General features: G+C 34.9%; 9 protein-coding genes across 15 annotated transcripts; 4 read left to right on the top strand and 5 right to left on the bottom strand.

Annotated features, from left to right (window-relative positions):
• Window positions 1-946: 946 nt before the first annotated feature.
• On the top strand, window positions 947-5903 carry col10a1a (collagen, type X, alpha 1a). Its single transcript, XM_052580073.1, has 3 exons — window positions 947-1069; window positions 1360-1501; window positions 3541-5903. Exons 2-3 carry the CDS (start codon window positions 1375-1377, stop codon window positions 5379-5381), a joined length of 1968 nt encoding a protein of 655 aa, XP_052436033.1. The 5' UTR covers window positions 947-1069; window positions 1360-1374; the 3' UTR covers window positions 5382-5903.
• A 1009-nt stretch (window positions 5904-6912) lies between these two features.
• Window positions 6913-9643, bottom strand: marcksb (myristoylated alanine-rich protein kinase C substrate b). Its single transcript, XM_052580834.1, has 2 exons — window positions 9297-9643; window positions 6913-8482 (listed from the first exon to the last, which is right to left on the bottom strand). Exons 1-2 carry the CDS (start codon window positions 9381-9383, stop codon window positions 7874-7876), a joined length of 696 nt encoding a protein of 231 aa, XP_052436794.1. The 5' UTR covers window positions 9384-9643; the 3' UTR covers window positions 6913-7873.
• Window positions 9644-9711: 68 nt separating this feature from the next.
• On the top strand, window positions 9712-21509 carry fyna (FYN proto-oncogene, Src family tyrosine kinase a). Of its 2 annotated transcripts, none has more exons than XM_052580833.1 (13): window positions 9712-9798; window positions 13564-13649; window positions 14872-15128; window positions 15673-15769; window positions 16517-16615; window positions 16800-16903; window positions 17263-17412; window positions 17501-17665; window positions 17873-18052; window positions 18404-18480; window positions 18609-18762; window positions 19334-19465; window positions 20019-21509. In XM_052580833.1, the coding sequence occupies exons 3-13, from the start codon at window positions 14882-14884 to the stop codon at window positions 20225-20227; spliced, it is 1614 nt and encodes a 537-aa protein (XP_052436793.1). In that variant the 5' UTR covers window positions 9712-9798; window positions 13564-13649; window positions 14872-14881; the 3' UTR covers window positions 20228-21509. The 2 variants fall into 2 exon arrangements, with proteins under 2 accessions (XP_052436793.1, XP_052436792.1); XM_052580832.1 differs by lacking the exon at window positions 9712-9798 and adding an exon at window positions 12226-12408.
• Window positions 21510-22841: 1332 nt separating this feature from the next.
• On the top strand, window positions 22842-62205 carry si:ch211-266g18.10 (titin). Of its 2 annotated transcripts, XM_052580343.1 has the most exons (144): window positions 22842-23162; window positions 24255-24458; window positions 24559-24663; window positions 27484-27579; window positions 27675-27776; window positions 27937-28053; window positions 28199-28303; window positions 28506-28616; window positions 28802-28921; window positions 29024-29143; window positions 29241-29270; window positions 29364-29390; window positions 30488-32095; window positions 33000-33065; window positions 33191-33355; window positions 33575-33658; window positions 33938-33970; window positions 34147-34194; window positions 34276-34323; window positions 34524-34571; window positions 34682-34732; window positions 35477-35524; window positions 35789-35827; window positions 36049-36087; window positions 36159-36203; window positions 36284-36331; window positions 36504-36542; window positions 36835-36879; window positions 36993-37040; window positions 37125-37172; window positions 37417-37464; window positions 37538-37585; window positions 37665-37712; window positions 37935-37976; window positions 38054-38095; window positions 38236-38283; window positions 38397-38444; window positions 38629-38676; window positions 38813-38860; window positions 38966-39007; window positions 39254-39301; window positions 39392-39436; window positions 39564-39605; window positions 39690-39737; window positions 39858-39899; window positions 40017-40061; window positions 40239-40283; window positions 40373-40420; window positions 40551-40592; window positions 40674-40721; window positions 40848-40892; window positions 41046-41093; window positions 41182-41229; window positions 41306-41353; window positions 41506-41550; window positions 41640-41687; window positions 41772-41819; window positions 42025-42072; window positions 42196-42240; window positions 42333-42380; window positions 42457-42504; window positions 42605-42649; window positions 42739-42786; window positions 42871-42918; window positions 43124-43171; window positions 43283-43330; window positions 43459-43506; window positions 43767-43814; window positions 44193-44237; window positions 44317-44364; window positions 44503-44553; window positions 44638-44685; window positions 44819-44866; window positions 44963-45010; window positions 45105-45152; window positions 45238-45285; window positions 45391-45438; window positions 45527-45580; window positions 45670-45726; window positions 45826-45870; window positions 46187-46231; window positions 46317-46361; window positions 46475-46522; window positions 46620-46667; window positions 46787-46834; window positions 46911-46955; window positions 47065-47112; window positions 47211-47258; window positions 47982-48026; window positions 48136-48183; window positions 48277-48324; window positions 48985-49029; window positions 49140-49187; window positions 49281-49328; window positions 49437-49484; window positions 49595-49642; window positions 49730-49777; window positions 49901-49948; window positions 50069-50116; window positions 50329-50370; window positions 50490-50537; window positions 50795-50836; window positions 50957-51004; window positions 51261-51302; window positions 51422-51469; window positions 51741-51782; window positions 51907-51954; window positions 52206-52253; window positions 52373-52420; window positions 52678-52719; window positions 52840-52887; window positions 53146-53187; window positions 53308-53355; window positions 53623-53664; window positions 53785-53832; window positions 54098-54145; window positions 54266-54313; window positions 54585-54626; window positions 54747-54794; window positions 55023-55067; window positions 55180-55227; window positions 55303-55350; window positions 55454-55501; window positions 55587-55634; window positions 55794-55838; window positions 55923-55970; window positions 56069-56116; window positions 56200-56256; window positions 56375-56419; window positions 56508-56552; window positions 56688-56735; window positions 56893-56940; window positions 57018-57065; window positions 57155-57202; window positions 57301-57348; window positions 57448-57612; window positions 57711-57779; window positions 57904-57951; window positions 58324-58365; window positions 58629-58676; window positions 58786-58833; window positions 59337-59384; window positions 59587-59631; window positions 59851-62205. In XM_052580343.1, exons 1-144 carry the CDS (start codon window positions 23144-23146, stop codon window positions 59934-59936), a joined length of 9234 nt encoding a protein of 3077 aa, XP_052436303.1. In that variant the 5' UTR covers window positions 22842-23143; the 3' UTR covers window positions 59937-62205. The 2 variants fall into 2 exon arrangements, with proteins under 2 accessions (XP_052436303.1, XP_052436304.1); XM_052580344.1 differs by lacking the exon at window positions 30488-32095 and having other exon boundaries at window positions 22846-23162; window positions 27672-27776.
• Window positions 62206-67356: 5151 nt separating this feature from the next.
• Window positions 67357-68567, bottom strand: fabp7a (fatty acid binding protein 7, brain, a). Its single transcript, XM_052580346.1, has 4 exons — window positions 68399-68567; window positions 68046-68218; window positions 67746-67847; window positions 67357-67630 (listed from the first exon to the last, which is right to left on the bottom strand). The coding sequence occupies exons 1-4, from the start codon at window positions 68469-68471 to the stop codon at window positions 67580-67582; spliced, it is 399 nt and encodes a 132-aa protein (XP_052436306.1). The 5' UTR covers window positions 68472-68567; the 3' UTR covers window positions 67357-67579.
• Window positions 68568-74609: 6042 nt separating this feature from the next.
• On the bottom strand, window positions 74610-76920 carry LOC127975994 (gap junction alpha-1 protein). 2 transcript variants are annotated; one of them, XM_052580091.1, is made up of 2 exons: window positions 76604-76920; window positions 74610-75969 (listed from the first exon to the last, which is right to left on the bottom strand). In XM_052580091.1, the coding sequence occupies exon 2, from the start codon at window positions 75922-75924 to the stop codon at window positions 74860-74862; it is 1065 nt and encodes a 354-aa protein (XP_052436051.1). In that variant the 5' UTR covers window positions 75925-75969; window positions 76604-76920; the 3' UTR covers window positions 74610-74859. The 2 variants fall into 2 exon arrangements, with proteins under 2 accessions (XP_052436051.1, XP_052436050.1); XM_052580090.1 differs by having other exon boundaries at window positions 76632-76918.
• A 230-nt stretch (window positions 76921-77150) lies between these two features.
• Window positions 77151-84802, bottom strand: si:ch211-266g18.6 (synaptotagmin-like protein 1). Of its 2 annotated transcripts, XM_052580403.1 has the most exons (16): window positions 84472-84800; window positions 83628-83773; window positions 83296-83377; window positions 83107-83152; window positions 82957-82990; window positions 82157-82518; window positions 80890-81538; window positions 80568-80653; window positions 80297-80401; window positions 79715-79887; window positions 79510-79612; window positions 79257-79418; window positions 79050-79125; window positions 78829-78928; window positions 77747-77952; window positions 77151-77605 (listed from the first exon to the last, which is right to left on the bottom strand). In XM_052580403.1, the coding sequence occupies exons 1-16, from the start codon at window positions 84600-84602 to the stop codon at window positions 77466-77468; spliced, it is 2601 nt and encodes an 866-aa protein (XP_052436363.1). In that variant the 5' UTR covers window positions 84603-84800; the 3' UTR covers window positions 77151-77465. The 2 variants fall into 2 exon arrangements, with proteins under 2 accessions (XP_052436363.1, XP_052436362.1); XM_052580402.1 differs by having other exon boundaries at window positions 80890-82518; window positions 84472-84802.
• A 1613-nt stretch (window positions 84803-86415) lies between these two features.
• fam184aa (family with sequence similarity 184 member Aa) lies at window positions 86416-112783 on the top strand. 3 transcript variants are annotated; one of them, XM_052580398.1, is made up of 18 exons: window positions 86416-86971; window positions 91301-92155; window positions 92304-92439; window positions 92683-92864; window positions 94305-94490; window positions 95227-95349; window positions 95595-95756; window positions 96153-96274; window positions 96667-96817; window positions 99472-99684; window positions 102607-102760; window positions 103113-103240; window positions 104622-104806; window positions 106116-106262; window positions 107943-108060; window positions 108213-108317; window positions 109430-109629; window positions 112446-112783. In XM_052580398.1, the coding sequence occupies exons 1-18, from the start codon at window positions 86771-86773 to the stop codon at window positions 112525-112527; spliced, it is 3450 nt and encodes a 1149-aa protein (XP_052436358.1). In that variant the 5' UTR covers window positions 86416-86770; the 3' UTR covers window positions 112528-112783. The 3 variants fall into 3 exon arrangements, with proteins under 3 accessions (XP_052436358.1, XP_052436361.1, XP_052436359.1); XM_052580399.1 differs by lacking the exon at window positions 109430-109629 and having other exon boundaries at window positions 86417-86971; XM_052580401.1 differs by lacking the exons at window positions 109430-109629; window positions 112446-112783 and having other exon boundaries at window positions 108178-108317.
• A 648-nt stretch (window positions 112784-113431) lies between these two features.
• Window positions 113432-116773, bottom strand: LOC127976170 (cardiac phospholamban). Its single transcript, XM_052580404.1, has 2 exons — window positions 116612-116773; window positions 113432-114324 (listed from the first exon to the last, which is right to left on the bottom strand). The coding sequence occupies exon 2, from the start codon at window positions 114243-114245 to the stop codon at window positions 114087-114089; it is 159 nt and encodes a 52-aa protein (XP_052436364.1). The 5' UTR covers window positions 114246-114324; window positions 116612-116773; the 3' UTR covers window positions 113432-114086.
• Between the last annotated feature and the right edge of the window lie 1113 nt (window positions 116774-117886).

Raw genomic sequence — 117886 nt, forward strand, 5'->3', positions numbered from 1 at the left:
GACACACTCTCCGTACAGACACGCTGAACAAACAGAGTCAGAGTGGCCCCTGTATGTGCATTTCTCAAGGAAAAGAGTTAAATATGTTCTCTAATGGTCAGGCACATTTGGATCCATCATGTTTGTTGTTATGGACAGCAGGAGGTTTTCCGTTACCACACCAACCTGCCGGATCTGTCTGCTTTTGTATATGTTTTTCTGGGAGAAATTCAGATGCACCAGACAGTCCAAAAAAACGGAGGAATTTGTAAAGACAACCAGACAAGCCTGAAATTGGAAAAGTGATTTTCAATAGCAGCCCTGTGATGGCTTAAAAACATTTTGAAATCATTCTATTAAGAAATTAGCATTTATACACACTTTTTATATGTCTGAACAGAAATATGGTGTAGACAGTAACTCACATTATTCATTTTGCAACAGTATTTTTTGGGGTCAGTACTGTTTTGTGCAATTTATGATTTTTTTGGATTCTATCTATATCTATCGACAGACAGACAGACAGACAGACAGACAGATAGACAGATAGATAGATAGATAGATAGATAGATAGATAGATAGATAGATAGATAGATAGATAGATAGATAGATAGATAGATAGACCACACTGTACACTGTAAGAAAGTCAAACTATATTGTGAGTGAATTATTGTTTACATCATGTTTCTAAAGATACCAACATTAAATAGGGAAATCCACATCATACAGGCTATCCATACCCTAAAAATGACATTGTTCGACCCAAATTTAGGACTAAAGTGTATCTTTTGCAGCTTTGAGGGGAGCTTAACAAGATCTAATCATGGGTCTAAAGAAAAAAGAAAAAGCCATCCTGAAGTGACATGCCAACAGTGGGCAAATCTGCTTGGTAATTACAGCCTTGCGATGAGAGGGGAGGTACTAGTGTGGTAGGTGTTTTTTAATGATGCAAGGGCCAGATATGGTATAAAAACCCTCATCATTGTGCTAGGCAGCAGCAGATCCTGTCTGGCTCATACCACAAGGATATTCAGAAGTGGGAGCCACGGCTGTGTTGAACTTCTTATTTATTTGGAACCCAAGTATGCCGGTAGGTTTGCATTTTTTCTTCTTTTCCTTTGGCTTTAGGTTACTAGGCCCTGATATTGAATGACATCTATCAGCAGGTGCAGATGGGAGGGTGCTCTTATTACTACTTTTGAGTTATGGTTTCAACCAAGTTATTATGAATGGATTGGAAGATGAAATCATTGTTTATGGTTGTCAGCTGTTGTTTACTTTAAAAATGGCTGAACCAATTGTTCCATTATAATATTTCAGCTTTCACCACCAGCAGTTTTCATTACATCATCACATCTAACTCTTTCAATTTCATTGCAGATTTGACCTCTGAAAATGGAACTACAAGTAGCAAGCATTCTTCTTCTCCTGGTTGCCTTGACGGCTGCCCATGGTGAGAGATATGTTGTCAAGAAGGTGGTGAAGGCCCCTCAGTACCAGCCTTACTCAGTAAAAAGCCATGGTATGTATAAAATTTTAAAATGCTTTCCTTTGTTTCCTGCAGCGTGCTTTTGTCTGTGGTACTTGATCTAAATGAGGCAAAACAAATTTTAGGTAAAAAAAAAAAAAAATAGGTATGCACATAGCAAAGCTGCATGATTAGAATCCAGCACACTGATTGGTTGCTGATACACAGTGCTTCCTCCAATAGTGTGATGCAACTTGTGTAAGGTTTTGAATATTCAAATTTTTGATTTGTTGTAGGCTAAAACATGCCATATGTTTAAAGATGCACCATACTATGAAGTCTGCTCTGCTGTCTTTGATTTTATTATTGAATACATTTTTTTTTAAATAATTTTTTAGGTAGCAAAAATGCATTTTACATAAAACTGATTCTTTAGTTCTATTTAAAATTCATACATCATTGTCCTATAATATCTTTCACTGAAGTCCAGTCTGGAGTTTTGAACAATAAGCTGAAGGATGTTCTTTATGGAAAAACATTTTTTAATCTGTTTTCTTATATTGTGCATAACTGTATGGTTTGATGAAATCTGCAAAGCTCAAATATATTTATAGAAGTTATACTTAAATTGGAATTACTGTACAATAAAATACTGTACATATTGATATGATTTGTTTGAGTAGAAGCAATTCAGTGCTGTTTTAGATTCTGAAGTATATGCACATCAAAACCAACCAACCTTTGAAAGTTAGGTATATAAATTAGCTTCTTAGAGACATGTTGAAAAGTGATTTGTCTGGGTGTGTCACAGCAAAATCTAGACACATCTGTTTTGTTTCATAAAAGCTGTGCCTAAAATAATGACATTTGGTATGGTGCAGTTTACAAACCAATAGATTTGACCACATGAAAGCAATCATAAAACTGAAGCCACAGCCACATAAATATATATTTTTAAAACAAGGATTATATTCTGAAGTGGAACTACAAAATGCACAAAAAAGAACAGATAAAGTCATGTAAAACAGACAACTGATTGTTATGAATATATGTAGTATGAATACAAAATATATAAAATACATTTAATGCTGAAGTACCTCTGATTTTACCTCTTGATTGCACTATATTTTCACTGTTTTTTTTATTTTATTTTAAAATCATTTTCTAACTGTTTTTAAGTCCATTTTAAAGTAAACGTTTTAATCATTTTAAAAGTTTTAAAATTGCTTGTTTTAATTTTGTTATTATTTTTCTTCATGATTATTTTACTTTCTTTTATGATAAGCACTTTGCATTACCATTGTGTACGAAATGTGCTAGATAAATAAACTTGCCTTGCCTTGCCTTGATTTTAAGTTAAATTTACAATACAATATTTAAGAAAGAGTTATATCCCTTGAGCCTTTTGATAAATATTCTGGAATGCCTTTGTCAAGTCAAGTTTATCAACATTACAGCATGCAATTGCAGGAAGTGAAATGTTTCTGAAATTAAATTAAATAGAATCTCAGATATAAGATTTAAGGTTAAAATATAACATTTGAAACAAGTACTTTATTCACAAAAATGAAAAATAAATATATATATATATATATATATATATATATATAAGAAATGTAAATAATTTAACATACAAACATATTTATAAATGTATATGTATAGATTTGTCATGCATCAATACACAAGGTTTGAAATGTAAAATGTCTTATTTCTGATGTATGAACACTGTTTTTTCTTGAGTAAAAAAAAAGACTTAAAAGATCTGTAGAGCATACTTACATACTGAAGCTCAACTTGATACGGACTTCCTGTTTCTGTATCTGTGAACCATTCTTTAGTCAAACAATCACTAACAAGGCACTATATGTTTATAGGACCACTTTAAGTGAAACATTTCTAAAATCTTTCCAGATCTGTAGAAACACTGTATATTATAATGTTTATACTGGTATATTGTACTAATAGTGTATTGTCAACATCAAATTACAAGAACTCAATTCCAAAGTGGCAATTCCATCTATAACTGATTATTGCCACTGATGTACAGAATGACTATGAATATTGCCACTGATATGCTTTTTGTTTTATTACAGTGGTATCCGTAGCAGGAGAACCAGGCACCCCTGGTGAGCCAGGCCCACCTGGACCTCCTGGCCCCCCTGGAGAACGAGGAGAAGATGGTGAAGGACTGCCAGGGCCACAGGGACCCCCTGGACCACCTGGTCCTGCTGGTTACTCAGCACCTGGAAAACCTGGTACTCCAGGTGGACCTGGCAAACCTGGAGCCACAGGTGCACCTGGACTTAAAGGAGATACTGGTGCACCTGGTCATCAAGGCCCCAGAGGAATGCCTGGTCCTGTTGGTAGCCCTGGACCAGCAGGCATTTCTGCAACAGGCAAACCTGGACCAGCAGGTCTGCCAGGAGGAGTGGGACCACAGGGTGCGCCAGGTGTTAAAGGACATCCAGGTATTCCTGGTGCACCAGGACCAAAAGGAGAAAGGGGTATTGGGGTTCAGGGGCCCCCAGGTGAGAGAGGTCCAGAAGGACCAATGGGCGCTACCGGAAAGCCTGGTGAGCCTGGTGTTGGAAGACCTGGCAAGTCTGGGCTTCCTGGCGAACCAGGAAAATCAGGTTCACCTGGCCGTGATGGGGAAACTGGACCCATGGGTGCACCTGGTCCAAAAGGTCAAACAGGTGCTCCCGGAATTGGAATTCCAGGTAAACCAGGTGAGAATGGTGCTCCAGGTATGCCTGGCCCTGCTGGCCCCAAAGGTCCACAAGGTGCAACTGGTGCTCCTGGTGCTCCAGGTGTTTCAGGTTATGGCAAACCAGGTGAACCTGGTGCAAAAGGTGAGAGGGGAGTAGCTGGTAGCCCAGGTACAACAGGTCAGAAAGGTGAACCAGGTGCTAAAGGGCACACTGGATATACAGGTGCCACTGGTCCTATGGGTCCAGCTGGTCCTCAAGGGGCAAGAGGTTTCCCAGGTGAGAGGGGAGCAACAGGTGATAAGGGTGACCAAGGTCCAATGGGACCTCCAGGGCTGAAGGGGCACACAGGAGAACAGGGACCCCAAGGCATTGAAGGCAAGCAGGGTTATCCAGGGGCCACAGGCCAGCCTGGTCCAAGGGGAGCTACTGGTGCTCCTGGCAACAAAGGAGATTCTGGCCAAACAGGTGCTCCTGGTGCCCCAGGAACACCTGGACCTGTTGGACCAAAGGGTCATACAGGATATCCTGGAGCAGCAGGTGAAAAGGGTGAGGCCGGTACTCCTGGAGCAAGAGGCCCCGTTGGCCCAGCAGGTCCTTCAGGTCCACCTGGCCTTAAAGGTCACCCAGGTATTCCTGGAGCACCTGGCCCAGCTGGTTTGGCGGCCAAGGGAATTCCTGGACCACAGGGTCCACCTGGACTTCCTGGATCTGATGGACCTGCTGGTCTTCCAGGTCCTGTTGGACCTCCTGGCCCTCCTGGACCTCCTGGTGAGGTCATGTTTGAGAAGGCCCAAAGTGAAACTTCATACCAAGTTCTTGTCAAAAGTCCTGTGTCTGCATTCACTGTTGCAACTGTGACACCTTATCCTCCATCTGGCACCCCAATTAAGTTTGATCAGATTGTGTATAATGCAGAGCAGCACTATGATCCCGAGACAGGTCTGTTCACCTGCCAGATTCCAGGAATTTATTACTTCTCCTATAGCATGCATGTGAACGGTGCTAATGCTTTAGTGGGACTTTATAAAAATGCTGATCCAGTCATGTTCACCTATGATGAGTACAACAAGGGATTTGTGGACCAGATGTCTGGTAGTTCTGTCCTTCAGCTCAATGAGCAGGACACTGTTTATATCCAGATCCCTGATGATGAGGCTAATGGTGTTTTTGCCGCTGATAATGTCCATTGCTCTTTCTCTGGGTTCCTGATTGCCTCTACGTGATAAGGTGATCAACCCCATCACTTCTAAAACATCACTATTTCTCAAACAAAATATCATGTTCTGCAAACCTTCATGCATAACAGACTGTGCTGTTGTTCTGAGAAATACAATCATCTCAACTTGAAAATTCCAAGCAGTGGTGCCAATAAGAAGGAAGTAATTTATGTAACATGTTATCAGGGGTAGAAAGCCAGTTAAAACCTTAACAATTTCATGTTTTTATTTGTGGATTGAGCATGTGAAGTTGTGTCCTAATAATTTCATGTCTTTTCCTCATTTTTATTTTTATGTTTTGTCTTTTTGTTTTCTTGTTGCTGATCACAGTGACAAATTAAAATCTGTTTCTTATTTTACTGTTATTGTTGTCCTTATATCCTTACTGATGCTCTTCCTGACATCCTTGTATTTGACTTGAATATTGTGAGATGGTGAAAATTATGAAAAACAAACTCACAATGTTTTCCTGAATGATTAATTTTGCTCTGTAAACCATAATGACTAAAATAAAATATTTCTAAAAGAGTTTTTGTCTGTGTTTGTGTTTTAGTATGCTGAATAATTTCATGAGTCATTTATTGTGATTTTAGACACATGGGTAACTACAAAAGTGGAATACGATGCAACATAATTAAAACAGCACACACATCTAAAGGATATATTCCTATTTTATGTTGGTAGTTACAAAAAAAGGATAATGATAATAAATTCTGTAGTTTCAAGAGGGGTGTCTTTAAAAACAGGAGAGGAAAGTAAAGAGTATGCTTTGATGACTGTTAAGTTCACCCAACCAAAAGATGTTGGTTAAGTGGAAAGACAAGTCCAATAGAAGACAGTGGGTGGAGGCAATCAGAAACTGGGAGCCACAAGCCACAGGCAGGCACTGCATTTGGAGGGTTTGAGGGATGTGGTTGAATAAAAAAAAGACAAGAGCACCTGGAGGGTAAAGTCGTTACCATCTGTTAGAACAGAGGTGGGAGCCACGTTTAACTGGCATATATATAAGATGAATATCCAGCATCTAAACTAGGAACAGGAATATTGGGTGAAAACACACCCATCCTGTGGTTCCTAGATTAGTGGTGGGGTTCATCTTGGAGTGCAGAAAATACACGGTTCTAAATTATCTTTAGCTTCTGTGGTTGGCTAAAAACATCCGAGTAGTGTCTGTTAACATTCATTTTATACTTAGAAAGCATCTGGCTTTTCTTGGGATTTAGAAGAAGGGTATTTACCAGGATAAATACACAAAAAAAGTTTTTCATCCCTCAAGGTCTTTGTGTTTTGAGAAAGAGGTGAGGCAAGGCCTACAAACCCTCATATAATCACATAATTAAAAATTGTACTGCTGTTGTTCAATATATGTTGGTACTATAGGTTTGATGTTAGAGATGGACATGGAATAAAGATCTCAACCAAAATAACATTTCACTCTATTCTCCTGTAAATTATCAAATTTTCTCAATCACATACATTTAAGGCAAATGCATTTATATTGAAAAAAGAATATTTCAAAATAAAAACTCAAAACTCATTGTCTGTCTAAATCCTTTATTTTTGTTTTGAGTGCCCCTACAACGAAGGGGTAAAAGAAGCATTGTGAATGATTTGCACGCAGTTACATTCCATTTAAAAATCAAGTAGAGATGGTGCTGAAGTATTTACAAGAAAAAAAAATAATAATAACCTACTTGACGATTGCACCAGCAATTTTTCAAACATTGGTGGAACTCTGCTGGAATAAAAACCACTTGGGACTGCATTACACATGACAGGTCAAATGTTTTGATGTTAAACATTCTAGAACATCATTCTCATTGAGACAGGAGTATTTCCAGAAAGGGGGGGGGACATAAACTGATACCATTTATATTATGAAAGAAAACATGACAAAGCCATTTTCAACATTGTAAAATCCAGCAATGACAAAAGCCAATACTAATACATAATGCTGCGCATTGCACAATGCAGCTGCTGAGGTTTTGAGCACCTATTTTAGTGAATTGTGTAATTACAGTAAAATCAAATGAGAACTGAACAATAACTTCTGTAAATTGATCAATGGTGTTGTTTCTGATAGCTCCTTTTTCCACACGCTTGATTTACCCAATTGTACGGCACCAGTACCTTCAACTAACATTTCAACTCAATGTCCTTACGACACTAACATAGTTCAACTACAAAAGAAAATGAAAAAAAACAACAAATTGAAACAAGCAATGCTCTATTAATCTCAATCATCCGCGCACACACACCCACACAACTTGCACAACTGCTACAAAAATCATGAGAAACGTGGGAAAATTTGCCTTTCACTTCCATTCATTCCATCCAACTTCCTTCCTTCAAAATGCCATATACAATGTAGTGGATGGAACGGGAATGGATGAAAGTATGGGAGAAAACAGAAGGTTTGAAATGTCATTGGTTTTTGTACAAATTTTCCATGTTTGTGCTCCTTGGACTTCATCTAAAACTGGCATTTCACCTCCATCTTACTCTGTGGCAGCGGCTGGGGCATCTGAGCTCTCTGCGGCCGCTGGCTCCTGAGGAGCAGCCTCTGCTTGCTTCTCCTCAGCTGGCTTCTCTTCGGCTACTTCACTGGATGGTTTTTCCTCTTTGTTTTCAGCTGGTTCCTCGGCTTTCGGTTCCTCAGCTGGAGCCTCTGCCTTGTTCTCTTCGCTGGAGGCCTCAGGCTTGGCCTCCACAGATTCAGGTTCATCATCCTTCTTCTGCTCACCATTCTCCACAGCTGCTGCTGCCGCCTCTCCACCTTCAGCATCCTTTTTGGCACTCTTCTTAAAGGAGAAGCCGCTAAGTTTGAACGGTTTCTTAAAGGAGAAACGCTTTTTGGTTTTGGCAGGCTCACTGCTAGCTGAAGCAGAACCGTTTTCTTCTGTTTTGGCCGTGTCTTCACCATTCGCAACGGCGGAACTCTCCGCTTCGCCCTCAGGAGCGGCCTTCTCTGCGCCTCCTTCCTCAGCCTTTGCTTCCTCTGCTTTTACCTCCCCATCGGCAGAGTGCTTTCCATTGGCCTGCACATCATCCGTGGCTGCTTCTGCACTTGGAGAGGCATTCCCATTGGTTTTAGCATGGCCATTCTCCTGTGGGAATTAAAAAAAAAATGCTTAGAATGAGTTGTGTTTTTGCGCTGTGAAAATAAATAAACCCCCAAATGTTTGCATTCTTTTCACTTTTTTACAATCTACAAAATTCTGTATGAAAACACTATCTGGAGTCTATAGGTTCGCCACGTGGGTGAAGTCTCAAGCACTTTGTCTGGCTGATGCTGTTGCCATTTAAGTGAAAGCGTTGCAAGATGGACGAGTTGATCCACCAGCGCTGATCATACCGTGGAGATCATCGTTTGGAGTGCACAGATAGTCTTGCAAGGCCACTTCTCATATTAAACCCATTTCTCATATTAAATCCATGGATTGCGACTCACAGCTTATTTGTGCTTCCATTTTATAACAAGATGTGATAAAGGCGTGGTGATTTTACTGAAATGGCTTTGCACGACGGAAAATCTTGATAAAGCTACGACGATGTTTCTATTTCACTCGTTTTTAAACATGGGAATGAAATCACCGAATTTTAACGAACACGTAATTCTATAATTTTAAAAGAAAAAATAACTTGCCGTTAAAACGCACTGGTTAACGTTACATTGGGGTCCGTTCTAATCAACGTGCAAATGATTTTTTATTTATTTAAACTAAATCTTAGAAATGTATGCTCATCATTTAATTTTATACAATAATAACATCGATATTTCATACAACGTGCTGATTTTCAGTGGAAATTGGAGAGTCCCTTTGTTGATAGGCTCATTGTTCATTTGAACCGACTTGGTTTTTGGTACTGCACACCCCCTCAAAACATCACACGCCTGTATAAAGATATTAAAGTTATTACCTGCCCGTTTGATTTATTCGCAGCCTCGGCTGGTTTTTCAGCAACAGTCTCGTCTTTTGCTCCGTTTTTGGAGATTTGCGCTCCCATGCTTTCACACGCAACAAAGAATCGCAGATCAAATGAATGAACAAAGAGCGCGAGCTTCTCCCTCAGACGCGTCGCGTGCTCGCTCTCAAGAGCGTCTGTTTTCAAATAAAACCGCGGAAAAAAAGATAACGAGAGGTAAAGCTGTGATCAACTGATCGGAAAAAAACACTAATAATAGCTCTCTCGCAAATAAAATATATTATTTTGGGATACGAGATGGAGATAATGAAATTGTTCTCTTTTGATAATGAGATGCTGGATACAACGCCCAAATACCCCTGACGTCACAGAAGAGCTGCGTGAGCCAATCAGAGGCCTGCGTGAAACCGGGGGAGGGGCTACACTCACGCACTGGGGGAGGAAGGGCGCGCAACCAGCAACTGGTGATTCAGAACCAATGAATCCAGTCACAAAGGTTTTGATTTTCTTTTTATTGCTGTTTTTAATCTTTAAATACTTTGCTGTTGTCTTAAATCTGTCTCTAACAACATTTATTTTGATTTCTTCAAAATACGAAGGGAGAAAGCGAAAAGCATAGATTTAAATGGCTGAGTATGCATTATATGCTACCACGTTGTCTAAATACACAGACACTACATAGACCAACCATAGACTGTGAGGCCCACACATAGATTTGTGAGCATTTCATTTCCAACGTTCCATCCGTGGATTACAATTTTCCAAAATAAACATCCAGTAGCACATTGCATGCTTGATGAATTCGTTCTGAGGAATCCTGGTGACCTAGATTCAGTCACAGTTTATTGTCAGCCTAAATGGGGCTGTCTTGAATCACTGAAATAGTCTAAAGTGCGCTTCAGACCTCCATACTAACCTCTATGCTACTAACTCACGTCACCATGGCAACTGCTCAACATCACAGCAGATTGCTCATAAACAATAATAATATTGTAAATCTGCAGTGGTGTAATATCTGTTTACGTCTGAATGAGTGAATGAACTGCATGAGTAATCCAGGAAATATAAGGGAAGATTTATATTGCATACTAAGCTGATGGATGTTTTGTTAAACAGAGAAGACTTAAAACGTTAAAGCAAATCACTACACCAACCCAGTTTGTGCTGTCCAGACATTTATCTTTAAAAACATAAATGTAATATAAAATTAAATTAACAAGACATAAATGAATAGTATAACTTTAGATAATTTTAGGGACATTGGTTACAAAAATGCATCGCCATATCTTAAATAGGATTTAATGAGTGAAGACTCACAAAACATTTAAAAAAAAATCAGCTATAGCGTGAAGTGACTCATCAAAATCTTGATAAGTATAAATAGTAAAATATCACAAAATCTGTTGGCCGACGCTGCAGTAACAGATGTTGATTTAGAGCGAGTCCACTGGCAGAGTTTCATTTTCTAAGATTAAAACTAATAACAACTAAAATGGTTGAAAGTCACCCAAACCTTGATCTGCTTTTGCTGATTACTGATTTTGAATACATCTGTAACATAGCATGTCATATACACGCTTAGCCATTTTTTGGCAGTATAACATTGATATGTAACATGGAATTACAATTGGTTTTTGGCATGTACCAGTGGACCCTTTTCATATTTCAGAGGTTCTCAAAAGCGAAAGTAATCATAGTTGGGTAAAATTCTGGTGAACGGAAACTACATATTTTGCATTTGTGTTTGGCCCAGTAGCAAAACAAAAACATTTCTATGGCTTTCTAAAAAAAAAGGGGAGGGGGGGGGGGGGGCATCTAGAGATTTATCATAATAATTATTCGAAAATGTATACATATAAAATATACAAAAAAAAAATAAACATATATATTTCTTTTAAAACCTTGATGATGAGCTGTGCAAATGCATCATCAGTCTATGAAAAGGCCCCATAGTGATATATAATTATACAGAAGACAAGACTGGGGCTAGTTGTCATTTTTAGTAGGCACAATCGCATTCCCAAAAAATCCCTGTTCTTCTAAACCTGTATGATATTCTTTGTCCACACCACAGACTGTAAAAAAAGAGGAGATGCTAGGGATAATTTTAGGAGAATTTTCACAAACCGAGGCTGTCATTCTGTCTAACATCTTCTTTTGTTTTCCACAGAAGAAAGAATGTCATACATGTTTCAAACAACAAGAGGCTGGGTAAATATTCATGAATCACAGAATTTAAACTTATGGCCAAACAATTCTTTTAAGTGATTTGAAGATTTCCAACATTAGCCTACTAAAAAGAGAGTATTTTAAGCTTTCGGCTATTTTCAGCTAATAATAATAATAATGATGAAACAGCAAAAAAGTAAAATGTCAAACCAAGGTCAAACCATTGAAAATATTATAATTAATAAACAAGAATGTGATGACTTGCCCCAACCTGACATTTATGAAAAGTACCCTCCTCCTGAGAACACCATACAACCTTTCAGTTAAAAGATTTGCATGAGGGTGCATTTACTTTGATGATATCGAGGGTTACTTTTGGCAGGCTAAACTGAAAAGTTTCACACCCTAAACGTTTTGTAATTTAACGAAATTCTCAGGAGTGTCTAGAAAAGAAGGTGTGCCTCACACGTGCGTGGATTATATATATCTATAAAAAGTATATTTCTCAACTCAGACTGGACACCAAATGATTGGTGTCACAGGTTGTTGACGATAACAGAGAGATTTTGATGAGCATGACCAGCCAGTCCTTGTTTTCCTATAATAACCTCAGCTGAGCCCACGCTGCATGCATAGTAGAAGCAAGAAAGGACCATCGAGGAGGCAAATGTGCGCACGCACGCACGCAGGCGTCTTCTACGACATCCGATTGGCTGAGCGTCCTGTCAATCACACTCTCGGTCCCCAGAGAATCCGCCTCAGCAACGCCATCATCTGTTACACTCGGCGACAGGAGCAGCCTGAGCCGTCAGGGCCAATGTTGTTATTTTCATAATTCACCGAGATTTTATCAATAGAAAAAGCTGTCTGCAAATGACCTATTTTCGATTCTCTCTTTGCGGTGAAATACAAAACACTTCAGGCGACCCCTCTCTTGGTAAGCTTTTTTTTTTGATGGTCTGGCGTTTTTGATACACTTGGTGCAGACGATTCGTATCCAATGGATATTTTGGTTAATGGAAATGATTGGGGATGGAGGTTTTATAATCCTAGAGCGGGTGGACTGATCATAATGCTTTCGTTTTATCAGCCGCATGATATTTAGGGACATTTAACATCGAGAACGAGTGTATTTTGTGTAGGTAATATGGTGTGATGCTTTTGCTGCTAAGCGCTCGTCTCTGGCAGAAGGATTGATGCGCAGCAGAAAAAGCCTTATGTACACAATTGAATGGAAGAATAAGGCCTCTGTCACTTGACAGTACTCTTCTTATAATAGAATGAAATCATACAATACCCGTTATCAGCGTTTACAATCACAAGTATTTGTGGGACTTAACCGATTTTTTATTTTTATTTTAGTACAATTTGTACAGTCTACTATTGATTTTCTAGTTGTTTTATGTCTGTTCGAATGTATAGGCAGTGGACCTAAGGCACAAAACCTTTTCTCCTCTTATTGCTTTCTTTATGTATGCAGAATGATAAATACAGGGTTAGCACTGTCATGGAAAACCTGGAAAAATCTGGGAAATATTAAATAGTCTGGGAAAGTAATAAAGCCTCAAAACTCATGGAAATGTTCCTATGTTTTGAGTCTCAGAATGTCAAATCCTCCATTTATCAGCATTAAAATCTTTTTGAGACTTATAAAATTATATATATCTCTTAATTTAAGGGACTGGTTCCTGAAATTCCCCCAGCAATCTCTGTAAATATATTTACACAGTAATCATGAACAAAAAGTGAAAAATGACAGTTATTACTGACTTAATTAACATGTCTCCTATACATTTTTTTGTCAGGATGAGTATAAAATTATATCACTTTTAAATTTTTAACAATATAGGTAAATCTGTATTCCTTAGAATATATATTCTATAATGTCTGTGGTTGAGACACTTTTCTTGTACAACAAAAGCTTTTTCTTCTGAATTCTTTGTTTTCTACAGAATAATTATAGTATGTTAAAGAATGTTTAACTTATACAGACATCAGACTTTAAGTATTCTTCAGCACAGTGTGTAATACTTCCCCAGAAGTTGTTTGCCAATAAAAAAAAATGTCCTTGGCTTTTGTTTTGCCCACACAGGCAAAGGAGCAAATCGTATGTTTTCACATCATCTTTAATTGAATGGAATGCGAATACTCCACTGTGGTAGCCCAGTGCTTGCCTTGGTATGTTTATTGAAAATATGTTTTCATCTGCTGTCTGCATGTGTTACATTTCAAGTCCTGTCTAAACATGCCACTTCTATTAATGTTTGTTAATATTAAAATAATGTTCTACAGAATAGAATACTTGCTTCGGTTGGATAATAACCACATCAAAGGAATAGTTCAACTAAAAAGGAAAATTTGCTGAAAATGTACTCATCACATCACTTGCTCACCAATGGATTGAGTGAATGGGTGCCATTAGAATGAGAGTCCAAACAGATGATAAAAACATCACAATAATCCACAAGTAATCCACATCAATTTATGTTTTGTGAAGTGAAAAGCTGCATGTTTAATAAATCCATCATAAAAATGTTTTTAACCTTAAAACCGCTGCTTTCGGCTAAGATACAGTACTATAAGAGTCCACTATCCATAATATTGCTTTCCCCAGTGAAAAAGTCATCTTGTCTGAATCAGGAGAGAAGTATGCATAGATCATTCACCGTTTCTAAGAACAAACAGTCCAAAACAGTTCTAAACTAATTTGTCTGTGGATTTTGATGTGAGAAGACAAGAGTATACTTTTTTATTTAATGTTTTAATGGTTTAAAGTTAATGTTTGAAGTTGATGTTTTTATTTTTTAGTAACACAGCTTTTCACTTTAGAAGATATTTTTTAATAGACTGGAGTGTTGTGGATTACGTGTGGATTATAGTGATGTATTTATCAGTTGTTTGGACTGTCGTTCTGATGGCACCCATTCACTGCAGAGGATCCATTGTTGAGCAACTGATGTAATGCACATTTCTCCAAATCTGTTCTGATGAAGACACAAACTCAACTACATCTTGAATCGCCTGAGGGTGAATACGTTTTCAGCAAATTTTCATTTTTGGGCGAACTATTTCTTTAACTAACTCAATTATCCAAATCATGCTCTTTGCAAATAAGACGAAATGAATCACATATTCAGTGACACATCCATTTGTTTTCACTGTATTTACAGACTGTTTGATTAAAACCAAAGGTCTTTCTAAATCACTTGTTTGAATTAATTATTGATTTATGTCCATTACAAGTTATCACTTGGGGGTATTTACTTCCAGTCAGTTGTTCAGAATATGAATCTGAATCTCCTCGTTAGTATCTCTGATTTGATTACATTTAAAATTAGAAATAAATAAATTTCAAGTCATTTTGAATGAATGTTCATTTATGCCTTTCTTCACCACAAAGAATATAGATAATGGGCTGTGTGCAATGCAAGGATAAAGAGGCAACCAAACTCACAGACGACAGAGAAACTAGTGTCTCACAGCATGCAGGATATCGATATGGGTCTGATCCGACACCTCAGCACTACCCCAGCTTTGGAGTCACCACTATACCCAACTACAACAACTTCCATGCACCTGTCAGTCAAGGAGTGACTGTGTTTGGTGGAGTGAACTCTTCTTCACACTCCGGAACACTACGATCCCGGGGTGGAACAGGTAGAACAAAATTTAATGAGCAATTTGCTGTTCTAGAACAGAACAGAAAGTGAAATATCTTGAAACTGTCCTGGATGTTGAAGTCAGTGTGACATAAAAATCACCTTTATTAACTTTCATAGTGCTCATTCCTGTTTTTACTGAGTCCGTCGGATCGGTCTTCATGATTACAGAAGAAAAAAAAGTTTGTCTTTAGGTCTTCGGAAGAAAAAAAACCTTTCCTTTTTGGCTGACATCACCAAGACCCCCTTTTTTTAGCCCCCCCCCCCCCCTTTTGTGATTTAATAAAATCTGATTCATAAAATCAAGTCATGGCCTAATTTTTTTCTCATTGAATATCCTGTTTTATTAGAAAATATTTATACAATTAAAATTAGTTGTGAATACCGTTTAATGTTTAACTGTTTGAAATAATCTTTATAAAAATATCCCAACAATTTCCACTTTGGATCACATTGTACTGTACATTGTGGAGACTTTGTAATATTTCTATAAAACGGCATTGTTTTAGTAAGCTGATGTTATCTGCCATTGTATTTTGCAGGAGTAACACTCTTTGTAGCACTTTATGATTATGAAGCAAGGTCAGAGGATGACCTCAGCTTCAGGAAAGGGGAAAAGTTCCAGATTCTAAATAGCACGTAAGTTCACAGAACATATTTTAAGAGACAGTCAAAAACAATGTTTCCAGTGTAATCCAATCCAAATGTATTCTTTCTGAATATTTTTTGTAATTCATTTTTCAGTAGGATGCTGTCTGAAATATTAACTAACGCTTCTGATGTACTCTGCTGTTCTAAAGTTTGGGGTCAGTAAGATCTGTAATGTTTTCAAAGGATGCGTCTTTTGCTCATCAAGGCTGCATTTTTTTGATCAATAATACAGTAAAAACGGTAATATTGTGCTTTTTTCAAAGTAATTTCAAGTAACTTTCTTCCACTTTAATATATTTTTAAATGTAATTAATTCTTGTGATGTCAAAGCCATAAAAAAGTCTTGAGCGTTCACATTATTCTTACGAAATTATTTGAATATAGTAATATTGTGTTCAAGATACATTTAATACTATTAGCATTATTTTCAACATGTTTTTCACCATTGTGCTGCGTAATATTTTTGTGGTAACCGTAATATATTTTTCTAGGATTCTTTGATGAACAGAAAGTACAAAAGAACAACATTTATATGAAATATACATCTTTTATAACATACATTTAATACATCATTGCTGAATGAAAATAATGTAATTTATTTAAGAAAAAAATCTTTCTGACCCCAAGTATTTATCTGTACTTTGCCTTTTAAATTCGATTTTATATTTGCTTTATGGTAAAGTCAGTTTCCTCCTCATGTTTATTTGTTCTCTTGCTCCTGTTGCTGTATATCAGGGAAGGAGACTGGTGGGAGGCGCGCTCTCTCACTACAGGTGGAACAGGATACATACCCAGTAATTATGTGGCTCCAGTAGACTCCATACAGGCAGAAGAGTAAGTTCGGTTTTAGTTCTAAAATAGACAAAAGTTAAAAATAAATAGAAAGACTATCCAAAAGAACAATGTCTGTTATTTGTGTTACTCCCAGTAGTATTTTCATTGGGACAAGGGCAATAACATAACTTTGTCATGTGGTCATACTGTTAAACCAAACCAAACACTGTGTATCCCTCTGTAGTTGGTATTTTGGAAAACTTGGCCGTAAAGATGCAGAACGGCAACTCTTGTCAAATGGAAATCCCAGAGGCACTTTCCTTATAAGAGAGAGTGAGACCACAAAAGGTAATTTGCAGTTAAGCTACCATTGGCAAGTGAAATATTTTATTGTGTTCAAAATAAGACTCTTATTTTCACCAGGGCTGCATTTATTTGATCAAAAATACAGTAACACTGTACATTTATACTGTGAAATATTACTAGAGTTCTAAATAACTATTTTTATGTTAATATATTTAAAAATGTCACTTGTTTTAATTATGGCAAAATTCCATTTTTAATCTGCTATTCAGTGTCACATAATACTTTCAAAATAAATGTTTTTACTATCACTTTTAATCAATTTAATGCATCCTTGCTGGGCTAAAGTACTAATTTCTTTTAAAAAAAAAAATCTAATTTTCAGTTCTCTCATGTTTTTCTAGGAGCATATTCATTGTCCATACAGGACTGGGATGAAACTAAAGGCGACCACGTGAAGCACTACAAGATCCGCAAATTGGACAATGGAGGATATTACATCACCACTAGAGCTCAGTTCGAAACTCTGCAGCAGCTTGTGCACCATTATTCTGGTAAATCTGCACTGAATGCAAAATGCAAAAATTAATCCGTCTTAAATGATTAACTAACAGTATAATCTGTTAACATATCTGCATTCAGCCCGGGCTGCAGGGCTTTGTTGCCGTTTAATAGTCCCATGTCATAAAGGCATGCCCCGCCTTGCTGACCTGTCTGTCAAAACCAAAGATGTATGGGAGATCCCACGGGAGTCACTTCAGCTCATCAAACGATTGGGGAATGGACAGTTCGGAGAGGTCTGGATGGGTAAGAGATTAGCTTTACCACATGCCCAATAAAAGAGTTTGATATGCATACGTTTCTTATAATTCCAGGGGTATAAATCTACGCCTGTCAGTGAAGCAGAGAACATTTCCTCTCATCAAAAGAAAGCCAGCTGTCTCGGAAGGATTTATGTGTGATTCCTTTCAAGGGCTGTGTGACTCACTATGAAATCTCGTCTCTGAATGGCAGGCACATGGAATGGCAATACTAAAGTGGCAGTGAAGACCTTGAAACCGGGCACAATGTCCCCAGAGTCGTTCCTGGAGGAGGCTCAGATAATGAAGAAACTGAGGCATGACAAGCTAGTGCAGCTTTATGCGGTCGTCTCTGAAGAACCCATCTACATTGTGACAGAATATATGAGCAAAGGTAGGAACAGATTTTGCAAACAGAAGTGCTAAGTAAATGCAGCTCTTTTGAACTTTCTTTTCATCAATGAATCCTGACAAATGTATCACGGTTTCCACAAAAATATTAAGCGGCACAACTGTTTTCAAAACCGATTATAAGAAATGTGTCTTGAGCACCAAATCAGCATATTAAAATGATTTCTAAAGAATCATGTGACACTGAAGGCTGAGGTTATGACGCTGGACATTCCAAATTTAAAAATGACATTTCAAAATGTATTTAAAAAGAAAACTTAAATTGGAAATTTACTTGTTGTACATCCAAATTAATCACACAGGTTTGTTCACATGTATACTGATCGTCTTTCAGGAAGCCTGCTGGATTTCTTGAAGGATGGTGAAGGACGTGGGCTAAAATTGCCAAATTTAGTGGACATGGCCGCTCAGGTTAGTAAAATGTTTTGGTTCCCATAATAGATTAAGGTATCTGGTTCAGTAAGCACATATTTGACCATAGGGTTATTTAAATATTCATTATAAACATTTAAATCATTGCTCCCGCACTTGTCTTCTAGGTTGCTGCAGGCATGGCTTACATTGAAAGGATGAACTACATCCACAGAGATCTCCGGTCTGCCAATATACTTGTTGGGGACAGCTTAGTGTGCAAGATTGCAGATTTTGGACTGGCAAGACTAATAGAGGACAATGAATACACAGCACGACAAGGTGAGATTTAATTTTTCAAATTTTCCAATTCAGGAAAAAAAGTACTGTTGGAGTTAAAAGATCAGAATTAGTAAAAAAAAACAATAATATGTTGGTTTTAAGTCATGTGTTTCTCAAATTTCTGTGCATTTCTTTCTGTATCTGAATCTTTTGCTTCATTGTTTATTATTAAAATGTATTATAAGAATAACAGTCTAGCGTAGTTTTACAGAAAATATTAATGTTACCATATGGCAACTGCTAAACATTTGGAATGCAAAAATTGATTTGTTCACTGGGCATTTCCTCGTTTTAATATTGGCACCACGTGTATAACTATGTTTAAATTATTTATTTATTCTAAGTGTTTATAGTAAAATATTGAGTTGAATATGAAAACATTACAATATGGCAGCCTCTCAAATGGGGATGACGTTGCTATACAGATCATATAACTGTGCTGTGTTTTATTTACTTATGTTTGTGTTCCTCATGCACATATTTAAATCTGTAATTTCCCTAGGAACGTTGCCCAATTCAAAAGTAGGCCACATTTCGAGATCAGATCCATAAATCCAGTGTTCTGTTGTAGGTGCCAAGTTCCCAATCAAGTGGACGGCTCCAGAGGCAGCACTCTATGGAAGGTTTACCATCAAGTCAGACGTGTGGTCATTTGGAATACTTCTCACAGAGCTGGTCACCAAAGGACGCGTGCCCTATCCAGGTGAGATCTGATGGTGGAAGGTACATTTTTAGGCTGTTAAAATGACTACAATTTAATTCACAATTTTTCAAAGACAGTTTGCTATTTGAGGCTAGATTAAATCTTAAAGGTATAATTTACTCAAAAATCTGAATTCTGTCATTGTTTACTAACCCACATGTCATTCCAGGCCCGTATGAACACAAAAATGTCTCTGTTTTTTGTCCTTACAGTGAAAGTCAGTGGGGTCCAGTGTTGTTACGGACTCCATAGACTTACATTGTATGGTCAAAAGCTGAAAGCATTCAAATATCTCCTTTAGTGTTCAGCAGCAGAAAGATTGTTGTTGTTTAAACTGTTTTTGTCCGTACAATGTAAGTCTATGGGGTCCAAAACAACACTCAATCCCATTGACTTTTCCTTTTCACTTTTTGGGTGAACTATCCCTTTAAGAGCTTGAATAAATGAATGAAGCACAACTCGGCATCATACAGGAATTTAAGGGCCCCACAGCTTTAAAAAAAATAAAATAAAATTCCAGTTAAAGAGCACATGCTTTGCATTTGTCCCTCAGGCATGAACAACCGAGAAGTCTTGGAGCAAGTTGAGCGTGGTTACAGGATGCCCTGCCCCCAGGACTGTCCCAGCTCCCTGCACGAGCTCATGCTCCAATGCTGGAAGAGGGACCCCGAGGAGCGGCCCACCTTTGAGTACCTACAGGCCTTCCTGGAGGATTACTTCACTGCCACTGAACCACAATACCAACCCGGAGACAACCTCTAAACATGGAGCTCCTGCAGAGTACAGAGTATGCCACAACAGACTGCCCTTCAAAAGACTGATCGAAAGAGCGTTTGATAAGGAAAAGCTTCCAAGTTTTGTGCCATCTCGACCCAATGTCTGACACAATTCATCTTCCATTGAAAAAAGGACATGCCATCGCATTAAATCTGTCAGTAAAGCCAAAAATAGTGTTCTGGGGAGACACATCTGTCACGATTAATGATAAGAATGGCTTGTTTGTATGTAGTGTAAATAGTGTGTTTAGTTTTCCCTCGTATTCGGCTTGTTTTATTACTTTTTATAATGCTGTTTTGCGTTCGTATCCAGGCCGAGAATCTCGTCGCTGTGAGGAAAGCATGATAAACAGGGGCGGCATCAACCGTTTTAAGATTGACAATGATTCTGGAAATCATTCCTAGACACTTCCAATAGGATGTTGACCAGCCTCTTTTAAATATTAAAGGAATTGTGTCAATTGTATATTAAATTAACTGTACGTGTCAAAACACTCCCTTTTAGCCGAGACATACAGCAGTGCATATAGGTAGCATTTCTGACACATTATTGGGACTTTCACAGAAGGTAATGATGTCTGCACTGGTTTAGTGATTTTTCTGGGCCTAATTATTTTGCACCCGCTTTTAGCAAGCGCTCAATGTCTTTCTTTTGTATTCTGCTTCTTAGAATGAGTGCATTTTCTATTTAGTCACTTTGGATTAACGATAGAGCAATGTATGTATCAGAATAGTACGAGACCAAGTGGGCATTACGCTTGACCATACTTGCATCTTTCCTGCAAATAAGATAAAATGACTGCTAACATCCTTACTGTTGTGAGAGAAAATAAAACGAGTCCATTAAATGTATCTCACAATATCATGCATTATAAAATAACATGACTAAATGCATAGAGAAATATTATGAAATGGTAGAATTTCACTCAAGGTAACTCATAGCTGGTCTGCCTTGTCTTCTGCCCTCCATTCATTATTGGGTCATTCTTTACTTTTTATGAGCCATATTTCAGGAGCAGTTACTCACCTACTCTTCACACATATAATGTTGATTTCAGTCAATATTTTGGGGTTCAGTTGAAAATCTGCTTTTATCTGGGCCTATAATTTAAATTATGTGCAGCCATTTGTATTAAAATCCAACCTCATGTTTTTCACATTTATTTTTGTACCATCTATATTTGGATTAATTCATAAATATTGTGTTTATTTAATTGCTTTGTTTCACTTATGCACAAACATTTTTAGAATAAAGTGTCATTCAAAATAATTTCTTTCAACCTTTTTTGATCTATCATCAAATTACAATTGAGTGTCTTTTGTGTTTAGATCATTTAGCAGATTTAACATTTCTGTCAAAATTGAATACTACATTAACATTTAACGTTTGCATACGTGGTCTTAAATTCATTTTTATACATTAATACACATTTTCGATTTTAAATGATCAAAAGATAAAATTCTGAAAAAGAAAAAGTACTTGGAAACTTTCTGGCTGTAAAACATAAGTGGTCATTTTGATTGAATTTTTCAGTGCAGAGACCATTAAAAAGTTTGGGGTTGTTAAGATTTAGATTTAATGTTTTTGAAATTACAGTTTAAAGAAACTGCTTTCTATTTTAATATATTTTAAAATGTAATTTATTCCTGTGATGGCAGCCATTCCTCCAGTCTTCAGGGTCACATAATCCTTCAGAAATCATTCTAATATGCTCAAGGAAGATTTTCTTATTATGAGAAATGTTGAAAACATTTTAGTGGAAACTGATAGTTTTCATTCTTTGAGGAATAGAAAGTTCAATTTGACAGCATTAATTAATTTGCATTATATTAAAAAAATAATAATAATTTTCTTTTACATATATGGACATTTATATATTTTAAATTAATTCAATATTTAAATATTAAATAATATTGTATTTTTATATTAATATATGATTATTAAATATAAATATTAAATATTTCAACTATTTAATATATTCATTTCTTAAAATTTTTAACGTTTAGCAGTACCGTTCTGTAATTCCCTCTATGTCCAGCGGAGGGCCACTGCATTCCGGCCAAAACATGTTGTTCCGTTCCACACAGATATCCACATCTCACGTCTCTTCTCAGCTAGTTTGTTCTCTAGTTAAAAATAGTAGCCATGCTTCTATATTTCAGATCTGTTCTACGAAATCACCAGTGAAACCACAGGCAGTGAGATTTGAAAAAGAGTGCTAGTTAGAAGAATGATTAACTTTAAATAGAATGTAATAGATCCTAATAGTAATGATTCATTTAATCCAAATCATGATTTATTTTGAAAACACGATTACTGTAGCAATCCAATATTACATAATATGATGCAATATCACTGATTGTACATGCATTAAATTAATGACATTAACTGAAACGCCAAAAACCAAAGACATTAGAGTCTGTGAAAATGCAACTGTCTCCTTTTCTTTTGCTTCCAGTAGATCACACCCACTACCACCTAAAAAGGCAAGAGAGAGTGCAGCTGCTAAATGCTATACTGTCTAAGAATAAACCCGGATTGCAGTGGATAAGGTTACCTTGAAGCACCCCAGCACTTTTCCCGTCCCACACCCATGTGAGGCACCAATAACATGGGCTAAATTACCAGCACCTATTTGTTGCGTCCCCTGCCAGAGCCTGAACTCCCCTGTTTACGGCCATGACCTAACATCCCATTCTCCCCCAGCCATGATCCCAAATCCGGCACTTTGAAAACCCTCAACCCGCTTTTCTCACGAGACTGTGGGGTTTCACCCGTGGATTGGATGGGGATGACAAAGAGGAACATCTTTTCCTGAGTGGGATTTAAGATCAACTGGGTGAAACCGTCCAAATAAGATTACACAAGCAAAATCAAAGGACATTCGGCTGAAGTACCACCATGGCTCAGGCAACCAAAGGTACTGCAGGTTTTGTACTCGTGATTGACAGACAAAAAAAGTGTAAAAGTAGATGTCATGATATTTTATAATAATAGAATATTTGAAAAATAAAAGCTTGAATCACAATAAATGCTGTTGTGGTACCATATAATAAAGCTCAGTTGATCTATGTAGCCTATGTCACAAACAGATTTGAATCTGCTGAAACAAATGACATGTTTGTGCATGTTTTTGAGATTAATACAGAGAAGTCCATTATTAACTTAAAATAATTCATAACCTCAGAAGTGTATTATTATTATTATTATTTTTTATCAATGCAATGAAATTTCTCTTCATCAAACTATCCTGAAAAAAATATGTGTCACAGTTTCTACAAAAAATTTTTTTAATATTGATGTTATTGATTAAATGTTATTTGAGCACCAAATCAGCATATATGATGACAATGGGCTGATATATGATTTCTGAAGGATCATCATGTTACACTGAGTAGTAATGGCTGCTCAAATACCAACTTGGCCATTACAGGAATAAACATTTTAAAATATATAAAATTATAAAACAGTTATTTAACATTGTAACAATATATCACAATATTACTGTTTTATTGTAATTTTAATTTTACATTTGCAGCCTTGGTGAGCATAAGTAACTTCTTCCAAAAACATTCTAAAATACCGACCCCAATTGTGTAACTTGTCACATTTTGGTGAATCCAGCAAACGTGCTCAATATTTGCAATATTAAGACTTTGTTAATAATTAGCTTCTTTGTTTAGTTCATGAGGTCATTCAACTCAAGCAGCAGGGAGAAAATAACACAAGATGGAGAAGCAGTTTATTCTTGCAAGCGTGAAGTCAGTCATGCATCTTGCTTTTAATGCAAGAGAACAGCTGCAACCAATATCATGTTGTTATGGTGCTGTATTTATATAGAAATAAAGAACAATGTAGAAATATGGAAAGTAATTAGAATATATTAACACAAGTAATAAAAAAGAGCACAGTACTTTAGCTAACAACCTTTGAGTAACATTTTCCTCTTTTTTGACATGTAGAAGCAAGGTTTGCTAAACTGGTATATGTGTAAATTAATCCATATTTCCAGGTCCCGCAGTGAAGCCCATTTCTCCCACCGGTGTAGATGCCCCGGCTAGGGTAGCGCACCCAGACTCACTTACAGTCCGGAGCCATGGAATTTTACAAATCATGAATCGCCCGGCACAATGGGTGGTCATCATCACACTTCTGATCTCTTGGTCAATAGCGGGTGTTGTCATGTTTGACTTTGTCAGTGACGATCAGATTGCAAGTAAGTTTTAAAAAGGCCTTATTAATTTTCACAGTTCCTGTTTTATTTACTCTTGTCCTGTTGTTGGATTTTTTGGGTTCACTCTGAATTGTTTTTATAGGCATCCAAGATTTCGGCTCTGATCCAGTGCTAGCAGTGAACAAAGCCACTGAAGTCATTGAAAACAGGATAAATCACATGAATGATATGTTTAATGATGCTCAAGGTGCGCTTTCTCAACACACAATTAGTTTATTTTAGTAGCTGAAAGTAATAAATAGCTTTAAAATATCACTATGCTTTTCTGTGCAATTACAATTAGCTACTAAATATTTCAGTTTTCAAAAAAGGTGGCAAAATGTATCATAGCTATACAAGTAGTCTAAACGACTAATGTGCTATATTTCAACTGTTCTGAAGTTATTCAGTAGTTTTGTGTGAAAAAACACCATCGTTATTCAAATAAATCTTAATATCCCGTGAGCTGTCTGGGACCGGATCATTGAATCTGTGAGTTGGACTCGAGAACTGGATCAATCCGGGTTCACGCACAAAGACCGTATCAACTGATTCACAAAAAGATTCAACTCATAATGATTCATTCACAGGAGTGTGCCTGTGAGCTAAATCTAAATTATTTTGATCTCTTCCTCACACAAAACTATCACTTGGCTTGGAATATAGCACAGGAGTATTATTGACCACTTTTTGATATAATGCTCTTTGTGTTTTTTGAAAACCAGTTTAATTATAATTTAATATACTTGTGTTTTGCGGAAGAAAGGTGAGTAAATTAAAGGGTTACTCCACCCAAATATGACCCTCATGTCGTTACAAACCCTTCTTTAGGACACAAACTGATGTTATAATATACAAAAACATTGTTTTCATTCGAATCAAAGCACAAATAAACATAGAAAACGCTCAGGTTACTGATGTAACCTCTGTTCCCTGAGACACTAAGATAAAAACTCCTGTTTTACTCTTTACTGAAGCCTGCATAAACCAATGGCAATTTAGCCTGCCAGAAAGGGCGGAGCCGATCCTTATATAAGTCAGCTCAGAGCACCATTCATCAGATCATTTGACTGGAGTGACAGTCATCAATTTGCATGCAGTTTATGGTGCGGCAAGTGACGCAAAGCTTGTTCCCTTATCTCAGGAAGCCAAAATTACATCAGTAACCAGAGCATTCCCATTCTCTCCCGTTGCGTGAGATGCTAAGGGGAACGTATACAATCATGTCGCAATTTGAGCAGATACAGGACATCCTGCTCTACGAACCCAGTCCTTGGAGCACTAATAAGGAACTCTGAGGAGGCCATCCCTCTTGTGGAATGGATCAGATCCCCAGTGAGCTACGTATTCCACTTATTTGAAGGTTCCTGCTTTACTTATCACGCTAAAATAATTGGAATTCTGGGAGCTGACATGCAATTAGAGACTCATTATGTACAATAACTTATGAACATGATAAAAAAAATGTATTAGTCTTTTTAGCACTAATACCTGCCACGCTATGAGCAGATGCCGCGGTATGAGCAGATACAGGACATCCTGCTCTGTGAACCCAGTACTAATAAGGACCCCTGAGAAGGCCATCCGTCTTGTGGAATGGACTTAGCACATACCTATGGGGCACTGCAAGTTTTCTGAGGTGTAAGCCAAGGCTATCGTATCAATGATCCAGTGAGAAAGTATCTGTTTTGTGGCCGGCAGTCATTTATGGCAGTCTCCAAAGCAAAGAAAAAGCTGTTCTTACTGTCTAAACAGGCTAGAGTGCTCTGGGTATACTCTCAGAGCCCTAACTGGACAGAGCATGTTCGGACCCAACTCACCACCTGTAATGGGGAGCACCAATAGGAAGATTACCTGAGCTCTGAATGGATTTGAGAGAACGGAACATAATTCTTGGTTTTAGAATACTCTACAGTCATTTAGCCCAAACTCAAGACGGGAGGTGGTGAAAGCTCTTGCAAGTCACCCACTTGCTTAACTGATGCCAAGGCAAGGAGGAGGGCTATTTTAAGCGATAAGGGCCGCATATCGGCCTTCTCATGGCCTGGAGGACTATAGACAAGTCCCAAGATGGTACAGTCTGAGGGCAAGGAGGTTCCAGCCTCAATGCACCCATCAAGAACTCAGTGATCAGGTTGTTTCTGCCGATTGATTGGCAAGTTTCGAAAGAATAGTTTGCAACATTTGCAGCAATGCATGCTGAAATTTGATATTTAGGAAATTCACTCTCTGGCTTGCTCTTCATGAGCCAGATGGCTGCAGGGAATCCTTGCTGTTTGGGCGTCTTCGATGGCAGCGAGCAGAGATGGAGCTTCTTCTTAGCTTCTTCTTGGCTTCTTCCAGAGTCAGCGAAGAGATTGTCCTCATCACTAAAGGATAATGATTTGATAAATGGCACTCTGAGCCAACTAATATAAGGGTCAGCTCCGCCATTTCTGGTGGGCTAAAGCACCATTGGTTTATGCAGCTACACAAATGTGAACAAATCAGGCTTTAATACAGAGTAAAACAGGAGTTTTCCCCTTAGCACGTCATGCAACGGGAGAGACCATTCGAGAGGGAAGGTATCAATGTGGTGCGGCTGAGACAGAACAGATTATGCTGTTTGCATTTAGTGGATACTCTCCAAAATGGCGCTTCGGTGACACGGTTGAGATGAATCGTTGAATAAAGTTGTTATTTTTTCTTTGCATACAAAAAGTATTTCTTGTAACGTTGTAAAATTACGGTTGAAACCCTGATGCTACGTTTCTTGACGTTGATCGTGTTACTTACATTGCTGTCTATGGGAGGGTCAGAAATGAATAAGAATGAATAAAAAATATCTTAATTTGTGTTCCAAAGAAAAACTGAGGTCTTATGACATGAGGGTGAGTAATCAATTACAATATTTTCATCTTGGGGTGGAGTAACCCTTTAAGACAGGATTCAAATTTTTGACTAAACCAGTCCTTTGAGAAGTAGCCTATTACATTTTGTTGACATACATAACTTGTTGCAAATCTCTCTTCTTTTATTTGGAATACAGAGTACATCACTGAAATAATATTAAATCCAGTGGAAGCTATGAGTTCAGCTGCTGACTCATCTGTGTATTATCTGTCAGGATTTTTTAGTGCCGATGGTATGTACACATGTTCATTAATGGCATTTTAAAATAATTTATAAAACACTATTTAGTTTTGACTTGCATTATATTGTTGTTTTTCCTTCCAGTAGATTTAGGAATCACTGAAACAGTGAAATATGGGGGCACTGTATTGGATGAGGCTACAGAATGGATCAGATCGCCAGTGAGCTATGTATTCCATTTATTTGAAGGTACCTGCTTTACTAATCATGCTAAAATAATTGGTCGATGTTGTTCTGGGAGCTGACATGCAATTAGAGACTCATTATGTACAATAACTTATGAACATGGTAAAAAGAAAGAATTAGTCTTATTAGCACTAATACCTGTTTAATGCTTTCTGTGCTTCAGACATACTGGATATAGTGGTTGCTCCAGTGGATATGGTCAGTGAAGCTCTTGTGCAAATTTTAAGTGGGATCAAGACTGTTATACAGTATATTTCCACAATGTTTGGAGGCATTGAAGGTACTGCAAAGCACCAACATTGTATATATACACTCACATAATCTATTTAATCTATATGGGTGCATGCATCTTGACAACGATTCCCAAAATAAACACTGATCCTGTATAATTGTCTGCTTTTTGGACTTATTTTAACACTTAACAGAGCACACAGGCATCACTGAAACAGTGAAACTTGGTGGCACTGTATTGGATGAGGTTACTGACCGGATTAGATTCCCAGTGGCCTACTTATTCCACTTATTTGAAGGTACCTACATTACAGAAATAATTGGCTGTTGTTGTTTTGCAGGCTGACAAGTAATCAAAAACTAATGTGCTCTAACTCAAGAAAATATTTCAATCACCATATGAAATTCCAGTGTATAAAGAAAGAAGTCATTTGGGCATTTCAGTAAAACAGGATTTAAGCTGCTCACTGTTTTGTGTTTAATGCTTTACATGCTGCATAGATATCCTGGATGTAGCAATCATTTATCCAGCAGACATTGTCAGTGAAGCAGCTCAGCAAATGTTAAGTGGGATCAAGACCCTTTCTTCATCCATATTCGGGAACCTTGAAGGTATTTATTTCTTGCATCATTTTAGACATTCAGTGGTATAATTCACACAGAGTTACTGCATTTTATTTGAATAAATGCAGCATTAGTCAGCATAAAATACATTTTAAAAATTTGCACTTCACCCAAACATTTGAAGGGTAGTGTATATATATAAGTCACATATATGCACCTTGTCAATATTTCAGCTTGGTTTCCCAAAATAAGCACTGATCCTGCAGAGCTGACTGAAATAGTTGTAGAGGAGGCCACAGAAGTGAAGACCACCGTTTCTAATTACCTATCCAGTCTGTTTGCAGTGGATGAAGGTATTGTTCATTTATCAGCTCCAAACATTGTGTTTCTTTTGTATTCAATGTTTGATTAGTAAAAGAGTATTGAATTGTGTTATTTTATTTAATCTTTCCCAGGTTGTATTCCTGACATTAGCTTTGATCCCATGAAAGTTGTCACAGACACAGTTGAGGAGTTTGCTGACAGGAGGGATATGTTCTTGGCTTATCTCTCAAACATGCTCATGGAAGACAAAGGTATTCATCCTATCAAGTACAGTACTATATCATAAATGTATACTTGTGTATTAAAATACAGTTATTTTTTAACTATCTGTGTCATTCTCTGTTTCAGATGACACACCGCAAGTGATAAGACGAAAAGGTTTGTGTCAATATCCCTTCATTCACTACTCAATACCTCTGTTAAGAAATAATAAAATATATTAGTCTATCAATATTCCTAAATCTTCTCCAGGAGAATTTCTGCCCCCTATGGAAAAAGGTTAGTAAATGCACACACTTTAATATACATAAACGCTCTATATTAACACAAAACTAACTAGTACTCAAACCTCAAGCATATATCGTACAAGATCTTAAATTTACTAAAATTATAGTTTTTTGCTTTGTTTTTATCTCATAAATATGGTTATTTATGCACAGTTACGTTGTGTCTTACCCTGTTTCAGTCCATTTGATAATTAGGACATTTAGAAAACAGTGGTAGAGGTTATGTAATATGGTGCATGAAAAGGACCTGCATGACTGCATAATGGATGACTGTCATTTTTTTGTCTGTACTATAGTGTTCATTTTAATGTCCTGCACTCTCCATCTCACACAGTACTGTACTGCCCATATTTCTTCACATTATGTAAAAATGTGTGCATTTAATTTCTCTAGAATGGTTTCATAAAAGGTGCATGACATATTTACCAAATACAAAAATAAAAAGTTTATGTCAAATGCATTTCTTGCTGTTTGTTTTTCCTGTCCCCTTATTGCGATGTAGTGCGATGGCTAACCTTCTCTGATACATTTGTCAGTTGATATTCTTCACAAAAATACAGCATGTAGGCATTCTTACCACAGTTATGGCACATGTTACAAAAATATTGTGAATGTCACAATATTAATGCCCTGAGATTTTAAGCTGAGGTTGTGGGAAGAAATAAAGGGTTTAATTTCAGATCGTTGCACTCCTGATGCATAAAGTGTTTATAGCAAATCTTCAAACAGCTCATACAGTAGAGAATTGTGCTAGCATGATCATTCCTGAACTGATAAAATGGATACACTGAATGCAGTGCAAATCACTTTGGATAAAAGTGCACTAATGTATACAAAAGGTCTCAACATCTCAGAGGCACAAAATACAACTTTGGGTTTTGATGAAACTGCTAAAAATGGTTCAACTGAAGTTCAACTGTCAGGGCATAACATGTGCATACTGTTAAGGTCATCAGTGTGATTTAATCATGTGTTTCCAATCTGATCAAACTCTCATGTCTCACAAATAAACTGGTAAATGTGTTTTTATTTGTAAAATTAGCTCAGTTCTGTCATAAAGCTGAAATGAAAAATGACTTCATGAAACAGTTGCAGAAATACTAGGCAAAACACAGGACCCTGCCTATGCTGCCTACATTGCTGCGAGATCCACAGACAGTACTAAACAGGAAATAAAAGAGGTAGAAGCTGCTAAAGATACAACTGAAAGAGCTCAAGATATTGTGGACGCTCCAAAGGAGGAAAGGAGAGTTGAAACGGCTTGGGACCGCTCTGATGTCACAGTTGAAGACGATGAGGTTACCTACGATGTCACGGAGGAGGATAAAACTGCTGGAACAGTTGAAGATATTGCAGATGTCACACAGGAGGAACTTTCTGATACGGCAGAAGTGATAGCTGAGGAAGAAGCAACTGAAAAGGTTGAGGATATCTCAGATTTCGCAGAGGACACATCAACTGAAATGACTGAATCTGATGAATCTGATGCTTCAGATATGAAAGACACTGACGATACCTCAGATGTTGTTACAGAGGAAGAAGAAGTTACTGAAACATCTGATATTCCAGAAGTAACAGATGACGAAATAGAAACAGAAAAATGTGAAGATATCTCTGATTTTAAAGAGGACAAATCAGCTGAAATGACCTCTGATGTGACGGAAGACATTGATGCGGTTACAGAGGAGGAAATAGTTATTAAAACAGCTGAAGATATTCTAGATGTTACAGAGGAGGACACATATGACATTCCAGAAGTCATAGATGAGGAATTAGCCACTGAAAAGGCTAATGATATCTTTGACTCTGTAGAGGATGAGTTAACTATGATGACCTCTGATGTGACAGAAGACACTGATTACACCTCGGATGTTGTTACAGAGGGAGAAGTTGATAAACCAGTTGAAGATATTGCAGATGTTACAGAGGATGAACCATCTGATATGCCAGAAGTCATTGGCAATGATGATACCTCAGATCAAGATACCTCTGCCGTTATAGAGGAGAAAGAGTCAACTAAAACAATTAAAGAAGCAACAATTGAAACAGCAGAAGGTACTTCCTATGTTACAACCAAAACTGAATTAGATAATACAGATGAAAATGAATTTCAGAAATATCCCAGTGTTACAGAGGAGGAGGAAAAACCTGAAAAAGTTAAAGATACTTCTGATTTGATAAGTAAGGAAGAAGAACCTGAGACAGATGAAGATGCCAGCACTGAAGAAACAGCCGAAGAGTCGATAGAAAAAGAACAGCCACGTGAATTGGCTGAAGATACTGTGACCATCTCTGTAAAGGAAAAGACTGAAGTAACAGAACTCGATGATCTTGAAGTGCTGGGTAAGGATGACATGAAAGTGGAAGGCAAGGAGGAGAAGGAAGATGTGGTGAATGCTGAAAAGGTCACAAAGAACCTGGGGAACGATCGAGATGAAGATGAGGTTGAGGTTTTAAAAGAGGAGACTAAAGATCAAACTATCTTTGGAACCACCGCTGGTGAAGATGGCCATGATGATGAAGAGGAGCTTGTCCTTTCTCCTGTCCAGCAGGACCTAACAAACAGAGATGATGAAAATAACAATAACAATGACAGGAAGAAAGATGCCATAAAAAGAGGCCTGAGCGGGAGAAAACCAGCAAAGAGTCACTCCACTGAAACAGATGACCAAGAAGCTCACAAGCATCTTCATGAAGGTATAGAAACATTTTGTATCTTTAACAAATAGGGAAAAGTGTTAGTTCAGTTGACAGATGGCAACCGACATGTCAATAGATGATCTTAATAACAAATTATAATTCACTTACCATGGGAAAATTGATCACTAAATTAAAATTAATTATTTATTATTTTGTTCGTTTAAATTAACATGATGCATCTGAATTGTCAGTTACTCCATATTAACTTTTTTATAGAACATAGTTGTAAGCTGTATATCAATAGGTAGAATATATATCTATACATCACTGTGATTTTGCATCAGTTTTGAAGAACACTGTTATCACTCTTCTCTTACAATTTGGACTTGGATGAAGAACAAATTGATGGATGAAGATGAAGTTTCATTCACTGTTGCTTCTACTTCACCTCTGCTTCTGGAAAGAAAGATGCTTAAAAGAGGAGAAAGAACACAGCTGGAGGATTCTCTAAAGGACTCTGCTGCTGTACATGTTTCTATAAACAGTATAAAACTAGAGAGAACTATTTGCTGTTATTGATCAATTACACATTGCGCACTGTAAGAAATATTAGCATCTTTTGTTCAGTATGTTTTCTTAGCAAAAGTCCACAAAAATTGTGTTTGTTTTTATGTAATGTTAAATATATAGGGTGTTTTTTTCTTTTTCTTTTTTTTTTTTGTGTGTGTGTGTAATTTAGAATTTAGAGAATTAATTAATTTATCCATTATCCATTATTTAGTTTAGTCTGCCATCTAACACAATGACATGGCTGAAAACCACTTTGCTGCTTTACAATTACTATTAATGTTAAATTAACACACTTATAATGCACTAATTCATGCTCTAATTTTCATTGTACATTAATCATGTGGATGTTAAAACAATGTTACTTTCATTTAACATTTACTCATGATTTCAGTTCTTGAACAAGTGAAAGAAGCCAAAGAGAAAAAAGCTAGAGAGGAGATATACAAAATCATTCAAGGTGAATGGTTTCTGTTTTCTTCAGTGCTTGCACACTGTAAAATACTGTGCTTGTGCAGAATGAAAACTGCAGTTTAGGATCAAAATGATAGAACTGTTGCTCATTATCTTTTCTTGTTCTTCCAGATCTGAGGGAGAAGAAGGCTGATGGTGAAGAGGAGGAGATGACACTACAGCAAATAAACATAACAGTAGAAAAAGTCAAGAAAAGAAAAGAACATGAGAAAAACGAGATAGAAAAGGCTAAAAGAAAACAAAAATCCAAAGAGGACAAGACTGAAGAACCAACAAGTAAGACTGATAAAACATACTGAACTTATCTGCTTAATGTAGGATATGTAATTTCTCTTTTTGCAAAAAGCTCAACATCCACATTTAGACTGTAGTTTGCTGTGTTGCTCCCGATGAAGGTTGAAGGTTACGTTCAAGACCTACAGTTGCTTATAGATGACATGTAAAACCCCCCAAAAAGATAATATATGTGTACTATGTATATGAAATGTGTTCTAGAAAAGGACACCAAGAAAAAACCTGACAAAAAGGTCATGGTGACTAAAGTGGATGAGGAACCTCCTCTAAAAAAGAAGAAATCTGGTACATGACGCACTAATGCCAAAAATAGATAAATAAAGCTATGCTTGCTTATTGCACTGTCTGAGGGTTAGTGTGCAGTGTACTATATATTGCAGCTTTAGTCCATTATAATGTTTGTTTTGATATTTTATTTTCTTGTAGAAAAAATATTACTACAGGAGTTTTTTATATGGACTCCCACATTATCAGTATGCATGTTTTACAAAAAAAAAAAAAAAAAAAAATCAAAACAAAATGTAAAACCACAAATTTCTAATGTATACAATTTTGTATGTGCAGGACCTGAGAAAAAGGTTAAACCAACTAAGAAAGGTATTCAACACATTCTGTTCACGGACAATATATTTCAATGTTGTTGTGTTTTTTTTTTTTGGAAATAAAAAAATCCCACAAAGTCCATGAGCAATCATAAATCTAATATGGCACGGTAGCCAAAACTGTGAAAACAAAATTATGTATTCCAAATATTTTTTTTTACTGTATCATAGATGTTGAGATGGCCAAGGACAAAATTAAAGCAGCACATGTAAAGAAAGGTATGTATCTTGAGTGATGAGTGATGTTCTGTTCAGTAAACTCTCGATTAACAGGAAATAAATCTAATGCTTATTTTTCAGAAGCTGAAGTGGCCAAAAAAGAGACCAAATCAGCACCATCTAAGAAAGGTATTGTTTTAAGAGATCTTGCTTTACTTAGCACTTATAATAAAGCAAATTCATAATTAAAGCACATTATGTGTACACTACCTGTTTAAAGTTTGGGGCCTGTTAGACTATTAATTAAATAAATGAATACATTAAATGGATCTGTACATTTAACTGTATAGACTTTTATATTGTCTTAATTTTTCTCCACTCATTTGCAGAGCCTGAAGTAACAAAAGAAAAGACCAAACCAGCTCGTACAAAGAAAGGTATCACAATGCATATTTAAAGTCCCATTTTAGATGCTTTCTTTCATTTAGAAATAAATCACATCCTGCAAAGAAAGTTAGTTTCATGTCTGAAGTATTCACATTTTTAGAAAAAGCTGAAGTTATCAAAGAAAAGGCAAAACCAGCTCCAAAAGAAAAAGGTATGCTTGTGCAAAGTTGCGTTTGTATCAGAGATAACATATTTTGTCTTTTAGTTGCTGAGGTTGTCAAGGGAAAAGCTAAGCCTGTAAAGAAATGTACTTTGTATTGTACACTGTAAAAAATGACCGTGAATTTAACAGTAAAAGACAAGTAAAAAACAAAAAAACAAACCAACAGTAAAAACCTGTTAAATGGTTAACGGTAAATTACCCTACTTTATATGGTGAAAAACAGTATTGGAAATTTCTTATAATTACTGTCATTGGAAGTGAAAAAGGACATATATTTTACAGTGAATAACATTTCTGCGTTACATTTCAAATTAGAATTTTTTTTTTTTAAATAACTACTTATTAGTTTTTATATGAGGGTTGTGTTTTACACCTAATGTTGTTAAATGAAAGTTTATGGCATTGTTTCAGCTTCATGTGTGTCACCATGATGGTGTTTAGTGTTTGTTTGAATGAAACATTCTTTATATGTTACTATTTAAAAGCTGCTTGGGCGTTGGTTTATCATGAGACTTTCTCATCACCACCTGCATTTGGTGGTTATTAGTGTATTACAAAGGTACAAAACAGATTTCTGTATCTCAATAGGCTGGTATACGAAAATTATATCAGTTAATGAAATTACAGTTTTTACAGTTGTTGTTTTACAGTTTTACAGTGTATGTATAACTATTTATGAAGCTTTGCATAAGTTAACAGATTATATGAACGGTTTGTTTCAAATGTTTACAGAACCTCAGGTTATTAAAGAAAAGGTCCAGCCTGCACCTTCAAAGAAAGGTACAAAGCTTGCATTTTGGCTGAAATATGTGTTCTTTAAGTGTTAGAGATCCCTTTCTCAATAACTTTGGGGTTGATGATCACACAGTAACTTTCCTCACCTTAGGCATGCTTATTCAGTTTTAAAATCCATATATGGGCTAAGTGGATGATGCAAACCAAACAACATATTCAACTAGTAATTTTGTTTGTTTGTTTGCTTGTTTTTGTAATACAACTGAAGATTCATTTAAATGTTTTACATCTTCTTGTTTCATATTACAGCTAAAGCTCCCAAGGAAAAAGCTAAACCTGTGAAGAAAGGTACGTTTGTTTTTTCCTGTTTCTCCTTAAGTATTTTCTAAGCAGTTTTATTGTATGATGTGATGTAATGTATGGCATGCATTGCTGCAATCTGAAGCTGCCAAAACAAAACTGTTAAAGCAAACGGAGTTACTATATTTAAAATTTTAATGCCTGATCTTTGAAAAAGGTTTACTAAATATGAATTGAAAGTACATCCATTTTTTTCATTATTGCAAAAGCTGAAGCCAAGGATAAACCACCAGCACCTTTAAAAAAAGGTAATTGTGTGCTGTTTACATTAATTTTGAGGTAATCTTTGCTTATGTATGGTAATTATATTTACTTCTAGAAGCGGAAGCTGTCAAAAAAGCAAAACTTGTTGCTGTAAAGAAGGGTAAGACAATCAGTGCCATTTTAAACAAAATGCAGTCTTTTACTATGTGTCATAAACTGCTGATGTTGATGAAATTACAGAGACTGAGGTTCCCAAAGAGAAAGCCAAACCAGATTCCTCAAAGAAAGGTAAAAAGAGAAGGCAAAACCAGCTCTTTTAAGACTCCAAAGCCTACAAAATTGTAGCAGTTTAATTTTTATGCATTTAATTTTTGCTTCTATTTTATGGTATGGTACTATCTAGTTTAGCTAACATTGAATTTTGAAGAAACCAATAACATAACATATTGATGCATTTTAGCAGCTGAAGAGAAAGAAAAACCTGTCCCTGTGAAGAAAGGTATGATTCCTGCTTATATTAATAATATATATTTGTTTCATTGTATAATGTGTTGTTTGAAATTGTTTATACAGCTTTGCTCTTACATACAGTACATAGATTCAAATGGAAATACCATGTCTTTTGTGATGACTTGTTACTGTTTATGTAAAAAAAAAAATAATAATAATAATAAAGTTGAAGACAAAGAAAAACCAGCACCACAAAAGAAAGGTGCTTGAATTTTAAATACAGACAAACTGTTGTCTACTAAATTAAAATCTAAACATATAAAAACGTTCCATGCTTTTAGCCGAAGCCCCCAAAGAGAAAGATAAAGCTGTTCCAGTAAAGAAAGGTATCACTGTTTTCACAAATTTACTGGCCAATATCCACTCAGTCAGTTAAAGAATATTAGGAAAAATTGAAATCAGCAAGTTGAAATGCTTTTCTCTTTTCTTATTTATTCAGAGGCTAAAGCTCCCAGGGACAAAATTAAACCGGCCCTTTTGAAGAAAGGTAGGATGCACTTAAAGTAACAGAAATTCATTTAAAAGCAATTTTTATGCATGACATTAACTGAACCTGCTGACTCATTTTCAGAGCCTGATGTTTCTAAGGAGAAAGAAACACCACCAACTGCCAAGAAAGGTAATATGGAAATATGTGGCCTTGATCAATTTTTTTGTCAGTTTTATATATTATTTATTGAATATGTACCTATCTTCTATCTTTTTCAGAAGGGAAGCCAACAACTGCTTCCCTTGCCACTCTTAATCCTACTTTTCCTTAAATTATAGAGCCTGCAGCTGCAAAAGAGAAAGTCAAACAAAGATTTTAACTAGTCGTTATTCATAACTTCACTTTCTAATGCATGCAATTATGATCATTTCAGATACTGAAACTGCTAAGGAGAATGTGAAATCAGCCCAAGTTAAGAAAGGTACAGAATGATTTTATTGGACATATTTTTGCAATGTTAAAGATGCTAACTGCTTACATCCACTAATGTACAGAGCCTGAGGTTTCCAATGAAAAAGCCAAGCCAGAACCTTCAAAGAAAGGTAAAATGATTGCAGTTGTTTTAATATTTCAACATGCATATCTTAAAATGGTTATTACAAATCCTTGAATCTTGCACAGAGGCTGAAGCATTTGAAGAGAAGGCAAAACCAGCACCAGCTAAAAAAGGTATAGTTAGCTCATGCTTTGAATTTGAGAGGGTTGTGGTAAAATATCCTGATAGTTTAATTCATTTCATGAGATTGATTTTCTGAAATATAATCCTGTAAATGCAGGATAATAAGGTGCAGGTTTGTTCGATTAGAAAACTTTCTGAATAATTTACATTACTTAAGTATGTACATTAGATCTACAAAAATATTTTAAAAAGCAGTTTGGCTTGATTTTTAGTGCCTGAAACTATAAAAGAGAAGGAGAAACCTCCAAAGAAAGGTAATAATTTTAAAATGTGAAAAGATGCAACAGGTAAATTAAAAAAAAGGTTGATGTTAAACTTTGTTTTCTTTTAGAAGCTGTAAAAGAAAAACCCAAACCTGCTTCTGTAAAGAAAGGTATTTATAACAAGTGCTTATTTCTGGCCAGTAACAAGTTAAAACTTAACCTGTTTATATCAAGACAAAGTTTGTTTTATTTGAATATGAGCACATGAAACACCCCACTGAATATTTTGCTGATTTTCCATTTTTCACAGAACCTGAAGTTCCAAAAGAAAAAGAAAAACCAAAACCTACCAAAAAAGGTTAACTGTCTAGATAGTTTACCAAGTTTTTGAAGTGGTTCGGTGTTTTGAGCATTGTTTTTTTGTTGTTGTTGTTTGTAAAAATATATTCTGTATAATATGATATATTTCAGAGGCAGAAGTTGCCAAGGACAAACCTAAACCTGCTGCTGTGAAGAAAGGTATGGATAAGTCTGTGATTACAGTGTAATTGCTATACAACATTAAAAAGTAAAAGGAAATGTTAAACTGAACATGGAAATCTATGAGAATTACTTTAATAATTATTGAAATAATAATAATTCAATGTTAATATATTAAAAACAATTAGACATTCAAGCAATTCATAATCTGAATGTTTTGCAGAACCTGTTGCAGTTGAAAAAGCAAAACCTAAACCTGCACCAAAGAAAGGTATACAATTACTGTTTGTATGGCAAAATTACATTACATTTTTAGTTTTTCTGAGCATAGTTTCAGAGACTGAAGCTGCTATAAAGGCGTGTCTTTGCTGAACTATTTTAAAACTCAAATATCATTCTGTTTGTAGAACCTGAAGTTCCCAAAGAGAAAGCTAAACCAGAACCTGCAAAGAAAGGTATGACATATGCAGTAAATATTTTTAAAAATTACTACCAGGCAAGACTAATATATGTCGTATTCCAAGCTTTCTTTTATGTTTCATAAGTTCATTGTTTTGCAGAACCTGAGATAACCAAAGAAAAACCCAAGGCACCAAAGAAAGGTATGTAACATTATTTGTGACAGCAATAATATTATATCAATATTTTTCAATATTATATTGAAGAATATTATATCAATATCAGGTTTTAAGATATTGATAGGGTTTTGCTTGCTTTGTTTTCATCATCACAAAATAAGAGGCTGAAGTCATCAAGCAGAAATCACATATTCTACAAACACATAAAAAAAATATGTTAAAGGAAATAATTTATAGTATCAAAATATTTACCCATCATTGACATTTCAGAGGCTAAAGTTGTCAAGGAGGAAGCTAAACCAGCTCCTTTAAAGAAAGGTATTGTTGTTAAGCTAAATTAACATTTCCCCCAAACAATTAAAGAACATGTATGCTATTTTATCTGTTTACTCTTTATTATCATTTCAGAGACTGAAGTCATCAAAGATGTTAAACCAGCCCATGAGAAGAAAGGTTTGAGTTACATTTATTAACAACTATTTGTAAATATTAATAAAAAAAGTTTTTAAGGATGTTTAAACATAATGCTAAAGAAAACCTTTTACAATCTCTAAATATTTTCACATCATTGGCATTTCAGAGGTCATCAAGGAGAAAGTTAAACCAGCTCCTATAAAGAAAGGTATGGCTGTTAATGAAATCATCATGTATGCTGTTGTTCTCTACTGTAATGAATTTTTGTTGTTGTATTAAAACCACTTTACAGAGCCTGAAGTTGCTAAAGAAAAGACCCCTGAACCAAAACCCAAAAAAGGTTAGTGCCTGAACCCTTAAAAACATTTACTGAATATTTTCATCAGCAGTCAGTTTAATTGTTCTATAAAGATACTTTATCTTACCATTTCAAGTTGCTTGACATCTTCATCTGTTTTAGAGCCTGGAGTTATCAAAGAGAAACCAGCACCTCCAAAGAAAGGTAATAAGATATAGTACATGCTTAATCAATGCTTACAGCAATGAATACTAGATTAGACTGAATCTCAAACAGATATCAAACTGACGTTTTCCAACTTATCCTTGTAACTGCTTATAGCTGAGGTTCCGAAGGAAAAAGCAAAACAAGTCCCAGAAAAGAAAGGTATATATATCCATTTAGCCTTTAATATAAAATGCCTTTAATTTATTATGTATTAATTCATTATGTATCGATTCATTTATGTATCAATATCAAGACATGGTATTTCCATTTGAATCTGTGTACTGTATGTAAGAGCAAGGCTGTATAAAGGCTGTTCTTTACTGCTGTGCTTTCCAGCACCTGAAATAATCAAAGAAAAACCAAAGCCAGCTCCAAAGAAAGGTATCCAAGTTGTCCAAATGTCAAAAACTTTTGCCTGGCCAGTTTTAAGACAATGCTAATGCTATATATTTATATAAACTCCATTTTAGAAGCTGAAGTCATCAAAGAGAAAGTAAAGCCAGCCCCTGAGAAGAAAGGTTTGAGTTTTGACTTTTTATATTTTAATTATCCATTTCATGAATGCTTCCGTTTCTCAGATTGACATTTTACCCAAGCTAATCACGTTTCAAATTGCCTATTTACAATCACTCTATTACATTATTTTAGAGGCTGAAGTCATTAAGGAGAAAGTAGCTCCTGTAAAGAAAGGTATGAAAGTGAATTAAATAATCACATACTTTAGATTTCAGCTGTATGATGATCATTCATGTTCATGCTATTGTCTCATAGAGCCTGAAGTTGCAAAAGAAAAGGCAAGACCAAAACTCACAGAGAAAGGTGTTATTATGCTATATTTACTTTTTAAACTATAAAATTTGCAGTTTTGAAAAAATGCCTCATATGCATATTTTCATAAGGTTTTTCTAGAAGCTATTACCAATTAACCTTGTGATGTCTTTTCAGTTGAGGTTCCAAAGGAGAAGGAAATACCAGTCCCTGAAAAGAAAGGTGCATATCTAGTTTACCTGTTGATTCAAATCCCTTTTACTAATTATGTAATACAGCACCTTATTGATTGAGATCTGTACATCTGCAAATTCTAAAGTTAAACACTCTTTTTTCTTTCTTTGTTTTTTTTTTGTTTTGTTTTGTTTTTTGCAGCAGAACCTGAAATAACCAAAGAAAAACCCAAACCTGTGCCAAAGAAGGGTAGATAAACAGTTTTTTCACACTGGCCTTTTGTAAGATAATGCTAATCATAAGCTTTTTTTACATTATTCTTTTTTTTTTTTTTTAGAGGCTGAAGTCATCAAAGAGAAAGTTAAACCAGCTCCTGAGAAGAAAGGTTTGATTTGCATATTAAGAATTAAATGACCATTTTCTGTAACAACATGTATGATTAAACAGTATGATCATTTTAGAGCCTGAAGGGATTAAGGAAAAGGTTAAACCAGCTCTTGAGAAAAAAGGTGAGTTCATTTTGATATTTTATCTCAGCAGTTTGAAAGATAATAATAATAATAATAATAATAATAATAATAATAATAAAAATAATAATAATAATAATAATAATAATAATAATAATAATAAACCTTCAACAATCACCACATTGCCATTTCAGATGCTGAAGTCAAGGAGGAAGCAAAACCAGCTCCTGTAAAGAAAGGTATGGATGTGAAATGCTTTTTTCATCACATTAAAATTAAGTTTCATGTCAGTTGTTTTAATTAATGTTTTATATTTTTACAATTTCAGAAACTGAAGTTATCAAAGAAAAAGCCAAACCAGCCCCTGAGAAGAAAGGTTTAATTTATTGTTAAGAAACATATTACACAAGCTATTACTATTGAAATTTTAAAATTCAAAAATATATCATTGCTATTTTAGAGGCTGAAGTCGTCAAGGAGAAGACTAAACCAGCCCCTGAGAAGAAAGGTATGGTGTTAATATTTTTAGCTAGATTTTTATTAAACACTGATGTTTTGGTTTTTAAACTGGTTCCTCTAAAGAAGGTTGTTTCTGCTTTGAGTAAGCTTCTATTACATAAGCATACAGTATTAAACATATTATTTATTTATAAGAAGAGCTTTAAAGTTTTTATACCAAAATAAATTAGAGTTGTTTTTTCTTAATATTTTAGAGGCTGATGTCATCAAAGAGAAAACTAAACCAGCCCCTGAGAAGAAAGGTGCATATCTAGTTTACCTGTTGATTCAAATCCCTTTTACTAATTATGTAATACAGCACCTTATTGATTGAGATCTGTACATCTGAAAAATCTAAAGTTGAAACACTTTTTTTTTTTTTGCAGAACCTGAAATAACCAAAGAAAAACCCAAACCTGTGCCAAAGAAGGGTAAATAAACAGTTTTTTTTCCCACTGGCCTTTTGTAAGATAATTGTAATAATTTTTTATATTATTCATTTATTTTTTTTTGTTTTTTTTAGAGGCTGAAGTCATCAAAGAGAAAGTTAAACCAGCTCCTGAGAAGAAAGGTTTGATTTGCATATTAAGAATTAAATGACTATTTTCTGTAACAACATGTATGATTAAACAGTATGATAATTTTAGAGCCTGAAGGGATTAAGGAAAAGGTTAAACCAGCTCTTGAGAAAAAAGGTGAGTTCATTTTGATATTTAATCTCAGCAGTTTGAAAGATAATAATTATAATAATAATAATAATAAAAACCTTCAACAATCACCACGTTGCCATTTCAGAGGCTGAAGTCAACGAGGAAGCAAAACCAGCTCCTGTAAAGAAAGGTATGGATGTGAAATGCTTTTTTCATCACATTAAAATTAAGTTTCATGTCAGTTGTTTTAATCAATGTTTTATATTTTAACAATTTCAGAAACTGAAGTTATCAAAGAAAAAGCCAAACCAGCCCCTGAGAAGAAAGGTTTAATTTATTGTTAAGAAACATATTACACAAGCTATTACTATTAAAATATTACAATTCAAAAATATATAATTGCTATTTTAGAGGCTGAAGTCATCAAGGAGAAGACTAAACCAGCCCCTGAGAAGAAAGGTATGGTGTTAATATTTTTAGCTAGATTTTTATTAAACACTGAGGTTTTGGTTCTTAAATTAGTTCCTCTAAAGAAGGGTGTTTCTGCTTTGAGTAAGCTTCTATTGCATAAGCATACAGTATTAAACATATTATTTATTTATAAGAAGAGCTTTAAAGTTTTTAACCCAAAATAAATTAGAGTTGTTTTTTCTTAATATTTTAGAGGCTGACGTAGTCAAAGAGAAAACTAAACCAGCCCCTGAGAAGAAAGGTTTGATTTACTATGTTAATATTTAAAAATTTCCTCCAAGTTACATTTTTTAATTACACAAAAGGGTGTCTTTGAATTCCTCTAAATATTTTTGCATAATCATCATTTCAGAGGCTGTAGTCGTTAAGGAGAAAGCTAAACCAGCCCCTGAGAAGAAAGGTAAGCGCTTGTGTTATTTTGGCTTCAGAAGGGATTTCACTTTGTGGTAAAGATAATAAACACATTTTATGATAATGCAAAAAAGACATTAACAATCTCTAAATATTTCTTAACTATTGCCATTTCAGAGGCTGAAGTTGTCAAGGAGAAAGTTCAGCCAGCTCCTGTAAAGAAAGGTGAATGAATTTAAATGAAATCTTCCTTCATATAAACTTTCCGAAACTTTCTACTGTACGATGAATCACTTGAATTAAATCAGATTCGTTTTAAACACTGAAGCCTGAAAATGCAATAGACATTTTTTTAGACATTGGTCAATCAAATAAAAACAAAAATAAAATAAAGTGATTTATTGTGCTTGTAATCATCGTATTAAATATGTGCATTTAACTGCATTATTAATGCATGATTAAAATCACTCTGTTTTGCTTTATAGAGCCTGAAGTTACTAAAGAGAAAACTAAAGGGACCCCTGGGAAGAAAGGTTTGATTTACTTTGCTGTGTTTTTTATTGTAGTTAACAGAATGTAATTCTTTCTCTAAACATATTTGCAATATGATTATTATAGTGGCTGAAGTCATCAAGGAGAAAATTAAACCAGCCTCTGTAAAGAAAGATATGGAAATGAAATCATGCTGTGTATAATTTTCTTTTCAATGTATGATGATTATTCATAACACAAAACCATGTTTGCATCTTAAATGGCCTGTTAATGTGTGAATGCATAGCAAGTACTCTCAATTTATTGATTCTAGTCACTTGGACTTTACAAATATTGCAAAGCACATTAAGATAATTTATTCCATGAGAAGTCTCAACTCAAGTTCTCCTTTTTTAACATTAAACTCTTCTGTTTTGCAGAATTTAAGATAATTAAAGAAAAACCCAAGCCATCACCAAAGAAAGGTATGCCTACTTATATTTATTTGTGTTTACACTATCTTGCAGATATATATAATTAATTTAATGTTTTGCAACATTTTAGAGGCTAAAGTCATCAAAGAGAAAGCTAAACCAGTCCTTGAAAAGAAAGGTAGAAGTTATCATTTCATGCATGCTTCACCCAAACTTAAAAATCGAATTAATATGTTGCCTTAAAAATGTAAATATTCAAATAATATGATTAATAATTCACATTCTCTAAATATTTTCTCATCATTTGATTTTTCAGAGACTGAAGTCAAGGAGAAAGCTAAACCAACTCCTAAACTCTTAAAGAAAGGTATGGATGTCAGTGACATTATCTTGCATTGCTGATTTTGACATTATAATGATTAATATCATATGCATAAATACTGTTTTATAGAGCCTGAGGTTGCTAAAGAAAAGGCTTCTGAACCTAAACCCAAAAAAGGTCAGTTTTTCCCATAGGCCTTCTAGAACATTTGACATTTGAATCAAAAACATGGTTGGTCTAATTATAGCAACAGAAGCTTCATTGTTTGACATGATGAAACTTAAGTATCCTTTTTTTGTGTGTTTTATAGAACCTGAAGTTGTTAAAGAGAAAGCTAAACTGGTCCCTAAGTTGAAAGGTTTGGTTTACTGTGTTAGCAATATTTTTGAACAATGTATGTGATCAATATTTTGGCAATAATATGTTACAATTATTTATATTATCAATATTTTAGAAGCTGATGTCATCAAGGAAAAATCTAAACCAGCCCCTGAGAAGAAAGGTAGAAATGATCATGTGTGCTTTTACCCCAAGTTAAAGTTAATACTTCCCCTCAAAAATTATGTTTTTTAAATGTTCACAAACTATTCTTTCAGAGGCTGAAGTCATCAAGGAGAAAGCTAAACCAGTTCCCGTAAAGAAAGGTGGGGATATCAACAACATTTTCATGCATTGCTGATTTTGACATCATACTGATCATTTATCACATGTACAAATACTCTTTTAAAGAGCCTGATGCTGTTAAAGAAAAGGCTCCTGAACTGAAACACAAAATAGGTAAGTTATTTTTCCTCTTAGTTCTTTTTGCATGGTAAACTTTTACCAAAATAGCTTTACATGATTAACATGAAACTGAAATATTCTTATGCTTCTGTTTTGTAGAGGCTGAAGTCATCAAAGAGAAAGCTAAACCTGTCCCTAAGAAGAAAGGTCTGATTAACTGTCAACTATCAGTTTAAATTTTTTTATAAGCAAAATGTGATACAAATAATATATAAATATATTATCATCATTGTAGAGGTGGAAATTATTGACGTTGAGGAGAAAGTTAAACCAACTCCTATAAAGAAAGGTATGGATTCAGATAAAAAAATCTGCACATACTGATGATTTGATAATGTATGATGATCTTTTATCACAACAAACCATTCGGTTTTACAGAACCAGAAGTTCTTAAAGAAAAGGCACTTGAATCAACACCAGAACCTGCAAAGAGAGGTATTATATGTGTTTTAATACTTGAATACTTGAAAGTTATGTTTCAGTTTTTAAGGTTTTGCTCTGAAACATTCTTATTTATCTTCCAAAACCTTTCAGTTGAAGCTCCAAAGGAAAGGGTGAAACTAGTCCCTCAAAAAAAAGGTACACATTTAGTATATGACCTAATACTGCTTATTTATTAACATAGCAGTAGATGTTGGCAAAAACTGTAAATTATGGCTTGATTATATGCTTGCTTTTACAGAAATGTGTATTTCAGGATATTTGTCAACTTATGTGTTAACTTATACTCAGACAGTAAGCAGTTTCGGCCCGGATCCGGCCCATATCTGGCACGCAAGGATTTCACGTGGGGCAAATGTGGGCCAGATATGGGCCGAAGGTGCTTGTTGTCTGGGTAACATCACAGTTGCTATTTTAAAGATAACATCCGAAGTTAAACCTTCATGTTTTGCAGCACCTGAGATAACTAAAGAAAAAACTAAACCAGCACCAAAGAAAGGTACTGCAATGTTTCATAAGAATAAAGCAATAAAACCCCCTGACTTTAAGTAAATGCTAATGCTTTTATGTTATCATCATGTTAGAGCCTGAAGTCAAAGAAAAGGCTAAACCAACCCCTGAGAAGAAAGGTAATAGATAACTTTTTTTTCCTGGTGTTAAAGATGAAGCTATAATTTTCTCATAAATATATTTTACGATCTCTTACATTATCTCATATCTCTCATTATCATTGCTATTTCAGAGGCTGAAGTCATCAAGGAGAAAGTTAAACCAGCTCCTGTAAAGAAAGGTATGGCTGTCAAAATAATCACAATGTGTTACTGTTACCTTCCCTTTACCACTGTATTATGACACAAATATCACATGGAAAAAATACTGTTTTATAGAGCCTGAAGTTCCTAAAGAAAAAGCTCCTCAACCAAAACCCAAAAGAGGTGAGTTTGCACATAATATACTCATAATTTTAATTTAAACTTTTCCCATTGCAGATTAGTATAAAACTCTTATATATATATTTTGTTTTCTCTAAATGTTTATATTTGTAAAATTTTAGTACCAGAAGTCATCAAGGAGAAAGTAAAACCAGCCCCTGAAAAGAAAGGTTTGATTATGTTTGATTTTAAATGAACACTGTTGGTGAGAAAAAAGGTTTATGCTAAAACCGTTTATCTTTTCAGAGGCTGAAGTCAAGGAGAAAGCTAAACCAGCCCCTGAGAAGAAAGGTACAGTAAGAGTTAGGAGTTTTTTTTACATGGTGTAATTTTATCATGTGTTAAAGATGAATTTAATGTAAGATTTTACAATCTCTAAATATTATCATCGCTATTTCAGAGGCTGAAGTCATCAAGGAGAAAGTTAAACCGGCTCCTGTAAAGAAAGGTACAGTATGAATATCTTTTAATTAAATCATTCTGCGTATGTTGTCACTTTCCTCTGTATAATGATTGAATTATCACATGAAAAATCTTGTTTTATAGAGCCTGAAATTCCTAAAGAAAAGGCTCCTGAACCAAAAACCAAAAAAGGTGAGCTTTTTTTCTCACCCAAGAAGATAGTCATTTTTTTTTAAAAGTAGTGCGGTCAAATGATTAATCGCAATTAATTGCATCCGAAATAAATGTTTTTGTTGACATAACATATGTACTGTATGTGTACTGTGTTCTTTTATTATGTATATATAAAGTCACACACATTCAGTATATATTTAGAAAATATTTACACGTATATACACATTTATATATTTATTGCATTATATTTTATATTATGTATAAATATATTTAATGTATAAACATATCATATTTTTCTAATATACATGCATGTGTTTCTATTTATATATACATAATAAATATACACAGTACAAACTCATATATTATGTAAACAAAACCTTTTATTTTGGATACAATTAGTCGCGATTAATCATTAGACAGCACTAAAAAAATTTAATGTATACTTTTTATTCTGGCAGTTTAGAGTAATAATCTAATACTTTCCCCTCGCAGATTATTATAAAACTCTAATATATATATATATATATATATATATATATATATATATATATATATATATATATATATATATATATATATATTGTTTTCTTTAAATGTTTATGTTTTTAAAAAATTAGTACCTGAAGTCATCAAGGAAAAAGTTAAACCAGCCCCTGAAAAGAAAAGTTTGATTATGTTTGATTTTAAATGAACACTATCAGTGAGAAAAAAGGTTTATGCTAAAACCGTTTATCTTTTCAGAGGCTGAAGTCAAGGAGAAAGCTAAACCAGCCCCTGAGAAGAAAGGTACAGTAAGAATTAAGAGGTTTTTTTACATGGTGTAATTTTATCATGTGTTAAAGATGAATTTAATGTAAGATTTTACAATCTCTAAATATTATCATCGCTATTTCAGAGGCTGAAGTCATCAAGGAGAAAGTTAAACCAGCTCCTGTAAAGAAAGGTATGAATATCTTTTAATTAAATCATTCTGCGTATGTTGTCACTTTCCCCTGTATAATGATTGAATTATCACATGAAAAATCTTGTTTTATAGAGCCTGAAATTCCTAAAGAAAAGGCTCCTGAACCAAAAACCAAAAAAGGTGAGCTTATTTTCCAACCCCAAAAGATAATGTAATTAAAAAAAAAGTAGTACTGTCAAACGATTAATCGCGATTAATCACATCCAAAATAAAGGTTTTTGTTGACATAACATATGTATTTGTACTGTTTTTATTTATTATGGATATATAAAGTCACACACATTCAGTATATATTTAGAAAATATTTGCACGTATATACACATTTATATATTTATAGCATTATATTTTATATTATGTATAAATATATTTAATGTATAAACATATAATTTTTTTCTTATATACATGCATGTGTTTGTATTTATATATACATGATAAATATACACAGTACAAACTCATATATTATGTAAACAAAACCTTTTATTTTGGATACGATTAATTGCGATTAATCGTTTGACAGCACTAAAAAAATTTAATGTAAACTTTTTATTCTGGCAATTTAGAGTAATAATCTAATACTTTCCCCTCCCAGATTATTATAAAACTCTAATATATATATATTTTGTTTTCTTTAAATGTTTATGTTTTTTAAAAAATGAGTACCTGAAGACATCAAGGAAAAAGTTAAACCAGCCCCTGAAAAGAAAAGTTTGATTATGTTTGATTTTAAATGAACACTGTTGGTGAGAAAAAAGGTTTATGCTAAAACCTTTATCTTTTCAGAGGCTGAAGTCAAGGAGAAAGCTAAACCAGCCCCTGAGAAGAAAGGTACAGTAAGAATTAAGAGGTTTTTTTTACATGGTGTAATTTTATCATGTGTTAAAGATGAATTTAATGTAAGATTTTACAATCTCTAAATATTATCATCGCTATTTCAGAGGCTGAAGTCGTCAAGGAGAAAGTTAAACCGGCTCCTGTAAAGAAAGGTATGAATATCTTTTAATTAAATCATTCTGCGTATGTTGTCACTTTCCACTGTGTAATGATTGAATTATCACATGAAAAATTTTGTTTTATAGAGCCTGAAGTTCCTAAAGAAAAGGATCCTGAACCAAAACCCCCAAAAGGTTAGCTTTTTTCCAACCCAAGAAGATACTTTCCCCCTCTCAGATTAGTATAAAACTCTAATATATGTATTTTGTTTTCTCTAAATGTTTGTATTTTCAAATTTTCAGAAGCAGAAGTCATCAAAGAAAAAGTAAAACCAGCCCCTGAGAAGAAAGGTTTGATTTACTGTTAAGAGTTAAATTAATATTATCAATAATGAGCAAATCTAAGATTGTTTTAAAAAATATTGTCCACACTAAATATTTCTACATTATATCTTTTTTAGAGGCTGAAATCATCAAGGAAAAAGTTAAACCAGCTCCTGTAAAGAAAGGTATATGTGTTTGTGAAATCAGCTTGTGTTGCTTTAACACAACTGTATACTGATAAAAATATTACATGAAAAAATACTGTTTTATAGAGCCTGAAGTTCCTAAAGAGAAGGGACCTGAACCAAAAGCCAAAAGAGGTGATTTTTTTTCTCAATACAGGTTGATAATCTGTGCTTCGTGTAAACTTTTAGTTTAGTGTAGTACATTAAAACTGTATTATATGTATTTTATCATCTCTGAATATGTTTATATTTTGACAGTTTCAGAAGTCATTAAGGAAAAACCTAAACCAGCTCCTGAAAAGAAAGGTAAGAGTTACCGATATTGGGGCTTGATAAGTGCTCAAATTAAAGTCTAATCTCAAATTAACTCAAATTAAAGGATAATACGAAAGTTTTCTCATTCTTTAAATGTTTTCATTATTTTAGAGGCTGAAGTCATCAAGGAGAAAGTTAAACCGGCTCCTGTAAAGAAAGGTATGAATATCAGTGACATCCTCCTGCATATGTTGTAACTTTCCACTGTATAGTGATAAATTATCACATGAAAAAAAATTGTTTTTTCTTTCAATACAGACCAATAATGTGTGCTTTCATTGTAAACTTTTTAGAGGTTTATATGAGTACATTGATACTGCATTTTATGTATTTAGAAATCTCTGAATGTGTTTATATTTTGACAATTTCAGAAGTCATCAAGGAAAAACCTAAATCAGCGCCTGAAAAGAAAGGTAGGATTTACCGATATTGTGACTTGATAAGTGCTCAAATTAAAGACTAATCTCAAATTTACTCAAATTCAATAAAGATACTAAAGCTTTCTCATTCTGTAAATATTTAATTATTTCAGAGGCTGAAGTCATCAAGGAGAAAGTTAAACCAGCTCCTGTAAAGAAAGGTATGAATATCAGTGACATCCTCCTGCATATGTTGTAACTTTCCACTGTATAGTGGTAAAAATATTATTTTATAGAGCCTGAAGTTCCTAAAGAAAAGGCCCATGAACAGAAACCCCAAAAAGTTGTTGTTTTTTTCAACCCAGACCGATAATGTGTACTTTCATTGTAAACTTTTTAGAGGTTTACAGGAGTACATTGATACTGTATTATATGTATTTTATTATCTTTGAATATGTTTATATATTAAACTTTTTAGAAGTCAGCAAGGAGAAACCTAAACCAGCGCCTGAAAAGAAAGGTAAGAGTTACCGATATTTGGGCTTGATAAGTGCTCAAATGAAAGAATAATCTCAAATTTACTCAAACTCAATGAAGATACTAAAGTTTTCTCATTCTGTAAATATTTTCATTATTTCAGAGGCTGAAGTCATCGAGGAGAAAGTTAAACTGGCTCCTGTAAAGAAAGGTATGAATATCAGTGAAATCATCCTGCATATGTCGTAACTTTCCACTGTATAGTAATAAAAAATAATGTTTTATAGAGCCTGAAGTTCCTAAAGAAAAGGCCTATGAACCAAAACCCCAAAAAGTTTTTTTTTTCCACACAAACCGATGATGTGTGCTTTCATTGTAAACTTTTTAGAGGTTTACAGGAGTACATTGATACTGTATTATATGTTTTTTTATCATCTTTGAATATGTTTATATTTTAAATATTTCAGAAGTCATCAAGGAGAAACCTAAACCAGCGCCTGAAAAGAAAGGTAAGAGTTACCGATATTGCTGCTTGATAAGTGCTCAAATTAAAGACTAATCTCAAATTTACTCAAATTCAATGATGATACTAAAGTTTACTCATTCTGTAAATATTTAATTATTTCAGAGGCTGAAGTCATCAAGGAGAAAGTTAAACTTGCTCCTGTAAAGAAAGGTATGAATATCAGTCGAATCCTACTGCATATGTTGTAACTTTCCACTGTATAGTGATAAAATTATCACAAGAAAAGAAATATTATTTTATAGAGCCTGAAGTTCCTAAAGAAAAGGCCCATGAACCAAAACCCCAAATAGTTTTTTCTTTCAACACAGACCGATGATGTGTGCTTTCATTGTAAACATTTTAGAGCTTTATAGGAGTACATTCATACTGTATTACATGTATTTAGACATCTCTGAATATGTTTATATTTTGACAATTTCAGAAGTCATCAAGGAAAAACCTAAACCAGCGCCTGAAAAGAAAGGTAAGACTGAGTTACCAATATTGTGGCTTGATAAGTGCTCAAATTAAAGACTAATCTCAAATTTACTCAAATTCAATGACGATACTAAAGTTTACTCATTCTGAAAATATTTTCATTATTTCAGAGGCTGAAGTCATCAAGGAGAAAGTAAAACTGGCTCCTGTAAAGAAAGGTATGAATATCAGTGAAATACTACTTCATATGTTGTAACTTTCCACTGTATAGTAATAAAAAATAATGTTTTATAGAGCCTGAAGTTCCTAAATAAAAGGCCCATGAACCAAATCCACAAAAGTGATTTTTTTTTCACACAGACCGATAATATGTGCTTTCACTGTAAACTTTTTAGAGGTTTACAGGAGTACATTGATACTGTATTATATGTTTTTTTTATCATCTTTGAATATGTTTATATTTGGACAGTTTCAGAAGTCATCAAGGAGAAACCTAAACCAGCCCCTGAAAAGAAAGGTAAGAGTTACCGATTGTGGGGCTTGATGGGTGCTCAAATTAAAGACTAACCTCAAATTTACTCAAATTCAATAAAGATGCTAAAACTTTCTCATTCTGTAAATATTTAATTATTTCAGAGGCTGAAGTCATCAAGGAGAAAGTTAAACTGGCTCCTGTAAAGAAAGGTATGAATATCAGTGACATCCTCCTGCATATGTTGTAACTTTCCACTGTATAGTGGTAAAAATATTATTTTATAGAGCCTGAAGTTCCTAAAGAAAAGGCCCATGAACCGAAACCCCAAAAAGTTGTTGTTTTTTTCAACCCAGACCGATAATGTGTGCTTTCATTTTAAACTTTTTAAAGATTTACAGGAGTACATTGATACTGTATTATATGTATTTTATTATCTTTGAATATGTTTATATATTAAACATTTTAGAAGTCAGCAAGGAGAAACCTAAACCAGCGCCTGAAAAGAAAGGTAAGAGTTACCGATATTTGGGCTTGATAAGTGCTCAAATGAAAGAATAATCTCAAATTTACTCAAACTCAATGATGATACTAAAGTTTTCTCATTCTGTAAATATTTTCATTATTTCAGAGGCTGAAGTCATTGAGAAGAAAGTTAAACTGGCTCCTGTAAAGAAAGGTATGAATATCAGTGAAATCATCCTGCATATGTTGTAACTTTCCACTGTATAGTAATAAAAAAGAATGTTTTATAGAGCCTGAAGTTCCTAAAGAAAAGGCCCATGAACCAAAACCCCCAAAAAGTTTTTTTTTCCACACAGATCGATGATGTGTGCTTTCATTGTAAACTTTTTAAAGGTTTACAGGAGTACTATGATACTGTATTATATGTTTTTTTTTATCATCTTTGAATATGTTTATATTTTAACAATTTCAGAAGTCATCAAGGAGAAACCTAAACCAGCCCCTGAAAAGAAAGGTAAGAGTTACCGATTTTGGGGCTTGATAAGTGCTCAAATGAAAGAATAATCTCAAATTTACTCAAATTCAATGAAGATACTAAAGTTTACTCATTCTGAAAATATTTTCATTATTTCAGAGGCTGAAGTCATCAAGGAGAAAGTTAAACTGGCTCCTGTAAAGAAAGGTATGAATATCAGTGACATCCTCCTGCATATGTTGTAACTTTCCACTGTATAGTGATAAAATTATCACATGAAAAAATATTGTTTATAGAGCCTGAAGTTCCTAAAGAAAAGGCCCATGAACCAAAACCCCAAATAGTTTTTTCTTTCAACACAGACCGATAATGTGTGCTTTCATTGTAAACTTTTAGAGGTTTATAGGAGTACATTCATACTGTATTGTATGTATTTAGATATCTCTGAATATGTTTATATTTTGACAATTTCAGAAGTCATCAAGGAGAAACCTAAACCATCACCTGAAAATAAAGGTAAGAGTTACCAATATTGGGGCTTGATAAGTGCTCAACTTAAAGACTAATCTCAAATTTAGTCAAATTCAATGAAGATACTAATGTTTTCTCATTCTGCAAATATTTTCATTATTTCAGAGGCTGAAGTCATCAAGGAGAAAGTTAAACTGGCTCCTGTAAAGAAAGGTATGAATATCAGTGAAATCATCCTACATATGTTGTAACTTTCCACTGTATAGGGATACAATTATCACATGAAAAAAATATATTATTTTATAGAGCCTGAAGTTCCTAAAGAAAAGGCCCATGAACCAAAACCCCAAATAGTTTTTTCTTTCAACACAGACCGATAATGTGTGCTTTCATTGTAAACTTTTAGAGGTTTATAGGAGTACATTCATACTGTATTGTATGTATTTAGATATCTCTGAATATGTTTATATTTTGACAGTTTCAGAAGTCATCAAGGAGAAACCTAAACCATCACCTGAAAAGAAAGGTAAGAGTTACCGATATTGGGGCTTGATAAGTGCTCAACTTAAAGACTAATCTCAAATTTAGTCAAATTCAATGAAGATACTAATGTTTTCTCATTCTGCAAATATTTTCATTATTTCAGAGGCTGAAGTCATCAAGGAGAAAGTTAAACTTGCTCCTGTAAAGAAAGGTATGAATATCAGTGAAATCATCCTACATATGTTGTAACTTTCCACTGTATAGGGATACAATTATCACATGAAAAAAAAATATTATTTTATAGAGCCTGAAGTTCCTAAAGAAAAGGCCCATGAACCAAAACCCCAAATAGTTTTTTTTTCAGCACAGACCGATAATGTGTGCTTTCATTGTAAACTTTTTAGAGGTTTACAGGAGTACACTGATACTGTATTATATGTATTTTATCATCTTTGAATATGTTTATATTTTGACAATTTCAGAAGTCATCAAGGAGAAACCTAAACCAGCGCCTGAAAAGAAAGGTAAGAGTTACCGATATTGTGGGTTGATATGTGCTCAAATTAAAGACTAATCTTAAATTTACTCAAACTCAATGATGATACTAAAGTTTTCTTATTCTCTAAATATTTTCATTATTTCAGAGGCTGAAGTCATCAAGGAAAAAGTTAAACTGGCTCCTGTAAAGAAAGGTATGAATATCAGTGAAATCATCCTACATATGTATTTTTGAAGTTGCTAAAGAAAAGGTACCTGAATCGGCACCAAGAATAGGTGAGATTTCCACATACAAAACTGAGAAAAATATTTAATATATTCAAAAGCTAAAAATGTTAAGAATGTATTTAACTTCACTGTAAGGTATTCTTTAAACTTACATTTTTACCCGATATTTTATTTCATTCAAATTTTTATTACAGCACCTGAGATAACCAAAGAAAAGCCAAAGCCAACACCAAAGAGAGGTAATGCAATTTATTTGTGAAAAACAGAACTATTTGTTTTTTTACTTTCTATTTTTGCCAGTTTTAAGATAATGCTTATGCTTTAAATATTTTATTATTATTACCATTATAGAGCCTGAAGTCATCAAAGAGAAAGCTAAACCAGCTCCTGAGAAGAAAGGTTTGATTTATTTTGAAATGTAATCAAAAAATTTAAAAAAATATATTTTTATTTATTATTATCAACACTCTATAGAGGCTGAAGTCATCAAAGGGAAAGCTAAACCAGCTCCTGAGAAGAAAGGTAATAGTTTCATATTGTAGCTTGATATGTTCTGTCAAGTTTAAGAGCAGGCTTTAATTTACTCAATCAAGTTTTTCTCATTCAACTAAATATTTTCTTTCAGAAGCTGAAGTCATCAAAAAGAAAGTTAAACCAACTCCTGTAAAGAAAGGTATGGATGAAAGTGAAAGAATCCTGCATGTGCTGTTTTTATTTATGTATGATTATTCATGACATTAATTAAAACTGTTTTCTAGAGCCTGAAGTTGCTAAAGAAAAGGTCCCTGAACTGGCACCAAAAATAGGTGAAATTTTCCCATAGTAAAAATGAGAGAAAATACTTTATCTCAGCATCAAGCTAAATATATTAAGAATGTATTGGAGTCCATTTTCAGACTTATTTGAAACTGGAATATCTGCCTGATTTTTTTAATGGTTTTACGTTAAACCCCCATATTTTGCAGCATCTGAGATAATCAAAGAAAAGCCAAAGCCAGCACCAAAGAAAGGTAATGCAATTGATTTTAGCATATTTCTATTTTGCCCAGTTTAAAGATAATGTTAAAGCTTTAAATATATTATCATGATTTTAGAGGTTGAAGTCATCAAAGAGAAACCTAAACCAGCTCCTGAGAAGAAAGGTTTGATTTACTGTTATCAAATTGCCATTATTCATAAGCTGAATGTGCAAATAAAATGTTTGCTTTCTCTAAACATTTGTATGTTGTCATAATTGCAGAGGCTAAAGTTATCAAGGAAAAAGTTAAGCCAGCTCCTGTAAAGAAAGGTATGGATGTGAATAAAATCATCCTGTAATGATGTTGCTTCCTAGTGTGTGATCATTCATCACTTGAAACTGCATTTTTATAGAGCCTGAGGTTCATAAAGAAAAGGCACCTGAACCAGTGCCAGAACCTACAAGGAAAGGTATTAATACTTAGTGTCATCGATCATTATCTTTTGCAATCTAAATACTAAATGCACGTTTTCATATTTTAAGATTTTCTCAGAAACAAATATGTATTTATGTTTCGCTCCTTTTCAGTTGAGGTTCCAAAGGAAAAGACAAAACCAGTTCTTAAAGAAAAGGGTACTTATCTAGTACACCATACAAATTTGTCAATTTATTTGTTATGTGTCATTTGCTATTTTAAAGTGCCACTCCAAATGTTTTATAGAACTGAAAATCACCAAAGAAAAGCCAAAGCCAGCACCAAAGAAAGGTATTTTTTGTGAGATTAATACCATTTAACACCTGATAGAATAAAGTTTAAGCTATATTAAACTACTGAATAAGTTTCAGTTTTCCTTATCTGTGTTTTATATTTTATAAATGGTTTTCATTGACCCTAATTCAGAAGCTGTAGCCATCAAAGAAGTAGCTAAAGCAGTCCCCGTGAAGGAAGGTATGAGTTTATTTGCTTCTATTTTTAGTGTGATATCCTGTTCTGCAAATCAGGTTTCAGCCTCTTAAAATAATCTGGTTATTTTAGGCGAGTCATCAATTTTTACCCAAGCCATAGGGCTTTTTTCAATGTTTTTTTATTACTCTTATTATTTCAGAGACTGAAATTTTCAAAGAGAAAACTAAACCAACCCCTGTGAAGAAAGGTTTGATTTACGTACTATGCTCACATGCTTTATTAAGTCTTTTATTTGATCTAAATGTTATTTTATGAATGTTTTAGAGGCTGATATCATCAAGGAGAAAGCTAAACCAGCTCCTGAGAAGAAAGGTTAGAATTACCAATATTTTAACTTCAATTTAAAGAAATTATTAAACAATAATTTAAAGAAAAAAATCTTTATATTATTTCCTTTACAGTGTCTGAAGTCTTTAAGGAGAAAGTTAAGCAAGCACCTGTAAAGAAAGGTATGGATGTCATTGAAATCGTCCTGCATGTAGTATTGCTTTCTTTTGTATGATTATTATGTAAAATTATTATCACATGAAACAATACTGTTTTATAGAGCCTGAAGTCTCAAAAGAAAAGTTATTAAAGCCAACACCTAAAAAAGGTTAGACCTTCGCACGTCTTTTACAAAAAAAAAATATATATATATATATATATATATATATTTGTGTGTGTGTATTTCAAAACACTTCTGAATACACAGATGATGTTGGTCTTATTGGTTTGGACTTGGAGCTCCTGAACTCTATCAACCAAAAACTTTCTCTTCTGGACTTGATGAGGAAGGACATTGGTGAAATGAAGAGTGATCTGGAGTCCACTCAAAATCAAATCACACTTTTACGGATGGACAACAGAACAATCAAAGGTATTTTGTCCATGTTATAAATACAGTTACCAGGCTGGAAAAAAGGATTCAAATTTCTTGTCTTATGTTAAACCACATGCTGCTTGTGTCTCTGACAGAGCCAGAGACTGTCGGTGTAAAGGTAAAACCAGCAGTCTCCAAGGAAAAGCTGAAAACAGCAAAAAAAGGTATTAAAACTTCTCAATTACACAAGATGTTCATGAACTGTAGACATAACGAGCTACAACTAAACAGGAGCTTATTGCCCCGTAATGTTTACATGGGAGTGAGTGAAAGATTTTTCTTTTCTAGACCGTGATGCTCTGATGAACATTACTAAAACAGCACATATTAAAGCAGGTAATGCTCTTTACACAAGATAGAGTATATTATATTATATTATATTATATTATATTATATTATATTATATTATATTATATTATATTATATTATATTATATTATATTATATTATATTATATTATCATAAAAACAATATAAGAATATGCTGATGCACTTTCAGCCAGATTGGCTCTTCTGCTTGTTATGTATAATGTGTATATATGTATAATTTATTTTATGTCTTACTGATTTTGTATTTTTTTTTCCTGCTCTGTACTTTACATATATACAGTAAAAAATGAATGTAAATTATATCCAGCTCTCGTTGTCCTATAATTAATGTAAATAAAACTTGCATGCATCGTAACCAGTTTGTCTTCTCCACAACACAGAACGTGAAGCACTGAAAAACATCACTAAACCTGCACGGAAAGGTATGTCGGCAAGCTATATAACAGCAGCTTTGTTATATATATATATATGTGTGTTAATTGACAGAATCTTTTGAAGTGTGATATTTGTAGGCAATAGAGACCTAAATCAGAAGATTATTTTTGTGAACTGTGTACTAGTTTATATTCATTTTATTCTCATTTCTTTGTGAATCACTTTGAACTGTTATTTAGATTAAAGGTTACCACAACAAATTATTTATATCCATTATATATATAAAAAAAAAAATCCTTTTCTATTCTAGATAAAGAGGCTCCAAAAGCTAATATCAGACCAGAGCCCAAAAAGAAAGGTAAAATATACCAATATCATTTTCTTCTAGTTCTGTAAGTGTGCTAAGTAAAAAGATAAGTTGTTCTCATTTTTGTATCAGAGACTAAAAATCTCTCTCCTGATGCTAGAAATCACCCGTGAGAAGGTCAAAGAAGAAAAGGAACCTTTAAAGAAAGGTGCTATGGCTGATTGCATAGAGTGATTTACTAACACAGAATGTTTAAATATATATATATACTGTATTAGCAACAGTTCTTTACACTCCAAGAATATTCATTAGTTTATATATTCATCAACAGGCTTGACATTAATAGCTGGTCATATGATGTCTGGCTAGTACATAATAGTTGACTCATGAATATAGAAAATGTTTAATCTACAAACAGTACTTGCTAAAAATGCATGTGTAGACATTAACTGGAATCTGACATTCCTTAAGAAGAAATATTGAAAACATGTCTAAGAAAATCTGAGCCGTTTAGCACATACCAGGAACTTTCCAGACCTTAACAGTAAAAAAAAATGTAAATACTTTTTACTTTTTTTTGTACTTTATAAGTATAAATTTAACAGTTATAAAGTGGTATAAAGAAATATTTTGATGTAAAGTGCAGTCCATGTATACGTAACATGTCAAATGTAACATTTACCTGATGTTTTGTGAATGTTCTGTAATTAGCAGTCGAGCCAACTGAGAAGGAACCTGTTATGGACAAAGAAGTAAAAAGTAAGATACTTATGTCTGTGTGTGTGTGTGTGTGTGTGTGTGTGTGTGTGTAGTTGAAATATTAAATTCAAACACAAAATTATAATAAATTTCAGTTTTAGTTTAAGTTGATATTTAAGTTTGTTATGATAACCATAATGTATTGTAAAATAATTTGATTAAGATCATAAATTAAAAGGGACTCTGTATTACCCTTCTGTAGGAGAAGAACCTGACATCACCAAAGATATTCCAGAGATAGAGGAGGGTAAGTTTTGTCACTTTATCAAGTGTAGACTTCAGATCATGTGGAACCTTTATTTGCTTTAAGATCATACTACACAAACTATACATGCACCTATTCTTTAAATGCCATCTTGTAGTAATGTAAAAAACATCTTGACAAAAGAAACAATTTATAGTTTCCTGTTTCCCTGTTTTCCCTGAAATAATCCTAAAACAACCTCTAATGTCTTTTCCACTACAGAGGACATTCCCTACTTCCAGTGTTTCTTTGTGGATGAGGAGGATACTCAGTATCCGTTCTTCCCCTTTTCACCACCGCTGTGGTGAGTCCAGACAAACCTCTCAGTCTGATGTTACACAACATGGCAAAGCCAGTGAAGACGGACCTGTGAAGGCTGAGGAACCTGCTGCTCTGAAGCAGTGGAGAGCTTCACAGTAGATCCTACAGCACTACACCAGCAACGACTTACTGGATTTTAAACTGGAAAACATCCTTCTCAAATAATTTTGAAGGACAGAGGGTGCAAATATTGCACTTTTTATTATATAATCTTAAGGCTATCCCTCTTTGTATTAATACCATGGATTGGCCTTTTGTTTCAGAATGAGTAATATCTATTTATGTCCAAGAAGGAATGTGAATATTGTTTGTCCATAAGGTGGACAAAGAGTTCCTTTCTGAACACTGCAGTGGGTTCAGGATTGTAATATTTTATACATATAAGGTACATAACCTCATTTTGATGGGGTGCTAATTCAAAGCATTCCACTGTGTTTGCTGTCAGAATGGGGTTTGTAAGTTGTTCATTGTTCGCACAACTGGAAGAGAGGATATAATAAATCAAGAAATAAGTAAACAACTATTTCATGTATCTTTAAAACCGTTTACTAAACCGTTTACAGAAGTAACAACTGCACTGAGTAATAACAGCTTTCCACAGTAAGCTCAGTTCCTCTGAATGTATACATCATTTTATTATTTATTTTTTATTTTTGTTACTTTATTTTTGTTTTATAATTTGTTTATCTTTCCATACTTTTATTTAATATAACTTATGTAACTAATCTATACTTCACAGAGGAAACAAATGTTTTATTCAGTGCTCTTTTTAAAGGAACACACTGGATTTTGCATAAAAAAATGAAACTAAATTGTGGTGCTAAATCCAAGAAAATGCATTAAACATCAATGCAACTGCATTGTTTTAATATATTACATTGCAAACGCTACTGTTTTTACATTATTCCGCATAACAATAGTTTATGTACAATAATGTTTGTAAAAATGTGGATGTGTTTTTGCAATATTACATGGATAGTCATACCTAATACAGAGCAGCCAGTTAAATGGCATTCTGAATTGTCTATTTTGCACATTATACTCATACAGAAGATAAATGATGTGCCAGATGAAAAGTATTGCATGCAACAACAGTGTTTCTCGGCACTGCCCCTGGTGGCTCGCTAGCTCATTACTTTATTACTTGATTTAATGATGTTAGTGAGTGTTTAATGGTGTGTACTGGTTAGACACATCATTAAACTACTGTGCCAGTGGGCTGCCCCAGAGACATTTCTTTTACTGACGCTGTCTTTTCTGCAGGAGTTTAGCATGTGGCTCCATTGAGGATAAGCTCATGTCTGTACAAAGAGCTTTTTTTTCTCCGATGTACAGTAACTTAGGGGGACTGTAGATTCTATTTTCCCCAGACATGTGCTGGCAAGGATTGATACTTTGCCTAAAATGTTTGGGTTTTGGCTTTGTATTTGCTGAAGGTAATGACTGAAAAGTAGGTTGTGCAGGCATTGTGATTAAATGACCAATTGAGGCGTGCAAGAAGGTGGGATCTACAAAGAATGGTCAAAGTAATGCAAATACATGTACACGTAATGAATGAGGACTGTAAATAGCATGTTAGTAAGAAAACACAGCCAAAATCTGGACTTTTTTGGCAAAGTAGCAGTCCTGGTCAGGACATGTCAGGGATAAAGAAGAAGTATAGTCACCTGTAAAAATGCATATAACAATAATCACTTGTAAGAGAAATAGGTCTCTTTAAGACTTTTAAAAAAGATAGTTACTTTAACTATGGTAGATTATAAATGTGTTGGTGTGTTTTAATGCAACTGTGCAGCAATGAATAACAGCATTTTTCAATAGCTCTTTAAAATTTGCGCAGTGTTATTTTTAAATCTAATTTACAGTTCAAATTTGATAGAAATAGGTTTCTCAAAGATAATAGTTTTGCATGATGTTTGCATGAATTTTGTTTAAAAATGTATCTAAACCAGATTTAATTTGTGTTTTGAAACACACTAAAAATGTATAATGTACTACTGTATTCATGATTTTTTTTTCTTTTGCATGGTTTTGTGGTCAGATATTCAAAGTCATTCTCTGTACAATGTATAGCCATGAACTGAAATCATATTTATAAAGCTCTCCACAGAATCAACAATATGGTCTGTATGCAGAATAAAAACAGCCTGTATGCAACTGTAAATGCTATTGGAACTTTAATGCAGCTGTAACTGTGAAGTCTGCTTAAGGTCTGATTTACATTTTAGAAGAAATAAATGTTTGCAATAATCACAACAGTTGATTGAGGGCTCTTTTATTGCTTATTTTATGTGTTTTTTATTATTATTAGTAGTAGTACTAGTATTTTCTATTTTCTTTAGTCAGGTGTTTTTGAATAAATACTGTATTTCAGTATCACCCAGGCCATTGTGTTAACATCCACTGTCACCAGTAGGTGGCATTACTGCAATATGCTCTCATGTAACCTTTCTGCTCCTTTTGTAATTTTTGTGAAAAGGTTTTGTTAGATAATTTACTCAAATACATCTATCTTTCTTTTACCATCTTACCAGTAAGTCTTATATTTAACCTAAATTTAAATACATTTTATGTAAAATTAAACAACTAAATCTAAATACCTATTTAAAATAATATTATTTGAGATCCATCAAAAAGATTAAGCATTCTGAAATATGCCCATATGTACAGTTTTTGTAATCATCATTCTCACAATACTACCAAAAGCTGCGAATAGTGCCAAGTGTTAAGTGCATTGGTATGCAGACCCTGCTTTGAGTTATTCAACGTTTCTGCCAGACTGCTATTCAAGCATCCCCAAAAAAAAAAAAAAACCTTAAACATCTCCAAGCCAACAGAGACTACTCCTAACTGAACCTACTATAAAGTACATTTATTGCATGTTAGATGTTTTTTTTTTTTTACTGAAATTTTTTTCTTTTATATATATCATTCTATAATTTTTTACTAATTTCAGTTTTCCTATGCAAGTTTGTGAGATTAGATTAGTGTGTAATTTTGAGTGGTGCTAATTGGCTCAGTAAGGACATGGAAATCAATATTTGGACATATACTGTATAACATAGATGTCTGAGCTCAGTTTACACATTGACATCTCTCCATGACTGAAAATGTGAAACTGACACCAAATGAAGACACATTAGTTTGAATCACTCCCTCACACTAAACATAACTAGCCATTATGCAACACGACTGGCCTAAAATTTAAAGCAGTCCCAGAGTGAACCATGGCCTGGTCCTGGAACGGTGCCTGATTACAATCTGTGCATTGTCGACAGAAATATTTTCTCTTCTGTGTTAACAGTTCCCATGGCTGGCAAGGAGGAGTGTCAGGGTTTCCCAGAGCCTCTTTGCCTCTTTTCTTTTCATTGGGGAACAACGGGGAGAGTTTCTTTCATGGCACTTGGCAAGAGCATAATGATGTCACTCCTAAACTTATAGGCTATTGGCCCATGGAAGAACGGACTACTCTCGGCCCACAAAGAAGCGAGGCAAAATCAGCTTAAAGCTGAACTGTGGTTGGCCTAAAGAAGAAAAAAAGGGAGAAGATGAAGGCAAGCATTCATGCTTCCTGACAAATGGCCACAGAGACTTGACATAGACTGAGGAGCTGAATAGACCCCCCATATCCTCTTGCTTTTTTTCTCTTGCTCAGTCACTTTGTAGACAAAATTAGTCTACACAGTAGTCTTGGCCCTTTTGAAAACACCTGTGGTGATCTAAAAGAAATAAAAACTTTACTTTACTATAGGTTTTTGTATTCATTTTCTGAATTAAGTAACTATGTCTTTTCACCTACACTGCCACACTATCAACCGAATTGTAATAGCCTATAAGAAATGCAAAGTTCCTTTTGAGGGAATGCAAATGTTTTGTGACAGAACGTCATAGCTAACAGAGAATGTTCTCAAAACTGTGGCTAACGCTCTGGTAAGGTTTTCTTAAAGTTATGCATAAATGTTCTTCCAGTAACCTGGTGTTAACAGAATATTCCTTCAAAAAAATCTGGTCTTTAATAATGTTCTCAAAAATATTATGTATCTTTTATTCATACATAATTATTATTTTTTAATGTTCATAGGTTTTTAGAATGTTCACAGTACATTTAAAAATAATGTTTCCATAATGTTTGCAAAATGATAAAACTGAATATTTCCTTGATGTTAGCATAATCAAAAAATATCATTTTTAATAGCAAAACGTTCTCAGACCATGTTTTGTTAGTATTTCCATCACATCCGTTTTGTAAATTAAGTTAATTACAGAGTTTTGCTCACTAAATGTTAATAGTGACTAGGTTAGCTTATGCTTCAGACACAATATTCTTCTCATTTTTACTTTAATCGTATGTTTTTGTTCTGCCAACGAAAATAGTTCCAAACATATCCACAGCAGAATTACTCAACCGATTTGTTGACATTAATCAATTTGTTCCTGAATGAATTAGCATGATTGAACTTGGGATGAATGAATGATTCAGTGACTCACTCATAAACACTGCACTTGTATTTTTATAATGAATGAGCTTTTTTTTTTTTATGAATTATTTGATGACTCACTCATAAAGACAGTCACTTACCGCCACCTACTGTTAGGTGACTAACCTGTAAAAAGAGTCACACTAATGTTAAGTTATTATAGCAGAATGTAAAGGCTTATCAACCTTTAATTTAAAAGAAAGTGCTTCCCATATCCTTCAGTGCTGAGACAAATGCTGCACATCCAATCAAAGTTTATATGACATTTGGGGCGCAATTAGTCTTAACTACATAGTTATGTGAAGAATTAAGCTACAAAAACCTCGGAAACCATTGTTCAAACTCTGCGAGATAACAGAAAACGCAACCCAGCAGCATCCGACTAAGTTCACAGGTTTGATTTGGGTCATTACTTTTTACACTGGGTGAAACCAAAACCAAAACTGGTTCTCATCTCACAGTAATGCTGCTTGTCTCTGTGTTTGTCCCGACAAACTGTGTTGTGATGTGTGGTTAATCATTTGTTTCATTAATCAGAGCAAGTTGCACATGAATCTCATGCTTTTAGGTCAGCCGTGAGTGTAGAGAACAATGCCTGATTATTTTCCACTCCAATTACGACGCTTTTGTTACCGAAACAGTCCATTCACAATCTGCTGCTGGAGTGAAGCTATCGTGACAGTCCTGGGTCACACTAAACTGTCACTATGCAATCTGGAACACACTGACTCTTGCAAAATATTATTTTGAGCAATAGCAGCCAGTTTCTCTGCCAGAATCAAACCAGACTATTACAAAGTGTGTCAAAGTTTATGATATATTTGGTGACAGTCCATTTTCTGCTGTTTTGCACTTTAAACTCCAAAATTAAGTGAACTGATGTTTACATTTTAATTACACTACCAGTAAAAAGTTTGAATAACTAAGATTTTTTAAATGTTTTTGAAAGAAGTCTCATATGTTAACCAAGACTGCATTTATTTGATCAAAATACAGTTAAAACAGTAATATTATGAAATATTGTTAATTTAAAAAATATATTTTAATATTTTTTTATCATAATTTATGTTATGGAAAAGCTGAATTTTCAGCAGCCATTATTCAGTCTTCAGTGTCACGTGATCCTTCAGATACCACTGTAATATGCTGATTTGGTGCTCAAGAAACATTTCATATTCTTATCAATCTTGAAAACACCTTTTACCTCTTAATATTTTAGTGGAAACGGTGATACACTACCCTTCATCTTTCTTTTTTCCCCAGTAAAGACTTGTTACAATGTTACAAAATATAGATTTTTCCAAAAAAAAAATGCTGTTCTTTTGAACTTTCAATTTAACTTTTTTCAAATGAACTTTCAATTCATCAAAAAAAAATCTGACACTGAAGACTAAAAATGTAACTCTGCATCACAAAAATAAATCATATTTTGAAATGGAAAACGATACATTTAAATTGTAATAATATTTCATAATCGCAATATAACAGTTTTTAATGTAATTTTTTTTAATGCATCCTTGGCGGGCACAAGATACGTCTTTCAAAAACATAAAAATTGTTAATTATTCCATTCTTTTGTGTACACATGTGTACATATCATAATTAAATGTACAAGTGGTTGTGACAAATTTGGGCCAGTAACGTATCACTACAGGCTATGCAGCATCTGAACATGGTTGGTCAAATTGATCGAATGATGCTCCTACGTAAAAGGCAACACGGATTACAGGATTAACTTTGACCCAGTGACAACGTGTCCCCTCCCGGCAGGTTCAACTCAATGAGGGGTTACTACAGGTCAATTTCAAAGGGATTTGTGATCCTTCATCCCAGCGTTAAACAAACTGAGGACTGTTCCTCTCCCAGACTGGCATTTTCAATCCAAATGCAGATATCTCTGGCCCGCACTAAAGAGCCTTTTAAATAGTCAGTCGCCTGTGTTCAAACGGCTCCAGAAGTAAAACAAACAGTCATTCAGGACTTCAGACAGCCTTTTTCTCATGATGCACAACTGTGCAAGTCTTTGAGTTCTCAGTCTGAAGTGGGCGCTTGAAACTCTAGCACAGTGAAATAGTTAATAATGGCGACAGGTTAAGTTCAATCTTCTCAGATATGACTCGAGTGTATTGGATTAAAGCGACCCAGCATCGACTCTCAAAGTCAAAATCTAATTAGCATCTAAAGCACAGAAATGGCTGATCATTACTACCTTATGGTCATCATCCCAGTACTTCAGGATTCAGTAATCGGATTGGATTATGTGTAATGAAACTAAATTACATGTAAACCCAGGTCTGTGCAGTACCTTATGGTTATAGAACAGATTATAGTTATAATTAATCGATTATTTGTTTGGTTTCTTAGTTTTATGTGGGTTTATGGAACAAATTCCAGTATTTTGAGCAAATAGAAGGTGAAATGTACAGCAATGGTGCTTCAGAACAGAAGTCTTGTAGTGTCTGGGTTCATTAGATTAACTACAGTGCAAAAAACTCAACCTTTTAACATCTCCAAAAGATTCCTCAACTGTGAATTATTCATTAGCACTGGATGAAATTATATAATTTAACATAAAAGAGCAATAAGATCTTCTATTAGGAACAATGTAAGTCAACTCGGCATTGTTCACTTCAGAGAAAACTATTTAAATGCATTCTTTTATTATATATCCATTTGGTTTCATGTATATATTATTTAAATATAAATGTAATTTATTAATACAAAAGTATTTTGAAATTGTATAAAATGATGTAAATAAATGTAAAGTTCTTATCTCTCAATTCTGTTTCAGGAAATTATGTATGTGTGCATAAATAAACTGCTATATATTGTCTTGTTCAAGCGACAATTATTTCAACTATACTTTCTTAATTATCAGACTATTGAGAAAACTAAAGTGTTTGCAGAAGAAAGTAAGAAACAGAGTCAGTTTTTGATCAAATGTGTGTATTTCATTCAATTTGACACAAAGGCAGGACTCATTAAAGACATTCTGGCATGTTCACAAAAACTTCACAATGTGCATTTTATATAAAAGGTCTCACAAAAAATGTCTTAAAAAGGGGAAAACTCAGTTGAGAATACAATGTAAAAATTCCCTTGTAATACTGTCAAGTTGCCAGGGTAACACTGAAGCGTTAATCGGTATGACATTATGCCTTTTCATATGTGCGGACAGCTTGCACACCCTCAAAGGTCAAGGTCTGGAAACAGCAGAGACGAGGAGAGGACATTTAGGAACATGAAATATCCATAACACTGATTAAAAAAAGAACATTTGACTTAAAATTCTAAATTAATATTAATAATGCAACTTACCATAATCATTTTACCGTCCTTGATTTCTCTAACAAACTTAGTCTCCTTGCCATCCCACTTCTGCACTTGGACAAGATTGTCTCCTTCCAAGGTTACAGTGGACTGAAATGAGATAAAAAGATGAAAGTTCGTTTTTTATTAGGGCTTTATGATTATTCTATCATATATTGTCAAATCGTGGTAAGGTAAAAACAGACCTAACCTGCCAAAAAGTAAGTACTTTAAATTGTTTAGTAAAATATATCTGTGGACACTGCATGCATCAGTGAATTAAAGAAAGAAATAGAAACACACACAAACCTTTACATGTCTGTCATCTGCTGTGGTTTCGTCAAACTCCTCTCCTAGTTTGAAAGAAATCTCAGTGTTTTTGAAGGTGCTCAGCGTCTTTATCACAACTTTGTCATCCTCGTGACTGATGACAATTGTGGGTTTGGTAACATTGCCTACTTGCCTGGTGGCAAAACCAACACCTGTAGAATAATAATAATGATAAAAACATTACAGACAGAACAAAACTAGTATTATTATTATATAGACAGTACAGAAAATGTCATCCGATTAAACACCAGACTGTGCTGTTGCACTTTGCACGTGCAAAGTGTTAAGAGGAATTCTGTCTTTCTGCAAAATAATATCTTATTTTTACTTACCCAGTGATTTCATGTATTCATCAAAGTTCTGGCTGTCGACCAGTTTCCAAGTTGCACAAAATGCATCAACCATATTGACAGTTTAAATCAAACGTACAGTGGTCCTTGTACAGTCACAGAGTTCACAGTCTCCTCAGTGTCTGAGGACAGCAAAGCCCAAACTAATTAATACTGTCAGGGAGGTGGGGCTTTAGGGGAAGCTTGTTCTGATTGGATGGATTATTTTATCTACTGAAGCTGTGATTTGTTCAAATACATGGCGAGAAGTGACATTGTAAGTATATACAATAGTTTTTGTAGTAGTACTCCAATAATGGGCAGGAAATTTGCATTTGAGCAAAGATTAAAACGTTAATAATGACAGTTCTTACTTTTTATTTTAAATATAGTATATATATATATATATATATATATATATATATATATATATATATATATATATATATATATATATATATATATATATATATATATATATATATATATAATTAATAAAGATTCCACATTTCACATTAAAACAATTGCATTTTGCATGTCCTGGTCTTTGTAAAACTCTTATCCTGGAATGACAGGATCCATCACTATTTTAAACCTGGGCATATCTCTCTCTCTCTCTCTCTCTCTCTCTCTCTCTCTCTCTCTCAGATGCAATTGCTTATTTTAGAGAAATTCATTTGCCTTGGTTTCATTAATGCACAAACAAAATAACGGATCAAACATAGATCCATTCAAAGCATATGTGCACAAATGGCCTGTAGTACAGACACGTAAACTTCTGCATTACTGTGGAGTAAATATTGAGAATATAATTATGCACAGCATTGTAATAACGGTAATCAGCTGCTATCACATGTCAATTATATAGTAATAAATGACCACATATTATGCATATGAAGCATTTGAAGCATTCGGCGGGTCTTCCTCCAGGGGGCGCAAGAAGGCTAAGAAAGCAGCATTAAAACATTTCAGGGCGTGACTGTCTTGCTTGGTCGTTTACCGTTTGTGCTATTTAAATATGATATTTTCTTTTTAAATGTAATGACTCTTAGGATAGCCTGTTACAAGCGCTCCAGCAGTCTCTATACAAAATCGTTTTATAGCATGCCATATAACAATAGCTTAACATCCTTCAATAATTATAAATGACTGTGATTGGTTCATCCTTATCGGCGCTGATTACTACTGCACAAGAGATCTGGACGACCACTTACACTTCTACTACCACATTAAAAAATACCTTGCCTTGACATTAAAACCTAGAAAGAAAAGGCAATACATTATTAAAACTTATCGTGCCCGACATTTAATATACTTTATTTGTTCGCTGGTAACTGCCATTATACCCTTTAATGCAGCGGTCCCCAACCCCCGGGCCGCGGACCGGTACCGGTCCGTGCGTCATTTGGTACCGGGCCCAACAAGAAAGAATAAATAACTTACATTAAAGCTGCAGTCGGTAACTTTTGGCGTTCGCGTCTGGCGGAAGAACATTGTAGCCGGAGCTACATCTCTCTGTTTACATCTATGGCGAGTCACGCAGGTACTGTGCTACTCTGCAGCGTTGCCGAGCCCAACCAGACTAAAATAGTCCCAATATAAACATTTATCAGTGAGCGTTAGGGGCAGAGAGGATGTTATTCATGTTATGTGGTTGGCGTGATGTTATGAGGACGCTGCTAATAAAGTTGCATACGAATACACAGTGGATTCATGTTATTACTATATATTTACAATATACCACAGTTTTTATGCCAGTAGTATCACTTTGTTTTGTTGTATTTTTCCGTCACTCTTTAAAGCCCGGTCCGTGAAAATATTATCTGACATTAAACCGGTCCTTGGCGCTAAAAAGGTTGGGGACCGCTGCTTTAATGTACAGACGTAGTCCATCATGCCGAATGACTCGCACATCTTAAAGTCGCCCGCTAGATGGCAGGCGGGTTCCATTGTGCGCATGCGATTGCAGTTTGCCTCAGAAATTCCATGTAGTCTATTATTCATTTAAATTAAAATTAGTACATTTCCGTCGACATTACTTTGAATTGTACTTTAATAAGTCACAGAATGTGTAACTTGAATTTTTCCAGCATTGACACGATGGGTCATATCGCTATCTAATGCAACTCATTATTTATTTTACTTTATTTTTTAGTTAATTTAGTTGACAGGGACATTGTACACTAATAAAAACATTCCTGTAAATGTACATGAATTAGCCAAAGGTTATTTTACATCCATAGTCCCTGGACAAGTTACAAGTCACCCTAAAATAAAAATGTATTAAAATACATAGTAGAAAAACGTATAATTACAAAGTACAAATCATAGCCTACAGTATTCTATTAAAAAACATTAGGATCAAATAAAGACAATACAAACAAGATACAATAAATAATAGGATAGCTAGCAAATATGCAATTGTAATGTTGACAAATCTGAGTATAGCTACTAATTAACCAATTTTCAATTGAATCCTAAATAAAGCATATGTGTCTAGATCTCTTAGTTGTTGGAAAAGTAAGCCTATTTCATTCTCGTGCAGCTTTGACAGAAAAAGCAGACTGGCTAAAATGACTTGAATTGAAAATGACTTATAAAAAAAGCACCACGTGTTGAACGATAATCAGTTGTTCTTATGCTAACCAACTGACCAAGAGAGGGAGAAGATAAACCATAAATAATTGTATACATCAAGCATACATTTGCACACTTAATCATGTTCTCCCAACTTAACAAATTATATTATTTTCAGTATCAGACAATGATAATGTACTGATTTCTTATCGAAGACTTTAAGTTTACGTTTGTATAGGGACTCTCATTGTTTTAGAGTCACTGAACTCGCATGAGACCATGGTAGTTAAACAGAAAGTCATGTGAGAAATAAATATAGAGTATATACATCTTAGCTGCCTCTAATGATATATTATCTCTAGTAAACTTAAAATTATAGAGATTAAACTTAACCGTCTAAGTTTAGAATCAATCAGTATTCCCAGATATTTATACTGAGGCACTACCTCCAACCTCACCCTATCTCACTAGCCAAACCTTGTGAGGGTGACGTCTGAGGCTGAGACTACCTCACCTCTGACGCGTAAACATCCGGCTCTTTAATAATACTGTAAGAGAAAAACATACATACTGCCTTGGACACATTTAATTGTAAGCAATTCTCTTTTAGCCATGTAATCAGACCATAGGGTTAGTTCACATAAATAATAATAATAAATAATAGTTCCTAATTCATATCTTGTCTTATGTTTCACTGGAACACACACACACACACAAACAAACAAAAATAAAGTAGGAAGAATCTTCCCAAAATCATACGGACAAAGACAGCAAATGACAAAAACAAAAGCTACAGTAAAGTTGTTATTTCAAATATATTATTTACAGTATATTCTAATTTAATTTGAGTTTGTTTCTTGCTTTAGATTAGAATTAGATTAAGTAATAACTTAACATAAGTCATCTACTGTACAAAATGTATGTCTCTCATATCGTTAAAAACTAGCCCAAAAACAGTTATAACATAGTTTTGTTCGCCTCCGTAAAAAGTGACTTTGCCATCTTTAAACTCATTATGTTTTCTTCTTTTGTTAGCCATTTGATTGATGATACTCAAGCTTATCAAAGCCTTAGCCATGCCCTTTGCCTTTGTTTCTCAACAACTGAAGTCTCTTCACAGTTCATTCCTGCAGCAGAAGATAAATTCACCCTCAAAAGTATCCCAAAAATTTTAGAGCAGCTTAAAATGCTGGAGGAAATCACATGATGCCGCTTAATGTCGGGCTGACTTCAGTCTGTACTGCTGCTGCTGAAAAAACCTCCCCACAAACCATCAGGCCTATAACTACTCCCTTGTTTGTCCAAATACATCACCAAGAAGAAAGCTTGAATGTGACCATGGAGCTTTGGGTTTAGTGTGAATATTTAATGTTATTAAAATGGATGATGTTAATGCCATGCAAAGTTCACCTAATAAACCAAGACAATCTGTTTCTACAAAGCCTTTAAGCACTTCTTCAAAAACGCACCCCATGACACTGAGAAAAAAACATTTATTTTTAGACATAGTTTGTGGTCCTGCAAGTAAGATATTAAACATGCTATTCCATAAGTCACACACAATTAGACACCGCAAATTTATACTATGGCACACTATAATGCAATCGCTATGGTAGAACGTTCTTAACTAACAGAACTAGACCCTGCTGTTTTCAATTAAACTGGCATGCTGAAAGGTATGTCCGCCGCCTCGCATCTTACAGTCGGCCAAGCGAGAGTAAAAGATGAGCTTGGCTGTACTTACCTTTTATATGTGTACTTTATAGTTTCTATTTTAAACCTATAATGGAATTTAAAGTTTAAAGTTTCTCAAGACAGTCTCAGTGGAAAATCTTGACATTTGAAGGTCATATAGGCATTAGCTACAATGTTTGAAAACATGAGAGATTTTTGGTTTAGATAAACAGATAGATAATCTGAATAACATAATCTGAATAACATAAACCAGAATTCCTGATGAAAAACTGTGATGCATTTATCAGTTTTTATTGTTCAATTAACAGTGTAGAACAATTATGCTAAACACTTTTGAAACACTTCATTTTTGGTGTGGTGGGTTCATCCAGGCTATAAATCGTGAACTAGCTTGAGGCAGAGTTTTGGTTGAAAACGAAGATGGTGTTTTACTGAGTTATTAAACCTCCTTCAAAGTCTCGTTCCATGACTGAAGAACATTCAGGTTTAAAAGAGGCACATTTCATTAGGTCATTTGATAATCCAAATGAGAAATGCAAGAAATGGCAACATTTTTACCTTGTAAGATATTTGAATGCTTGAAATCAGCTTTTGATAATGTATAATGTTTACTTATGATAGTAAATACTCACTTTAATTCCTTCTATGCTACGCAACTGCATCATGTCCTTGATGCACATAGCCCAGATTTAATAAAACCTATTTCAGAGTAAAGTACACATACACAGTTCACAGGGTTTTTTGCTCAGCCACATGTGGCTGGCAGACTTGAGTGAAAGCATGTGTTTTCATTTAGTCTTTCGAATAAATAGGAAATTCTTAGAACAGAGGGAAAAGTTTCATCTAATTATCTCGTCTTAATTTCAGGCTTGTTTTAGAGCTTTCATTTGTCAGTCAGAGGGAGTTAATTTGCCACTTGTGAATTTTGTGAATATGTTAACCAACATATATGTCAACACTTTACACTTAGCTCTCATAAGCAGTAAGGTGGTTTGACATTGGTCTTTACTGGTCCAGAGCAGAAGACTATGTACAGTTACTGTAAAGAATCCAGAAAACAGTGCTCCATTTATATGCTCTGGCTAACTTCCCACAATGGAAAAATGCTGTCGGAAAAAAAGAATGGAAAAAAGAATGTTCATGTTAAGTTCCTGCTGGAGTAGAATGAATGATCTTAATTTATTCCAGTAAGGTTAAAGTAGATAGATTTATGCGTGCTGAAAAACAACAAACATCTAACTTGATTTCACCAATTGTTTCTGAAAAATATAAAATATGTGCTGTACTTAAAATGCATATGGGTAGGTGACATTAAATCATTTTTGGAAATCAAATGTTTTTTTTATTATCATCATTCAAATATTATTAGAGTTTTATTAGTATTTAAATTTTTTAAATATTTAATATTTTTTCTTTTTTAAAGTTTTTGTAATTTTGATGTTTTTTGGTCATTTTTATAATTTTTGTCTAAATACATTTAAGTTATTTTGACACATCAAAAAATAAAATATATTCTTTCTTCCAGTTAAAAGAATTAAAAGTTAAAAGAATATTTTAAGTATTTTAGTTTAAGTCAACAATAACCAGATTAACTCCATTTAAAGCCCTTTTATAAGATAGATAGATAGAAATTATATATTTAGAAAGAGAAGGAGCGAGAGAGAAAGATATTACTTATAGTAGTGTTAATAATACTTTAAATTATTATCTATGCAGTTTTATGATCTCATATAAATTAGAGAGACTATAAAGAATATTTGCAGATTTTATGTGTAGTGAAGTGAAGTCAAAATGGTGCTCAAAATGCTGAAAAATTCAAAGGAAATCCTGACCTGTTGCTGCACTTAAGAAATACAATTTTCATTATACATTTTACCTTAAAAACTAAAAAAAAAAAAAAAGAAAAAGAAAATGGATACAAACGCATAAACTACCCATAAACTGTAGCCTATTCAATATTTATTTTAGAGCGAACCTGTGAAATTATTTACATTTTCACAATCACAGCTCATAAATACAGTTCACTTAACAAAAACTGTTTGGTATGAGTCACAATAGCAAAAACAAATAAAATAAATATAAATGCTGAAACAATATTCTTTGGATGCAGTGACCAGTGTCCTTTTCACAGTTTTTTTTTTGTAAATATATATTCACCACTTGTGAAACGTAGAAATTGTCCATGGGGTCTGCTAGATGTCAAGATCATCCGGCCGGGCCCGACTGCTCGCTCGACTACTAGGTCGAGGTTCAAGCTCTTTGAGCAGCAGAAGATCCTTTCCCAGAGCCACTTTCTCAGAATACGGAAAGTGCTGGGTGTCACCCAGCTGGTTCTGTTCTGTACTGTAATTAGTCCAGTTTTGCTCATTAGCCTGCTTGTCATAATTGTCAGAGGAGTTGGACTTGTCACCCATATTCAGGTTATAGCCCAGAATAGGGACGGGGGCCGAGCAGTCGTTATAATACCCATAACTGGACAAGTTCCTTGGGCAAGGCTTGATATTGCAGGCCCTATCAAAGTTTTTCTCTGACTCTTTGAATCGATCCTTCATCCTCTTGAAAATCACGTAAAAAAACTCGAAGACATTGAGGGCCAGTGAGACCAGCGAAACGACCAACATAAAGATGATGAAAACCGTCTTCTCGGTGGGACGAGACAAAAAGCAGTCCACTTTATGTGGACAGGGGAACTTTTGACACGTATAAACGGCCGACAGCGTGAATCCATAAAGGTGCCACTGAATCAACAGGAAAACAATTTCAAATATGGACTTCAAGACGATGCTCAGTATATATGTGTAAAATATTCCTCCTCTCATTTTGATCTTCCCGTGATCTTCCAGGCCGTACTTGAACTTCCTCATTTCAATTTTCCTCAAGAGTGCATCCACATCTTCTCCCTTGCTCTGGCTGTCTCGTAATATCTCCTCCTTTTTATTCAATTTCTCCTCCTTGTGCATGAGGAACACGATATGGCTGAGGTACAGGAGGGTCGGCATGGACACAAAAATGATCTGCAGCACCCAGAAGCGCACATGGGAGATGGGAAATGACTTGTCGTAGCACACGTTCTCGCATCCGGGCTGCAGTGTGTTGCACTTGAACGCCGACTGCTCGTCTCCCCAGGCGGACTCCACCGCCGTCCCCAGGACCAGGATCCTAAAGATGAAGAGGATGGAGAGCCAGACTTTGCCTCCTGCCGTGGAGTACGCCTGGACCTTGTCAAGAAGTTTCCCCAGCGCGCTCCAGTCACCCATGATGAAAGATGTTCTGGACTAGATAGGAGATGATCAACCTTCAAGCTGACAAAGACAGTAAATTCAATGAGTATTATAAACACAGATGAAGTCAAGTGTTAAACACATCCGAGTGGTCTCCTCGCTCCCAATATTAGTGCCAAATACAATAACATAAGTCCATGTTTCATCTGCAGAAATGTTCCTGGGTCAGCTCCTGCTCTGAACGAATGCTCTGGGGTTTTCTGACTTTTCAACAGATATTTAACCGATTTCTTTTTAACTATATAAAATTCAGAACAAGAAAAAAGGTTAAAACACATATACTAAAAGATAGAATATTTTTAAATATTTACATACATAGAATTTTTATTTTAGCACAAAAATACACCATTTATGGAAAACAAACTGATGTGACTTTAAAAAAAAAAGATCAACGTTTTAAGCTAATAAAATTTAAACAAACTATATATATATATATATATATATATATATATATATATATATATATATATATATATATATATATATATATATATATATATAGAAAGAAAGAAAGAAAGAAAGAAAAAATAAAGCAGATTATAAACAAACGACCGCCATTTTTTTTTTAAATCGCCTAATAAAACATGCATAAATACACATTATAAGTTAGGCCAATACCATTTGTATCATACTACCTTTTTAAGTTTGAACATACCTCCAAAACGTTGTCTTGCATTCCTTACCTGGAATGTCGTTAAAAAAGCCAAACTTCTTGATAACTTCTGTAGCACATTTCAGTGATGAATTCAAAAATTAGCAGTTTCGATATAAAATGATTTTCCCTACGGCGAACTTCCTCTCATCCCATCGGTTGGAGGGACTGACTCAGAAAAGGGGAAGTTAAACGTCAGCTAACTCAAACTTGTGGACTTCCAGAACTTCTCAATCTCCGTTATATTTTGGGAGGAAATGTCTTGGAAAAGGGGAGTGCAATGAAGGTGTGAAATACCGCCATCTGCAGTAAAAGTAGCAACTTCCCACACATGCAACCAGACCTTCAAAATGCTGAGGCATGCTGCAGTTCATATTACCATGACGACAGAAGATTCGAAAAGTTCTCTTGGAACGAATTAAACATTCAGGTCAGATAAGTTCTTAAAATTGTAAATGTAAGCAACATACTCCGTGTACACACACACACACAAATATACACACAGATATCTAAATGATTATCTTTTTTAAAAGAACAATCAAAACATCAATGTTTTCTTTAACTTTTATTTTAGAATGAATCACTACAATCAAATATCTTAACACATATCAATTTATGTATGGATAAATTATTTAATATGATTAAGCATGATTGTCTACATATATTCTCAATAGCAAATAGGCATATCTGATGTTCAAACTAAATTCTCTATATATTTCATAAACTCTTTATAATCTGCAGAAAAATACTTTTTTGTCAAGAAGGACTGAAATGAAGAAACTGATTTGGTAACTGAAAATGATTGGTTTGTTTTGGGAACCAACAGTTGTTATTTCTTTTATTGTATTCCTCAACGTCAGAAGGTTCATTTCCTTGGGGTCATGGAGGACCTCAGGGGAAGCTCTCCTTCAACCCAGCTGTTTGGATTGGCCAGCATTCTTTTCCATATTTGAATTTCCTCATCCATCGAATCCATCCAATCAACTTTTTTGCCATAGCTCTGTCCTGTAAGTGAAGATAGACACTGTTAATGGAATGGCTTCAAGAAACCTGCCATCAGCTTTTTAGATCAGGACGAACACAAAAATCAGGTTAAAAATAGATTAGGTTCAAAATACAGCTACAATGAAGGAAAGGTTTGGTTACCTGTTCCGAGACTGAGACGCAGACCTCCCAGAAACTGATTGGCGAGTGTGTTGTGATCCCAAACAGTCAATTCGCAGCAGGCCTCACTGACTTCCCCAGTTTTGAACCCATCATACACCATGGCATGGTTATACACAGGGTCCTGAGTCTTCTTTACAATGCGAGTCTTCTGGCGGCTTTTCTTTCTGGTATCTGGTAAAATGTAGCTAAGAAACAAAAAATATATATAATTAGTGAATCTCACCTGTATGAATATGTCCAGGTCATAGTTCACCACAAAATCAGACAAAAGAAATAAGACATTTTATTTTAAAAATGAATAATTTTTGTTACAGTTAAATATACAAAAAGAGGGCTGTCAAATCAACTGTGTTTGCATAATATGTATATATACTGTAAATATACACACATGTATACATTTAAAAAAATATTAATGTGTGTGTATATATATATGATTTATAACATATTTTATATATATTTTCTAAATATATACATGTGCTGTATGTGTGTGTATTAATATATATATATATATATATATATATATATATATATATATATATATATATATACATAAATACACAACACACATGCATGTTTTGTAAATGCATTAATCATGATTAATCGATTTGACAAGGCACTTAAAAAAAAAAAATCAAAAAATTGTAATGTAACCTCAAAATAAGTTTTACTTAAAACAACTGGAGGCATTACAGTAATGATAATTTTCCTTTTAATTTTAATTGCACAATATCATATTTTTTTTCCTTCTTTAGATTCAAGAGTGAAATAAGAAAAAAAACAACTACACTGTATTAAAACATTTGGTGTGACCATGTGTAAAATGAGTAACGGTGAAGTTAGTTCCGTATTTACTTTTGTCCTCTAAACCAAACACAATGAATGAAATGGGTCACCTGGGTTATTTCCCTTCTTCTCATGTCATTTTGATAGTTAACCAAAAAAAAAACAAAAAAAACATGACACTTCAAACATGACAATGAGGAAGCGTGAGAGAGGGAGAAAACAATGGCTGTAGCTGCTTTGAAAGTCATGTCCGTAACAGATGACAGGCACACCCTCACCACTTCACAAAAGAATCGACTCCCTGAGGCTTCAGGCGACGTAATTCTTTGGCCTCCCGCAGCCACACATGAATCTCCCCAGTGTTGCTCTTCGACCCACCTGAAATCATATGACATGTTTACAGCAAATTCAGCTTGTTTTTTAAGAGCCCCATGTCTAAACTTAGGTTAACAAAATAATCTGAAATACACAGACGCAACATCAATATTTGAAACTGTACCAGACACCGGAGGAACATATTTCAGTGAAACTGATAACAATCCATTAGACTCTTGCGATTCTTGATTCTCAGAGGTCTATAATCAAAAGAAAATAAAATATACTATTTCAACAGAGAACTAGGCATCAACATGCTCCTTTACAAAACACAAAATCATTTAAATGTACGCTTTTTAATCTAATCACACAATCATTTTAGGCAGTGTACCTTTGGCTGTAGGTTGTACCATGTGAGAGCCTCATGTCCCCAGTCCCAGGTCTTAAAACTGATCTCAACCTGCCCCAGGAACACATTTCGGCCCCTGGTGTCATTGTGCCACACGGACAGATTCAGAGTCTTATCCGGCAGCTCTTCACGCTTCACTTTGTACTGATTAGAGATTTACAATACAGATAAGATGCAAGGTTATATTAAATATAAATATGATCATTGTGTTTAAGTGTCACAGAGAGAAACATACTCTCAGAGATTCCACATAAACTGGATTCACGGTCCGTTTCTTGATGGAAGTTTTCCTTTTGCTGCGACGTGACTTGTCTGGAAAGAGGTAGGTCTTCACATAACTGAAGATAGATAGATACACAGACAGTCAGGTAGATAGATAAATAGACAGATACACAGACAGTCAGATAGATAGATTGATTATTTTTAGGTTGAGAACTCACGGGTCAGTGCGTTGTTTACGTGGATTAGCTATGGCCAGCTCCTGGCACTGTTCAATCATGATAATGAGCTCTCCAACAGGGCTGTACATCACTGCAAACTCCACAGAGCCCTGCACTTCAACATTCCCAAAATCCCCTGCGTCGCTGTACACACTCAGCAAACTACCGGTGCGCTTATGGGGGGGAAGAAAGAACAAGATAAAAACTTTTATTGCCCTGTACTTGGATAGGAAAGTGAATGATGACAGGAAAGGGTGGGAGAGAAGAGGGGAATATGGCATCGGGAAATGACGAAGTCTGTACTTGAACCTGCACCCTACTGGAGCACAACTGCCTTTATGTGTCTAATTCAATGTAATGCAAATGTGTTCAAATGTGTTTTTAGACATTTAGATTAATTTTGGATCTTTAATATACAGATTAGTCCTTTGATTTACTTTAACTTCTATGGCTTTATGGTGCATCCCAATCAGGTCAACTTTGGCTCAACCATACATTTTGAACGGAATTACTTATAATAAACTGTTTATCAGCTAACTGACAAGTTCAAACATCTTTAAAAATATAAGAAGTCCATCTCACATCACTAAGAGACAATGCACTAGCCGAATAGCCTTTTCTGCTAGAGAGATCCGACCCATAGCTGGACAGTGAAGTATCATCATCATCTGAATCAACTCCTTCATCCTGTAACATAGATTTCAGCATAAACAAAAACAGCAAGGCAGAACATAAGGTTACTTTTGACAGTCAAGCAACTTACTCTAATCAAAACTGCAGTGGATGATAAAAGGAATGATGAAATTATATTTCAAGGGCTGCAACAGTATAAATTATATTTGCAGTAGCTCACCTCCCAAGCATCTGCAATGTTGGAAGGAGTTTTAGAAGTGGATCCCTTAAGTAAAGCCTCTAGATCTGACACTCCGTGTTTTTGTCCTGAAGAAATCAAAGAATAAAGCTCAGATAAGATATAAATCCATGTATATATACCAGGAGAAATCTAACAGGTTAAACCTGAGCTTAAGTGAACAGACACACAAAAGAGGGAGTGTCTCTCTCAAATATCAGGCCTTGAGTGCACTTCAGAAATCAGATATGCCATTTTTACACATCGAGCTAACAGGGCTAAATTAGACTCAGTCTCTAATATTGAAGTTTTCATTATCGTTTACCTTTCATTTCTGTTGGGTCTGGAGATTCAGATGTCATAATGACTATTGTAGGAACCGTATCATCTCTAGTCTCCTGCTTTGGCTCCTGAACGGTGATGTTCTGCAGGACGGGTGGTCTTGATTTTTGAGCTCTTGCCAGAGAACCTAGTAGGATACCTGACTCTGTCCTCTGCTCGGTTTCAGCATCATCCTCCTCATCCTTCACCTTTAAAGAACCTTCACCCAGTCCAGCATCATCTTCACTTGTAGTTTTAGCAGGTTGAGTTGGTTCAACAACAGTTCTGTCGATATGTTTAGTGTTAACTTGCACTCCAGCATTTCCAATGTGCACTAATTTCCCATCATCTGTCATTGAAAGATAGTCTTGGCTTAATTCTGCTAAAACTTGACCCTCATTGTTAGTCTCTTTCGGGACGTTCTGATCATTTGATGACTTTATCTTTCTTTTTTCTTTCTCTTCGTGTGCATCCAGAAATCTTTGCACAGTTTTGTCACTGACACTTGGTTTTGAAGGTGGTGATGACATTTTGGAATCATCTATTACACTTATATCAGCTGTTTTATTCTGCAACAGCTCGTTTTTATTAGATGTTTTCTTTTCCATTTCCACTGGTCGGTCATTGCCAGAATGCCTGGAAGCATCTTTCCCCTGCAGAGTGTCAGAGGGAAATTCATGAGAATCTATTTCAATCCCCCATTTTAACGACTGACTTTGGGATGCTTTTTCTGCAGAAGAATGCTTATTGATTTGGTCCTCACCAGCTACACACTCAACTACTTGATCTGTATCTGTCTCAGCAAGCAAACCAGCGCTTACATTTTTGCCTTCACCTCCCTTCCTGTCTGAACTTGCCTCATCATTAACAAGATCTCTGGAGACCATCTTTCTCTTATCATGCTCATTAGCAGAGTCTGAGGGACCCAGTTTATCGCTCTCAGCCTCTCTAAACGTACATTCAGCTGAACACTGCTGATCTCTGCATGTATTATCTTGGAAAGCATTAGCATACTTGTTAACCTTCCCTGAAGCTTTGTGATCTGAGTGTTTAGTTAATTCTGGCCCATCACTGGTGCAAACTGAGGAAGTCTGTGGTTGATTCTGAAACTCAGTTGATGAACATCTTTCTAAAAAAAAATCATTAGGTTCAGCTTGAGTTGCAATTTGAAATGATGTTTGATCCATGAAATTTAAAGATGGAGGTTCTATGTTTGGACTTGATGTGTCCTGCTTCTTTAAGGCCTCTGTATTCTCAACATGCAATTTTACCTCTTTTTGATTAGGCCCAACAGTATTGCTTTCATCGTGCATAGGTTTCACTGTGTTTGGTTCGAGGGAGATCTTCACCCAGTTCTCTTCAAATGATTGGTCTTTGCGTAGTGCTGGAGGGAGTGAAACTTTTCTCCTCGGCTCTGGATTTGTTGCATGTTTTGTGGTGCCTCTTTCAGGTTTAGTGTCTTGAGCTGCACTGAAGAAGGGAAAAACAGTGGTTGTTTGGTCACCTGAGAGCTCTTTGGGTTGTGCCCCTGAGGAATTGCGTTGTGGGTCAGTGCCATTGAGGACACGATTTCCATCAAGTTCTGCTTGTAGTTTTTCTTTTCTTCCAGCTATTCGTGGAACAGATGAAGTCTCTGTAAACACAGATCATTTGTACAAAAATTATGACCAAAACATCACCAAATTGAACTCAAAAGGAAACATTTTTTTTTTCCTTTTTTTTTTTTTTTAAGAAAAATGCATTTACTTGATAGAACAACAATCCTGAAAAAAATTAATTAAATATTACTATGAAACAACAATTGAGCTAATCAGAATGATTTCAATGGATCATGTGACACTGAAACCTACATTAATGGTTCCGAAAATTTAGCTTTGCATCACAATGATATATAAATGCTCTTATTTAAAAGCATGACTTTATGATCATATTTAAAAGCATTTAAAAAATCTTACCAACCCCAGATTTGAACAGTATTGTGCTTCTCTACAAAACACACGATTACTCAATACTCAATGACTAATTTATATAAAAAATTAAATCCATGTTTATTCATGTGATTAAAACTCACCACTGAAGTGTTCATCGTTGTATTGATGATATGTCTGTAAATAAAGATTAAATTAAATTAAATTAAATAATAAAAGATGAAATCATATAAAAATACAATTCTGGTCTTACATTTTAAATATTCACAGAAAAAATATAAAATGAGACAGACCTCTTTACTAAGGGCTGGATGAATTAATCTAGGGTCAGTTGACGGTCTACAGTGGACAGGGGAAAAAAAATCATTACAGACATTCATTGTCTGTCCTGGATTAATCTATGTACTAAAAATGTACATGTTGAAAATCAATCTAAAATTCATTTGGTTGGTATGTCAGTGCTATAAAATAAAGGCCATTACTTTGAAAGTGTGTTGTGATCCTCCTTTCCACGTTCTTTGTTTTCGTCTAGTGTATCATTCAGGAACGGGTTGGGTTTATGAGCTGAGTTGAAAAAGAAATGGCAAACATAATCTTCTCTGACATATTCAAAACTGCTTGATTCAAACCTAGATGCAAAGTATTTTATATTCACTCAACAGTGAAATCAAGTTTCACAGTTACAGTAACTAAGGGCAATGTGTATATGACTCAATCAGAATACAAAAGAAATTGGAAATGACAGACAGGTGTGGTATATGTACTCAAAGATAACAGCATGAGCTCAATAAGAAAGGCATAAACTCCTTTATACCTGCTGTTTTCTTCCATCTCATGGAGGACCTCACCACTGCTGTGACATCCGTCTGCTGTCCGTATCGCTTTACCTTGAGCTCTTCAAACCACTCACCTGACAAGGTCTTCAGCTGCGTGAGGTCAGGGACAGACTGCCTCAGTCTCCTGATGTGTCATAAAAAGCACAAACAGGGTTCACCCAAAATGATATTTCATCATAAAAAACAATTTTAAGTTGAACAGAAGAAAGAAACTTTTATATGTTTGGAACAATCTGAGGTGGAGTAAATGATGACAGAAATTACATTTTTGGATGAACTATTATTTTATGTAAGCACAGTTTACCCTCAGAGGCCGACTGTAGCAAATGCAGAACACATGTTATTTTCACTAAATATGAGACAACAGATGCTCACACGTGGCTTATCATAACAACAAGCTTAAGTATGGCAGCAACATATTTACAACTTTAATGTGCCACCATGCCAAACGCCAACTGACACCACTGCTGACAGTTTTAAAATCGAATCTAGTAATTTTAACTGTAAGATTTTTATCAAAAGCCAACATGTTTAACGTTAGATATACAGAAATGCCAGAATTCAAATAAATACATATAGAAATTGTTTTAAATTATTACATTAAATTAAAATACTTTACAATTAAATAAAAATAAATTCAATTAAAATGCGTTTTAAATACATAAATAACCAGTTACTTCCTAAAAACGTTCATGGGGTGAAACCCTATGGGTGAAACAGGAAAATACATCATCAGTGTTTGGGTTTGTGTGGTAAGCATGCGTAACAACCAAACATGCTCAAACATCCATCTGTTGTGAAGCTCAAACAACCATTTCCTACCTGACTCGTCCACTCTCCAGTCGTTTTAAATCTTCATCTCTCAGAAGCACTTGACGGATGGCTGCCTCTTCCTCAGCAGACAGAAAGCTCAAGTCAATCACTTCCAGTGTACTTTTGGATTGTTTCATCATGGTCAATAAAAAAACAAACGCTTTCCAGCAGGCGATAACTTTTCCCCAAGGTAAGCTGCCACCAAACCACCGCGTTTACCTCAAATCAGAAATTTGTCAACCCACGTTAAATCCTTATGAATCTGCGACTGCAGACGTTACCTTAACTCCCTCTGAGGTGTTCAGTTGCATTCGCGTGATTGAGGAAGAGGGCAGTGACGGTTCACACGGTGTGACGTCATCTGTCAACATTCAGTTTGAGAATAAAGTTAATCTTTCCCTACCCATGTCCTTCAGGAGTAACCTAGTTTCCTAAACCACAACAAATATAAGTGAAAATAGTGTTTTAATAATGAAAATGTAGCTTAAAAATGCATAAAACTTTCATTAAGAATTACGCATTGACATTTACTCATAATGACGTCTAATATTATGATATGAATCAAAATTGAAAATGCTTAGCTGTTTATTATTCCTCATCCAGAAATAAAACGATTGAGCAATGTGCTGTTTGTGCTGGAAGACACACCTAATTCATGTTCCAACATGCTTTTCTGGTGCGAAATTGTATGAAAATGACAGACCAAATAAGAAGAAGTAGAAGGGTTGAAGACCATCAGCGTCAAGAAGGAAGATGACAAGATTATATCATCTTCTGATGATAATGTTTGTGGTTTCCTGTTACTTGGTTTTGTGAGTTTCCAAACAGGAGATTAGAAACATATTAATGTATGCTTTGTGATCTTTGGAGGCCATTTTGTAAAGACAACCAAGATTTCAGAGCTCAAAAGTTATATATCTCTAGGATCCTTTATAGGTGTGCATTAGCAGTTGACTTTGGTGTGTTGCTGAAAGCACAATGTTGACCCATACCACACCTTTTAGATAAATCTTTTGCAATGTCTTGTAATAATTTCCTAAATATCATAAAGATAGTAAGAGCCCAGAGAAAAAGAAGAAGAAGAAAAAAAAAACCTTTTGGTTTATTGAAATAAACAAAAAGGGTTTGCTGTAGTAATCATCAGTAAAACCATATCACTCAAACACCAGTAGATGGCAGTAATTACTCATCAAAAGCACATAAGGACTGTTTGTGACTTGAGTTTTCATTAATAAATCAAATCCGTCTTCTTATCATTCTCTCTCTCTCTCTCTCTCTCTCTCTGTGTGTGTGTGTGTGTGTGTGTGTGTGTGTTTGAGTGAGTGAGTGAAATAATACATTCATAATTAAAATAATAATTTATATAACATGTGTAGCCTATAGATAAATACACATATATAATAAGTCAGAATTTTAATCAAATAAAATATATTGACCATAATAAAGAGAATATACTCAATATACACTATAATATAGTCATAATGTATATAAAACGACTAAACAAATATAAAAATATATATTATACACCAGAATATTTATATTACTGCGTGTACTACTGCGTTAAGTTAACTTAGACTTATGCACTTGCATACCATTGCTCATGTTTTATTTTGATTGCTTCCGTTGTCCTCATTTGTAAGTCGCTTTGGATGAAAGCATCAGCTAACTGACTAAATGTACATGTAAAATGATATTATACAAATATAAAATATTATATTATTGCCTGTATACACACGACTAACAACGCAGCACTCCTAACATGAGCAAACTACACTTGTTGGAGTGTCTCAGCTCGCGTTGCTCTTTGTTTTGTCGATAACTCATAAATAAGCCCGTTTGTATTTCCATCACGTATCTGCAGCAGAAAAGCAGTGTGTGAGGAAACCGTACTGCTCTGACGTCATTTACAACTCTCTCTCTCTCTCTCTCTCTCTCTCTCTCCCTCTCGCTTTCTCTCTCGCTCTCTCCTCGCGCCGCATCCGCCACAGTTCGTGAATGTGATGATGCTCGAATGTTACATTTTAGCGCCCAGTTAGTTCATTGTTATTCGGTTCCCGCCATTGATAATTGACTGATGTAGACCAATAACGACCACATCTGTCACGTAGTATCAGTAGTACCACGTAATATCATAGGCTAAGAAGAATACTGATTGTGTGGAGAGACAGGTGAACAGTCGTAGGTCGACACGTATAGAGAAAGAACATGATGGGTTTACATGAGTTCATATGGATGACAGGTATACTGATGGCGCAGGATCATCCTTAACCTGTCTGCGAAGGATTTGGGATCGTGGCAGTACGTGAAGATGGCGACGGGGACGGGCTGGCAGCCGCCGTACAGCGCTGCTCCGGGCATCAACCCTCCCGCTCCTGCTGCTGCTGCTTCTGGATCAGGCACCAGTCCATCCTCCACATCCAGCCATTTACTCTACGAATCTGCGCTGACTATGGAATACACTCAAGATCTGCACCTGAAGATGAGTAAAAAAATAGCACAACTCACTAAGGTAGGTAATATCACATTGCGATTTTGATAACAGTATCTAAACTTTAGTATGAAAACACTGTAAACAGAATTCTGCATGATGTTTAATCCTTATCCCCCATAGAGATGATGCCCTACATATTGCAATATTTGCACCTTACTGTTTTTTTTTCCTGCAAAAATCTGTTTATAATCCCAGACAAGGTTTGCGGAATGCATTTAACCTGTGATTAATTTCTGGAAAAATAATTTAGCATGGTATCTTGCATAAAAATAATCAGTCTAGTTTATTAACATCCACATCAATCAAAAGTGCATATGCCTTTTTAGTTTTTACCTCTGATTTCATTTAGCTGTGTAACTTAAGATCAACATGAGAGCTATCTTTGCTTTGGATTCAAGATTGCATATTCACTGTTTTAATGTTTAGTGTCCCAGACCTGGATTTGTGAAAACAACAACAAAATGTAACCTATTAATTTCCCTTTCAGATGCTTTTTATATGTTCTTTTGATGTAAACAAAATAACAAAATCCAACAGACAGAATCTTTTAAAGGTTTTACCAAAAAGTAGGCATGCATTTCACAGAAATCTGTTTAAACGCAACAAACACACATTGTAAAAAAAAAAAAAAAAAAATATATATATATATATATATATATATATATATATATATATATATATATATATATACCATATTGATATTTGAAAAGTCAAAAACACAACAAAATTACTAAAATTTTACTAAAACTTAAATGAGAACATACAAAATTAAAATTTGTTCAAAATATTAACACAATTACAAAAGTATCTCAATTGTACTAAACTAACACTGGTGTGCACTAATCAGAAGATCTGATATTGTATTTATTAAATAAATAATGCAAAGTATTTTGGAGTATGTTATGAAGTTGAAATTGTGTTTGAATGTTCTCATAAGATTATCTTAAAGGTGCAGTAGGAGATCTTGGAAAATGCTAACTTTAGCCTGATAGCACTAAAATAGAATGTCCCACCCTCCCTGCAATCAGTGTCCAAAGCCACGCCCCCTGAAAGCATTTACGCTCACAGACCAGAATACTAGAGACAACATTACTACAATAGGCTACATGCGTGGTTCCCAATTCCAGCCCATGTTTTAAAGTGAAGTAAACCCCTGCTATGGGAGTAGGGAGCAATGAACACGGTGTATGGAACACAGTTCATGCACGTAGCTCACTTCTAACAAGTTGGTTATCTGAATCAGTTATGTTTACCAAGCGAGTTATGCTAAATATGTGCACGGGGACTGGAATTGGGAACCGCTGGGCTACATCATGTGTCGTTCACCGGCGAGAAAACTCTGACTGAACATTGGGTTTGGACGATCATTTCTTGGTCCTATGCCTTTCCCAGAATATGTAAATTTAGATGAATACATTTAGACCACTGCTATCGGGATGTGAAGAGACTTTCTACCAGCATAACAAAAATTTTTTCTGAAGACAGTCACCTATCGCACCATTAAGCCATTGAGTATAAACATGATAATTGTTTAGGTAATTGTTTATAATTGTTTAGATAACTGTTAGGTATGTTTTCAAGCTATTAAAGTACCCTTGCGGTTTCTCAGACTTAAAATCACATCTAATCCATTTCTTCAATATGGTAAGTTATGGTAATGAAAGCTTTGTTCAGGATACTGGCATGGACCATATCAATACAGTAATTAGACTAGGTAGAGCTACTTTCCATAACTACAGTTGTGCAGAATAGAGTGTCCTTACAGTTTGTTAATAACATGGATGCGACAGAAAGGAATCAATTAAAGATGAAAAGGAGAACAGCAGCGTGAGAGCAGCAAGTGAAAGCGGCTTGCTTTGATGTGCAACTCTTAAGCACAACGAAAGACAGTCATGATTATGAAATGCTTGGCTGGAGAAACTCTTGGCTCCAAAAGGACATTTTTAATACTGGCTCTTGTTTATTAATCAAGAGTTTGGTCCAGATCAGAAAGAGTTTTATAGCAATACATGGAATTTGATTTGGTTTACAGGAGCTTTGAATGCTCTAAATATATCTTAGTAGTATCTTATGTATGCAAAAAGATGCATAAAGAAGAAGATGCATAACGTCTTGTCTAAAAATAAATACACATTTAAATATTTGTACAGGGGTGTGAAAAGTGGATATAGTGTATTCAAACAACATAAAAATTAATATATGCTTGCATAATGTATATCTTTATTGCCTAATAATGCTTAAGAGAATATTGCACTATATTGAAAGCGCCAGTGGAAAGAAACTGTTTTGGTTGGCAGTGCTATGTGATGCCTGCCAGAGGTGAAAAGAGGTTGTGTCCTTGGTCTGATAGATCCATAATGATTTTTCCTCCCTTTTATGTGGCTTTTTTTCCTTTTGTTGCAGTTTTCTTATATGTCTGATTTAGTGGCTGAACCAAACCAGACAGTTATATAAGTGTGTATAAGATGAACACGTGGTTTTGACGAGTATTTCTTGGCTTATGCAAAACACTATGGGCAAAAACATTGTTTTTGTCATGCATTGAGATTTTATGTTATTTTGCTTCCATAACTTGACTTATTTTGGGCTAGTGGAATGGAAACATAAAAAATAAACAATTAAGTGTTAATTTTATGATATTTTATCTGTTTGCATCCGTGGATTTCAAATACAATTGTTACACTTTAAAACAGGGAACACACATTCACTATTAACTAAGAGTTTTCCCTTGATAAACTGCTAATTCGCTGCTTATTTATGTTAGTTAGGTTGCTGTTAGGTATGGGCAGAGCCGGACAGTAACGGAGTACATTTACTTGGAGTACAGTATTTAAGTACAATTTTGAGGGATCTGTACTTTACTCGAGTATCATTTTTGGGGAGTACTCATGACTTTACTCAAGTACATTTAAGAGGCAAATATTGTACGCTACATTTCTATCCATAACTGTAAGTACCCGTTACTCCCGTCCACACGGAGACGGAGCTTACCCCAACCCGATCTTTTTTTCCCTCGTTTCAAGAAATATCCGTGTCCACATGAAACCATAAAGCGATGTAGTATACATGCCAGGTCAGCATGTGGCGGTGTAATTCTGCCACAGAGATACACTTGAAACGAAGAAGAAGACATGGACTTGCTCATAAACCTTGCGCTTGGTACACAAACGAACATGAAACAATACATTTATTAATCTGTGTTAATGTAAGTTAATAAAAAGACAATCATTCAGTGTTTGTTCATGTTTTGTTGCTGTTACATTTTGTTGCTTTTCTGATATTACACATTAATGTAAGCTGAGCATTTGCTGTGATGTTCTTGAGTATGCTGTGTGTTTAACACTGTCAGGTTCAAATGTGGGTGCAAAAAATCCATTAAAACTCTATCAGAGGTTTGTCAGGGTGTTGCCATTGTGCTATTGCCTTGTGGGCAAGTGAGAAATGTTAAATAAAGCAACATGGGAAAAAGATGAAAATGACTTGATTTTACTTTCAATTCCTTTTACATTCTCCAAGCTATTAACATTAACATTTTTCATAACTCCATGTAGGAGGTTTCTGTACATAAATGTAAGCACTGTGGCAGTAGTAGCCTAATGCAATATTTAGAAAATGTACTCCTGTACTCTTGATACTCATGTACTTTTAAAAACAATAAGGCATTAAAATGTGCTTAATAAGTTCTAAGAAACAGCCAAAATGCTTGTATTATGCATGTTAATAAGTAATGAACTAATAAAGTTAACTGTGAGAACTGGTCCTTAAAATAAAGTGTTACCAATGCCATTTCTCAAAATAATTGCACTTTTCATGCACTGAGCAAATCTCCACTTCAGCAGCACTTACATACAATTGTCTACATTCTGAAGGTCTTCAGAGGGGTTTATTTATATATCTTTCACCAGATACATGATTAACCTTGTATACCTATAGAATTATTTACTAATTATATCCGCTCTGGAACACAATAGAAGATATTTTTAATGAATGCTTCAACTGTTTGATATACAGTGAAAGTCACTGGGGTTAACTTTCATTGTATAGACAAATAAAACACTGAGAAAGAAATTAAGGTCTGGTCTCCATACCATACCTTGCTGCCATGTGTTGCCTTGTGATTGGATCTGCTAAGACTTAATATAATAAACTTTAATATTTTAAAATGACTCATAAGTGGATTATTCCATGTGAAATAATCTTACAACAGCTGCTGTTTTCAGTAAACATGAAGACCGATCGAATAATCACAGATATTTAGAGGGAATGCAATGTCTAGAAATGAGGTGATGTTTCAAATTTTCTGCAGCTGTATAAAAACTGATTCTTCATCATCCATATTTTTCAAAGGTCATTTATGCCCTCAACACGAAAAACGATGAGCACGAAGATGCCATCCAATCCTTGAAGGAGTCCCATGATGAGGAGGTTCAGCACATTCTGACAGAGGCTCGGGAGAAGATCCTTCACTACAAGAGCAAGATCGGGGATGAGGCTGACCTGAAACGACGCCTGCAGTCCCTGGAGGAATCCGTGGAGCTGCACGAACACATGAAGCGCCAAGCGCTGGCCGAGTTCGAGATGTACCGGCAGCGTGTGGAGGACACACAGCTGTGTACGGAGGCCCAGCACACACAACGCGTAGTCTCCATGTCCCGTGAAGTGGAAGAAATGCGGCACGAGTTCGAAGAGAAGCTGCGCTCCTTCAGTCAGGTGCAAGCCCAGTTTGAGCAGGAGAAACGGCGGGCGTTGGACGAACTCAAGTCGGTCCACCGACAGGAAGTTCAGGAGCTACTTGAAAGCCAGCAGAACCAGAGTGTGTCCTCCAGCCTGGAACAGGAGAAACTGGCCGAGCTGCACCGTACGGAGCTGGAGTCGCTCATGGAGCGTGTGGAGGAGCTGACGCAGAGCAAAGTCCGGCTGGTGGAGGAATACGAGGCCAAGCTGAGCAAGGCTCAAGGGTTCTATGAACGCGAGCTGGAGGCCATGAGGCGAACGCAGCAGCTCACCACAGAGAACTTGCTGGCCTGGAGGAGGACGGAGGTGGAACTGAGGAAGGAGTTTCAGGCGCAGGAGTCGGCGCTTCAGAGGACCCTTTGTAAACTCCGTGCTGAACTCCACAGAGCTCAGGACGAGGCGCGAGAAAGCAGGGACAAGACCAACAGACTGCAGGCATCTCTTAACAATGCAGAAGTCACAATTAAGGTAATTTGAACATTTCAGAACATGGAGATTCAGTTTACAGTAAATAATGAAGTGAAGTAAAGATCACTGAGATGAGTTTGCTAGTTTTGATGCTTCCTAAAGAATAATAATGCGTCTCAAAAAAAGTTTTTTTTTCCCCCATTTACAGGAGTTACACAAGCAGTTGGAAGAGGCCATACAGGATGGAGAGATTTGGGTGATGCAGCTGAAAGATACGGAATATGAGCTGGAGGGAAGCAGAGATCGAGTTCAGCAGCAGGCCAATGAAATCCTTCACAAAGCCAGTGAGAATAATGTCATGACCAAATTACATTTTTTCAGCATATGACACTGAATCACTCAAGCTGCAGTGTGAGAGGATTTTAGAGAGGTAACAGTTTTGTGATAGCTTGGCAGAGATGGATTGAACTCTGTTTTTCCTTTTTTTGTGTTTGCGATTGACTCCTTCATGTTCACAAATAATATGCCATATTTATTTTTTTGAGGAAGCATTAATCTAACAAAACACCCATGTATTTAATTAACAGGTCAGATAGGCTCTCTTCAAGCGACCCAAATGAGCCACGAGGCCACTATCAGGGATCTGGGATCCGAGCAGAACCGCCTGAAGGAGAAGATCCTACAGCTGGAGGAGGAGAGGGAAAGACTTCAGAAACAGATTCAGACGGTGGAAGAACAACAGCATCAGAAGATCCTCAACTTGGAGAAGGTCAGTCAGTTTTCACCTGTTTTTTTTTTCTTTCTTAAAATAGGTAGACGGGAGGCAGGACTAAAAACTGTTTGAAAGCAATTATTGATTTTGCAAGTTTTGCACAAAGTGTTGCTTCTGTTCAAAAGTTTTCAATGAGTAAGTTGTACTTTTATTAAATAAATGCTGTTCTTCTGATTTTTCCTGAATCCTGAGAATCCTGAAAAGAATTATCACAATTTCCACAAAAATATAAAACAGCACAACTGTTTTAAACACTGATAATAATATAACAAAAATTCTTAAACACCAAAGGAGCATATTAGAATGATTTCTGAAGGATCATGTGACAATGATGCTGAAAATTCAGCTTTGCCATTGCTTTTTAAATAAAATATATTAAAATAGAAAACATTATTGTAAATTGTAATAATATTTCACAATCACGATCAAATATCCTAAAATGTTCTAACATCCTTTATTGATCGCCCAAAGGGAAATAAAGGTTTTACAGCAGCAACAGAAAAAACATTACATAACAATAACAATACATTCAATCAATCAATCAATCATCACAGTAATCTACATATTCATCATTACAGAGTTTTATGTCATGATAGGCTATATTGATGCATCACCATAAACATTCAGAATTAATTAATTAATTAATTAATTCCTTACATTTATATATCACTTTTCTAAGCACTCAAAGTGCTTTACATTGTCAGGGGTTATCTCCTCATCCGCCATCAGTGTGTAGCATCCCCCTGGATGATGCGACGGCAGCCATAGTGCGCCAGAACGCCCACCACACACCAGCTTACTGGTGGAGAGGAGACAGAGTGATGAAGCCAATCAGCAGATATGGGGATTGTTAGGAGGCCATGATGTTCAGAGGCCAATGGGCAAGTTTAGCCAGGATGCCAAGGTCACACCTCTGCTCTTTTCGAAAGACATCCTGGGATTTTTAATGACCACAGAGAGTCAGGACCTCGGTTTAAAGTCTCATCCAAAGGACTTTGCTTGTTGACAGTATAGTGTCCCCATCACTACACTGGGGCTCTAGGACCCACACAGACCTCAGGGTGAGCACCCCCTGCTGGCCTCACTAGCACCTCTTCCAGTAGCAACCTAGTTTTCCCACGAGCTCTCCCATCCAGGTACTGACCAGGCTCAGCCCTGCTTAGCTTAAGTGGGAAACCGGTCTTGGGCTCCAGGGTGATATGGCTGATATAGGTTTTCCATTTACAGAATCTTAGACACACACACACAATCCTGAATATTTGGTTACACCCTTGAGACTGGGACAATATAATCATATATGGCAAATATGGTGAACACAATCTGATGCTAAATAGCATTTTGAAATCAGTCACTGCCAGTAGGAAACAATTATCATGGTATTTGCAACAAGGCATCGAGATTTGACAAAGTGTAAATGAAGCTGTGCTGTTTTGGCAGTCGCTGTGTGAGGAAAAGCAGAACTATGAGATGGAGCTGGCGCGAACCAGGGCCAAATATGAGGAGGAAACGGCCTGTCTGAAAGAAAGCCAAGCAGAATCCTTAGAGGAACTCAAGGAGAAACACCGAGTCCAGCAGGAAAGTGCTCGCAATGCTGCTGAGAGAGAAAAGAACCAGTTGCTCAGTGTAAGAACACACACACACACACAGAGGATGTATTGGTGAGCAAGTGATGCTGAATTTCTCCAAATTTGTTCTGACGAAGAAACAAACTCATCTACATCTTGGATACAAATAAAATTTTGGGGTGAACCTTTAAGTTAATAAGAATATTTGTTCATATGAATTTAGATCTATAATAAGCTTTATATTTTTGCTTTATTAGTATTATCGCACTAGATATTTATTTTCATTCTATTTTGATTGTTGTTATTCTCTGTGTTCTGTTTAATAAAAATAAACTGCAACGTCTTAGTGCAAAACAAATTAAAAATATGAATATTTAGTCCTATTAAACACAACTGGTGGATTATCACTGTTCCCAAATCATCTATTGAAACCCTGAGAGCTATGCCAAATGACATTTTCTGCTCCTGGTTGAGTGGTGTTGATTATGCAAACAGCCGTTTCTCATTGCAGGCATGACGATGTGACAATGATATTATTCCCACTGTTTTTGTGGCACTCAAAATAGCTCTCAATCACAACACGTATTGAGACTAATCTTCTTGTCATCTCATGACAATCATGTCACTTTATTTCTGAAAACCTCTCTGTGCTCAACAAGGCTCTTTTACAGATCCTTTGTAATTAAATTGAAAAAGATCTCAGCAGCAGATTGTCCTGCTGTCTGATTTCACCTCTCATTTCTTTGGCCTTCTATGGATTTTCTGATGTTTTCTCTTTATTTTGACTTTCCCAGGAGATGAGACAACAGTTTGATATCCGGCGTCTGTCACTGGAAGAGCAGAGAAACCACCTGCAACAGCAACTGGAGACCATACGAGAGGAACTCAATACCAAGCTCAACATGGCCAACCAAGAGGTTTAGATGAACAACTATTTATGAACTTTTTGGCTTTAAAACACAGTAGCTAGTTTTAGATTTTTTTTTTCACATATTTATACCATGTAATTTAAATGTAGTATTGTGAACTAATTTCCATCTTTAAAAATTGTGATTTTATTCATTATGTCAAGACATATACTGTATGCAAGGTAGTCTACTGCATTGTAAGAAAGACTTGTAACCATATGCATGTGTTTGACTGTCTTTTTGGCTTCTCTCAGGTGTCTCATTTGAAGGATCTCGTGAAGGAGAGTGAAAAAAATCTGGATACTGCTGAGAATCACATCTCCTGTCTTAAAGACAGCCAGGAAAAGCTTCTCATGGAGCTGGACACCACCAGGGCGAGAGTGAGAGAGACGAGCAACCTGCTCACAGATCTACAAGTAAAGTGCTCCACTGTTTTTACTTAATTTATTATAAATTCTGTGCATTTTGAGTCAGTGTCTCATTCTGATAGAAACATAGAAGAAGCGTTTAGAGATGTTGATATAATATGCTTTTAGAAGCGTGAAAACTACTGACGCATCTCATCGTTTAGAAGGAGAAGCAGGAATTCAGTGTGGCAATCACTGCAATAGGAGACGGATAATGGAGCGTGGCAGAGATGTTTAAAGAAAATTAAGCCTCATTCAATTTTTAAGGCACCGCTTTTGTTCTGTGCTAAAGCCTGCAAAGTGCAGGAAGAGCTTGCATGCCTAAAGACGACATTTGTATAATCAGCTCTACTGGAAGCTGCTCTCTCCTTACTTTTCCCATGATGAGTCATTATCTGCTCACAGGAGGAGATAGAGACCCAGAAACAGCAACATGAAGCTAGGGTCATCGCTATCAAAACCGAGGAAAAACAGAAAATGGACAAAATCACAGAGGAACTGGATCTCAAGTGGACCGATGCTCTGAGGTGCTGCACGAAACATATGAGTCATGCATTAGTGTAGAGAAGACAAGGCTTGTTTGTGCACAGTGCATTAAATTGAATAAATTTTGAATAAACACAGTGTTTGGTTTTTAGAGAGTGCACACGGCAAATCAAGTCAAAAAATGGTTCTAAAATAGGTGCAGTCTATCCTGCATCAAAGCCTGTGACAAATCCTCTTACAAAGGCATGGATTTGGATTTAAATATGCTAATTACAAGAGTATAAGGTTAACATCTAATCTGCACAATGGTACAGTAGCACAGTGAGCTGAAGGTTATGGAGACATCTTTGTAATCTCACTTTCTAAGACACATCCATGAGTCCTTGTATCTGTTTCAGTCAGTCTGACCCTCTGTTTCTCTGTTTGCTCTCAGGGCTGAACTTAAGGGTCTTCGGGAAGAGCTCACAGCTGAATATCAGGGGGAGAAACAGGTGGCCCTGACACAACTTTCCCAGCAGAGAGACCTGGAGATGATGGCAGCCAGAGAGAGCTGGCAGAGGAAGGTGGAGGACCTCCTAGAACAGGTAACGGAAGGTCACAGAGGTGATATTTTGTCATTTACACCTGTCTGTCCACATTTTAGAGGTACATTCTACATTTTTGTAGCATTTTTTCCCAGAACACTTTTTTTTTTTAGGATTCTTGTTATCAAAACTGCAACAAAACAAATGCTTGTAAACCATGTCTGCATTTGTGATCAGAGAAAAGACAAACAACAAGCGCAACAAACTCTACACTGCTCAAAACTCTTGTTTGAATCCTCAGTGGAAAATCCTTTTCATATATAAACATACTTACAGGCAGTGAATACTGTGAAAATAGCATCATATGACCCCTGTATTTAAAAGACCTCTGTTAACTTCTGTGTAACTGGATCATTCTTTAGAGCAAAATAATTGAATATCTAATATATGTTCAAATACACATTAATGATTTAATAGGACACCAAATACCATGAATTTGAAATTAATAAGCCTGTCTGGACTGCTTTTTGAATATATTAGTATCATCTACATACCTTTTTTTAAATTAAAAGAGCAAGGAAATTGATGTTTTCCATCAAATGTCTCCTTGAATATATTAATTTGGAATAGTATGACTTCTGAGACCATAATAAGTCCCATAGCTGCGATTATTATTTTAGTAACTGTCAGCCGTGTATCTGTCAACATCTTTCATCCACCATTTACTTTAGACTGACATGATGTTCTTTTTGAAATTCTAATGCTCTCAAGGCTTTTCTGGTCTTGTGCAATATCAAGTGAGAGGGAAAATACTAGATATTTATTAAAGATTTTTAAGCAGAAAACACACAGTGTGTGGTGTGTGTGCATCCTCATTTACCATGATGCTCTGCATGTTTGGCACTTTCTGTAATGTGACAGCCTGCCTCCTGTAGTCTGTCTCTCTTGAGTCCTGTCACTGTCGCTTATGTCAAGAGCCTCCACAAGTTGCTGTGTCAGACATCTGTCAGCATCTCTTAATGTTCTTTGTCTATCTTTAGTGCTTTCTCAGGTCAGTGCCCGTGATCTCATGTGAATCTAGGGATTTATACTGTATATGTATAATGACTCTATATCAATATTGACCACAATTTGCGTTTTTTTGTTGGCATCAGGCTTACATGAGCAGACTATATTAGTATAAAGGCTTTTTTCCCAAACTGTGTTCTTTTTCAGGTTACTAAACAGTTATCAATCTTTGTAATACACATTCAAATTAACACCTCCTTCTAGTATGATTAATGATATTGAAATAACAAAATTAATTATATTAAAACATCACAATTAATCATTATGGCCTTGCTCGTTTGTGAGTGGCCCCTAGGTCTAATTCAGACACATTGACAAATGGATTGGAAAATGGATTGCCAGTGATAGGCTTATGTTCAAATATATGAAATAAAATTATTAATATATTGACCCAATGGTGAAGGCAACTGTTTGTAATATATATTTGATGCTTTTCTCTGCCATAATAAATTACTCTCTTATAATGATCTTTATTTGTGTCATTTTATCAAACTTTTACTGTGATTTAACTATGATTCTAATTAACTAATTGATTTTTATTTTTTATTTTTTTAATGACAGTCTGATTTTTTAAGTAAAGATTCCTACTATAGACTATTACTGCAGTAATTTTGATTAAAAATTTATACAAATTCAGTATTTAATTAATTATATAAGTCTGTATGTAATTCTTAAAAGAATAATTATCAGCCACAATTGCCATGTAGGTTCATCCCAAAGCAATGAAGGCTCTGTGAAATACTATTTCTTTCACAGTTCATCAAGGCGGATAGACTTTGGTCTGTATGGAGGTTATAGATTGGTTTTAAAATCAACTCCAGCATGGTTCCTCAACCTTGAATAATCCCCGATTTTAAGTCCCTTAACAGTTTGTTGAGACAAATCAGCTTGTGAATTCAAATTCATTGTAGTCTAGGTACTGAAGGCTGCCATGAAACACTCTCCTCTTGTTTTGCCCTCATTTTATTGCGTCAGTTTCTATTTTCGGCCCACCATTTGCTGCATGCAGAGATTTGCTCACCATTGCCTGTTTATTTTCTTTCGCAAGATTTTCCTTTATTTCTTTATCTTAGGCCTCATCTCTTTTTTTATATATTGAATCGTATGAAGATTAAGAACATTATTCTTTTAGTAGATTAGCATTTTGAATTACATTTCTCATTTAGGGTATCCTGGGGTAGTTCAGGAAATGCTGCTGAGCATATCTGAATTAATGTATTTTACTTGCATAAAACTGATGATAATGCTCAACGGAAAGACAGCAGTCAAAATTCTTGTAATAGCATGTTGCATGCATTTGATGTCATACTTATCTCTACCACAGGGCTATTTCTGAAAGGATTTCGTTTCAGATGTTGTGGCATTGTCATTTTTTATTTTCAGAATAATGACTCATTTCCCATGCTGGTTGATGCAATGAAAATATTTTTAAGTTCTTGTTGTTGCAGTGACTTTAAATCCAAATCTCAATGCTCCAGTTTTCTCTTTTGGCTTCAGAGTATCTGCTACTTTCTTTCTGACTGTTGCCTGCTTTACCTTCACCCAAACATAGGCCATCCACAGTTCACAATTATTTCGCTCTCTCTAAAGGTTCGGTATTCTGTACGAGTCATGTGAACTTGTTTTCTGTGTTTCTTTTGTGTCAGATCTCTCTGCTGAAGCAGAGCCTGGAGCTACAGATGTCTCAGTCGAAAAGTGCGCTGCAGCAGTTGCAGGCGCAGTTCAGCCAAGAGCGCGAGCACCTGGCGCAGCAGATGCAGGAGCTGGCGCTGGAGCATCAGCACAGAGAGTGCCGTCTACAGGAAGCCCACTGCTGCGCCATGCAGGACATGGATGAAGCGCAACAAATTGAGCTCAGGGTACCTTCACCTTACATTCACAGACATGCACAAATGCAGAGTCACAAACAGTGAGATGAGCATGTGAAGATATGCTTCCCTCTCCCAAATGTCTCTGATGTAGATGCGCGTTTCATCTATTATAGACACTTTTAGCCCTGTGGACATTTGAAAATAAACTTTTTTAAAACATAGTCTTTTATTTTTCAATAGTATTTAATATTCAAATATGTCAGTTTGTCCAGCATGCGTCACAGGAGAATTCTGTCATTATATTTCTTTCTAGAATTTTTATTTTTCATTACTTTCCACATATCATTGGAACATTTCCAGAAATATCTTTGAACTTTCTTTGTTTTGCTAAGACTAATTTTATAGCTAGTATTTTATGCATTCTGAATATACATGTTTAAATAATATTGTTCACACTTTGTATAATTTAACAAAATTAGAGCTTGATTGGAAAGGCTTGTGATATTTCGTTTTTGTTTTCTTCGCACATCACATCTCACAAATTTTATTTTTTTTGTTTTGTTTTTGTTTGTTCAAATAGTTTAACATTTCGTTTTTATATTTTACAATTTTCATACAGTTCATATTTTTATGGAGGATTCTTATTGTTTAAAGTTAAAATATTTAAATATTTATTTAATATAACTAATACGTTATTGACCGTTCAGACATTTGGGGTTGTTTTAGGGCTGCATTTATTTGATTACAAATATGAAAACAGTCATATTGTTAAATATTAATATTAATAAATAACATTGAATATATTCCTGTGATGCAAAGCTGAATTTTCAACAGCCATAAGTGCATTTTTCATTGTCACATTAATGTTTCATTTCCTTCATCATTCATCATTCTGATATGTTAATTTGATGCTCAAGAATTATTTCTTATTCTTATCAATGTTGAAAACAGTTGTACTGATTTTTTTCAAGATTCTTTTCTGAATAGTATTTTCAAAAGAACAGAATATCTTTGAAATATAAATCTTTGGTAAAAAAAGATGTTAAAATGTTTTACTGTCCCTTTTGACCAATTTAATGCATCCTTGCTGAATAAAAGGGTCTATTCCTTTAAAAAATCTTACCAACCCCAAACCTTTGAACGGTAGTGTGTGCGTCACCTGTTTTTCATATAGTCATGATGCCTCCTTCCTGTCATCCTGTAATGATTATCACCTTCACTGTCTCCTTTTCCCCTTCATAGTACTGTACATGTCTGTTTCCTTTACACTCTGGATTTGTCACCCCTGCATTATCACCCCACACTGAGAATCTCCACTGTGCATGACATTCATATGGTAAATGACCTTCCTTTTTGTCCTTCCTTGTCTACAGTCTACTCCTAAAACACAGTATGCATGTGAAAACATGTTTCTCATCCATCTCAGTGTGCAGCTGTTGTTTCTTTTCAGAATTGTGTGTTACACAGAATGTTTTAAGATAGCAAGCCCAGACATTTGAAGCAGACACGTGATGTAGAGTCTAACAGGCTTTTCTCCATCCGCTGCGGCCAGGAAAGAAGCTTCTTTAAGCTGATTTGGCCACATTTTGGGTTACTAAATAATAATTTAAAAAAAACATTAATAGTTGCTTTCATCTCCATTCTTTTATGTCAACCCTTGAATGTGGTTGTTGGCGCTGCATGTTATAGAGCTAGAGGCTCTGTGGGTGGACTGTTTAAATGTCCTCTCGTCCTCCCAAATGTGGGATGGCATGGGAACAGCAGGATAAAGAGAAACTATCCACAAAATGGCGGAGTGTCAACAGCAAAACGGAATGATTCTTTAATTAGATGATACTGTAAAGCTTCGTCTAATTAGTAACTAACCCACTGTATTGAAAAACCTCTTAATTCTTATTCTTCTTCTCCAATTTCTGCAGTTAATTCAGTCCAAATGGCTTAATGCAGAGGTTTAGACTTTTTTTAAATGAAGGCCGCTCTAATACTATTATCATGTTCTCCTTCCTAAAATACCAAGTCAGATACTGTATAGGCTTCTATATTTAAAGGCCTATTTATGCTGTGTGAAAAATGTATGCAATTTTAAAGACTACATGTCGAAATATTAAACAATTGGCATTCATGTTGTCATTTGTTTTTATATTTTATAGTTAAAGCTATGGCTCTAAAAAGTATAAAACAATCATGATTAATCTCAAAATTTCCAAATTATGATCCACACTCATTTGTTTTTGAATTTTGGTCTGAAAGTATAAAAATACATAGTGCACACACACATATGTAAATACAAACTTTTATTTTGGATGTGATTAATCGTGATTTGACAGCCCTAGTATTTACACTACAGTGTAAGATTTTTAAAGAAATGAATACTTTTATTATTCAGAAAGGATGCATTAAATTGATCTGTTTTTCACATTCATCATGTAACAAAATATTTATTTGACAAATTATTGCTATTTGACTTTCTATTCATCACAGAATCCTGAAAAAAGTATCACAGTTTCCACAAAAAAGTTTATCAGCATAAAAGTTTTCAACATTTAAAAATTTCCTGAGCATTAAATTAAATAATAGAATGATTTCTGAAGGATAATGTGACAGTAACGTTTTACATCACATGAATAAATTACATTTTACAATATATTGTAATTCATTATCTTACAATATATATAGGATTGAAAAAGCTTTCTTTAAATTGCTGGAATAATAATAAATAATAGAGAAAAAGCAGTGCTACATTTATGCACAATCAAAAAACCTAACCTTTCCTAAAACCTCAACATTGTTTTTTGCTGCCTTGCAAGCTCTCCCATTTCCTTCATTTAATGCAAATCTAGTTTTCTCATTGACACCTTTTGTTCCCATCTCATCATGTTGCATTCAGATGCAAATGAGGTCTTTTGTTTCATGCATTGGATGTGTACTTCTGTATTTTTCCTCTGCGTCTGTACGTGTGCATTTGTGTAGGAGCTTGAGGAGCGTCTAAAACAGGAACAGAGAGAGGAGCTACACGCTTTGAGAGATGCCCACAGACAGACCCTGGAGATCCTTCGACAGCAGGCAGACCAGGAGCTGCAGACCCTGCGCTTTGAGCTGGAGGATGAGGGCAAAGCCATGCTAGGTGAGTCATCACATTAACTACAGCACCATACACCAGCCTACAAGATTAGTGCCTTCTATGAGGTCATTAAAGTCTTGTAGTATATTCATATTCACTGTTATCATGACAGTAAATAGTCCTTTTCACAGCTGTTTTTATCCTAAAGTAACTCACAGTGCATTTATTGCAGAGCTAATCTTTTCACTCAAAGGTATGATGATAATAGCTCATGGTTGTTCAACTTAAAACCTTCTGGTCACTACCCTAGAGTGATTATACCATAATTAGGCTCTTAATAGGCCCTTAATACAAGAAAATAAGTGTGTTTGAGTTGATCTTGTTTTGCATCTGTTTTTTTTTTAATTTTGTTTAGCTTCCCTGCGGTCTGAGCTCAATCATCTCCATGCCAGTGCCATTGAACACCTGCGACAAGTCCATTTGAAGGAGAACAATGCTGCCAAACGAGAGCTGGACGACACTATTGAGCGCTGCAAAGAACATGTGAGCATTTCTGAAAGTTACAAAGCATGATACCACACTGTATCTCGATACTTAACCCAACAGAATTGGCAATTATCAGCAGACTTGCCATTTTGGGTTGGTGATGGATGCAGACTCTTTATTCATTCTAAAAAAAAAGAATGGTATTTTGATTAATTTTTGTTCTAACTTACAGTGGTTAATGGTGATACCCTGTATTTCTTCCATATTTGCATTTAGTTAGAAGCATTTTCTCTCAAGGGAACCATGGCATCTCATGCATTGCAGATAAGAACATTTGAGCCTTAGCAAATCAGACAGCCAGACAGTTATTCATCATTATTATGATCTTTTTCATTCATTGAAGTGAAGATGAAATAAAATAAAATATAAATATTAGAAATGCTGCCTTGGCAGCAGTTGAAGTTGAAGTACTAAAATTAACTGAATGTAAAGTTTAAGATAAATAGAAATATATAAAAAAAGCGAATTCAAAATATTAATCAATATTATATTAGTACTTAAATAAAACTAAAATGACACTGCTCAGATTTAGTGTTTTGTTTAGATTTGTCATGACTCTCTTTTTCCTTTTAAAAATGTATCAGTGCTTTTTTGTCTATACAGTGAAAATCACTGGGGTCTAATGTTTTTTTGATTCTCAAATCTTCAAAATATCACTTTTGACAGATGAAGGAAACCGACATGAGGGTTAATAAATTTTAAAATTTTTGGATGGCTTCCTTTTTTAAGTATGATCAAAACTAATAGTGACCACTAATAAAACCAAACAGAATGCCAAAAGAATCCCACATTTGAATGGGACATTCAGTGTGAGGTCCAGGAATTTGCTTCTGTCTGGATAAAAACTGATGCCACAAAGGTACCTAAGATTCTAGACATGGTTGTGGTTTCACAATAGAAAGGCTTGAATATTACTGAGAGGTCAAATGAATGTCAGGCTATTATAAAATGTCTCTAAGCTAAGCTGCACTTTACAGAAGTTTGAAGAATAACCACGATGAATAAAAAATGAGGTACTGAATTCTGAATTATGGGAGAGCTCTTAACGTGACTTACACCCCTTTCCCATTTTCATATTTGATTTATAATCCCCCTCTCTGTCTTTCTCTATAACACACACTCATACTCTCTCGTGTTCGTTTCACTTCAGTTATTACTTCAGCACAGTTGAATCTCTTTTAATGTGACCTATATACATATTTTGAAAGCTTCTGGGTCTGGCACAAAATCTTCTAATGCTTTTTTAAGCGAATCATTCCAATGTAATGAAATTATAAAAACTGCATTTGCTGCCTCGTTTAGACACGCAGTCATCCATCTGTTAAAGTCGATATATAAGTATATATGCATTAATGTTTTCGTGGATTCCTCTCTCAAGGAACAAGACCTCCTAGGGCGTATATCTGACCTGAGGCAGGAGGTGAGCTGCAGGAAGAACCGGATTGCTGATCTGGACCATGAAATCCATTCGCTCAATGAGACCATCAGCACCTTGACCAAGGAGTTGGAGCTCAAAGGGAAAGAAGTTCTGAGGGTGCGCAGTGAGGCCAATCTGCAGATCAGGTACCAACTTATTAACATCTGTGAGGATGTATTAACCTTTTGTGTCTGCCTTATGATAGCCTCATTTTATGCAAAAAGAGCAGCTTACATCTTATGCGCGTGTAGAATCTTTTTTGGCTTTCATGAGCTATTAAATTATAAAATCCTAAAGGTCAGTCTAGCTGAACCAGAAGCTAATTTAATTTCCCACACAGAAGCCCACCGCCTTCAGGCAGAGCTCTCTGGTTCAGTATCATTTCTAGGGGTGTCCCCGACTAACGATTTTCATAGTCAAATCAGAATTTTCGAATCTTGCTGATATTCGACTGATAGTCGAATCATATGTTTGGGGGCGGGGCAAAATACATTGAGTCAAGTCAGACATTCGACAGCCAAAATTACTGATGTTAACACACAGGGAAAATGTGAAACAAACGGGGAAAATAATGTCTTTATTTAAAGATAGTTAACACTTAACCTCGGCGAAACCATAACAATTTTTACAATAGTGCTCTCATTATAAAGTTAGCCTATATGACAGTAGTTATTAATGTTCTGCATTTCTGTTTTGAGCTGCACGCGCATGCTGAAGATGACCAGTAGAGTGAGCATTTGATAGCAAGTTTTTAATCAATGGGATTCAACTCATAATTTCATCTAGAATACGCTTGGTTATTTATACAACATAACGTTAATTTTAGGACTTTTGCAAAAAGAGCCCGAATGCAAATGAACATATCTGCGGGGCTCTGAATGCGAACTCCTTTTGTGGACGCGTTCTTCACAAAACAATGGGCAGAAACTCGGCAGCTAAACTCTAAAAATGTGGGGTCACCTCTAATCATTTCAGTTGCATACTTGTTATAAATGCATCAAGGTCAGTGGGAAGTGTCTGGAAGACATATACAAACAAATTTCATTGGGTTTTACTCAAATGGGCTAATTCCTGGCTCATGAAAAGAGATGATATTCTTTGGGGAAATGAGGGAATTTGTTCTAATAAGTAAATGAGCTTGTGAGTCTCCGAGCAAAATAAATTTGAAAGTGTTTGTTGTCCAGAGTATTTGCTCTATTTTCTGACACTATAAAAATAAAAGTTCTAAAAGAGGTGTTTTTACAGCAGTGCCGCAAAATAACCATTTTGGGAAACCTTCTGTATACAATTCATAAAAAGAACCACTTTTTTTAGTGTGATGGATATTTTAATACTTCTCCACTTTTTGTGCAATGGAATGGTTTCACGGATGCCAAAGGTTCTTCATGGATTTTTAATAGTGTATGTAAATGGACAAACTGTTTTGCATATGTTAAATGATTTGATTTTATGTAGGGCTCGTGAACAGGATCTCTCTAAGCGCCTCGAGAGGGAGATTGACGAGCTGAGCGCTTCTCATAACAGAGAGACCCAGATCATGCTGTCAGATTTTAACAAAGCTCAGGAGCTGCTAAAAGACAAGATCTCTGCTCTGCAGATTCTGTGAGTCCCTTTATCTCACTTACAGATTGAATATCAAATTGAATTGAAAATCAAAACACATCATTTAAATGTAATATCCTCATGAATATTTCAGAAGACAGCTAGATGAATCACATTAGCTCTGGCTGCCTTGATAGGTCTTCTAAGGTTAAAATTGTTCCTCGAATGTAATTGTTTCTTATGAGATCAATTATTTTTGATGCTTATTAAAGTATTGCAGTAGAGTCTGATGTTAGCATGTTGCTTTGCAAACAAAATTGCATAACATATATTAGGTGACAGTTTTAATTAGATTCTAAAACTGTTTTAAATAAAGCTTTTTGTTGTTGGCCTTCTTGAATTTTAAAAAACTCTGCTTGAGTTTCGCTGAGATGGTTGCAATTCAATTCTGGGATTAAACGTGAAGGATATATGTGTTTATGCCTAAAGGATCATTCACACTGACTTGCAATTTCCTGCACTGAAAGCAGGAAAAAAAGTCATTAATTGTTGTTGAAAATTGACCATTTGAAGCAACATAAGTGACAGAAATGGCTAGCAATGAAAATATGCAATATCAATTTAGTCTGGTTCATCTAGCAACCAACAGTACAGCAACATGGCACTTTGCTGGTTTATAAATATAAAACTTAAAAAAGCTTGCCAATGCAGTGTTGTTATTGTTAAATACGAAAACTACTGTTTTTGTAATTGAAATGAAGATTTACATATACATTTTATAATAAAACCTAAAAAAATCTTAAATAGAAATAAATTGAGTAACTACAAAAATAACTAGAAATTAAACTGGGATAAAAATCTGTTTAATACAAATACATATATATATATATATATATATATATATATATATATATATATATATATATATATATATATATATATATATATATATATAAGTTAAATACAAATACATATGTATATATATATATAAGTTAAATACAAATACATATATATATATATATAAGCTAAATACAAATACATATATATATATATATATATATATAAGCTAAATACAAATACATATAAATAAATCAAATAAAAATAACAAAAGCACATGAAAAATTTCTAAAACATAAAAATGTAAATATAAATACATTTTTATATTTTAAATACTATAAATCTGTATAAATATTGAACGGACAGATTTACTAACAGCTTGTGTCAGCACAAACCATATTTTGGCATTAAAATAGTACTGCCAGAATTTAGTAAAGATGCGCAGTGAAGCATTAGCGCTGAAAAGGCATGGACAAAGTTATTTTTGTACCTGACCTTACTGAATATGCATTTGTAGGAGTTTCCTCTTCAGACATAAAATTTATGGAAGGACAGTATTAAAATAAATCAACACAATTGGCTAACGTTTAGGCTTCTCAAATTTCTGGTATTTGCGCCATTTATTACAGTAACTCCCAAAAAAACATACCATAAAGCAGGTGGTAATTTGTGCTGCTCTTGGGTTTAGATTGCGCTGGACATTATGTAAATGACTGCGTAAATCAGTAAATCACCCACAGAATTTTCCCCACCTATCAGTGCTTTTATATTTAGTAAATCTGACCCTAAAATACCACTGTGCCTATAATGCCTACACAGGTTGACTAGGTCGTAGGTTTTATGACAGAGCTGCTGTTTATATTGCAGTATAATTATTAATTTGTATGTGTGTGGGTTGAGCAGGTTGGAAGGTACAGAGGAGAAGTTCAGGAATAGAGAAAGCCGTCCAGAGGACCTCCAGGTGATAGCAGAGCTCAGAGAAATGGTGTCTGAGAGAGAAGCTCTGGTCAAGAAGCTTGTGGTAAGTGTGCACCACAACAGTCTGTAGAAGGGGTAGCACTTTACTTTTATTTTTATCCCAAAGCATTAAATGTCTTTAGACAAAAGTCAATATCAGTTCACTGATTTTTCTGCACAGGGCCTTTCGGTCTGACTGTGCCTCCTTTGTTCCAGGATGACAAGAAGTTTTATCAGCTGGAGCTGGTGAATCGAGAGCCTGGATTCAACAAGGTGTTCAACACCAATCCCAATGTCGGGGTCATAAACCCCCTTATAAAGGTTAGAGAGACACATTCATACTGATCAAAGAGTACCTCTGAAGTCCACATAAATTGGATTTGATCTGATTGTAAAAAAAATGCACACACTATAAACCTTTTTAAAAGCACTCCATCTCTACAGTTCATGGAATCCATGAATACAATAAAAGAATACTTCAAAGGTTATGCCTTATGGGAAGTGTGTTTTACAGAGGTACCGCTGGAATGGGATTTTCTGCAGAGACTATTAATAGTCCTCTACTGTTCTTTTAGTTGGTCTAACTTTTCTTTGTGTTGCGTAAGTTGTGTTTGTGCAATTTGCCATTCTGTGTCTGTGTCTTATATCCATGTTCAAACATCAATTTCTACCCTGCTTTCCAAATCATAAGTTCTGTTCTGAAACCTCATGTGCTGCTTTCATAGGAAATACTGTAAAACCTCACAATTGACCCTAATGGTGGTTTCAATAGAATCAAACATGATTTTGAGTAGTTTTTGTGAAATATACCAAACCAACCTGAACACACATATACACACACACACGGATATGTACGTGTATATATATATATATATATATATATATATATATATTAGTTGCAGCCAAAATAAAAGTTATAGTTTACATTATGTTACACATATGTACATGTACTGTGTATATTTATGTACTGTATATTAGTGTTGTCACTGTACCAAAATTTCAGTATTCTGTACCGATACCAGTGAAAGTCCACGGTTCTCGGTACCAATTTCGGTACCTAAGCAAAAAAACACACTTATTAAATGAAATAAAAGTGTATAATAAACATTTCTCTCACATTATTTTTTTTTTACTTTTTGCACACACTTAAGCCGTATGTATGGATTTGAAAGATGCATGCTGCCGAAAAGTTTTATAATTATTTTAATAGCAAAATTAGGTATTAAACCTTTTTCAAAAAGGCATTGATTCAGGAGGGCACCTATGAGAGTCAGCTTACTAGGTTTTGAAACAGAGCTATAATCTGTCATTTCTGTTCCCTGTCCACATTCAAAATGATGTTCATTACCTTGTCATCATTTAGCTTGAAGCTACAGTTCGCCATCACCTCCGACTTCCCACAATCCCTTTCTGTGTGTGTCCTTTTAATGTAGCATAAGAGTAGAAAACCTGCAAACACTTTCGCCAGCTCTCCGAACCTAAGCATTGTGGCGGCAGAAGGGATGGCGGGCGGCTCGGTTCCGCCTGCTTGCCTAGAGTCTGTCCCCAACTCCCCCATTCACCACCATGAGCTCAGGTCTAACAATCCTCCGCCCCCTCCAACCCCTCCGCCTCAGGCCGACTCCACCCGGAGGTGAGATTGTCCAAGACATCTTTGTCCTCACAAGAGACATGCTTAAAACCACAGAACTGTCTTGCCATTGGTCGGATCACACGGTCTCAGTCCTAATGGTAGATAAATCGTCAGTCTGTCTGTTGATTAGACGTTTTGATATGAGAACACGGCTATGTCTTTCCCAGTAAATTGTGGGTATGCTTGTCTCACTCTTAAATGCATCTTGCCGGTGAACGGCACACATTAAAATTTTTGTATTTCATGTTACTTGATGTGCATGATTGTACGTACCAATGTCCTTAAAGGGTTAGTTCACCCAAAAATGGAAATTAGTCTTTAAATTACTCACCCTCAAGTCATCCTATGTGTACTGTATATGACTTTCTTCTTTTGATGCATTTTTGTAGGAAAAATATCCATATTCAAAATGTAATAATCAGTGTAATCTAGCCTGGGCTCACTGTTGTACGGAATCAGTTTCGGGCAGTTGATGTATGGAGGTCAGTTTTGTGCATCTGCCGCTCAGAATTGACCAACGCGGAAGCACAGGCGAGAGATCAAAACAAAACAAAGGTCACTAATTAGAAGTACAAAACGAGGATTTTTAAAGAAGAATGGCATTATAATCTAAGATGAGACTGAATTTCCTTTGGTAACTTTAGAAACTTTGCCTCTTTTGATCCTGTAAACACCTAAACACTCACCTTCGTATGCACAAAGCTGACCTCATACGTAATTTCCCCCAAAACTGGTTCTGTTTTACAACAGAGAGCGCAAGCTAGATTAAAGTGATTATTTATATTTGAATATGGACAAAAATGCATCAATATGCTAGAGGAGGAAATTATTTCCCCTTCCTGGAGTCATATGAGACTTTTTATTAAGGGTGGGTGCTTTTTATTTACCTTCTTTTGGACTGATGCATGTAATACACGCTGAGTGGCATTAAACAGCTTAAAAGATCAAAGACAATTTTTTATATAACTCTGACTGGATTCGTCTGAAAGAAGAAAGTCATATACACCTAGGATGACATGAGGGTGAGTCATTTATGGGCTAATTTTCTCTGAATTTTTGGGCGAACTTACCCATTAAATCGGACTGAAAGTTCACCTAAACAGTGTGTGATCAAACAATGGCATTGGAATGCTGACGCAAGCATGCGGTTGATGTCATCTCATGTCATCACATAGCAGTCATGAGTATGGCTCCGCCCATTAGCCGTACTCCACCCTCCACATTTCATGCATTGTTTTGTGGTTTTAAAATAAGCTATTCAAATGATGAGCAGCTATTCTTGGTATTTCTTTCCTAGTGAAAATCAAGCACAGGAACATGTTATACCCAGCTTTGGGCTGGGAGATAATATTAGATGGTTTCTGGTTGAAGGACATATTTTATTTATCATTTAAAAGGAAATAGTTCAGCATGGTGCCTGTGATTTATTTGATGCTTGAAAAAGGAGGGCAGCTTCCTATTGGTCAAGAGATACTGCACTGCGTGCTGTGGTAGTTTGATATCAGATTTAATTTTTACTGCTGCCAAAAACAGCAAAGGTTACTTGTGTATAGTAATGACTACTATAGGTAAATAATGTAAATACACATGAACAGTGGCCACAGAAAAAATAGACACTCATAAGAATTGCATCTATTCCCATAAAATAACTTTTTTTTATATTTATAAAATATAAATATACTTTCCTAAAATAGTATGTGAAATTATATTTAACCAACAGTTGAGGTAATATTATTAAAAATATTTACTGATATTTGCACATTAAATCATATTTTGTTAAGTTTAGAGTTTATATCTGTTTTCAAATTAATTGCTCAGGATCACATCAGAAATGACCAGATGATGTATTTAGTGTGCTTTATTTACAACAGAAATTGCTTGAGGATTTTACAAATAATAACAAAGAACCGACAAGTGACGCATTGAAGGAAATGGGAATGGGAAAATTTTTTGTATTTCCAATAAAATTTCTAATCATCCTTAAATCAACATAAATTTACTTGAGATGCAAAATAAGCAAGTCTTGTTTATCAAAGTCAAAACTTTCGGTTAAGTTGATTTTTCTGCGCACATTGGCAGATATTTGTTCTTGTTTTAATCATAAACTCAAATTTGATCAGCTGCTCATGAAACGAGACTTCTTATGTCACTTTGCTTCTCAAGTAAATTTACCTTGATTTAAAAAACATTACACATTCACACTGGAAAATGACAAAAATGCTGATAAAAAAAGTCATTTCCATTTCTAGTGGTTGAGGGCAAAGGTATTCTTTTTTCTTAGGTATTCTTTTTTCTTTCTGAATTAAAAAGTAATGGAGATAAGTTGGAAGTTGTATTTTCAAACTATGGGTTGCAAATATACTGTAACACATTTACATTTAGAGACTTCAAAAAAATACCTTCAAAAAGCCTGCAGAATTTTTTTCAATGTATGTACACTTTGTCTTTCATTCTGTTCATTTGAAATGAGCCTTTGAGTAGCGTCCCCTTCCAAAAAAGCACAAAAATATTGATCCAAATACATACAGTCTCAATTTTAAGCAGTATGTCTGCTTTTTGTGAAATATTTAGCTTGAAAAGTGTGCTATCTTTCTGTAACATAAATGCCACTTCTGATCTATTGCAATGACATTCAAAGAGTTGCCTACATGTCTACATATTTTTTTGTGGCCACTTTTTATTTTTTTAGATAGTATCATCGTGCTATAAAGTAGCAACTCAATGTGGAAGTATTTGATAAGGATGTGCAAATTCTCTTTCCTTTAATGTTGCTGCAGCCTAACTGGTTGTGTCTGACTTTTCTGTGTTTTGTGCAGCCCTCGTAAGACTGAGGATTTAACTGTAGCACCAAAAGAACAGCAACCACAAGAGCTATTTTCACAGTACTTCTCCTTTTAAATTTTTCAAGACACTCAACAGAAGAGCATGCGAAACTGCAGTTTTCAATAGCCCATTTGTCTGTTCCTGATATCTCACTGTGAGTTTGTTATTTTCCCTTTTGATATAGGCACCTGATTTAAAATGATTTACCTGATTTAAAATGAGATGCACATTCATTTCATATAATATTCATAAATATGTCTTTTCTGGGTGGACTAAAACTGTTGGAATATCAATGTCTTGCCAGTTTTGAAATAAATTGCACAGACACTTATATATTTGTATTATATTGTCTTCTTACGAACTATAAACCATCAATATAATAAATGCAATTGACAAATAAAGCATTTAAATCTATACTTTATGAGCATTGTCATAGGAATGCATGTCTTTTAAAAGAATCGTTTACTCAAATATGCTGTCATTATTCACTCATCCTCATGTCAGTCCAAACTGTTATTTTGCCAATAAAAACAAAAACTATTTAAAATACTTGTTGTACTAACAAGCTGTCAAATTATGCAAAATGCATTATATTGCATGATATGTGAAGTCCTCTAAAGTCATAGGAATAGAATTAGTCTGAAAAAAAAAGATGGTATTGAAACAATTTTCACTCAGGAATTTTTTGTAAATTTAAAAATAACTTCATAGAAATGTTCCCTAATAATCATTGTTTTATTTACAACTTTGTATAAACTAGGAAACAAATTTGAAAAAATGCATATAGGTTTTGAACGAGGGAGAGATAATTAGACTTCTTTGTTTAGTATTCTTATTTGTAGCTGAACTATCCCTTCAGATGCACTTTAAGTACTTTTTACAGTGTTTTTTATGGTTTTCCGTTTCTGTGACCTGAACAGGATCTACACATGGTTTATTTCTCGTTACTTTTGTTTGAAAAATTCAGTCAGTTGGATCATTTAAAACAAACTTTCTCTTTATTGGTTGTCCACATTTAAAAACATCCTTAAATGACCCATTTTGGCTCTCTCTTCCTCAGATCGTGTTCACAGGAAGTGTAAACAGACATTAATATGTTAAGTGTACAAGTGTAATTAACCTCAGTGCCAACATGCTCTGTTCCTCTGTGAATAATATATGATCTGTGGGACTGACCTATAAATTTTGCATTTCAACACAACAATTACAAGATTTTTTGAAGGGAATATTTACATAAATGACTTGGCACTTAAAGGAATTGCTGTTTGCTGTTAGGAGCTATACCTTTGCCAGAAATTACAGGAATTTTTTTTTTCGTATGACTGCTTCATTCTGTGAGGTCTTCATTCATATACAACACTTATCTGAATTTACCTCACATGCAATTTTGTATGTTTTATATATAACCCAATACAAGACATAAATGAGATTTGTAATCGTCCAAAGGTCAAAAATATGCTTATTGTTGAATGAATAATGCAACAAACATAAATGAAGAAAAATCAGTGCCGCCCTCGAATCATTTCAGGAAATTAACATGTGTTGCATCATCAGTAGGACATTTTCAATTCCCCAAAACTGTCCAAGGTCTTGTGCAGTGCGTCTTGCGATTGGCCGGTTGTCATCTTTTGCTGTCACATGAGCAAGACGATGATGTAGATGAGCAGCAGGCAGATGAGGATGAGGGAGAAGTTGATGATGAGATCTTGTAGGTTACGTTTGGTCTGTGGGTTCACTTCGATGTTGGACGCCCTCCGGATGGCTGAGCGTGCCATGTGCTGCACCCTCTCCATCCTGATGAAGACTGTAGACTAGCGGCAGTGAGAGGAATGGACGGATGGAGATGGTGGTGCTGTTATGTTCTTGTGGTGCCTTATGGTGAAAATTAAAGAAATTATTCTTTGTGTCTTAGACATAAAAATATAACAGGTGATCACACTTGGATTTATTTATAGTAAATCTGTTCTGATTCTGATGTGCATGGCTCAGTCTTTATATATAAATCTCTGATGTAGGCTATGTTGCCCTCTACAGTGGGATGCATTTTTTTTTACCTTTCAGGTTTGGATGTTGCATCCATGCCCATAATTCTATATTACTGTACTTATTTATTTATTTATTTGTATTTATGACAACATAAAATTAAAAGACCTGATGAAAGTGATGCATCAGGTACCACAAAAATATTTACTACTATTTTCTGTTTGCTATAGAGAGATGTATGGAAGCCCATTTCCACCACTAAATAAAAAATAAGGTAATTTTGACTTTTTATCTCAAAATTCAGAATTATTGTCCTCATTATTGCAAGTTTATATCTCACAATTCTGATTTTATAACTTGCGACAAAAAAACATGCAGAATTGTGAATTTATATCTTTCATTTTGACTTTATAACTCAAAATTGTGAGAGAAAATGTTGCAATTACCTTGTTTTATTATTATTCAGTAGCGGAAACGGGCTTCCATAGTGATGTGTAACACTCTAAAAAGTACATAATTTATCATATACAAGCAAATTAAATATGTTAAAAACGTTTTACTTATTTATTGGACTATAGAATATAGTTGTTATTGTATAATTATGTATTTGTGTGTGTGTGTGTGTGTGTGTGTGTGTGTAAAAATGCTTAATGTTTTTATCTTTTTTATTAGTAATAATTTATTAGTATATTTATTTACGTATTAAATTACATATAATATATTTTATTTATTTATTTATTTATAAATAAAGACATACACTGTATTTATTTATTTAAAGGATAAAGCATTTTCATGTAATCCATTAACAAATACATGCAGAGTAATTAAAAATACTGCATCAAAATAATCCATGTTCAGTAGATATTGTGCAAATTCAGAGTTTTCTTTATAAGGGGTTCTTTAATAATAAAAACAACAACAATAGGAATCTTACAATTGTTATTAAATTCTTTTTATTAATAGCATGCATTTGTCTTGCATATTTGCCTTTGTTCCGAAGTGATGTGATGAGCATGAACACTCTGTAGTGGCACTCAGAGTTCAGACAGTAGTGACTCTTACCCTCTTTAGGGCACTCATGTTAAAAGCTGTGAATGACACGCATTTGTGAGTGACGGCCACTTGTCTAACCGCTCAAGCTATTCTCTTATCGGCCGTCTGCAGATACATGTGCTCAGTATTTCCAGACTTTGCCAAAAGTTCACGTACAGTCAGTCGAGTCATTCTAAATGTCATCACAAGTTCAAGTAATTCCAAGTAAGACATTCTTTGATTATTTTCCAGGAACAGCATTCCTATTAACTGAGTTAATTGACCGAGAGACGAGAAGTCGTTGTTTATCCGTCTCTCTATCTTACTTATCTAGTCTCAGGAAAAGAGCATTTTAGATGAGAAACTTCAGCATATCATGGTGCTATATAGTGTATTAAGATTGAACTAGATTTAAGAGACCCCAAATCACTATTAGCCCCTCGAGGACGGCACTTAAGTTGCTCTACTGTATGTGGACAGGATAAACAAAATCAGCAAGATGATAAAAATAAAAATATCTCCGCAAAAGTAGAGACTTATGAACTTGATTTCATTTTAAAGGCTTCAAAAAACGATTTATATGGAGAGGCCCTGCATTCCAGTCCTGTGATCCAAAGACAATAATAACTGTTTAGCTGGAAAGTAAACACTAGCATTTGTGATCAGCTGTATTGAAGTTTAACAAAAGCCCACTAGATTTGCCTTCTATTCAGTTTCAAAAGACTATACAACTTTACTCTGTACTGGTTGTATAGTAAAAAATAAATAAAACATCAAAGCACATTTAGATTTATTCCTGTGAACGTATGTTACAGTTCATCAAATTATTGTTTGACTTTGACCGACTGTTTTCGGTTCGCTGATTTGCATTAAAGCAAATTTAATGAAAGTGGTGTTTCAGTTCAGGATGCAAATGTGCTTTTGGTGTTCTTTCTAGACAGCTCATCCTCTGTGTCCTTCAAGTGTGATGTTTTCAAATTCTCTTTCACTATTTTCTGATGTAAACTGCGTGCAATGTCTAGGAAATCGTAATGTTTTAATATTAAAGCTAATATTTGGATATTATTTTACTCAAGTAGCTGTGATAATTTCATTCGAGGGCTGTTAAGCTTAAGATTTAATTGATTAAAAGCCTTTTTCTTACCCGTTAAACAGCAGCTGAAAGAGGAAGCAGTCCTTTCAGATAAAAGCTAAAGTGTGAAGAGCAGGAGAATGTTGGATGTAGACACACAGGCTCTCAGGACTCGCTACAAAGTTTATAGGAGGGACTGAAAGGGGTGGGGAAAACAAACAGGGGGGCGGTAGAGCACACAGAGTGCATCCCTATCTCAAGATCACAGGACGGCCTGTTTGGATCTGCTCCTCCATCCAGAGTTTGTTGTGATGACACACGACTGATGAAGGAAGCCAATCCTGGATCATTATCCTTCCAAACTCTAGTAAATAGTAAATAGGAGGAGTGATCAGGTTTGTTAGATTTTGCAATGAAGCAAAAATGCATGTGTAAAATAACAACAGCATGAATCCAAATATGACTGTCAGTATTACAAAAGTAAGTTTGTCTATAAAAACATTAAAAAAATATATGTTTTCCTCCCAAAAAGGCCAACATAAAGTGAAAAATGTGTTAATTTGCTTGTTTATTTGCTGACGTCATTATTAGATTATTATTATTATTATTATATTTTATTAACAAAGCTCTAAGAAGTTGTTTTAATTTATTTATTAATTTTATAATCTGTTTATTAGCTTACTTTTGTATTTATTAACTATTCACTATTAAAGTAAAACAAATAAAAAACAGACATCACCAAAATATGAATAATCAATCAATAAATTATTTAGTGGATTAGTTACTTTGCCTTATTTATAAACTATGTGGTATATCAATATGACAGGCCGTCATGGAATAAAAATCTTAATTTATATTTTGTGTCGATTTATTAAAATGTAATGGTATTTAGTGGTCATTTCAGATGTACAATATAAATATATTTAATCAAAATACTAACAGGTTTACAGGAGAAAAATATGTATTTTTCACCTGTAGAAATATTTTCATTAACAATGTGAATGTTATTTATGTCACAAGAGCATAATTGTGTATATGTATGTGTTCTTAAAACATGAATGTAAAAAAAAAGTTTCTCATCTATAAATAATGTTTTGTTTTTGTTTTTGTCACATTTACTGTGGGTTTGTAGGATTGCATAAGTGATTTCATGCAAATCATCTGGGACTCGTGCCGATTTCAACAGTAAAAAAAAAATATAATGTAGGGTTTAAATTGAGGTATTTTGGCAAATAACTACAAAGAAAGAGCAAGTAACACATTGATTTTTCACGGAATTTTGAGTTAGAATGTGTGAAATAGTCTTTTCTTGTAAAACAAACCTTTAAAATAATATTTTTTATTAGA

This window comes from Carassius gibelio, chromosome B17 (assembly GCF_023724105.1).
Source record: "Carassius gibelio isolate Cgi1373 ecotype wild population from Czech Republic chromosome B17, carGib1.2-hapl.c, whole genome shotgun sequence".
Taxonomy (NCBI): domain Eukaryota; kingdom Metazoa; phylum Chordata; class Actinopteri; order Cypriniformes; family Cyprinidae; genus Carassius; species Carassius gibelio.

Excerpts from the sequence above, each read along its gene's own strand:
- LOC127976170 (XM_052580404.1), bottom strand. The coding sequence starts at position 114,245 with ATGGAGAGGGTGCAGCACATGGCACGCTCAGCCATCCGGAGGGCGTCC.
- fam184aa (XM_052580398.1), top strand. The coding sequence starts at position 86,771 with ATGGCGACGGGGACGGGCTGGCAGCCGCCGTACAGCGCTGCTCCGGGC. Across the intron at positions 102,761-103,112 it reads TGAGGGCAAAGCCATGCTAG|CTTCCCTGCGGTCTGAGCTC; the intron begins GTGAGTCATCAC and ends AATTTTGTTTAG. Across the intron at positions 108,061-108,212 it reads CTCTGGTCAAGAAGCTTGTG|GATGACAAGAAGTTTTATCA; the intron begins GTAAGTGTGCAC and ends CCTTTGTTCCAG.
- LOC127975994 (XM_052580091.1), bottom strand. The coding sequence starts at position 75,924 with ATGGGTGACTGGAGCGCGCTGGGGAAACTTCTTGACAAGGTCCAGGCG.
- si:ch211-266g18.6 (XM_052580402.1), bottom strand. The coding sequence starts at position 84,602 with ATGATGAAACAATCCAAAAGTACACTGGAAGTGATTGACTTGAGCTTT. Across the intron at positions 82,519-82,956 it reads CAACGATGAACACTTCAGTG|AGACTTCATCTGTTCCACGA; the intron begins GTGAGTTTTAAT and ends CTGTGTTTACAG. Across the intron at positions 79,419-79,509 it reads TTTATGTGGAATCTCTGAGA|TACAAAGTGAAGCGTGAAGA; the intron begins GTATGTTTCTCT and ends ATCTCTAATCAG.
- si:ch211-266g18.10 (XM_052580343.1), top strand. Across the intron at positions 40,893-41,045 it reads ACCAGTCCCTGAAAAGAAAG|CAGAACCTGAAATAACCAAA; the intron begins GTGCATATCTAG and ends TGTTTTTTGCAG. Across the intron at positions 42,381-42,456 it reads ACCAGCTCCTGAGAAGAAAG|AGCCTGAAGGGATTAAGGAA; the intron begins GTTTGATTTGCA and ends TGATAATTTTAG.
- fyna (XM_052580833.1), top strand. The coding sequence starts at position 14,882 with ATGGGCTGTGTGCAATGCAAGGATAAAGAGGCAACCAAACTCACAGAC. Across the intron at positions 16,616-16,799 it reads GACTCCATACAGGCAGAAGA|TTGGTATTTTGGAAAACTTG; the intron begins GTAAGTTCGGTT and ends ATCCCTCTGTAG. Across the intron at positions 17,666-17,872 it reads GTTCGGAGAGGTCTGGATGG|GCACATGGAATGGCAATACT; the intron begins GTAAGAGATTAG and ends TCTGAATGGCAG.
- marcksb (XM_052580834.1), bottom strand. The coding sequence starts at position 9,383 with ATGGGAGCGCAAATCTCCAAAAACGGAGCAAAAGACGAGACTGTTGCT. Across the intron at positions 8,483-9,296 it reads CGAATAAATCAAACGGGCAG|GAGAATGGCCATGCTAAAAC; the intron begins GTAATAACTTTA and ends TAATTCCCACAG.
- fabp7a (XM_052580346.1), bottom strand. The coding sequence starts at position 68,471 with ATGGTTGATGCATTTTGTGCAACTTGGAAACTGGTCGACAGCCAGAAC. Across the intron at positions 68,219-68,398 it reads TGAATACATGAAATCACTGG|GTGTTGGTTTTGCCACCAGG; the intron begins GTAAGTAAAAAT and ends ATTATTCTACAG. Across the intron at positions 67,631-67,745 it reads AGGACGGTAAAATGATTATG|ACCTTGACCTTTGAGGGTGT; the intron begins GTAAGTTGCATT and ends TGCTGTTTCCAG.
- col10a1a (XM_052580073.1), top strand. The coding sequence starts at position 1,375 with ATGGAACTACAAGTAGCAAGCATTCTTCTTCTCCTGGTTGCCTTGACG. Across the intron at positions 1,502-3,540 it reads TTACTCAGTAAAAAGCCATG|TGGTATCCGTAGCAGGAGAA; the intron begins GTATGTATAAAA and ends GTTTTATTACAG.